The sequence below is a fragment of the Mixophyes fleayi genome, chromosome 4, assembly GCF_038048845.1.
Source record: "Mixophyes fleayi isolate aMixFle1 chromosome 4, aMixFle1.hap1, whole genome shotgun sequence".
NCBI classification, from domain to species: domain Eukaryota; kingdom Metazoa; phylum Chordata; class Amphibia; order Anura; family Limnodynastidae; genus Mixophyes; species Mixophyes fleayi.
The window spans coordinates 79,026,153-79,170,331 of NC_134405.1; the positions used below are offsets into that span (position 1 = coordinate 79,026,153).

Here is a 144,179-nt window from a genome sequence, read left to right on the forward strand (position 1 = left end):
TCAGGTGACACTTCCTAAGCAGAGGCAGCCATTGCGTTGGCTTAACCAACACTAATGAGATTACAGCCCATCAATTAAATATGAAATATCACTGAAGCCTCACCAATTACGTTACTGGTTTGTAGGGCCTTAATAGGCTACATTCTCTTGAAAATGGCTGCCTCCATTTAGTGGTAACACATTCAAAGATGTAAAATAATTGTGTTTATCATATCGGGCAGTGCTGGAACTACCATTGGTGCAGTGCACAGGGGCCCATGGAGGTAATAGGGCCCGCTGCATGGCAGATGTAGAGTGTCAGAGGCCCCGGTTTCCTCCTATCCCTCTACCTGCGCTGGGGCTAACAGCTCACTAGTTCCATCTCTGATATCGGGTTCACTATATGTACACAAAAAGATCAGCAGGCAGTAAGTAAAGTCGTAAGGCAGTGATGGCTAACCTGTGACACTCCAGATGTTTTGAAACTACAAGTCCCAGCATGCTCTGCCAGCTATCGGCTAGTTATCTGCTGGCAAAGCATGCTGGGGCTTGTAGTTTCACAACACCTGGAGTGTCACAGGTTAGCCATCACTGGTCTAAGGGGTATATTTACTATGATTTACTGTGCTTTGAAGTCATTTTCTGCAAACGGCAATTTTATTAAATACAAAACCAAATGGGCTTTGTCTTTAATAAAGTGCCATTTTAAAGAAAAAATGATTTCAAAGCACTGGGAATGAATTGCCGGTTCTACGGAACCACTGCATAGTAAATGTACCTCTTATCGATTCTCAGACAGGGCAGTCAAGAGCAAAAGGCCATACACATGTAAAGGTGTAAAATAATGTACATACCCTTTCAGCATGAAATTGGTAAATAGTATATGTAAATATGAGAAACAGAAGTGACAATTACACAATTCATGTTTAATTAAAATACAAAAGAGTGAATTGAGAACAAGATACCCCACTTTTTAGGTAATGGCACATCCATCTATACAAAACTTTCATCCCACTAAGGGTATGGGAACCTCTTTATCACCAGGCAGGACTGTGCAATAAAGGATGTGGACAGTAATTACTCAATTATTATAGCACCAACAACCAAAGGGGTTCCTACAGCTATAGACATGACTGATTTATGATATTAGTATTGTGTGTTAATTGGTGGTCTTAGTGTACTACCAGTAGTGATAGTCACTCGGTTGTTGTGTGTTTCCATTGCTTTGCTACATCTCTCAGGCACATGCGTTCTTCAGTGACAATCTATATAGCATATATTCTGCATAATGCCCTTAACTATTTAGCACCATACAGCCTAGAAACACCTGGCTTTCAGTGGCTTAAAACACCTGGGGGTAAATGTATGAACATGCGGGTTCTTAAACACCCGCGTGTTCGGCGACTAAATTTCAAGCGGCGCTGCATTGTAAAGGGAAGTTTCCCTTTACAATGCAGCGCCGCTTGAAACTTAATCACTGAACACGCGGGTGTTGAAGAACCCGCATGTTCATACATTTACCCCCTGGTATCTCAGTATTTATACAACCACAAATCCCAGCAGATCGTAATGCAAACTAAGATTTTATAATGCAAATATGAGACCAATCCCAGACGCATTCAGAACAACATTCTGTGAGGATACGGCTAAGGTCGGCCTAGTATTTCAGAGGCAGTCAAGTGGTCCAGTGACACGGACTATGGTGTGCATTGCATGTAACATTTCATTTTCTAAAGACACAAGTCACTTTCAAGATCTTCACCATTGAAAGTCCGTTTTATCCACACTTTTTGTTCTGCTCATTCCAGGTCTTTTCAGCGGTGTGAGGTCTTGTTTTAAGGTGGGAAATTTGGACAGGCTGGAATGTGAATATACCATATATGTCCCTGACCCATAAGTAACCTAGAGCACCAGAAAGCAGATTGTTATAAAGAGCATGAGATTCCTCCACTGGCCAGCCAGTGAATCTTAAAGAGTTTGAGTACAGGTCACTTGCTGACCATTAGCACCAAAGGTCCCAAGACTGTGCATTCTTGGACGGGTTTCCTGGACATTGGGAGTATAAGTGGGCTCATTCCATACAGGAACATGGCTCTCTTTTTCCCCTTTCATTTATCTTTCTATCTGAATAATTCATAATCCCACCTATGAGTGAAAAAAATACACAAGGACGGATCTGTGGAGCTTTTTCAACAGAGATGAAGATAACCGACTATAGCAGACATGTCTTCTTGCACAGTCTCTTCGTCCCTGAGACTAGAGCCATGGCTATGATCCTCACCTCCGGGAGAGCCGCTCGTTACTGACCTCACGAGAGCTTGGAGCATGAGACTGGCAGGTCTGACAACATTGAGCTTGGACTGTAGCCAGGGAACAACGACCTAGGAGTCTCAAAGTTCGGCAGAAGCTGAAGGTGAGGCGGTCACGAGTGCAAGAGACACCTGAAAAGGGAATAGCATGTTTAGCAAAGGAAGAGATAGGAAATGGCTATATGGCTTATCAGGAATGGTCTGAGTAGTAGTTATGGCAGAGAAAGTTGTGCAACTGAAGAAAATCAACGTATATCAATATTTCAAGTATGGAAACGGGGACACTTTAGACTGTATCCATCATCTTCACACAGTGGAGACAGTCATTTATTTAGAACTAATACTACTAGTAAGAATGCAGCTCATTAGTTCACTAGACCCGAATAAGATCAGCCCCCCTCTGCTGTTCAAATAAGCAGTTGTGTAAACAACGGGTGAAAACCAAGTGCCAAATAATGAGGCATGCACAATTATCTGAGGTTTGGAGTGTACCACAAGTTTTAACCGCTGTGCGTCTACCCACCAATAATTGCCTATTGGTATTCAAGCAGTCTGCTCACGTTGTGTTCCACATGAGCAAATTCTGACTCTGTGCAGATTACATGATCATCTGAACAAGCCCTTAGAGATATACTTAAGTATTTAAAACCACAAGGAATACAATGTTGCTATTAATTCATTTTTAGCAGAGCTAATGTTCTCTAGGAAAAGCTATTATTATGCTCAATCAGCATGTCATGGAAGTGAATGGGGAGTGCTGTTTCACTGTCACATCATAGAGATTCTGCTATAAACACTGTATGACTGTATCATTGATGTAGAACACGGCGGTTTCCTGGTCAGAGAATTATTGCATTCTAAAATGCCCATCTGTTAGCGCCAAAACAATAGTTATTCCTATTATAAAAATTTGAGCAAAGGCTTCTGTGGTGGACAAAACAGAAACACTTGGGTAAATGAGGGGCAATATTGGTTCTTGGACCTAAGAATCTGCTTTTCATGAAAACTGCAGGTAATTGATGTAGTTTATTGATTACCTATTTTCTCACTAATCAATAGACAAATATCACGTTCTTGGGTTATGGCTACTCATCAGGGGTCTTTCTTGAACCATGAAAAATGCGGACCCACAGTGCTTCTTTATGGGCACAAGTGTACCAACTAGTCCTTGCTACTTCAACCTTACCAACACTTTGGAACACCCCCTTATTCATTTAAATGTTACAGTTCTTATCCCAAGGTATTACTCTTTTTAACTTTATGTATTTATTAAATTAACCATGAGAGTGACAGAATTCCCACCTTTTATGTATGATGTGTTAATGCCCTTGCTGTAATAGTTGAGTTTTCTTAATGTACACAACATTTTCCATGTATTTGTCTGTATATATGCATATGGATAAATAAAAAAAACAACTGTTATCTAATATGCTAAGAATTCTGATATATATCAGGTAACATGGATTATATATTTTCTTATTTCAAGTATGTAGTTCTTTTGCTGATATACTAGGTCTAAATCTATCCCATAGATTTATATCCCAGATTATTGTAAACTATATATGAGCAGAAGAAAGAGACCAGCCCTTGACCTCCAAATAGGTGTGTGCTCTAAACAAGGCAATGAGCCACTCTTGGCAGCTGTTTAGTTGTAATGAATACACTTCTAGTTATCCACACATCCCCTGATAACCAGCAGATTCCACGGAACTCTTTAATAAGAAAAATATTCAGGAAACTGGAGGTTCCGTGCCCTGAATATATGTAAAGGAGCGGATATATTTCCTGTGTTCAGAAACTGAGGTTTACGTGGAAAGACTCTTCAAAGGATTGTGTTTCTTTGTATTATTTTTGTTCAGTGAGTAAACATTCACAAGACTGGGTATCGAACCAGAGAGTACATTACATTTTTATTTGGGAGTAATCATCGGGGCAAATTTCATTCTAAGCAAACATTGAGGACTAGATAAGGAATACGATTTCCCCCCTTTTTATTTATTTTCAAATTAGTCCATATATACATGTTGCTAATGTGTTTTACATTGGGATTACTTAAAACAGCTAATTGATTAGTTACTAATGTAAATTATTAACACCTCACTTTATTATAAATCCGACGACACTCCTACATCTTTAGGACAATGTCCTAATGGGATATGACAGGTCTAAAAACTGAGACTGCAGTCATTTAGGCTATTGTGACATCACTGGCCCTGAGAATGAATCAATTAATCTACTCAGTGCATTTCTGTAATGCAAGTCTGTCATTTACTCCCTGCCTACTCAGAGAAGCACATACCTCCTAACATAACAACTTTATGCAGAGGGGTGAGAGATAGAGCATGACAGACATATTGGGCCTGATGCATTAAGGAAAGTAAGGTAAAAAAAAAAATGAGTAAGTTTTCTCCTGCACTATAAATCTGCCATCACATTTTAAATGTACATCCCCCTCCAATGCAACATGTTTTTGCCCAGGTGAAAAGTTACTAATTTTTTTGCTTTACTTTCCTTAATGATTCAGGCCCATTAAGTATAAACCCTTCAGTTATTTAAAATATATTATTAAGCTCAGTATTACACAGACTTAGATATATGCTAATGATAGTGGCTTTACTTGCTCACCAACACTGAGTTGGGGAGGAGCTCAGGTGCTCGCTCTGCAAAGCAGCCAAGTGGTTTGAGTCTACATTTTTTAGAGCCCCAAGTGTGATGCAGAATGGGCAGGCTGAGAAGTAGGATAGAGTGACAATCCTAATAACAAGAGTGTCAGCTCTACTGCCAAGTAACTGTGAACTGCGCTGTGAGTAAAGCTGAAAGATATAAATAGAGATCTACCTCTTTTATTTTCATTAAGTGAGATGGCCTGGCACCCATTCATTTCATCATTGTTAGTTGTACACCACTATACCTGCTGTGTCTGTACTTTATACAAGTAGCTGTAATTACACTGGCAGAGCCTGAGGGGAGAGAGGCTGATCTGGCAGGCTGACCTGAGGGTACTATAGAGGTAGATGTATTGGAGAAATACAGGCAAATGGGCACTAAATTATATATAAATGTTTAACAGGTTTTAGCAACTTCTAACAAATATTTGTAAAGGTTTCCAACATTTAATTCATTTTAATGGGAAATAGAGCTTAGCAGAGAGAACTGTTACTAATCCACATTGGCTTATGAAAACCCCCTTTAATCTTTTGAATTGTTGTCAGAGACTCACGTCAGCCCTTTGATTCCTCTGTCTTTTTAGGAACTAGAGGGGAGTGTGACCCCTTTACTGACCATGTCATCGGTAACCTCAGTCATAGTTAATGTGTTAACAATTTAGGTCTAAACATTAACTCTGTACCAAGTACTGGGGGAGGGGGGCAGAGGGTTTTGTGCCAGCACCAGGTACAGACATCTCCATTTTCTCCTGATTTGGTGCCTGATACTCAGATTTGCAAATAATGTCAATCTGTAAGCGCTATAAAGTCTAGACAGCAGAGCAGGCACACAGTGTAGGCTGCACGGCTCCTAGCATTAGTATGCCTAATCCCACACACTCCACAATGTATCCTCAGTTCACCCTCTGCCTACATTGTGGCCCAATCACAACAAGATGTACAATGTGCTGTGCACCATTTATATCAATATATAATATGTAACCCTCTTTGTTATAGTCTTATTTCCTGCTTAAAGGGGAATGATCATGAAGAACAGACATTTTATATAGATCCTTTTATAGACAATACCTACAATAAACTCATTCTCAGCACACTCATATCTGTCCTGGGAATTCTGATGAGGCAGCTGCTGGTGTCAGATATTATAACAGAGATCAGTAACAAAGGGAAAATCTGACATTAGCAGCTGACTTGTCAAGATCCTACAGCCAGGGATGTTGTGCATGTATATTATGTACATATGGTATTTAAAGGTCTGAATTGTGACCAACTAAGAGCTCACACCCACTGTTTTCACATGTGTTTTACATGCATTTTAACGCATGAAAGCTGTACTGACACTGGAAAACAATTCTAGTTATTATTATTACTGCTTATTTATAAGGGAAGTTAGACCATATGACAATGACGCAGAGGACCAACAGGCAAAATACTTGATGTTCAAGAAGCATACTACTGCCATAAGATGTAATAAGCTAAGATGTAATAAGCAGGTTATAGAACAGCTGTCATAAAGAACATGCAAGGACACACAGGTGGATGAGGTGGGAACAGACAGGAGGAGGGAAGCTGCTTATGACAGCTTCAGTCTATGTATACACTCACATTAAGCCTGATTCATGTCCAAATGAAACTGGAACGGAAGTTCCATAATTAAAAGAGCATAAAACTTGTGCGTAGCTCCTCCCCGTATTCAAATCAAAGTGTATCTCAAGATATGTTTTAATTTGAAGCTGGGTGTAAGTACACACAGCCTAGACATTACTTGCTGTATGTAGACACACAGAACAGACTGCCATATACCCTTGTGTAAGTGCAAAAACAGTTCACATCAGAACCCATCATTTTTATTTTATAAAAATGTCAAACAACAACTGTTAACAGTATAATAATTTCTATAAATATTCTTTTAATTCAAAGACTATGCCACGTCAGTCATCACTAGCAGTCGGCGTTTACACGTGACCTGTAGTGGGTGCACAAGAGATGCCTAAAAACAGGCATACTTATGGCAAACACAGGACTTGACTCTGCCACCAGGGCCGTAACTAGGGCTGTGCAACAGGGGCGACCACCCAGGGCGCAACGATGAAGACGGGCGCAATTTAGGAATATTTTAGGTTCATTTGGTTAAAATTGAGGGCTAGGGGGGGCGGCATTTGTCTTTCTCGCCCCAGGTGTTAGAATTCTAAGTTACGGCTCTGGCTGCCGCACATGCATCAGAACGCCTTTACTGTACATTGACTATGTTAGTCCTCCCCTTTCCCCCCCCTGGCGTGATGGCCAGTATGGTAAAAATCAGCAATTTACAGCTAATTGATATGAATTTTAATTAAAATATATGTCACATATAATCCCTTTGCATGATTTCTGTTTATTCTAAGTGTTGCCCTCTTACCCAAAAATTCTTGTGACACATCAAGCTCAGTGTGGCAACATACAAATATGTCCATAGACATTGGCTAGCTGTAGGGGGACGGTTAGAAAAGTGACTTTGATGCTAGTTGGCCAACATAAAATATATTACAATAAGTGGAGCGAACCATCTCTGTTTGAAATAAATGCCTTATAAAGCCTGAAACTTTTAAGGTGGAAAATTTGTAAGAACAACCACTCCTCTCCCCTTTCTCCCCCTTACCTGAACTGTGGGGGCATCTTCTGAGACCCCATACACCACACTTTTAGGATCCCTCAAAAAAATGTAATCCACAAAGAAGGGCTAGATTTGGAGAAACTATATAGTTATGTTAGCCTTGCCATCCTGAGCAATGTTATGACAGTGGCATGTGGGGCTATTGTTTAAAAAGTTCCACCTAAAAATGTGGAAAAATCATGTAAAGTCTCTTTAACATCCTTGCTAATGATGAGTCTACATGCAGTTGTCTGGAACTGCCCCATTCCTGGATGTAGGACTATGAGATTCCAAACTAACCTCCTTAACCACACACAACTATACATTCTATAAATGTGTATGAGGATATTGTCACCTGCAGCATTATACTACCTGATCCTTTAAATATTAATGTTATCTGTTCCCAACTTTGAGCAACATGTAGACTGACTTACTCTTGGTTTGTTTTGTCTCTTGCCAGTTATTCTGTGCCACTCATCCCCCCCCCCCCCTCATTGGTTAAATCATCTCTCCCTAATTTAAGCCTGGACTGCTCTGACCCCTACATCCCATTTTCCCATATACCTCTTAACATCCTCTTCTTATATATAGCACCATGAACAATTAACACTGTGTGAAGGACTCTCCTGATATGGACAAGATTGCTCTTGCTACAAGGAATGTGTTAGGTGAAACGTGAGTGAATGAAATGAGTGTGTGTATTGCTGGGCGTGTTATCTCATTGAGGACAGGCACTTACTGGTGTTGTTTTGCTGGCAGTCCTGTGGGTTACATTTTTGGAGGTTTTCAGGCCATGGCTCGTGGTCACACAGATTATTATCTTCCTCAGCCACGCCGGTTCTTTTGTTCACGCATTTCACCTGTCGACGCTGGATGCCCCCTCCGCAGGAAGCGGTGCACTACATGCAGCCAAAGCGTGAGGAAATTCCAAAGAGGAAAAGACAGAGAGAAAGGAGTAATTTGTGCTGCAAAAAGCCAGTTAGTGTAGCAGCCATTTCTATAGATGGTTAATATGGTAAATTCAGGTAACCAGTGTTCTAACTATTTCCCTAAAGGAAGGCATGAACATGAAAGTGCGTGCAACTTTCCATACTCACCTGACCCCAGGGTCCTACGGCCCATGTGGTGCAAGGATGATCATTACAAGAACGGCTGTTGTTGGGTTTCAGGCTTTCATCACAGCGACCAGTCTGAGGACAGGTGACCAGTCTCTGTTGCATCCCCCCGCCACACTCCTCGGAACACTGCAGGGGCATTAAAGTGTGACATAAGGCTACATCACTGGAAACAAGGGGCTGTTGCCAGATGAATACACTACTGACACAAACAGTTCTCATGTGACGGATGTCTAGTGCACATAGCATAAGAAGCAAGCAGAAGAAAGCTAACCTACACAATTTCACTGGAAGACAGATAGATCTTACAGTAATAATGTATCAGCAGTGTGTGCCACAAGACATTCAAGGGGCCAGGTAGCTGTGGATGACATAATAAAACTATTGCATAGTGATAACACAAGGAAACTGATTTATCTTATAACGCAGTTGTAGGCTGGCCTTTTAGTTCATATTGACAGTGCAATTCTATATTTCTTTTTTGTTTACTTTATTGTTTTATATGTATCTAAATCTCTATTAGTGGTCAGGGTCAAGTTGGGTATAGCATGCCTGTAAGCATAAAAAAAAATTGTAATGAGTTCTAATTACTAGTAAAATGTTTAACACAAATGGAATATGTGGTGGACGTTGAGCTATTGAGTTCTGAGACAGTGCAGGTGGGAGACGTGTACAACTCAATCTAGTAATGTGCCAGCACTCAATTTGCTCTTCTCTCATGCTGGCAGCACAAGCATAGTGAGACTTGCAGCCAGGGGCATAATAATCAAATACCGGGCCCCATAACAAAATTTCAGGGGGGGGGGCGCGGTGATCCGCTTTGGAGGCCACTGCTCTGCTCTTCTGAGCGTGGGTGGGTTGCGGGTGCTTGGTCAATAATGCCCAGTTTGGTTTCAGAAGAATTGAGCTAAAGCCTAAGTAGCAGATGGACCAGCAACACATCTCACCACCGGGCCCAATAGCAGCCACATGGGTAGTGCTCTTGCTCACCTCTCTCCAGGATGAAATGTACCACTCCATACACTTCTGATCAAGACAAACCATCTGAACACGTGGTTTGTAGACTGTACTCTGGCAGTGAAAAGGTCTCAGTAGCCTCTTGTCCCGAACGTCTACACACTGGACATCTCTCAACCGGACTCCTGTCCCACAACTCTGGGAGCACTGGAGAAGGAAACGTTGAATTTTAAATCAAAGCTTCTCATGATTGAATGAGGGAGAAGAAAATCAAAGGAGCCGTCCTAGTTGCTTTTTATTATATATCATAATGATACAATATTAACATCTCACAAAGATACAAGATGACACTGTAATAACATTTAGGCTTAAACAGACTAGTATAACCCTATATTTTTGTTTTTTCCTCTACTTGGCTAATGTAAATATTACATTTTTTACTTAGTTTTAAAGATGGCACTAGTAAGTCTCTAAAGCTCACCATACCATTCCTCTGTTAGTAAACTTCCCAGACTTAAAGGGATTCTGGGAAGTGAAAGCAGAGTCAAGTGATGATGATTAATTACAGGACTCAAGAGTGTCAAACAAGACTGGGGGGGTGAGGTTTGACTGAGCAGCAAAGAGGAAGGGTAGATTGTTGTGACTAACTAAACTACTTCAGTGACTGGGTAGCAATGTACGGGTCTATGTACTAAGGCATATGTGAAGGAGAAAGTGGCGCATTTTCACTCTTTCCACCACATTTGCCTCCTCCCTGTAGCTTTGTGCAGCCATATGCTGGGAAGAGTATCCAGAGGAGCTGTCGGTGTGCAGCTACATTGTAACAAGATTTATCATTACCATGCTGCGCATAAGTCGCTCCCTCCCCTCCTCTGTGTATCAAAATCAGAGACTGCGGAGGTCTGCTTTTCTCTTTTAATTTTTTCCATGCTCTGTATGTAAGAAAACACTTCTTACACTGAATCCTTTGTTTTCTGTCTACAGAGTAATATTTATTTTTAATTTACAAGTTTAGAACAATGTAGAATTTCAGAATCTAGAATGTAAGATCTCATGTGCTCGTTCTACCCTAAATCTCATATCTTTCTAACTACCTCGCTTGCCCTATGATGTGCTACCCAGAATTCTTTGTGTGACCGCTACGTTGATTGTTTTACTTAAACAAGGAATTCATACTTGTGTTTTTGTGCTACCTATAATTGCTCGAGCATTACTCATACTTTGGGTTTTTTACCACACGTCTGCTATTATGCTTAATTGTATTTGCTATTACATTTATGTGTACTCATGTATTTGTTATGTTGTATTCATGTTTCTATATGCTCACTGTCCGGCGCTGCGGAATCTGTGGCGACGACGATGATAATGATAAAAGGACAGTATCACTTGAAGCCTATAGCAATCTGATCAATAACAATTGCGTGCTGTTTTTTATCTGCATAAATATTAACCTGCTTCAGTTTTCACTGATTACCTTACTCCAGTTCCCCACAGTCCAGGATGCACAAGGCCGTAGGTAGCAGCGACGAGCAGGAGCTGGTTTGGTATTAGTGTCACATGTCCCATTCTTGTCTGCTCTGCACGAAACTGAACGCCACATTGCACCAAGACCACAAGACGTGGAGCACTAGAACCCAGAAATATAGCACAAGCTACAACAAATCATGCTCAATACATACTATAAACAACACATTGATGCTCATTTAAGAAATATGAACCCACAAATGTCATTAAGTAATGTGAGACGCCTAAATGTCCTCAAATTTGCCTGTTTGTATATGTAAGCACATGAATCAGCATGGTGGCTTCAACTGCGCAGATGGAAAACTTGGTGTCTTCTAAAGGTAAGAGCCGAGTATATTGGGGCACTTGTTCTTGAGTGCGGTTTAGGCAGGCGGACGTACCTTGTATTGGTACTACATGGAAATACGAGAATTAACAATTTTGCAGGACAAAATAGTTAAATGAGAATTAAGGGGTGCACCGATTGGAGAGTGATCTGTTTAACTGGAGGTCTCAGACACTTGAGGGTATATTTACTAAACTGCGGGTTTGAAAAAGTGGAGATGTTGCCTATAGCAACCAATCAGATTCTAGCTGTCATTTTGAAGAATGTACTAAATAAATGATAACTAGAACCTGATTGGTTGCTACAGGCACTTTTACACGTACTTAGAATTGTGGTCGGGTATCGGTCTATGCTTTCAGTGGGATGTTTTTTGCACCTTGTAGGCACACTTCATATGGAAAACTGCATTTCTAGACACCAATATAGTAAAAACAGCACACGGTATGATGGTGCCACATGTAATGGACAGAGGCAATTTCCCCTCACTCTCAAGATTTATTACATACTTCCCAATTTTGCAGACCTCCCCTCCGTGATATGCAACGTGACGGTCTATAAATTCAAGGTGGGGATGACACAAATCAGATCATCATGCACCACACACCAATGCATTTTGGTGACATACAATGATGTGACGTGGAGTCATCACAGGTCTCCACTATTCCGCGGTGCGTGTTTTGCATCATCACGCAGTGGTGGGCTGGCCATGATGGCTTGAATCACATCACCTGGCACTCACCCCTAACCGCTTCTCTTGCTGTCCAGCAGAATTGTAGACTTTCGCAGGAGTTAGGGAGAACTCCCAGAGATTTGGGAGCCTGTTGAACATTTTGAGTTACTGTGCATAATTTATTGGAGAAACAAGTGAAGTTTAAATGAGCAGTATTTTAGGTGAACATAAGGAAAATATTGAATTAAGGAAGGAGCTGATCCTAAGGTGCTAGTAGAAGGGCTCTGAAATAATATTTTTAAACTGTCCACAATGCACATATCCATATGGGCCTGCAAATCCCAGAAAATTAGGCAAGCAATTTCCTTGGAGCAGTTCCTATGCACCTACGGATGCACTAGGCAGACAAGTGCATTTGCAAAACATCATATTATTCCAATTCCGTAAATGACTCCAATTTCCCAATCTAAAACCCAGAAAAGTTTAGCTACAGGACCACAAACCATAAAATACACAACATAATTTATCAATGTGCTGCTACTAGTGTGTGTTTTGCATTTTTATTTCTTCCTAAAGACCATGAATACAATGAGAAAAAAACATTTCATGTGCATTGCTGAAATAGTCATCATAAACATGCAACCCATTAACAAAATATAATAACTTATCCAGACACAGACTCCACACAAACTTCTTAAGCCCACCCACATAAAAAACATCCAAAAAATTGGAAGCCCAAGTTTGAACTGCCATTGAACTGCCATTCTTTACTTATTACGAGTGCAGGCTACTAACAATGGAGAGTGGCTTCTTCTCAAAATCGGATGGGTTTAAAAATAAGGTTGGCTCATAACTGGCCCCTAATGTGCATTACATTGTGATAAAGCAAAGTAAAGGTAATTTGAATACCACACAATATGTTGAACTCTATGCATACCTGCCCATCAGCCTCATTCTGCTTTGTCGAAGTGCCCCTTGCAGGTGCTTTTCATGATAGGTCTGCACATGTCAGTCTAAGTAATAACATCACTTCTAAGTGCTGCCTACTACAACTTCTGGGCCCGTCCCTTAATTAATTACAACTTTAACATGTTTCTTATACAACTGCTTGTTGATGCTTACCTTAGGTCTCCAAAAAGTCATGAGAACAACGGGTATATCAGGACTGTCCTCATTTCATGTGTCACATTTGTACATATCAATGTGCTTTCCTGTGTAAAATGCAAAGTAAAACTATTGCCTAACCCCTGATCATGGCATCCTCATAGGACATGTAATATTCAAGCCGTGTTCTAGGTAGGCTGAGCAGACCCTAAAAATGAAGCTCATTTGGATATTCTGTCCCTCAAAACTAAATCTCATTGTAGTATCTGAGCACAATAGTGGGCGCACTACTGCAGCTAACACACATTCAAGGTTCATCCTAATCTACCCAGCTCCTCCCTTTGTAAGCCGCTACATTATGCAGCCCCACAGTGGTGGCCATCTTGTCACTTGATGCTTTTCCATAAAAACAGGATTAATTACGCAAAAATAAGGATAGGACTAAAAGAATAAAGAAGGACATTTACATGTATGTTCTAAATGGTACATGTTTATAAATGACCCATACAGCTGCTTTCCTCCAATACCAAAACAGAAATAACTGGCCTCAAGGCTGACCTAGCTAATGGATAGACAGACACCAATCACAGACCTGACAACACTGGTTATGGTAAAACCACATGAGATTAATTCATCTCTATAGCTTGCATACATATTCATAGTAATGCTGCATACAGTGTCAAATAGACATATTCTGGGTTTATAAAAAATTGGCTTGAAAATTAAGCAATGGCCACAGAATACAAACCCCAATACACCTAGGAGCTATGCAAGACATATAGAACAAACTACAACTTACCTATTGGAAATTTATATTTTGAGAATTACATTTTGATATTTACTCAAACTGCTCCTTTATTACTTTACTCTCCCAAGCTGTGACCTGTGCTCACTCCAGCCCTATAACTCTCACCTCGCTCCAGTTTCCGACCTCCCAATGACTTTTCTGCAGATCTTCTTCTGATACAGAATGATTGGTAGGAGATGTAATAGTAGCTCTTGTTGTCCCTTTTTCATTGAGATGAGGGTAAGCACTGTCTCCAATATAATGGTTTGGAGTATGCAACATGACCGATGTTAGGATATCTGTCAGGAATGGGATGGTCATTGTAGGTGAGGATGGGGTAACTCGTGGACCAGTAGAGGTTATGTCATCATGGCTTGCCTGCAAGGTAGATTTCTTAGTATGTATGGGATCTATAGAAGCTGGTGTTGGGGAATTCCATGAAATAATATCAGCAGAGTCTTTAACTAGCTGAGGAGTACTTAATAAGATATCAACTGAGGAGTTATCTAGTAAAATGTTTTTTTCTTGATGTGGTGGTAACTTTGTGTGGTCTAACAAAGCATCATTTGGTGTTTGATCTGTCAATGGATTCCAATGTGGTTCTGGCAATGGATCCTGTCCCATATCTGGTGAGGGATCAGGCATTGGATGTTGTGAAGCTCCATTGACTGGGTCTAGCGAAGCCGTAGATGAAGAATAGTAGGCAGAACCTAGTGCTGATTCTGACATTAAATAAGGGGGAGAGGAATGTGTTGAGGGGAATAAGGTGACAATTTTGGGGATATATGTAGGCTGTTGTGTAACAGGTAAAGTTCTCTGTACAATAATTTCTGGAAGGCTTATGTCCATGGTGTTTGTTGTAGCAGATAACAGTACTGATGTGTCTTCTGGCTTGTCAACAGTTGGTATTAAGTGATCTTTGTGTTCAAAACTATTATCATCATGTCCTTCTTCCTCACTTGAAGCAGGGGTAAGTTGGTCCCCAGAGAAGGACTTTTTTATAGCTGGAGTTGTTCCTTTGGGTGGTCCAGTTACATCTTCCACTGATGTACTAGGATTGATGGATGTCTTCCAGTAGTCACTAGATACTAAAACATTCAATGTATTTGTGGTCAAATACTTATTTGGGCTCTCTGTGGACAGGATATTTTCAATATTTTGGCCTTCATTCCCCTTTTCCACACTAGGTGCTTGTGTAGGAAGGTACTCGTGATCTACCTCCCCTCCTCCCTTAATATCATTTTCTTCTAGTGGGTCATAGGTCAAATCCTCATGAAAATTAATAAAGTTGTAATCGTAATAGAAGTCATCAACAAATGCTCTCCCTGCTTTTCCTTGACCCCCACTTCCAACATTAGAAAAGTCTCCTTCAGAGATGGAATTGTCTTCCTGGGAATTGTGATTTCTGCTAGAAGCCCTCGGATGGCCTGGAAAGATTTCATTGACAATTTCTTTGCTGGACGCTCCACTTCCTGTCCAGTCAAATGGGGTCACGCCTGATGTACAGGACAGCAAGGCACATATTTGCTTTGTGATAGGACGTTCTGAAGGTTTACAGGCACCATCTTCTAGTTCATTATCACAAAAGACATCTCGATACTGGATGCCCTCTCCACATGATACAGAGCACTATGGGGAAAACAAGAAATAAGTGAAGACATATTTCACACAAGAAAAGCATATGTGGGATATAAATTAGTTGAATAGATGGTGTCATAAATTAACAATTAGAGAACATCTGTAGCTACACGTCAGCCCATGCGGTAGGATGTAAAACAATGACTCTTTTGTGTGGACATTTCCGTTCTCTCCCTGACTTAACTCACCTGGCTCCAGTTACCATGGTGCCAGATAGCCGGGCAGGGTTCACGGTGGTTGCAGGCAACACTGGATTCAGGTCTGGGAAGGTGTTGACAGTCTGAGGGTTGCAATGCTCGTTGCTCATCCAATCCCACTCTTTGAATACAGAGGACGGTTCGCTTCTGCACACCACCTGTCCCACATGTGACGGAGCACTGCTGCCACTCTCCCACCCACCATCTGTGAAAAACATGTGGCCAGTAAGCAACTGGGGAGATTCCATTTTAGAATGTAGTTGCAAGGAATAAAAGGAACAGGCAACTGTAAAGAGATGAGTATTTCACAATATGAATTATAGGGAAAGTCAGGAGGTGAAGCAGACAGGAAATTAACCCACTCTGGACTTGAAATGTATCAGAATCAGTACAACGTTCACCTGTAGAAAAAAGAAAGGAATAACTAAAGTGCAGCTCACCTTGGAGGGCAGGGCTCCTCATTGCAGTTCCGCTGTCTGTCGTCAGGTCGGGTCAAGGAGTCACAGTATCGTTCTTCCACAAGACCGGCCATTTTTTCCACACAGTGTACCAGTTGCCTCTGCACCCCTGACAGAGATGATATGAGCGGTACAGAGTATAGATCTGCAGCCTCATAGGATCACCTGTCATACTCTATAATCTCTTATGGACTTTACACTCTATACATCAGCTTTTTATTTTACTATTTTACGTTATTTATTTTCTAAGTTTGTGTGTTTTCAGTTATATAATTGTAACATTTCAGAATTTTCCAATCCTTTCTTACTATTAACCGTGTCATTTAAAAGGCTACTAATACTAGAACACATGCTGATACAAGTGTTTCCTACCCCTTTCCACCATCTTTCGGCCCTTTAAGTTGTGGGCAGTCGGAAGTGTAATTTGCGTGCAGACATGAATTGCATGTAATTGTGTTCACTAGTGAAAGTCCTGTTCTGGCGCATGTTTAGAGCAATTTCACGCAAGATACGGCATGCAAATGGACTTACGTTCAAAGATGTTTCAGGCCATGTATTTATACTTTTGATGTAAATTGGTGTCCGTTAGTAGGATCACAGTCAGCAAATCTGCTGTGCATTGCGAAAAAAATATTTCCTCAATATTACATTAATTAATTTGAACATCTTCAGTTCTGATACATTTCTGAAAGTCTTACATATATATTTGTGAATGTTACTAGAAGTAATTTCATAACCTGATTTTTAGGCTTAATAGTCTTATGAATAATTTTCTTTTATTTTTGCTGGTCCTCTTTCATAGAGATATTTGTCCTAAAACTATTGACTTTCATTTGCTAATGGACTATTTTCTCCTGTCCCCTTTGAATTGTAGACTCATAGTGGAGAATCCATTTGGAAGTAATGTGCTGCGGAGTGTCTCCGGAACGTTTCTCGCAGACACTCCGTGGCAATATATCTCCGCTCTTTCTTCCTTGCACCCCATAGAGGTGTAAGGAAACTGAACGGAGTTAACTTACCATAAGAGGCAGTAATGTGCGCAGAAGGACGTTGCAGTGATGTACAGCAGCAAATCACTTCCAACTGAATTCTCCCCATACAGGAAAATCAATAACTATTGTTTGTATTGTATTTAGCATAATGCATTGTTTAGGATTATATAATTTCATTATAACTAAATGATAATAAAAGAAAAACTGAGTATCTATCCTTGACCAATGGACACAGATGTCTACATACAATCACTGACTCTCTCATTAGCACAGATACGCATATTGGGCCTGATTCAATAAGGAAAGTAAAGCAAAAAATTAGTAACTTTCTGACTTGGCAAAATCATGTTGCATTGGAGGGGGGTGTAAATTTAAAATGTGATGGCAGATTTTTATTTGGGATAGGACATGTCCTGATTTAACTTTAAATTTCATTGTTTAAATAAGTTACAAAGTATTTGTGTGCTACATAAAAAAACAGACAGTATTTAACTTATGTGCAAAATAAAAAACTAATTAGCACCCCTTGCATTGTAACATGGTTTTGTCCAGGAGAAAACCTACTCATTTTTTTGCCTTTCTTTCCCTAATGAATCAGGCCCATTGTATTTATTGCTATACATGACCTTCTGTGATAAGTTCTGGAAACCATGCACTGGTTATAAAGTTTAGGATCAAAACTGTGGCAGCATGAAAGCAGTCTTCTTGAAGCACATTTATGAAAAGAGCTGCGCAGATAATTAAAAAAAGAATAAATGGTGTAACCTGTAGCAACCAATCAGATGTTTGCTTTCATTGTTTTCTAGAAATAAGACAGAATATGATTGGTTGTTATGGATTACAACACATTTCTTGCAGTTGGTTGTGCAACAGTGTTTGTAAACGTCCCCCCAGTGTTGTAGTACATGAGGAAGTAGATAATTGTAGTGTAGTACTGTTCGTCTCTCACCAGTGCCGCATGTGGCAGAGCACTCAGACCATGCTCCATATCGCCATGAGAAATCTGGTGGTTGGATCTCATTGCTGCCATCGAGGTCCCTCCTGATGGTGTACTGGTAACGGACCCCAGGATTCTTCTCCTGGAACAGCAGCTAAAACAACAATGGTAGAACAGTTTTGTTTATCTGTAAATTGGATTGTTGCTTTTGTATTTATTCTCCCTTGGGATTAGTGCATAGCCTTGTTTACGTTTACTGAGTTGCTTTGTAGTTTTGTATGAGCGGTAGTAAGTGTGAATTTACATATATGTGTTCAGCTTGAAGTGTATAAGCATGAAGCTGTGAGTACAGCGTGCAAGCTGATGTGGAGAGGCATCTATATCTGCACTAAAACATATACTAAGGCAAATGGACTTACATTGCACATCTTATACTACTCTTAAAATTATTAGATACGATTCTTAGGAGGGTAATTGGATACTAGTATAGAATAAGGAGTATTAGCATACATGCTGTGTTGTTTATATAACATATTACTTGTATCCACACAGGCTCATAGGTTGGTCCAGGGGCAGTCAGGTTCTCCAGATTCCCAGTGCGTGTGTAGGTGAAAGTTGTGCCCGCAGCTTGGTAATCCCCATTCCACTGAATAGTCCATCTGCCATTTAGGAAGTATTTCTCTGGGTCTTCACTGCGTAAGGCTAAGAAGTTTCCAGCCTCAGCCACCTCCTCAATCCGGATCTCACGGGCACCCGGTGGAATCAGACCAATGTCAACATACCCTGGGAAGGACAAAACATACATGTGAGAGTAAAATACAGTGTTCAGGGCAATACTTCAGATGACGCTTGTAATGTAGCGTTTCTCCCCGTTCACTTTTTACTGCCTCAAAACCTGTCTCTTGCAGTCCTCCGAAAGCCTGTTGGACCTGAGTGGAAAGGACCTTGGAACATCGTACCACTGAGATCTGTATGTCTGAAATACCCACTGGTGGAATCCTCGCCTGCCTGTTGCCTAACTAAGGTGACACTTTACCATGGCAACCAAGGTAATCTAATGTACCAGCCTACAATTGTATAACTCAGGAGGGAGTCTGTATCTGGACAGCTGTTGCATTAACGTAGGGAAAATAAAATCAGCTATGTTGAATTGTATGAAAATGGATTTAATCTTTAAACTATCCTCCCAGGCAGTGAAAAAATGTCACAACTTCTGTCCATATAAACAAGAACTCACCAAGCCCATCACTATCCTCAAATGTTTTGTGCACAGTGTGACATGAAGACGAGTCCCCAAGACAAACGCCACATCGATCCTCCAGTGCATTAGAGTCAATCTCATAGTCACAGCCAATGTTCTGTATTGAAAGATTCAAAACGTGGATTAGGGTCTTTCTCTTAAGTGGACAGACATCTGCAGCATGTAACCCCACCCACCCATGTGATGCTACACTTGTGATTGTGAGGTCCCATTAGGTTTTGGACACTAATGTGACAGAGCCCTTGTGAGTGGGGTGTTGCAGTGTTTATATTTAGACTAATTAATAGAATTTGCTAGTGAAATTGGTGTCTATAACTAGTAAATAGAAATACTGTATATAGCCAAACTACGGTAATAGCACTACCATGTGATATAATACAAAATGTTAATCAGCCATCATACCTTACAAATGCCATTGATGCACATATCCCGGCTGGTGTTTCCCTCATAACATGGAGTCCCATCAATCACTGCATCCCGCAGCTTCTCAGCAAAGTAATCTGTATGTGACTGGCAGTGAAGCTCACACGGGTTAACTAGTAAAAACCAGGAGGTGAGAGTAAATATTAGGACAGGAGAGTGGTCTGAGAGAAGCAGGGCATTCTGGGTGCACTGTGGTTGGGATGCCCTGCAACAGTACTAAGGGCTAGCAGACACCTCAACTCTGTAGATAAGAGGCACCAGGCTCTGCTGCCCTAATACAGTTGTTCCAAGGGTGGCTTGACAGACGTTAGAATAAACTACTGTTGCCAACAGGTGTATGTTTCCCCAGATTATACGTAGAGTAATATTCAAATTAACAATACCTGTTATTAAAGACTAAGGCACATTTACAGAGGTTTTTGGCAGTACATGGTTCTTATCTCTTATTATACAAGTATACAGCACATTTAGAGTCCAGTATATCTGGCTGTCCTCAGACATCTACTACATCTCTGTGTTTCTGACATCATTAAAGAACTACACACAAATGTCACTGATTTCCAGCATGAGAAGTATTATTATCTTTACGTCAAAAGCTTAGATCCAAGGTGTTTTGAGACAAATCGCAACCGCTGTCTATAAATCTGCCTAATGGTATCTAGAGAATATGGTTCTACATACAAACCAAATTATAGCAAGATAAACCAAAATGAATCAATGCATCCAGCTTGTCCCAAGAGACAGATGACCACACTCTTGTTAGAATTTCCATAAGTACCCAGTAACAGCTAAACGAGTGGCAGAGTACAAAGCCATAACGTTCCAGCCATATACGCAGCTTTGCATGTTTCTTAAGACTAATGTTGGGATTTCTGTAGAATCAGCATAAAGGACAAATTTGTCCACTCTGGGTAGATAGCCATAAGTCATACATGGCACACTCATTAACATTACTCACAAACACCTTTATATAAAGGATTCAGGCATATCACAAAGTTAAGAATGTTAGAAAATGATATTTGTGTCTTTTTAAATGTAAGCGCTAGTAACACTTACTAGGTGACTTGTTTAGATACATTTGCTTTTGATTAATCCTCATCCATGTACTTACTGCTCATTAATACTGGACTCCAGCGATGCATTTTCCCTTTGTAAGGAATGGAATCAAACTGAGAGCACTGCATGTGTCGGAATGATGGAACTCCTTTTGGACAGGGCAGAATGTTGCATACACGGTATCTCTTCCTCTCTCCTAAACAGTACCGGCCTCCGTATCTAGGGCTTCAGGAACAAAAAGATAAATTACAAAACAATACAGGGAGACACAAAATGCTATATCCGTTACAAATATGACACTAACTGTACACCGGAGTGGTGGGGGATAAACCCTGCTTCCCTTCTATGTCATATGTATAATGCTGCCTAGTGTGGGAATACTAAGTGTAAGGGGTGGGTCCCTTCCACTAATGGTCATATAGTAAAGAAGCATTATTCTCTGGCGCAATGGATGTGTAATGGGTGCAAAAATGTATTCAAACAAAAGTTTAATAAAACATATATAGCATATATAGCATATATGGTCCGGATCAAAAGGAACTCGGTATACATAAATATGCAATATACATCCTCTGAGAGGATGTGTATGTTGAGTATTGAACTTGTTGAACTAATATTGGAATTTGGTCATTCTGAATATTACTTTATTGCATATTTATGTATACCGAGTTCCTTTTGGTCTGAACCATATACACTATATATGCTATATACGCTATATATGTTTTATTAATCTTTTGTTTGAAAACATTTTTGCACCCATTACACATCCATTGTGCCAGGGAATACGGCTTCTTTACTATATGATAATAACTGTAGCTGATACCTTAACGTTCTAACAGATATTATTACTGGTCCACAAACGTTCCGCTCTATACAGGCCTTTACTCATTGCAAAACTAAGTTATAGGCCTGATGGAGGAACACAGACTGTGGCAGGTAGGGGGCTCCGTGATGAGGGCAAAGAGCATAATTGTCTGGCAGCTGGTTGGTCATTCCAATCAGTACTCCTAAGTAGATATGGCTGATGCTCTAGGGCTAGGGAGCAGTTCCAAGACCAAGAGCCAAAGTGTAGCCATGAGTTTTTTTAACAATGATCCAAAGTCAGAGCAGTGCTGGCATGCTGGAGCTGGAGCAGACCTCAGGATACTTGGAACAGGAGCTTGTGTAGCAGATCCTCTTTCTGCTATCTTAACATTTTGATTTTTAATAAAAAGTAAAATTAGACTAATATTTATGTTCAGTCATCACTGGTTAGACAATGCCATAATTTTATATAAATAGCTCTGAAACTAGAGCTTGAACAGTGGTGTGGTGGAGATGAAACAGCAATGTGGTGGAGATGGAACAGCGGTGTGGTGGAGATGGAACAGCAATGTGGTGGAGATGGAATAACAATGTGGTGGTGATGGAACAGCAATGTGGTGGTGATGGAACAGCAATGTGGTGGAGATGGAACAGCAATGTGGTGGTGATGGAACAGCAATGTGGTGGAGATGGAACAGCAATGTGGTGGAGATGGAACAGCAATGTCGTGGAGATGGAACAGCAATGTCGTGGAGATGGAACAGCAATGTGGTGGTGATGGAACAGCAATGTGGTGGTGATGGAACAGCAATGTGGTGGTGATGGAACAGCAATGTGATGGAGATGGAACAGCAATGTGGTGGTGATGGAACAGCAATGTGGTGATGATGGAACAGCAATGTGGTGGAGATGGAACAGCAATGTAGTGGTGATGGAACAGCAATGTGGTGGTGATGGAACAGCAATGTGGTGGTGATGGAACAGCAATGTGGTGGTGATGGAACAGCAATGTGGTGGTGATGGAACAGCAATGTAGTGGAGATGGAACAGCAATGTAGTGGAGATGGAACAGCAATGTAGTGGAGATGGAACAGCAATGTAGTGGTGATGGAACAGCAATGTGGTGGTGATGGAACAGCAATGTAGTGGAGATGGAACAGCAATGTAGTGGAGATGGAACAGCAATGTAGTGGAGATGGAACAGCAATGTAGTGGAGATGGAACAGCAATGTAGTGGTGATGGAACAGCAATGGTGTGGTGATGGAACAGCAATGTGTTGGAGATAGAACAGCAGTAGTGCAGCTCTAGAGCTGAAACATGGGTTAAACACATAAGAAATACATGTGCAGAAGGACAGGATTAAATTTAGGTCAATTACATTTTTGTAGCTTTTATTTGTATCCATTTTTGTTACATTTAAAATACAATTACAGTACTTTTATCCTATGTACTATTGGGCTAATTAAAACACTACATTAAAGTAATATTGCAGTAACACATACCGTATATCCACATTCAAGCATACATTAAGCAAGGTTTACATTTTCTTATTTCTGAGTTTTTCTATCTGTAATTGGCTTGCTACATGTAACACTAACACTATCTGACACTTGCTCTTTTCTTTAGTGCATAGCTAAACAATGTCCCAGATTTTATAATAGAGATCTACTGAATCACTTGCAATGACTTCTCATTGTTCTGAAGTGCAACAATTGTTTTTTCTTGTGATCCTATCGCCCCATGCCATAGCCACACGTGTCAATTACGTCACAATACACATTCTGGATGCCTTACATTCATTCCTTATCAAGCTTTTCCTGGCTTTATCAAACTGTGACATGGCAAATTTAGCAAGGCAAGTCCTAAGGAGGTCTTCAGAGATCACCATGGGTTCATAAATATACTAATTTCTATGTAACCTCGTAAACAGTATTAAACAGTATGATCTAGTTTTAATGTAATAAATGCAGTGTAACATTTCAAAGTTTTGCTAGTTCAGATGCTGGTTAAACAAACAATTTTTTAAATGGTTTATGTTCCATTTTCTTCTAAAAGCCCATATTTGTGGGATATTTTTATAAGGAATATATTTACACAGTTTGAAGTTTGAAGTGCATGATCACAGTATTTGTTGGTCCATAAATATAGTTACTGATGCCATAGGTGTATAAACCGCATAGTTCACAATACAGGAAAGACCATATATTCTGAAAGGCTGCAAATAAGAATATTGCTGCATTCTCCACAAAGATCAATGATATCTTGGAAAGATCCTGTGATGCTACATTCACTATGTAATGCCCCTGTGTGTGGATGTGTATGAGTGACACCCCTGAGTGATTGAGAGAACCACCCCTGTGACATCACTAATGTGTAGTGGCAGAATGTTAGCATTTAAATGTATAGAATGTTACTATGTTAGTATTTAAATATCCATTATCCAACCTCAAAACAAAAATCCTCTGAGGTTAGTAAACACTCCGGGAGAGACAAATGAGAAACCCCTTCTACCATCATCATCGTTTATTTATAAGGAGCCATGGATTCCGCAGCATCGGACCGTCGGCATACAGATACATAAATACAACATAACAAATACAAGAACACACATAAATATAATAACAAACACAATTTAGCATAATAGCTGATGAGTGGCACAACACCCAAGTACGAGTAATGCAGGAACAATTACAAGTAGCACAATAATAGATACAAATTCCATGTGTATAAATAAACATTCAACGTAACTTTCACACAAATAATTCAGTGTAGGACATCACAGGGGCATATGGTTAGCCATACAAGAGACATATGGTAGAGAAGTCCCTGGCTTTGAGAGCTTACATAATAATAATGTACCAGTTAGAGGGTCCTTCGAAGCTCCTTGACATTGGGACAAGACATAGTGCTGGCAAAGCAACAAAACCGTGTCCCTGCTGTTGCCAGATCAACCCATTAATTGTCAGGCAACACAGAAGTGCAGGACACCTTGAAAAACAAAGTCAGCCTGGCTAGTATCATTGAAGCGTTGAGAGAGTGTTGTCCAAGACTGAGTAGGACCAGATGTTTCACAGAGGTATCCCAGTGAAATGCTATCCTGAGCGGGATTATCCAACACAAAACCCTAAGGGGGGATATAGACCACCAAGCACTCTGGATTCCACCATGGATGCCAATTGTAAACAAGGTGTTGACCATCAATAGAGTGAGTGATCAGAGACATTTTGCTGAGAAGACAGCGCTTTCAATATCACAGTGCCCCACGATGCATAAGTCTGGAAGGTGATAGTGGACTATTAGTTGGAGATTGGGAAGATTCCCCCAAACTGAAGCACTGAAGTGTGAACTATGGCTACATCAAGGAGAAACTGTGGAAGAGGTTCAAAGGCCAGGGTGCACATGGGCAGAATTGCATGTTGCCACTTGTAGTGCCACAAGTATGTACTTTAAATGGTGTCCCCATTTGGAAATAGTATGCCACTATAATATAATAAAAAATGTAAAAAATTCCCTTACATATAATCATGCATACCATGTGGCCCACTAACTTATTCATAAAATAATTTTACACCCGTTATTTAGTTAATAATAAAGAAGAAATCATGAATACCCTCATAACTAAAACTTGTTTTGTTCCTCTTGTTAACATTGGCCAGCAGTGGAAAGCTGATGTGCTTGCTAATCTTGCCTATCCAAAGCAGTGTGTTATATCTGGCGATTTTCACAGCAATCTCTGGCGAGTTTGCAAAATAGCAGCTTCATACACATGGCGACTTGTTTTGTTAAAGTGGCCAAATGTCGGGACGGGGATTTGTAGTAATTTTTAGCATGGCGATTTTGGTAAAAATCACTTAACTGGCAATTTACTATCAACTCGCACTTTCGTTCATTGGCAAGTTTAAACTCACCCAAGAAAATCGCTGAAAATCTCAAATCAGTGCATTTGCGATTCCCTTTCTAAGAGATTCACTTACAAAATGATGGAAATTCACAGTTAAACAAGACAATTACCATCTCACTGCTCTGGATAATGTAACTTGCTGATTTTATTTCTCACTACTTCCTTTAGTTTATTTACATTGGTCCTTTGCCACTCAAATCTCTATCAAATCCAACAATGTTCAACAAGCTGTCTTCCTTACTATCCCTCTACAGCATAACCGTTATAATTACAATATCCTCTTAATCACACCCCTTTATCCATATTGCCCCCTCGCTACTAACCTCCCTACTAATTATGACTCATGGGTCCTGATTCGTTAAGGTATACGCACGTCTGTATTACAAGCGGATCTGAAGAAACGTCTCTTGTGGAATACGGGTCTAGGGACACTTTGCATATATACGTAATTTACTGTATTGAGACAAACACACTGCAGGATACATACAATACATAGGTACAATATAAAGTCCCAGGAGAATGCACAGCAAAAAAAAATAAATACAATTATTGTCACCTGTTACTAATATAGTCATTAGTGTAAAACATTTTTAAGATTGTGATTTTTTTTCTTCAATGAAATACACTCATCAGGATGTTACTAATATCTACTGTATATAAAATGGATTTTTTTCGAGTTGCTCTATTTGCAAACACATGTTCTAGCATGACGCAAGTGATACGACTGAAAAACACATACCTCAGAGGTGCCCAGAGCTTGAATCGGACACAGCTGCATGCGCTCGAGTTTGGCACACCCTTACTTTACATTGACCACATGCATAGACCTCATCCCCACCCCTGAAATCGTAGGCTGTCAGAAGTGTCTTTTGCGCACGAAGATGAACTGCATACACTTGCGTTCACAGGCTTATAGTCAGTTTCTGGGCATGCACAGAGCAGTTTAATGCAATATACGGCACGTTTCGCAATTTACGTTACCTGATTAATCAAGCCCATGAATTTCATTCTGGTCTTCATTCCTTAAACTTCATTCCTTAAACTGCACTCCACCTCCCAGCACAAAATAGAACCTTTAGAACCTTTTACATCTTACAATCTTCTCTATGTCTCAATCCTTATGCTTCTTGCAGTCAGTAATATATCATCATATCCAGGTCCCCACTTATCTCCCACACCCTTCATAGGATTCTGTATACTATAGAAATCCAGCAAAGCCAAACATTTCACCTATCTCCCATCTTTCCCAAGATCCTTTAAATGTGCAATGTCAAATGCATGCTCTGGAGTTGGACACATTTTACGTAAACAAGGCAGATGCAAAAAGCACCCCAATAAAGACGCAATTAAATATGTATGCTGAGTCAGACGCATTTCAAGATGCGTTCAGGTCTGCGATAGTAGCATATGCGCCAGCTGTACACCAGGAAAAACAGTAGCATATGCGCCAGCTATACATGGCCGATGGCCGACACTTCATGTGATATAGCAGCCACACTAATGATTATATACTATCAGTGGGAGGGGTCCAGACCCAATCAGCCATTTGCAACCATCATTAGCTTCCACATCATCAGTGCGTGTTTTGCACCAGGGGTGGAGCATCCGCAAGAGATATGGTTCGTGACAAGTGTATATGTGTCTGCAATCTGTAGCCCTCACTTGGCCTACGATTGCCCATCCTTTCCCTCCCCCATTCTGCCTCTTAAAGCATTGAGAGTCATAAGTGCAAGATGCAATCGAACTTGCATATGGGCACAAATGTAATACTGTTTGTGTGTGTGCATGGTCTAAAAATGCCTATTTTTCATGGGGAATGGCGGAACTACGATTGATGCAGAAGATGCCATGTACCGGGGTCCATGGAGATAATAGGGCCCACTGCATGGCAGATGCAGATGGTCAGGGGCCCAGCTTCCATCCTCCCTGCACCGGGGCCCACAGCTCGTTAGTTCCACCTCTGTGCAGGGGGAAACTGCACATACATCCAACTCTACATGCGTCCTTCTGTATGTAACAATCTAACCTTTGTCCATGACCTTTGCCTCTTAAACAACCTCAGCCTTCTGGCAATTACAGAAACATGACTCACACAATCAAACACTCTTGTAGCCTTTTCACACAATGGTTTCCACCTCCAGGCCTGTTAGCAGACAAGGAGGTGGGGTTTGACTTTTATTTCTCACACTGCACATTCAAAGGTCTCCCACCTGCCCCTTCACTCACATTTCCATATTTTGAAGTACATACTATCCATATTTTGAAGCTGTTCTCTCTGTGTGAGGCTGTGATCAATAGTCCCCTGAATAAACCTGTCAACTTGAATATTCCTCAGCCTGACTACCTCATTTCTTATCCTCTATCATCCCCAAAAATATATTGTTTGATTTTAAAATAATTCCAAAATACTTCCTCTAACCTCTGTTGGCCTCTCTCAGTGTGACAACAGTCCTACTCATTGTGATGGCCACTACCTTGATCTTTGTTTCTCACAACTTTTTTTTAGTTTTTGATTTTGTATAATACTCCCTTTCCTCTCCCAGACCATCACCTGATCACCTGTAATCTCTCCTCCACTATTTTAACCTCTTTGCACTGTAACTCAAGCAATCCTCCTCATACCCGCAGAAATTTCAGTTATATTCATTTTCAACAACATTCCATCTCTCTGCAACAATTTTTTTCCCTCCCTAATTTCTACGTTCTCCTTTCCTGATCTGACCGTCCCACATTTTAAACACACCCTAGCAGTAGACATTGAAACAAGGGGTTCCAGGTGCTCTTTCTTTACAGCGTTGACCACAACTTCAGCCGTGGCACACAAAGGAAACACTCTGGGCCTGATTCAAAAAGGCACGTATACTGAGCACAATGTGTGTTTGGTTAAAACATACGTAAGTTGGCTCTGCGTGCTCCCGAATTCAACAAGGAGCGGATCTGAAGAAACAAGCGTTGATGAATTCGGGTTTAGGTCTACTCTGCTCTATTACAAAAGACACTGCAGGATATGTTCAATATCTATGTGGAATATATATTCACAAAAGAACGTACAGAAAAAAAAATACTGAATTAATGTCACCTGTTAAATATATAAGTATTACAGGCAAAACAGTTAAAAACAAATGAATTTTTTTAAAATATTTTTTATTTTTCCACGAAAAACATTTATTAAGCTGATCTTAATGTCCATTGAACATTTATTACATTTTTACAGTTGCTCCTGATTGCAAACACATGTTATAGCATGCATACGGGACTGATGTCACTAATACTTAGGACTAGAATAGTCCTGTAGCTGGAGCAAGAGATACAGCAGAAAAACAAGTAGCTTTTAGCTTGATTCGGACGTGGCTGCGCGAGTTTGGCACGCCCATAATGTACATTGACTATGGGTGAACACCTCTTTCTCGCCCAGTTCCCTCCCAGAAATCGCAGACTGAATTAACGGTGCTTTGCGTACCTGGATGCATTGAACGTTGCTGCATTTAGTTGCATATGGCCTGGTTCTGGGTATCCACAGAGACATTTTGCGTGCGAGATACACAAAATTTGCAGATACGTGCCTTGATGAATGAGGCCCTCTGCCTTTAAAAACTCTCCCACAAAGTGGAAAGTCATTGGTTAAAGTCTTGTACCACTCCTACCTAAATGTTGTGGACATTGCCAAACAAATATACATTCAATCTCATCTTCACTTAGATATTCTAGTCTCAAATGCCTCTTTAATACATTTAAATCTCTTCTCATCCATCCTACACCTTGCTTTCTACTTCGAGGACACAATTGACAAGACCCAATATGTAATGGTATCGTCTTCCACAAGCAAAAAAAATCTCAATAGCTTTCTGCACCCTCTGGCCACTTGTTTCATCCCCCTCTCTACTCTCTTCTTCTCCTCCCTCTTACTTCCTGTCCACTTGTCCGTATCCCATCACAAATAGGTCATGCACTATCTTCTGTGCTCATTCCAGCCTTGACTAACATCTATAATCTCTCCCTCTCCACTGCTATCTTTCCATCACAAGCATGTGCCAATTACTCAAAAAATGTCTGGCCTAAATCCCCAGATTACTGTCCCATCTTTTAATTCCCACGCCCCTCCCAGTTTCCTAACAAGTTTTCCTACACTCATCTTACATGCTTCCTTGCCCCATTCAGCCTACTGGTCCCTCGTCAGTCAGGCTTTAGTTCCCAACAATCCACAGTGACTAAGGTGATCAATGATTTGATCATTGCTAACCCTAGAGAACACTAGACACTTCCAATTCTCTTTCACCTCTCTGCTGCATGGGACACTTTTGACCACCCACTTGTAATCCCAACACTGCTTTCCTTAAGTCATCAAGAGAGTGTCCTATCCTGGGCCTCATCCTACAAATCTAACCGCTCCTTCAATGTTCGTATCTCTGGATCCACCTCCTCTCCATCTCTCTCCATCTCTTCTCTATCAGTTTGAGTACTACAAGGCTTAGTCCTAAGATCTCTGATCTTCTCCATAAATATAACTTCTCTTGGATGAATAAGCTTTGGTTTTCAGTATCAGCTAAGTACAGATGACAACCAAATGTATCTATCATTTCTGTTTATCACCATCTGTGTTGGCCTGCAGTAATGAATGTCTTTCTGTCATTTCATCTGGGATGTCCTCTCATCACTTCAAACTCAATCTTTCAAAAACGGAGCTATTAATCCTTCCACCAAGTCACCAACAGAAGCTACTTAATGACATCTTTATTCTTGTTGATAATAAACCCTACCCCTGCAGCTTTACTTAGCAACCAACCAGTTTATCAGTACCTGCAATTACATTTTATACTTGCAATTTACGGCATGTTGTTTCTGAACAGTCATCCAGAACATATGTTGCATGTGCTTTTGTTGATTTTGGAAATATACAGAACACATAGCTTTGTTTATAATGGATATGACAGTAATCCTGTCCTATCTGTAACGTATATAAACACACTTCTCTATATATAAATACAAAAACAAAGAAAGTGATCTACCTGAAATATATATTTCTTTTTCGACAACACAGATATAAATCCATACTTGCCAATCTCCCGGAATGTCCGGGAGACTCCCGAAATCTGGGTAGGTCTCTGCACTCCCGGGAGATCATGCAAGTATCCCGCAAACTGCAATTTACTCGCCAAAATGACGCAATTCATGGTGATTCGCATCATTTTGGCCCCGAAACCCAACCCCCCCCCACCCCAGCAACAGAATGACGTTTTGTCGCGGGGGTGGGGCCAAAATGACGCTATTGACCATGCCTTGCCCCCTCATGCCCTCCAATCACACCCCCTGCCCGGAATTCACTGTTCAAAGGTTGGTAAGTATGTATAAATCACTCTCTCAAGATAAATGTGAAATTCTGTAGCGCTCTGCTCTTTGTGTAATATACATATTTCCTGTGTTCACTAGCACCGCAGTGTATGTATTACACAGACATATATTACATAGATACCCAGATATGAGACCTTTGATCATTTTCCAGCCACTCAGTCAATTTTCACTCCTTTACTTGGATAATCAGCTGAAAACACAGACTCTCTCTCTCATTCCCTGACTAATTACTATAATGATACTCGTCTGAAGCCCACATTCAGCAAAACAATAGCAGCTTTCAAGGCCCAGCTTAGAGGAATGATGAGATGTTGTAATTGAATAATAGAGTGCAGTGTAATTTTGACACAAAACAGCCGGACGCAATTATAATACATGATACTAGAGAAGCTATACCAACTACAGGCAAAATTGAAAATATGTCATTCCCAGCGCTGGGTGACACAAAACATATACAGACATTTATCCTGACATGTGGGTTGCATCCAATTAAAAAATATTTACCGGCAAAACAATGTCCCATCTACTTCCAAGCCACTGCAGACAACAATTGGCTGTCAACAAAACGTTTTTAAGATGTACTTGACTAGTGTCTGAGCACTTTTTCTTAATTTTTATCTCCAGGGACCTGATTCATTAAGAATCTTAACTTAAGAAACTTCTCTTTTCAGTCTCCTGGACAAAACCATGTTACAACACAAGGGGTGCAAATTAGTATTCTGTTTTGCACATAAGTTAAAACTGACTGTTTTTTCATGTAGCACACAAATATCAACTTTAAATTTCAGTGTACAAATAAGCTATCAAGTATTTGTGTGAAAACAGTGAAAAAAGTCAGTATTTAACTTATGTGCAAAACAGAATACTAATTTGCACCCCTTGCATTGTAACATGGTTTTGTCCAGGAGACTTAAATAAGATGTTTCTTAAGTTAAGATCCTTAATGAATCAGGCCCCAGATCTTCAAGTGTGCCCAGTTTTGAGGTAGGGAAAGAACAATTTGCAGATCATCGGAATGTTCACAGCAGCAGGAGACGAGTGAGCTTATTTTGAAGGCAGCTGTGACCTATCCACTCTTGTGATTATGCTAGTGAGGGATGGGTAACATGTGACAGGAGCAGTGTCATGATGTTAAGGGGCAATGGAGGCAAGCACAGACTAAAAGTTACATAGTGGAAGGAGCAGCATCCCGACACAGATTAGTGACGTGGGCCTCTTATCAAACTAATGTGGTGTTAAATGCAATTGTAATTTCTATGCAAATGCAAATGTAATTTCTCCCGCAAGATCATAATAATCCAAAGATGCAATATGAACAGAGATTTATTTTTCCAATATATATGTAAGGTAAAAATAAATACTTGAATTGTTTGAACCTATCTTTTCTGCGCTGCAGACTACTGCCTCATATGTAATTAGCCATTTTAATGTAAGAACAGCTAATGAGAAATTTACAGACTGCATGTGCATATATAAATATCATCCCCTGTAATCACTGCCTTATCTCCAATATCTTCGGTTTTAGTAGGTTCCTTTCAGTTTTATTGTAGGTTCTGTTGAGTAATATAGCTTAGAATTCAGGTTTAGGGGCCTATTATTTTAACTTTTGATTGTGGTTTAGTTGTCGTGGCAATAATTTTTTATCCTCTGCAATGATAAAAAAAAATATATCACTGAGGCAGATAAACATTACTCAGCAATAGCAGACCTCAGCAGGAAGAGTAACCATACCGCATAGTTGGGTCAGTCTCAGTCTGTGCCCTTTAATAAATAGACCCATTAGTGAAAAAGACTGTAGTCGGCGGGAAAGACAGGTAGTGGGAAATTGCCTGTCACTAATAAAGAACTATTAATATTATTTATTTATAAGGTGCTACAGATTCCGTAGCGCTGGATACAGTAAGCAAGTCACAAATAGATGAGGTAATACCCATAAGTAGCACAGATGAGTGTGAGTAATGCTATGGGGACTCACACAGAGAGCAGCAAAAGACATGACAGGACGTACGAGAGAGTCAGACAGCGGACAGACATGAGACAATAGGTGGAGAGGACCTTGCCCGTGAGAGCTTACATTCTAAAGGGAGGGGTGGTGAGAGAGAGTAGGACTAGCTGGGAGTAAATTAAATATATTGCCTGATAGGTTTGCAAAATCTTTATTTTTCTTTGAGCTCAGTCTAAACATAAATAGTACATTAACATGCCAGAAATGAGTCATTCTTCTTAGTCCTGAAGGAGGGCTACACCCATTAAACTGTTTATAGCTAATGTCCCTGTTTATAGAACACTTGATAATTTGCTTATTACCCTAACCGAGGTCTGCTGTAAAGAATAATGGCACATCAATGGTCACACATCAAAACAAATCACAGAAGCAGAAAAACATTATGCAATGATCATTTACTATATCAGATTAAAAAGTAACATTTAATGAAACTTCCAATCTAGAAAGCACAGGAAATAAATACAATCTACACAGCAACTAGGGGTTGCAGATAAGCCACATACACATAGATTTGTGTACATTTATTATATAACCCCACAAAATGTGTGAAGCGCCTTTCAGTATATATGACACATTGGTAATAACTTGCAAACCCTTAGAATATATTAAGATTCTTGTCATGAATAGCTACTGTGACACATGTACAGAAGGTTGGAGTTCCAGAGGTAAGGGTCATTTAAAGACAAATGTTCAAGAAGTTGTGGCAGTCAACAGTGCAGCGAGAGAGACAGCTTTGAGTATATGAAAAATAATAGGTAAGATGTAGTTGAATATAATATTTTTCAACTATAAAACAAAGGTCTATTCATGTTTTCCCACTTGTTTTCCAATACAATACACCAAAAATGACTAACCATGACTACAGGTCACAAAAGTAATATAAATGTTCCATAGAGGGCATCTGAAAATATGTTCTGCTAATTTGTATAAGTAACAAACAACAATGTTCACAACATGTATAATCAGTTAGCGATATATAATACATTTTTTCTTTGCAGGCATTTATCATGCTTGAGGATAAGGATTGTCAGGTTAGCTATTTCAAAACAGACACAATCTGCCATGGAACAGGAACAACTACAACAGGAGCAACTGCATAACTCCCTGATACAAATCGGGACTTATTATTGCACAAAAAGAGAGCATAGCCACACCACTTAAACCAGGACAGTAGGGAGGCACACAACATGCATCTTCTACAATAAATCTTTATTACTAGTTTTGCCTTTATGCGTTATGCATCTGAACGCACTACAATGCAGAATATTTTAACAGAGAGCTCACATCAACCATTCTGTGCTGTTGGGAGACCCTGCTATTTCGACTATCAAACTCTGTCTATGGCTTCCAGCTTCCATTCCCCATCCTCACATCATGCCGTTGCTGCTGTCATGTACAGATCTGTGCTAACACAATTAAACTACTAGACACATCCATGCCCTCCCCAAGGTCAACCCAATAATTTATTAAAAATACTTTATGCTGCTGTGAGGACCCTGATGAGATGAATGGCTGCAGCTTGTTCTATCACATCCAATGTCAAAACGATATAACAGATAAGCAGGAAATAAACACTGAATACAAAAATTAGCTCTGACCCTAGTCAAATGCACCTAAAAATATAAAATAAGAAAAAATAACCATATCAAGGCTTGATACCGTACTGGGACCCTGTTAATGTAGATCTGTCATTGAGTAATATCTAGAGATGGGCGGGTCCGGTTCTCCGAGAACCGAACCCACCCGAACTTTGGGTATCCGAGTACCGAGCTGAGCAGCTCGGTACTCTCCCGCCTGTTCCGAATCCAAATCGAGGCCGAACGTCATTGTGACGTCGTCGGATCTCGGGGCTCGGTTCTCGCGATACTTCAACTTTATAAATACACGCCTCCACAGCAATCCATCGCCATTTGACAGAGGGAGAGAGCAGGATGTAGTCATAGGCTGATTAGAGCAGGGACAGAGAATACAATATTGTTCTTGCAATTGCTCTAACCAAAATCGCTAGTGCAGAGAGGAGGATAGAGGTTTATTATTTTTTCTTAATATTTGGCACTCCCCAGCGCTTTTGGGGTGTCCCCCATAATTGTGCATAAATATTTCTGGCTGTCAAAAGTCATATCTGTCAGCAGTATCTACCAAATAATTTTTAGCACTCCTCAGTGCTTTTGGGGTGTCCTCCCTAATTGTGCATTAATATTTCTGGCTGTCAAAAGTCATATCTGTCAGCAGTATATACTAAATAATTTTTAGCACTCCTCAGTGCTTTTGGGGTGTCCTCCCTAATTGTGCATTAATATTTCTGGCTGTCAAAAGTCATATCTGTCAGCAGTATCTACCAAATAATCTTTAGCACTCCCCAGTGCTTTGCGCTCAGAATGGATTCAAAGCAGTCCACATATGATCAGAATGAGCAACCAGGTTCTGTCACCAGTCCTGATGTTAGTGTTCCCAGTACGTCATCTGGCCAAGGCGATGTCAAACAACAGAGTGTTTCCAAATTAGTGCAAAAAACAAAACCCCCAAAAAAATTTACTGTATTGAAGCGAAAAAGAAGTGTTACTGAGCAAAAGTTAAGTAACGATAAAAAAAAATTGCAAGCATGCCATTCTACACACGCAGTGGCAAAGAGAGAATGAGGCCTTCACCTTTGGCTATTAGTGGCAGATCCCAAAAAGTTACCCAGCCTACAATTGGTGCACAACTACTGTTACGCGTGAAAGCCGAGCTGCAAATAACAGTAAGGCATTAGAGGAGAATGTTTGCTCTGATTCACAAATGACAACAATCCCTGTGGAGAGTCCATCCAACAGTGGGATGTGTAATCGTGAGCATTCTGCTGATGTGTGCCATAATAGCCCGAGTGTAGCCGGTGATACCCAAATTGAGGATGCCACTTTGGAATTAGAAGAGGATGAGGGGGAGATTTGTGTAGGCGACGAGGGTGCTAATGAGGATGTTGATGAGGATGAGGTTGTTTGTGTAAGTCCTGCACCAGTGGCAGCAGTTCTGGCACGTGACAAGAAAAAGGCCATTGTCATGCTTGGGCATAAAACAAAAAAATCCACTTCTTATGTGTGGAATTATTTCTACCCAAATCCAGACAACAATTGTATAGCCATTTGTAGTGTATGTCAAGCCACAGTCAGTCGAGGGAGGGACCTTAACCATCTTGGAACCTCGTCTATGTTACGCCATTTAACGAGAGTTCATGGCAAAGTGTTGGGAAAAGCTGAAAGTTCTTCCCAAAAAAATACAAGCACTCCATCATCAGCTAAGACCCTCCGCTCACCGACATCCCGACGGCTACAAAATACACCCACCACACCATCCTCATCAATATCCTCAGTAGCGCTCAGAGTTAGCCCGGCATCCCACTTAAGGCTGGATGACTCCTGCATTATTATTGATTCCTCTGAAGAAAGCGTTAGTCCCACTGCTGCTGCTGTTGCTGCTGCTGGGGGTGAATCGTCATCCCAGAGGCAGGTCAAGAAATTTATCCTTAAGGGTAGGGTGTCATAGACAGAGTGACCCCAAACTGACTTTGTCCATTTCTCATAATATTGTACAGTCTATAACGGCTGAATTTTTTGGTATTTCATACAAGTGGAGGGGGGCCTAGAGAGACAGAAACCAAACTGGCTTTCTCCATGTCAATTAATATTGTACAGTCTATAACGGCTGAATTTTTTGTTTTTTTAAACAAGTGCAGGGGGGCCTATAGAGACAGAAAGCAAACTGCCTTTTTCCATTTCTTTACATATTTAACTATAAGTGTAGGTTGTAATATACATCCAAAGACGATGGCTGCATTGCCAATATGCATAGATGGAGAGGAAGACAATCTGTTTTGTGTGTAGAATAAATGAAGGCCTACCAACGAAGAATTAAACTGTTTTTTTGGATGATTTATTACCTCAACAATTAGATTACTTATCTCTAAAACAGTTGGAGCACTAAATTGGGTTATTTTAGGCCCAAAAACATTGATTTTCCAACAAAATAGCAAAACAAAACCAAACAAAACCAAAACCAAAACCAAAACACTCAATGGCGGTTTTGCAAAACCAAAACCAAAACCAAAACACGACGGTAATCCAGATCCAAAACCGAATCCAAAACCAAAACACGGGTGTCAGTGACCATCTCTAGTAATATCACAGCTTTATTTTCATCCAATACCCTGAGACCCACTAAAATGGGTGGGACACAAATGTATCAAGGCTCTAATTCCTCAGAACTCTGTGCAGATGTTTGGAGTTATTATATTTGTAAGTGATATCACATGCTAAATTACATTTCTGACCATTGGATTTAGTGCTGTTATTTCCCGCTAATCTGAGAAAGAAATGATAACTCACAAATCACTTTCTTTGTAGATCTTGCTCTTCCTTACATAAATTGATATACAGTATGTAGTTTGTTTGATCCCTTAATAGACTCACATAAAGTAATACTAAGAATCCCAAATGAAAATGTTACCAACCTTCTGCCTCCAAACTGCTTATTGCCATAAAGAGGCAGAGTCAGGTGTATTTAGGGCCGGGATCAGGGTGAATTCAGATCCAGGAATGCCCCGAAATCGATAAATAGTATTTTCTCAAAAATAGATATATCACATAGGAAAATAAAGTTGAAATACTTAAATTAAATATATAAATCAGGTGAACAATACTGAATACAATACTGATATTGTATCCCCAATGTAAAAAATAAAATAAATATAAAATAATAATAAATAAATAATAAAACAAAAATAAAAAACAAAAAAAATAAGTGGTTTAGCATGCTTTAGAGAATAATGTGTTAATTTTAAATTTAATATTTCAAGAGAGTTTTGCTCTGCATGTATTTACTACAATTGTAAATGTTTTTAACATTTTTGTACTGATGTGTGTGTACAACCTCTGACCATTAGTGAGTGTAAAGTTCACCCATTAGGTATAAATACTCAACATATGACACACTCATCACAGCCTTAAAAAGGTCCTAAAAGAACAAAACGCGTTGGTACGAGCAACTTAGCCCCTGGGGATTTGAATTTCCCAGCATCTAATTACAAACATAACAGACATCGCCGAGAGTACAGTGTTTTCTGACCCACTGCTGATTCAAATGAGAAAGTGAGGATACAGTCTGCTTACGAGTATGTAAGGAGCTTTTTTCACTCCTGCTGTATTGTTACATCTATTGATGGAACATTTACTTGCATTGCTTCCATACACAGTGGAGATTGTTCCTCTGCAAGCAGATGTCAGTGTGGGGAAACTATAACGCCCTTTGCATACCTGTAGCTGGAGATATTGCCTCTGCAAACACACTTCTGAGCATCAGGAAACATTTATCAGCTCATACTTTATCAAGTGCACATATTTCGTGAATATGGACAGATACATCTATAGATACGTACTCTATTTTGGGTTAAAGCCATCACTTTTAAATGTATATTCACATTTTATCTATAGAAATGTACTCATTTTAATATTTAACCCCATGGCACAATGATAATGAAAGTCGCATTTTGCTGGAGGAGGGGGGGGGGGTCAAAATTATGAGATTGGTGGCCACTTAACCCTTGACTTACCTTCCAGGGTCTCCCGGAGGGGACAGTTGGCAATTATGATGCACACTAATGTTTTCCAATTCTTGTACATCAGGTGAGACTAAAGGTATATGGGAATAATGACAACGTTAAATAGCTAGAGAGGTTGGAAGAAAATCCATCAGGCTCAACCTTTTAAAAATTATAGCGTTGACTTCTGCTGGACAGAGCATCCATGATGGCCGCGTTTAACACTGCTCCATACCAACAACCTCCATCGGTTGGCATCCAGACTTTTCCTGCTGCTTATTTTGCCACCTACTGTTTGTCTCCCCTGTAGAGTGAGCGATGGAACACAAACGGCTACTTGTTATTGATACGGACAGCATCTTACCCCGGAGTTCGGTCCTCCTAGTAGGGCCTAAAGAAACGGTTTACCCACCAAGCCTTTTAGTGTGACCCACGGCAGGAGCCATGGTGGATCTCGCTTGTGTTCCTCTTTGAACCTTCTCCCGACTGCCAAGAGTAAACCCAAAGTGCGGGTGGTTCCCTTACTGCTTACTTTACAGGCACCAACCACAGCTCAGTCTCCCTGGTGGCTTCTGGACATACTCACTCCGTGTTGAAATGGCGTGCTGGACATACTTAGCGGCACAGAGGAGAGTGGAGTGCTGTTGGCCGTTCTGTCGGATTATGGTGAGTGCCGCTGTGTACCTCTGCGAGCAGTGTGAGTGACTGTTGAACCCTGGAACCATTCTGCCCAACGGAGTGATCCCTCTCTCCCCTCACCGCATCCCTGTTCTGCCCTCTATACCAACACCCCCCCTCCCCTGATCCACGATTAATGGATGACTTCTTGAATGAGGTTAAGCTCCCAAAATTGAGTGTGGCTCAGAGGAATTTACTCGATTCAGTTATAACGACTCGAGAAATTACTGCAGCTATTACCACCCACCGTCTGCACAAATCCTCGGGTTTCTCCTCTGAATACTAAAAATGTCTCCAACCAGACATTGTCCCAGCATTGCCTGAATTATTTCACCATATACACAGGACGAGACCCTCATATTCTACTTTTAATGCAGCCTACCATACGCTGATATTGAAATCAGGGAAGGACCCGCAATTGATATTCTCCTATCGCCCTATTACCCTTCTGAATTTTTAATTTAAACTACTGGCTAAAATCATGGCTACGCGGTTACAGTCTAGTCTTCCATTGATTCTGACCAACAATCAACTAGGTATTGCAACCACTCATCATTTGGAGAAGGCCATAGAACGGCGATTGTGGCAGTAGCTTCCTCATCATTGCAGTCCTCCACTGCGAATGTCCTACTTAGCCTAGACGCCAATAAGGCATTTGATGCTGTATCCTGGCCCTACATGTATGAGGTGCTGGGAGGCATTCACTGGTTTGTTAGTATTTTTTTTATTATTCCCCATCCACCTCTTTACCGAATACTGGCCTGATCCTCAAGGCAGTATCTATGACCCACGGTACCTGTCAGGGTTGCCCGATGTCACCCATTCTCTTCATCCTTGTATTTGATTCTATGCTTCGAGTTCTGCAAACATTGTTGGTGTTTCAGGGTATCCGCGTTGGTGACATTGAGATAAAACTATTTGCTTTTGCGGAAGACATATTATTCTATTTATCACTTAATGTCTCTTTTCGACGAATTTGGTAGAGTCTCTGGATTTTCAGGGAACATTGAGAAAATCTTGGCACTCCGGCCTGGCTTTCTTCAACCCTATTGGGCCACAAACATGACACTTAAATGGGCGCCCATGGACATCCCTTACTTAGAATACAGCTCTCTAAAAACCTGAGGCTCTTATACAGTATCGGACTGGGGCATGAAGGGCCCGAAGGGGGATTACAATGTAAGAGGCCCACCATAGGGGGTGTGGTCAGCCACTAGGGAGGCATAACCAAACCACTAGAGGGGGTGTGGTAAGCCCATGAAGGACAGCTAGCACCTTAGAGTAGTATATAAAGAATGCAGTGTGTATATAAAGAGTACACAGTCTTGACCTATCCCTTAGATTGGGCAGAACAGTCACCAAAAATCGGGATTGTCCCACTAGAATCAGAACATTTCACAGACTCTCCTGCTCTCTCCTACCTGTTCTTGTCACTTTCACCACCTGTGGCTGCTGGTTTCTTTATTTGTGGCTTGTCTGGATCCTGGAATGTTGGAGGCCGTATTTGGAAAAATAAAATGGATAGATTTAGAAAATTCCAACCAGCCCCAGCTTTAAATCAATAAAATAATAGTATTCCCATTTAATTATTAGATCTATAGCCCTCCAACCAACCCCAACATTAAAGTAATAGTATTCCCATTTAATAAATAAACCTATTTTCCTCCCTCCAAACAGCCCCAGCATTTATATATAATAAAATATACCTATTTCCAGCAACCGTCACTGCCATTAAATAATTCATATTCACATTTAATAAATAGATCTCATGCGCCTCAAACTTAGCCCCACATTCAATTAATAGCCCCCAAACCACCCCATCTTAAATAGTCCCCACTATAAAATTAAATTGTCCCACCATCACCCCACAAACAAAATAGCATCCATAATTAGCCACCACCTACCTCACATACACTACATTGCCACAAGCCCCCTGTGCCATCACACACACATTACTCTGTCCCTTCATCACAATGCTGTGCCCCCTTATGATGACACTGCGCCCTCCATGCTGCTTTTGCTCCCCCTTTCTCCTGCCCCCCTTCATCACCCTGTGCCACGCTGCTTTTGCTCCCCCCTTCATCATACTGTGCCATTCTGCTCCCCCCCTTCACTCTGTGCCATCCTGCTTCCCCCCTCTTCCATCACTCTGTGCTATCCTGCTCCCCCCCTTCATAACTCTGTGCCATCCTGCTTTCCTCCCCCCTTCATCACTCTGTGCCACCCTGCTTTCCTCCCCCCTCCCTTTATCACTATGCACCACCCTGCTTTCCTCCCCATGCCGCCATTCCTTTTCTTACCTTCCTATTGGCTTCTTTCCTCTCTTCTTTTTTTGTCTTCTGCCTTCTGACTTCTTTCTTGCTTGCTCCTCTCCTCACGCCCGACATTCAGTGTGAACGGAGCAGAGAGGAGGGAGGAGGGGCGCCGGTACCGCGGTCGCAGTATGAGTATTTTTTTATTTTTATTTAAATTAGCCGCACCCCCCGTCAACGAAGAGTGGAGCCATCAAGTATCAGGGCCCACCGGGGAATACCCCGGCTCCCCAGCGGGCCAGTCCGTCCCTGCTCTTATATGGCCTTAACATCTCGAAAGTAATTCGAGATTTGAATAAAGAGGTTGAGGGTTGGGATCACCCCTGTCTCTCCTCTATGGGTAGGACTAATTTGCTCACAATGATATCTTTTCCATAACGCCTCTATACACAGAAATCCTTACCGGTGTTATTGACTCGCAATGATATTTCTGATGTCAATAAAGTTATTTGTGACTTTATTTGGAATAAAAAGAAATATACAATCATGCTATTCAGACACCAACAGCCCAGGACAAATGGTGGTTAATTTACCTAACATAGAATTTTATAATCAAGCTGCCCCACTCTGGTATTTGAAGGACTAGATACAGGGGTCTGATACCCATACTAATAACCTCTTAGCACAGAACTTCCTTCCTGGCCTCAAACTGACCACCTTCTTCAACATGCAGGATCATGAGATGCCTGTGGAAGTCCTTGAAAATCCTCACTTGATCTCCACTAGAAACTTATGACACATATTGTGACATAGACTAAAACTAAATGCTTACTTATCTGTTCACCTCCCATTGCTTGGCAATCTAAACTTTCAAGTTGGTGTGGCTGCCTATCCTTTCATTCTGTGGACTGATGTGCTTCTTGGAACTGCGTTTTTTAAATTCTTCTACTAACACTGACTTTCCAGCAAGCTGGGGACCGCCATGGAGTGATCCTTAAGGCCAGGCCTTTTTCACAAAGGGATTGGGAAAACCTTTGCTTCTTCTGCAACCTCCCTCTCGTAGGGCAATCTCCATTCATTACAAATTTTTGCGGCCCACACTTGACTATAATATTTTGAGGATGGGACTGGGACAATGGAGTGAGTGTTTTCCCAAGGTGACATCTGAATTTTTACTCCGCTCTCTGGCAGCTTCTAATAGACTGCTCCCAGTGACAACTTATGTTGAAATGTCTCTTAACATTTGCCATAGAGCATACTTGTCCCCTTCCCGTCACACGATAACAGGTCTGCTCACACATGTCTGAAATGTGGATCCCCGATAGCAGATATTGCCCACTGTGGGACTGTCTCCCATTTAAACGTTTCTGGGCCCACTGTCATGATATTGTAGCAGGATACACCAAAGACTGGTATTGGCACTACTAAACAGGGAGGTTCAGAGTCTAACACACCCTCGGTATTCACCAGGGACCCCCACAAGGAGGTATGGACTTGGCTGCGTGAAGTGCGCAGGTTGCAGTTCTCCGAGTTAGTAATCAGTGCGGTAGCGTGGTGAACAGGAAATGGTCGAACGGTTCGAGTCAAGCCCAAAAATAGTGAAGTACACCAGAATGATCCAGAGGAAGGTCAGAAGAGGCCAAAGGTAAAACCGAAGTGGGAAAAGCAGTACCAGAGATAAACCAGAGAGGGAAGTCCAAGAGCTAAGCCAGAGGTCAGGAGCCAAAACACAGATGCTGGATACAGGTAACAGGTATGCTGCTGCAGGTGTGAACCAATACTCTGCCACCAGCCTGCAGTTGGGAGGTTCCTTAAACAGGGGGAATTGGTGCCTGATAGGCCGTTACGACTTGGTGGTCAGGTGTTGCTGACAGAACAAGAGAAAGCGTTCCGTTGCTAGGCAATGGGAGGCGGACAACACTGCGCATGCACGCGCTAGTGAAACCCTGAAGAGCATTCCGTTGCTAGGCAATGGGACTCAGGGAGCAAGGAGAGACAGGCATCCGTCCCCAGCACCGAGAAAAAGTGTGGGAACGGCGCCTGACACCCACGTCTCGAGATTGGCCAATGATTACTTAGTTAATTATATTCCCTTAATGGCAGAATGGGCTATCTTTGGGATATTGCTCAGAGATCTCGGGAAATTGCTACTAGCACTAGCTACTCTGCGGCTGCGAGGAAAAGTATTCTCCCCCTTCACTGAGGAAAGAACAATGTACCCAGGCTTTCTTTGATACATGGGAAAGCTTCATTGAAACTCTATCTGACCTGATCAAAGAACGTCAGGGGCTGCTCTAGGGACACTGTCTGGTATGAGACCCGCATGTGTGACCAACTCATCACCCTTATTCTTTTCAGAGGTGGCTCCTTCCTGCTCTGTGTTCCTTGCAATTTGGCTATTTATTAAGGTGATGCTTGCACTTTACCAATGTAATTTTTAATTTTCTGTATCTAAACACTGTTTACACTGTTTTGTGAAGCTCTGCTTTGCTTCCTTCTAGTATTTTATCTTTGTTGACATGTGCACCCACTGTTGAATTGATGATTTTGACTGTTCTGATATACATAGTAACATACGCACATTTCTATTGCAAGTTTGAATGTTATTTTTGACATGCCCTAATAAAAAACAAAAAATATTTTTTTAGCTGTGTTTATATATGGATTATATAACAATGTGATGCAAATATCACAGATGTGCTGTCTACATTTCCAAGACAGGTCAAAGCAACTTTCTGATTCCTTGCTATGGTTTACAACTAATTTTTGCTATTTAACTATTTTCATACTTGCCACCTTTATCTATCTCCCTTCGGGGAGATCCCAGAAGGGAGGTCATATGGCAACTGTGGTGCGGGGCATGGTGTGGCAATTTGCGTATTTTTGCCCCACCCCCAGCAACGCAATGCCGCTATCGCTTCATCGCTCTGGATAAGGCGGGGCCAACATTATGTGATTCGTGGTGGGAGGGTGGCCTGCTGTCCTGGGAGTTTGAGAGAACAACTTGAAATTCAGGAGTGTCCGGGAGAGTAGGCTAGTATGACTATTTTCACCATGTTAGCAAATAAGCCTTTTACATGATTCTTTACAAAAAGCAAAGCTCTTATAATTGTGCATTCTGAGTAAACACAATGCAGTAATAGCCTTCTTTAATCTGCACTACCAACTAGGGAGGGAGCGGAGAATTGTAGCGTTGCCCCTTCCCATAGCCCAGGGGTCTGTGGTCAGACTCCGATTGGTCCTCTTGCTCAAACCCCTGTTACCACTTTAGGTGGTAATGCAGGTTTAAACAGAAGGTATACAAAAACCCCTGTTCAGAAAATAAAATTATCTAATGAAACCAGACATACGGCTGAGTGCCTGCATATATTATATTAAACCATTAGCTCTGGATAATGCTGCATACATGCCACTAAAACAGCAGATGCACAGGACCTTTGGCCTTTGGCCTCCCTTTAGTCCACCTCTTCCAACCATAAAGGATAACATAATGCAAAAATGAAGTTGCCCAATTAGACTGGATATGCTGGATACTACAAATTACTGGAATAACACCTGACATTTGAAATAGGACTTCTGCCTGAAATTGCCAGCTTAAAATGCAGAAATACACTGTTGCTGCCACATGATAGAGTTTTAAAAACTGACATGCCTCTGGATTAAAGGAAACAAACTGTGGGCTGCAGTTTAGTTTCTATGGTTGCAGAGGGTGACACAGGGTGTCAGTCCGTCAAATAAAAGCAATAGTGTGTTTCTGCATTTTAGACTGGTTACCCGCTGGGAAAATGCAGTGGAAACAAGAACTTGCATTTGTGGTCGGGGGTGGACATTTGACTGACAACATCATTTTTGATGGACTAATTGTAATGGTTGTTTAGAAGGAACAAGCACAGTTTCATACAACATTTAACTGATGATAAAACTTTTCAGTAAGTTTACTTTGATTTGCTAGTAACGCTTATGATAATGTTGACCTCCCTGTCCATGGAGGTAAATGTCTCTTGTTGCTTTCTGTTAAATGAAGAAACACTCAAAATACTGTATATTGTGGAAGTAGCATCTGCTGTTAGAATCAGACAGTCAAAGTGATAGATGGTTTTCTGCCAACATCTGTTTTTCCCCTGTTATCTTAGACAGCTTCAGGGCTCCAAGTGAAGACTGCATCTACTGTAATTTTATTATACCATCTCCTACATCTTTGGTGTTTCCAACGAGGTACTGCTGTCTCTGCGAGACCTTCAATAAATTCATTTGATACTGAGGATTCTGATTTAATTCTTTACAGTGCTAATCTCCTGTTTGTGTTCACGCTTTGTTTTTTATTCCCTCTCACCCCCTGATGATCATCAAGTGCTACATCATCCTGATGATGTGTTTGTACAGAATATTAGGAGATTTAGATGTTACACGTCAGAAACTGTCAAGATTCCATTCATCTATAAATAATACTGCAACTGTCATTTTTCTTGTGACACCTCATTGAGGCAATCTGAAAGCTAATCTCCAAAGCCAAGCAAAAGTTTTGCTTCTAAAACGGAATACACTTTTTCTTTCAATGTTCTATCCATGTAGTTGTATATCTAACCTACCTATAAATACTGTAGTATTGTTTCTGTTATTTTTTTTTATAAAGGGTCAAACTTAAATGCTCACCCACTTCTCCTTCCTCTACTGGAATACTTATTACTGTCTGTAAAATTTAGTCCAGCAGAGTTTTTCTTTCCTTCACCTGGGAAATACAGATATTTCCCCTTTGGCTTCTCTGCAAATGTTTTATGTCAGAAATCCACAGAGTTGTAGAACTTTCCAAGTGATATATTGTTACCCTTTATTAAAAAAACACCAGTGTTCTCCTCCTCCTCTAATGTAAAATGGAAATAACAGACATATTCTCAAGATATTGCCATCTACAGTTGGAAGTCAAGATGAATATTGCTCCATCACATATGGTTAAAAAAAGACAACTTAGTCATGTCCATTCGCTATTATACTAAATAATATAATATATAGATTCACTGCAGCAACAGTGCATTAATGGGCACACAGCAAAATTTGGGTAAAGTTCGGGAGATGTAGTTCTCATCTCCTAGGCTTCATGCTCTGCTCTTGATAGATAACGGGGGATGGGGGTTCTGAGCACATGCTCTCCAATCACAAGTGGTCTTCATTCTGTTATTTTGAGAAGTCTTAACAGGATTGGGGGCCTCTGGAAGGGTGACCCAGCACTGGTGTGCCCCCTCACCTCCAGCCCCGTAGCCAAATCCCACGAACCCCCTACTGTTACGCCCCAGTATCCTATAGTGAAGGGGATTGCACAGACATTTAAATATTCGTCAACATTACAAAAATAATCCATACCATGTATATAAGAAGCCTCCACCAAATTAAAAGACACAGCAAATTGTTGCCAACAACTCATGTTACAAAACATTCTGACCTTCAAAACGCGTCAGTCAATGCTGATGTCACAGAATACATAAACACTGGCGCATTCGGTGGCAATAATAAAATAAACTGATAGCTGAGTAGTTTTACAAATCCTCAAAAATAATTCAGACAAGTAAATTAACATTGAAATGTCAATATCGGAATAACATAAAACAGTGCAGATCTTTCTGTAATACAATCGTCATATATGACTGGAAACAGTCAAGACTTTGGATAGACGGACTTGCTGAATCTGAGCTACATAAAATGAGAGATATTTTAAATACACTTAAGTACCACACAGGACAGTAATTCATCACAGGAAATGTAAAACATTATTTCGATTGTTTACCCTCCTGCCGCTGAATTTAGGAACCCAGGACCAACCATGAAAGTGTGCTTAAGGAGGACATGAGGAAGGTTTGTGTATTATATACTATTTCATTCTGCTTTATTTAATCAGATGCTAAAGGACTTACAATCTAAGTGAATGCCAAATTCAATTCTGGAATATATTGCTCTCACAGTTATCATTCCTGAAGTCCATGACTAATACAAGTATTAACAAAAGTAATAGATAAGTTAGACAACAATATATTTACATACGTGGGATTACTGCAATGCCGTTCTGCACTCTGCGCCCCAGCCTCGCAGCTGCGAGTACACGGTGACCACGAACTCCAGGAGCCCCACGCGCCATCCACAGCAGCAGGACGATGCCCAACAGGAATACAGTCACCGCCAAAGCACCACTGCAAAAGAGCAGATGAAGAGTCTAGAACTGTCACTACTCTCTTATATACATGGTTGCTCCCATTACACTCCCAGGAAGTACACTGTGCAAAGTGACAATGAAGAACAAGCTTCCTCTACGCTTCCCATTTTTATTGACAAGTACTCTATCACTGTTATCTCTATTAAACAGGTTGGTGGGGCAGCACAGTGGCGTAGTGGTTAGCACTTCTGCCTCACAGCACTGGGGTCATGAGTTCAATTCCCGACCATGGCCTTATCTGTGAGGAGTTTGTATGTTCTCCCCGTGTTTGCATGGGTTTCCTCCAGGTGCTCCAGTTTCCTCCCACACTCCAAAAACATACTAGTAGGTTAACCGGATGCTATCAAACTGATCATTGTCTGTCTGTGTGTGTGAATATGTTAGGGAATTTAGACTGTAAGCTCCAATGGGGCAGGGACTGATGTGAGTGAGTTCTCTGTACAGCGCTGCGGAATTAGTAGCGCTATATAAATAGCTGATGATGATTCCACAAAATAAATGTGATTTTTTTCAATGTATGCTTGCTCCAAAGAGAAATGTCATACCTTATTTTCTCCACAAGTGGTCCCGTCCACAGCAGCATCCAGTTTGGAGTGACACGTGGATCCCACAGAGCACCAGAGCGAGTTACACACATTCTATAAGGAATGGTATAGATAGTATACAATAAAAAACTCAAATGATCTGCATGACAGTAATAAAAGCACTCCTACTTCATAACGTACATAATAATAATGTATCTTCCTGGCTTTCTTCTTTGCCTTTCAGTCATGTATTTATATAATTAGCTAAGTTAGCTAGACCTGTTTATTTATATTTCTCTGGCACCCAAAGCAGCTCTATTGTACCCACACTCTGCAGAGAGCAGCGTTGTGTTGTATGGGCTAAAAAAACAATGAAAATAAACAACTCCCCGTGAAAAATTGTTATAAAATCCAGGAAATTGTAAAATTAGGGGAATGTCTAAAATCAACCCAAGTGTCAAGTGAAGCCAGTAAAATCACCCAGGGCAATATGGGGCTGACCACACTGTATTATTTTTTTTAAAACCGTGACTCTCTGTGAAAAACCACATCTGTTCAGTCAAATAAAATGTTCACTTGAGAAGCAAAGCCAAAGTGAGCAAGTATATCAAGCCCTATTGGGTGTATGTGCTGTGTTATGTAACTTTTGCATTTACAAAACAGGTATTGCTCTTCTGTACCGAACACTTGCCGTTAGAGATGAGCAAAGTCACAGTATAATTTGGCATTAATAGAGTTTTGTGGTGGAATAGGCCATTTCGCACAACCCCCCCACCCAATGAAATGGCATTGCATAGAGGGGGCAGGGCATGATGGCGCGAATCACGTCATTAAGCCCCGCCTCCACCGGGATCCATGAGGAGGTCTACTCTTCCGGGAATCCAGGAGGACTCCCCGAAATTCAGGGGGCTCTCGGAAATTCCAGGAGAGTAGGCAAGTATATATATGAATAGAGCTGGGGGGTGACAATCAATTCAATCTGTTGTGTTGCGTGGTAGGGGTAGGAATTGGAACAATGAAGGTTAAACTATGTTGGGAAAATTTGTAAAATTTCACGGTCAAATGCATAATGAGGCTAATATTTCAAAGAACAATTCTTTCGCTCATCTCTTACAGTAACAGACACCAGCAAAAATACTGTACAGCAATAATACATGACAGAACACTGTATCTAGGCAATGCTTGTCTTGTAAAGTGTGTTAAAACATAATGTAGAATCAGTGAAATGGGCCCACTGGGAATGAGGGAATAAGCGGACCATGAAAAAAGTGTAAAATCATGGAATGTAAAGTGAGGGATTGGCTGTATATACATTCCTTTTGTTTTTTTAGTGTTTCCTGAATAAATAAATATATAGCCAGAATAATGTTTTTTTTAAAGGTCTACACCTCCCTATCTCCAGCCCTGATCCAAAGCAGTCACGAGTATAGGCTTACATCAATGTCATGGCAGAAGTTAGAAGTAGATCCATACTGTAAGCGACACTGATGTCCAACATCATACAGGACCCCCGGGAGCACAGAAGGGAAATTCAGCAGCTCTTTACTAGGGGGGTCATCCAAGCAAAGCCCCCACCCTCGGCTGTAGAGGAACATTCAAAGGGATGTAGAAGAATGTTATACAAGATTACACATTAGAGCAATCAACATAAGCAAATACATACAGAGCTGTGCATTGAAGAGATACAATACTCTCCAGTTTGTTCTGCAGTGGTTTTGACACACAGTTAAAGTTAAGGAATTTTGTAATCCTTGCAATACTTTTATTTTAACTCCAGTAACATTTATTAGAATGAAGCACAATGAGATCTAACCCGAAAAACAGCATGAAGAAGTGGGGAAAAGGGGGAGTAGTAGGGAAAATGAATGCATTGTTAACAGGCTTTTGAAGTATTTTCTCTTTAGTTATTGACGCTTTGTCCTGTGGGCGGAGAGCTAGGAGGTATATATCGCGTTCACTGCTGCTCTGTATAACAGAGACAGATGCTGCGCGCACCTACCACCGGTGCATGCAGCATTGAAGGTGTGTTCTTAAGGGAGGGGAAGGAATCTGGGGACAGCCCACTACTTTGGAAGCGATGGAGACACCCCTGGCGGGATGTGGCTGCACCACTGTGATGCATGGCTACATACTCTTTTTGTGCATGTTGTCCTGCTCACCCAATTTAAGAAGTTATGTTTATTACTAATATTTGTGCTAAAAAAACTGTATTGCACACCTCCAAAATTTTTTGGGCTTCCATCCATTTGAAACAAAATAATAATATAACCATGTGACCTGAACTTTGGTCAGGCCATAAAAGTCACCTCTTCTGTCCTTTTGGGACACAGCACTTGTCATGCGCCTGTGGTCTGTTCCAACTGAGCTATGCTAACATGGTGAACATCCTGAATTGCATTTGGCTTAGGGATCATTAGTCCCTAATAGGACCATGCTGGTCCGTAGTTACAAAGTACAATCAATAGGCATCGCAAAATGCTTTGGTGGTGAAGCATTGCGCACTTGCAGTTATGGCCAAAAGTTTTGAGAATGACACAAGTATTGGTCTTCACAAAGTTTGCGGCTTCAGTGTTTTTAGACCTTTTTGTCAGATGTTGCTATGGTATACTGAAGTAAAATTACAAGCATTTTATATGTGTCAAAGGCTTTTATTGGCAATTACATTACATTTATGAAAAGAGTCAATATTTGCAGTATTAACCTTTTTGAAGACCTCTGCAATTCTCCCTGGCATGCTGTCAATCAACATATTGACTGATGGCCGCCCATTCTTGCCTAATCAATGCTTGGAGTTTGTCAGAATTTGTGGGTTTTTGTTTGTCCAACCGCCTCTTGAGGATTGACCATGGGTTCTCAATGGGATTAAGGTCTGGGGAGTTTCCTGGCCATGGACCCAAAATTTCGATATTTTGATCCCCAAGCCACTTAGTTATCCCTTTTGCTTTATGGCAAGGTGCTCCATCATGCTGGAAAAGGCATTGTTCATCACCAAACTGTTCTTGGATAGTTGGAAGAAGTTGCTCTTGGAGGATGCTTTTGTACCATTCTTTATTCATGGCTGTGTTCTTAGGCAAAATTGTGAGTGAGCCCACTCCCTGGCTGAGAAGCAACCCCACACATGAATGGTCTCAGGATGTTTTACTGTTGGCATGACACAGGACTGATGGTAGCGCTCACCTTTCCTTCTCAGGACAAGGGTTTTTCCAGATGCCCCAATCCCTGTACCATTTGCAGAATATCAGTCTGTCCCTGATGTTTTTCCTGGAGAGAAGTGGCTTCTTTGCTGGTCTTCTTGACACCAGGCCATCCTCCAAAAGTCTTTGCCTCACTGTGCATGCAGATGCACTCACATCTGCCTGCTGCCATTCCTAAGCAAGCTCTGCACTGGTGGTGCCTCGATCCCGCAGCTGAATCAACTTTAGGAGACGGTCCTGGCGCTTGCTGGACGATCTTGGGCACTCTGAAGCCTTCTTCACAACTATTGAACCTCTCTCCTTGAAGTTCTTGTTGATCCGATAAATGGTTGATGTAGGTGCAATCTTACTAGCATCAAGATCCTTGCCTGTGAAGCCCTTTTTGTGCAAAGCAATGATGATTTCAGGTAACCAAGGTTAACAGAGGAAGGACTTCAAGCACCACCCTCCTTTTAAAGCTTCCAGTTTGTTATTCTAGATCAATCAGCATGACAGAGTGATTTCCAGCCTTGTCCTCATCAACACCCTCACCTGTGTTAACGAGAGAAACACTGACCTGATGTCAGTAGGTCCTTTTGTGGCAGGGCTGCTATGCAGCGTAAATGTGAGACCCAAAGACCACCAGCAACACTCAAGTCCTTGTGCGGAGTGAAAATGGCCATACACCCCTCCACACAGCATGGAATAACCCTAACAATGTGCCACCAACACCGCCTTTATCTCATTTCAATCATTTTATTCCAAGAAGCCTCATTTTTGTACTGCTTTGTAAAGCATGACGCACTAGTGCGCCTAGTCCCTACTATGAAATCTATACTCACTTGTGCAAATGCTGCAATAGGCCATGGACACAAATTATTAGATCTATTAGTGGTCATGGTAGATTGCAGTGCTCACTATGAACGCCATCGTACTGTGCAAAGATCTCCAGTAACAAACTCTGAGAAACCTGGAACCAGGACACAAAGATGCCCTAAAATGGAAACACTTTTCCAGTACTTTAACACAAACACAAATGAAATGACAAAGCATCAGATTGTGCCAAAAATACACACACTCTATTTTATATGTGGTGTGGCTCCATAGTGGTTATCACAAGGAAAATTGAAAAAGCAGATGCCCACATCCCTACATCCATATGATCACCATAAGTAATCGGCAGTGTGTGTGCTAATTTAGCTTGGCTTAAAGAGCACTGCATCATAGATCACCGTAAATAAGTGTGATGTTCAGTGACGATACTACAGCTTGTGTGTCCAATGCAAAATATCCTAAAACTAAGCTAAACACTTTTTGAATGTAGAAGACAGTTACTTTTTGGAACAAATATAGTTTATCCCACAGACCTATATATCAGGCTCAAAGCAGGCAAAAGAAAAAAGAAGGAGGGTCAGTGGGCTTTGGGTAGAAAGAAGGACATTCAGGGATAGGCTGCTGTGTCAATAACACAACGGCACCAAGCAGATGTTGAACCCTGTTAGTATCTAGAGTGCATCCAATGTGGTCACTCAAGGGTATATTTCTTCTTCAAGGCCATTTTTGTTTTAGTTATCTCTGACTGTGATGTGGCAGGAAGTGGCCGATTTTCTTGTTTGTGTTTGGAAACTTTAGAGGAAGCAAGTAGAGGGGGAGGCAGAGCGAGGAGGGTGGAAGGGGCAGCTATTGTCCGGCCGGTTTTCAGGGGTGCGTAGGCTGTTCACAAAAGATTTGTATTTGTGTAAATAAAGTCAGATATAATTAGAGGACATTTGGCCGGCCATCAGCAGAAAATGAGTAGAATCCTGCTCAGTTCACAGCCAGACACTATAAGTTTATACTGAAGCTGACATGTCAAGGAGACCAGAATAATGGCTCTGCAGCTGTGTTATTTCCTCATTAGAATTGTCATCTCATTAATACAAGAAGAAAAATCTACATATGGTATAACTGCATAGAAACACATGTGCACACATGCAGCCTAAAAATGTATTTTGTGGTCAAAATTTATCTGTATTGCATTAAAAACAATGAAAGGGGCTTTCTAGTAGTGCATGACGTGGTGAGGTACCAGGGGATGTAAAATCCTTTTCAAAGATGGGTAGTCACTTTAATTCAATTTGAATATGGGAGCTGCTAATGGACATCTCGTCTTCCCAAAGGCCAATGGAAGAACATTCATACTGCATATATGGACACTGCAATTGGCTATAGAGATAAGTTTGTACAATTTCAATTCGTACACAGGACTTATACACCAGTTAGACTTTACGGTATGGAGAAGTTGGGCCCTGACAGGTATAATTAATGTATAAGATACTTCTAAAGAATATGGTGTGGAGTGCTCCAGCTCTTTAAGGCTTATAAGTCTGAAGTAGTCAAATATCTTTCACATCATATATCTTCCCATATATAGGCTTTCCACATGGAAAGTCCCCTGGGAATGGTGGGAGAAATTCTACCACTACAGCAGCGAGGTCTTTACATTGCTTACTAGATTATTATGCCTGCAAGGCAATAGCCCTTTGTTGGAAATCTAATAACCTTATCTGTTATTTGAATTAATTCTGTTTTGCCGCTGTATAAGAGACATGCAGTTCAGAGTTCTTTTCTTCTGTCTGCTGTTGTGTGCTGTTTCCACCTAAATGTTAACTTTTGTAAATGGATTTTTGTTACATTGAGAAGGTTGAGCACATTGATAAAGCCTATAAAAAAAGAACGTGTGTATCACAGGCATGGGTCATGCTAGAAGGCATGTAGTATTGTATAAATAATGTATAGCACGTTGAGAGACAGCTACGTGGTGGATTCATGTCTACAAAGGATTAGACTGTATATTGGTACCTTCTGTGACAAATTCCACTTATAATGTCGCCCGCAGATTTATTTAGTTAATTATTATGCAGATAAGAGAACACTGTTACCTATAGAATGAGCCGCATGATTAACTAACCTGTAAGAATACTTCAGCATTAATGGGTGAAGCCGGTCAAACAGTAGCTGAACGGATTATTAAGTAACTTTCACTTTGAGGGACGCCGTGAAGCTGTTTCACAGTCTGTAAGGGTTTGTGCACATATTATAAGGAAACAATATCCCATTGTTATATACAACACCACCAATGTATCATGTATTCTCTACAGATGGAATATGTATCTGTGGCAGGAGCGGATTTGTAGAAATGCCACATAGGCCGTGGCATACGGTGGTGGAATTGCATGGGGGGGGGGGGTAGAGTATCCCTTGTTTTTTTGTATCCGCACAGCTTCAGCCCCAGCATACTCGAGTACTTTGTAGTCGGCACCAATCCCCTATTGTCACACCTGTCATCATATAACTTTTATTTATGTATTGCTGTCACCATTAAAAATCATAATTTACATTTCTGGTATCATTCATATATCATCATCATCATCATCATCATCATTTATTTATATAGCGCCACTAATTCCGCAGCGCTGTACAGTGAACTCATTCACATCAGTCCCTGCCCCATTGGAGCTTACAGTCTAAATTTCCTACTATAGACACACACTCACACACAGACAGACAGACAGACAGACAGACAGAGACTAGGGTCAATTTTTGATTGCAGCCAATTAACCTACCAGTATATTTTTTGGGAGTGTGGGAGGAAACCGGAGCACCCGGAGGAAACCCACGCAAACACAGGGAGAACATACAAACTCCACACAGACAAGGCCATGGTCGGGAATCGAACTCATGACCCCAGTGCTGTGAGGCAGACGTGCTAACCACTACGCCACTGTGCTGCCCATATATCTGTTGTATTCACAGCGGTTATGGCATGTGGTGTTGTTGGGCTATGTAGCACTGCAGCAATAAGTGGAGCAGGGGATAGCATAACAAGTGTGGCTCGGGGGGCACAACATTTACATCCAGGCCTGATATAAGGACAAAAGAAAATTACATTTATGGTGTTTAAAAGTTTAACAAAGGAGGATACAGTGCCAGTCCAATGGAAACTGTAATTCCCAGTCAATACTGTTTTTAAAAACACCCACCCCCTTGAGTTTGGATGCTAAAAATAGCATATTTATGGCCATATGCGGGGTCAGAGGTATCTCACAATAAGTCCAGCTTACATGAATAGCATATGCATTCGCTATCAGATTTTATTGAAATAATAAAACTCTCTACAACAAAGCAGCTATAATCTTCCTTCTTGTGTAAGAATGAAAGTAGCAAAATATTAATTCAAAAATACACCCACGCAATCATATAATTTAGGCACGAAAAAAGTAAAAAACATTATCAGCTTCAGAGATCAATCCGCAATCAGACAATCAGAAGCTGCTAGCTACTGCTTTTGACCGTATCATTGTTCCCTCCTTCCATCTCCCTAAGTGTAAGGAGGTGTAAGTGTTAGATGCCAGCAAATCTGAACATGGAAATAGGTGTACGCTTTTTTGCGAGCATACACGGTAGAAATCTGTGTATCTTACGCTATATAAACAGGCGTATGTCCAACTCAGCATGATCCCACACTGTCTAAATTGCACTAGGCAGATAATATTGCTGATTTGCTTTACAGTTCAATAAACAATTTGCATCTAAATGCAATGTTAGGAAATGGGCAATTTTTTCACAGATTGGAATATGAACTATTGCTATTCAACTAATATCCTAAAAATTCTAATATTTTACAGTTGGGAGTGACGTTCTGTCAGCTATGTAACCCTTCCCTGTGCATGTCAATAGAGACAAGAATCGTCAGTGGTGTTCTGCATAAATCTTATAGTCATGGCGTAACACCAACAATAATACATAGAGATGTGTGGAAATTAATCCTACTTAGGTTGGTGACAGAATGGAGCACTTGAAATCTGTGCTTTTCTAGCTATAAAAGTGCAGCATTCCTAAGAGTTCAGTCGCTCCCATGGTGACAGCATGAGGTGAAGGCTCCTCCCCTGTCACACGAGAGCGATTAAACTCTAAAGATAGTGCAGGCTACGTTTTGTGAGCTGACTCGCTCTTGTGTGACAGGGAAGGAGCCCGCCCTTCTCCTTCCCACCTGTACCATGACAAGGATGGAGCTCATATCAATGCTCCAATTGTCCAGCTGTGTTCAAGAGCTCCATCTAAAGCTAGGTACACACTACACGGTTTTCGTCCAATAATCGGCTCAATCAGCCGACATACGTCCGCTCGTTCAAAAGTCGGGTCAGTGTGTGTAGTGACACGATGGTTAAAAGTCTGCCCAAATGGACGATTGTCGCCTCATTTGGTTGGTCGTACCTTTAAATAATTTTGTTCCAATCTCGTTTCCATTGTGTAGTGTGTATAAACTTCTGACCGATCCACAACAGTGAGTACGAAATTACAGTCATTGCTCACGACAACATAGCTGTAAAAAGTCGCTAACGGGACAGCTGCTCTTCCATTTATCGTCTAAAACAAGGCTAGTGTGTATGCAGTCCATGGACCGAGCGATCGGACCATCAATCGCATGTAAAATCGATCGGCATAAAAAGTTGGTGGAAAATTCTGTAGTGTGTACCCAGCTTAACACCACACTTCCAGTTTAGCCTGGGTCATCAATCCATCTGATTCTTTGTGACTAGATAGTTTGACTGCTGACCATAGAATCACTGACAATAGTTTCACCATGTGCATACGTTTTTCACAAATTGCATGGATCAAGTAATCCAATTGCAAAGTCCAAAATAGCTGTTTGGTAATATCTGCGTGCCTGGCTCCAAAAAGAGTACAATGTCCAAAAATGCCCAAAATACTCAATAATCATAATTGGATTAATTTCATGCATGCTTGTAAATGCAATTCATAGCTGATCACTATATGTCACTGTGTGCATGGTCATTTACTAACTGAATTAACAGACCCCCATGTGATCTCCCGAGCAGTGAACAACTGGATCTGTCCAATTTAGTCATCCCGATATATGGAACAATTGAGTTGAGTTGAATCCTATAACTTAGAACTCAGTCCACATGGCTGGATCAGTTAATGTGTGGCCAGTTTTGGAGAGGAAATTTATAGATGGCTTAAAAAACAGGGCAAGGACTGGCACATGGAAATAACTAAGCAAAAAGGTAGAACTAGACATGGAGAGAAAACCTTTTGCTGATGTTTAGAGATGTAATAGAACCAAAGGAAGACTCTGCTAAAGACATGGCATCATGGATGAGGGGTTGTACCAATAGACCTTTGCAAAAAGAGAAAGAGTAGCAAACAATAAAGGATGAGGTCTCCATTACTTACTCCAAAAAACGGGTAATGTAGTCTCTGCTGCAGCGGGACCAGGTAAGAGGAGATGTGTCATACGTAAGCTGTGGTGACATGATGTGGGGTTTCTTTCCTCTGGGTTGACAGTCATTTCCATTGCCGTCATGCTGTACCCCAAAACTAGCTCACAGGAGAACACAAGTCAGTCAGGTAAAGGCTGAGAACTCTCCTATTCTTACAGCTACACAATATAATAAGAACATTCTAAACTCATCAGTGAATTCACACTCTTCCTGCTACAAACTAGTAAAGTGAAGAGTAAAACCTTTTGCAGCTGCTCAATTCTGTAGTCTCTGGTTCTGTATTGAAACACTGGACTAGTGAAGATCATTTGAATGCCTTCTTGATACGTAAAGTGCACCTGTTATGGACACATAGCGGAGGCAGACATTTTTTGGGATAAACTCCTAAGAATACCACACAAAATGTGCTGCAGTGTTGATACTAGTTTCTAGAAAATTGATAAGTTACAATCTCATGAACATTGGTTAAGCCCAGAAGATAGCTACCTCCACTGTGTGAGGGCACACTTTAAGAAGGATAACACCTCACCTATGCCAACAGATAGAAGAGAACCTCTAGCCACCATCCACATGATAAAATAGACGTCATTTTTGTAGATTTCTCTGATGCAGTCAAACACAGGTCACTCTCCCTTCTTAAGTGGAACCTCAGATACCAGCTGTGTGCTTATTACCTGTGTCCCAGTTCATGAGTGATTGTGAATGCCGTCGGCAGACCCGTGTCCTCGTTAATGTTACAGCTGCGGTGTGGTTGGCACATTCCAGACACATGGGCAAGACCAAGAGTCTCACATGGGCGATTCATGGAGGCACAGAGGTCTCTTCTGTAATGAAAAAAAGGACAGACACGTGCTTTGGTTTACCAGCACTGGTATTTGTGCTTATGTGTATGACAGTCACAATACAGGAGTCAAAGCATGAGTTTTTGCAATCGGGATGAGTATATCTTTTTAGATTTGTGCTGGTGTTCTGTTACATATGCAGGTAGGTAATCTGCTAGTTGTGATAGATGGTTGGGTCCTGTTTGAGAACTGTGGACCTCATGTACAAAGAAAACAGTAAATCACTTTGGTTTTGCACCGATCTGCCAAATGCACTTTAAGTTGCCTACTTTATGGTCTTAGGAGATGACACCACAAATTAAAAGTGCACCTAGTTTCACGGGAAGAGGTGCACTGAGCAAAAGTGTAAACGTCACATCTAACTCTAACCGCCTACAACTTTAGAACCACCACTTTTCTAAAATTAATCTTTTCCATTTTTCTACTAAAATAATATTTGGTTTAGCCTACTTCATATTCTAACATTGGGACTGCCTTCGTTACATTGTGCCACTTTTGTGTAAAGCTATTTATGTTTTACATTGGTTAAAGTGTTCGTAGAAATGTACTTTTCAGCCAAAGTACATTTAAAAGTTTCAAAATGCGTACCATTAAAAGTAAGGCTTTTGCACTAGAGCACAAAACTAAGAACACCTTTGCACCTAGTCAACAGCAGCAGCAGCTATTTATATAGCACCACTAATTCCACAGCACTTAGGGCCTGATTCATTAAGGATCTTAACTTGAGTAACTTCTTATTTCAGTCTCCTGGACAAAATCATGTTACAATGCAAGGGGTGCAAATTAGTATTCTGTTTTGCACATAAGTTAAATACTGACTGTTTTTTCATGTAGCACACAAATACTTATAGCTTATTTGTACACTGAAATTTAAAGTTGATATTTGTGTGCTACATGAAAAAAAAACAGTCAGTATTGAACTTATGTGCAAAACAAAACACTAATTTGCACCCCTTGCATTGTAACATGGTTTTGTCCAGGAGACGGAAATAAGAAGTTTCTCAAGTTAAGATCCTTAATGAATCAGGCCCTTAGTTCCTGCTTAGCAAGGAATGCCCTCAATCTAACTCCTCCCACTGGGCATTACAAATGTTGGCTTCTCCACAAACACTGCCACCATGCAGACATTTGCAAAACCTGTTCACTTGGGCAGAAATCTAAATTCATCAGCATAAATGGTGGTGTGTGACACCACCGAAGAGGAGTGTACACTGCATCTAGGCCAGTTTGCTTCTAAGCCAGCGACTTCTTGTATGTTCAGTAAATGAGGGGAAAGCTGTGGAAAGTGCGGTGTAGCAATCTGGGTGGATTTGTTAAATCACCTGGTGAGAAGAACAGCGACATCGTGGTGTAAAGGATGATCTTCACTCTTCATATTCAGACCCTTCTGCCACTTACAGAAGCTGCGCAGGGAATTATCCGCATGATGGGAAATCTTCAGCTCCTCCTTAAAGATCAAGAGACTCCACAAGATTAAGGGCAGGAAGAACAACCTCTCCTCACGATCTTCTAATCTTTCCTTCACTTCTCCCCAGCTTATGTCACTCCTCCCACAATCACTCTAAAGTTATGATTCCTCTATATTCTTTCATAGATTCCACCACACGCGTCCTTACTTCCCTTCTCTCACTCACACTCCTCTCCCTTCTCCTCAATCAGTTTCTCTACTGTTCCACTACTCTGAGCTGTCTCTTGTTTACCTCCCTTTATTCTCTTGTTCCATTGCCCCAAAGTTGGATGCATGTCAATAGGCTGCCTCTCCGTGTTACCTCCTCGCTCTCTAGCAGGATCAGACGTACGATAACAATATTAATCCTGTTCCCAATACTAGCATCATGGAAGAGTCCAGCTACCTGTAAGAGAGGAATCCATTGAGTACTAATCATAGAGAGAAGAGGATGAAATAAGCACTAGTAATAGGGTGGATGTTGAGTTAATAGTTTCTTTATTTAGTCTTGATCTATGATCCTCACCATGTTCATGACAGTCAGTACGTAGTTCTCCACGTTGTTTCTCCCGTGATATTCCACCATCTTGGGGTCAGCCACAACCAGAGTCTCCACCCACTTTTCCTTGCTGATGGAACGTCGGGACATAAGGCGTTCCCTGCGCTGCCTCATCTGTGTCTGCTCCCAGCGCTCCCTCCTCCTCTCCCATTTATCCTGGGAGTCTGGATGCTCTACCAGAAGACAAATTATAAATCTCTATTCAGCTGTCAGACCCTACTTACCATAAACCCGCAATTCAAACCAACGATCCATGAAAAGTGTGAGAACAAATATATCCAGCTCAACTAAACAAAGTCAAGGACGGTGTTTTGTGTGCTGAACCAAGATTCATAGGAATGCAGCCTAGGATATCACTAGGAACCAATGACATCACAGTGATAGTTTGTGCCTCAGTCGAGATATTGACGTTCTAGCGGTGACAAGTGCACTTTAGCAAAGCAAAATCCTTCTAATTACGTTTTTCCTGAAATAAAATGGATTGTCCCATAGATTGTCCCATAGATTGTAAGCTTGCGAACAGGGTTCTCTAGCCTCTCTGTCTGTATGTATTACCCAGCAAGATACGCTACGCAAACTGGTACTGTGCTCATTCTGCATTGATATATAGGTGGGTTTTTGTATTACTGAGATATTAGTATTCAGTAAAACAAGTTGGCTCCTTGGTTATTTGACGCTTTCCTCAAGACATTACTTTTTAAAGCCAGTAATCTTTTTTCTATTTTTCATAATATTTTGGCCACTATGAGGCACTATTGGACTAAAGCCTATGGTTCACATTTCAATTTATTTTACTAGAGCAAGCAAATATGACATTTGCCAAAAATACTAATAAATGCAAACAAACAGATGAATGCTTCTCTAAGCAGAATAAGGTATCCCCTGCATTCTATATACCGTATTTCCCCATGTATAAGACGCACCTTTTTACCCAACATTTTGGGTTTAAAAACTGGGTGCATCTTATACAGGGGTAGTAGCGCTTACACTGTCAGATGATTCCTCTGTCCGGTAAAGTCTTCTTTCTTCTGTCCGTTCTGATCCTGATGCTGGAAAGTCACTTAAGGTCCTCTTTGCGATGACCGGATGTGGTCCGTGAACCGCAGTTGTAACTCACACTTCCGGTTTCTGCATTTGGCGTTTTTCCAATCAGGACCTTGTCAAAGTCCTGATTGGACATCCGGTCATCGCGAAGAGGACGGTAAGCGGCTTTCCAGCATCAGGATCAGAATGGACAGAAGAAAGAAGACTTTACTGGACAGAGGAAGCATCTGACAGGGTAAGGCAGAATTGACAATAGCTTTAGAACTCCGTCTCTCCTCTCTGTACAAGCTGCACAATTACTCTGTGAAAAAATTGCGGATGTTTATTCTCAATTTTTTCAAATGATTTATATAGGTGCGTCTTATACAGTGGAGCGTCATATACTTGAAGAAATACGGTAACAACTATAGCAGTCATCCTACATAAATTAAAATGAAGCTCTACTAATAAACTTCACATATATTATTCAACACAAAATGAGTTTCCTGCATTTTAATATAATATAAATTGGAAACGCCATAATCTTACTATTCCAATGTAAATTGCTATCTATAAGGAGTGTACCATTTATGGAATGGTGCCACCTAGTGGCTATAATATCATAAAAAAACTTTGTTTTACAAGAAATCAAGCATTCTTATCCAAATATTTATTTTCCTACAACCTCATCCCCCCCTCCCCCATAGGTTACTGGTTAAAAAGTATATAAAAGTAAGAAAAGTATGAGAAAAGATTGCAGACTGAGATGATGAGAAGTGAGCTGCCCCAAACGTTACCCCTCACACCGCAGCTCCTGTACCCTGACTGCTGCCCATCAGTCAAATGACGCTTGTAGATCCGATGAGGTATCGCTTCACCTAATATCAGCGCTGTTGATGTCACTGGTTCAATCAGAAAATCCGTTTGTTCCAACTGGAAGACACCTCTCTTGGAGAGGAGCAGGAAAGAGGATACAGTTAAAATAAAAAAACAACAATAAAAAAAGTGGCAGATTAGATGTTTCACTGTGACAATGAAAGGGTTATATGACACCAAATTTCTGGCCTTGAGGGCAAAGATTAAGCACAACCTCTGATCATTGACAGGACATCTCAAACAGATGTTTGAACAAGTCAGGCCCAGAACACCTGGCATCTCCGCCAGCCCTCATGCAGTCTGACCTTGCACACCTGGGATTACACATCCCTCAGACACGTCACACAACTGGAAAACCCCTATCAGACACACCAAAGCCCCGTCACTCCATTATAATAAAGGCTACCTAAAAATATATTAACCCATTTCTCAGAGTCTGCTATAATTTTCTAAATGTTATGGGAAAATGTGACTACTACTGATAACAGCAATGCTATGGATCCACTCACCAGTCCACTGCAGATACTAATAGCAGCATTGCCAACATGCTGGCGTTGAGTCTGCACCTCTCCCTGCATGTGGCATAAGCTGGAAGGTCGGCTGATAATTTTTGCCTCTCGGAGGCCTCCATTGCGCCATTCAGTCACATAGCCAGGAGCAAGCAGTTGGTGGTTCTGGCTAAGGTTGAAGGTCAACTCCACTCCCTGGTATCTGATCTCATAGTATATAGAGGGAGCAGTACTGGAAGAGAGTCCCCTCTTCTGCAGGTTGCGAGGAGTTAGATCAAAGGTCAGGAAAGTGCCATGTTCATCCACCCGGACAGGAAGCACAATGTCTGAATCCAGAGAGAAACTGAGCGGGAGATCTGTAATGAGGAGAGACAGAGGATGACTTGGAAGCTATGCTCACATTCTGCATTTATATATGGCATACACTAGTTTATTATGCTGTATACTAGGCCTATCATCAGCGGAGCAGCTATATGTAACCACACACTGGCACCACCATCTAGAAGCCCCCGTCAACTTTTGCAATTTTTTGATTATAAATTATAATCCTCTTAAAAATGCATTACAGTGTTTTAACTAGACAATATAAATACTGATAACAATTCTTGAGGTTACGTTATATATTGACAACTACCAAGTAAGTGTGCGCGTGCAAGTGTGTAGGTGTGTATGTATAGTATACACACCTGCTCTCTAGCAGGTGCAAAGCATACGACTCCTGACAGACGTATATGTATTTTCAGTGTTCTGCATGAGCTACATCTCCATAAACACACCTTTACTGTACTTGCCCAACATTAGAACGTCCCATCTCTCTTCCCCGTCCTGCTTTCTCCAGGCACTGGCAGGTTTAGGTGCCAGAATTACGCAAGTCTGCATAGGTGCTTACAGATGTGCCCACTACTTGGCATGTGCAGAGCTATTTCACACAAGATAAGCTGCGCAAACTGGTGTATGTCCCATTCTGCATCAATCCCATGGATTCCAAACTGACAGATAACCACTACAGTACCTGTGCAGCACAAAAGCAATAGCCTCTTCTGAACCAGCCAGAGGAGGTAGACTCAGGTATGAGAAACGATGAAGGACAGTTCTGGATGCCAGCAGCTGACTGTTTTACGGTTTCTACAGTGACTGGCTCTTGTTTCATGTCTCTGCCTACTGCTGTCTCTCCTCGTTACAACCGTACTACACCACCGGTAGCTGCACAGAAATGCCAGTCGCCAATGACTGCTTTATCCCATAGATTGTAAGCTTGCGAGCAGGGCCTTCTTACCTCTACGCATGTATGTTATAGTTGCCTACTCTCCCGGAATGTCCGGGAGACTCCTGAATTTTTGGGAGTTCTCCCGGATTCCCGGGAGAGGAGGCAATTCTCCCGAATCCTGGGCAGCGCTGTCAATTAAACAGAGGGGGTGGGGCTTAGTGACATTGTGTATGTATTACACAGTAATGTTTTATTACTGTTTGTTCCCAATTGTAAAGTGCTACGGAATCTGCTGGCACTATATAAATAAATGTTGATGATGATGATGATGATGATGATGATTGGAGGTAGATAATGCTGCTTTCTAACAATAGACACACACAAGAGGGACTTACAAACTGGGACCTCCATATTTTCTCCTAGTTTTTGAAAGGGGAAATGTGGTGAAAATATTTATACTGCCTACATTCCCTTAGCCATTATACCACATACCAGAAACCTTTATCAGACAGCTACAAAACACTCTCACTCACTTTATTGGTGTAAAACAAAAACCTAGAATGCAAAAAATGCTGACGCCTACCATAAATACAGTTGCAGAGCAGGAGTCCCTATTATGAGATTTTACGGTTATACATTTGTACTAATGGGAATAATACATTGATCCCAGCACGCTTTACACTTCTTTCTAAGCACTGTCACAAATCCTTAAAATGACAATACAAAATATAATATTCCACTAACTAATTAGCAGAATGCTTCTGGTTTAGCTTAAAATATATTTAAAATATATTTATTGCACTTAAAAACAAAACAAAACAACAAATCTGCTATACTATACCATAAATCTTAATACAGATAATAATCACCTTATGTTTCTCTTGAGTTCTATACAATATCTAAACCATGTGTGTAAATAAAAATTCTTGTATAAATCAGTACTGTATGTGCTGAGAGTAGGGTATACTTGGAAATAAAGATTAAGCTCATTTTGACATCCCCTTCGCCCTGTAACTGTCATCATGTTATGTATAGAGTTATGTACATGCTTACATTTATGATTTGTCTGTTGTTATATGTTGCCTGGTGAGTGTTTTGCCATCCCTAATATGTCCCCTAAAGGCACTACCATTACTGGAAGTAATTGGTACATTAAGCTGACTGTTGGCACCTCAAGAAGTTGCGCCGACTGCTGGCATAGGTCTTTGTGAGACTTGCTTCCCTAGCGGATGGTCATGTGTTGTCGGAAGTGCCGATCAGTCCCTGGAACAGACTAGCATTGGTTAGCTTGAGATGCCCATCTACTAATGTTATTTAGCTCCATTCTATAGATCATAGCCAAGCACCACATGGTGCCCACTGCTATGTGTGGTACAGGTGACAGCCTCTGCGATAAGCAGGTACAAATCTTGTAAAGAAGGGTTTTTTAAAGCCTGCCCTATTAAAGCCACACCACTGAGGGTACCAGGCCGGGATAAAAGGAGATAACCACCCCACAGACAGGAGTCTCCTACTTGGGAACTTATTGACTAGGGGTTGGCAGCTGTCAAACTTGTCGTGGCTCGTATACTTCCAAGCCTCTGCGGATTTGGTCACTTTGTGCACCAGTCAAAGTGGGAAGACATCAGACTTGGTCCGTACCTTTTTGGTAGAGTAGTTAAGTGTGTGGTTTAGCAGCTGGATTATTGCTCTGAGAGAATGGTAACCATAGCCCCTTTAGGATGCAGTTTAGTAGACTCTTGGGGCTAGATTTACTAAGCTGCGGGTTTGAAAAAGTGTGGATGTTGCCTATAGCAACCAATCAGATTCTAGCTTTCATTTTTTTAGTACATTCTCTAAGATGACAGCTAGAATCTGATTGGTTGCAACATCCCCACTTTTTCAAACCCGCATCTTAGTAAATATAGCCCTTGGTGCGGTGTGTAAGTACTATAATCTGAAGTTTGTGTTACTAAGCTTGTTTTCTGCTTTCACCAGTTGTTTGTGATTCTGAACCTCCTAAGGGTCCCGGGTGTATCATCCTGACTCATAAGGCTGCCTCTAGGCAAACCAGTCAGCTGGCAAATTAAAAGTGTCAAACATTAATCCGCTACCCCTACACTATATATGCTGAATAAACAATTGGTAAACTGCTATTGTAGACACATATACCAATTATATATTGCTATATCCAAGCACAAAAACTCCATAGTGAAGATGTGTCTTACTCCTTAACAATTATGAGAACGCCTGGGTGTGTTCAGTTCATTCTCTCCCTAAGTGAGGCAGAAAGATGGAAATATCCACCTCTGAATATGAAGTCCTTCCTCTCACTGTTGTTATTGAACAGGACCGATCTGGTCATCCTCTGGCCTTTCCTGGGTGGACATTTTAGGACTAGCTATAGGAGCTATAAAATAAACCTACAGCTACTCTCCTCTGACCCCAATCTTGGGAGATCCAGCTTTTCCCCCAGGTCTACAGATGACTCAATTTAAGGCATGGTGTACAAGGGGAAGACTAAACCTAGAACATCATTCAATGATATGTCTTTAGAGTTGTGAGGCTATTTCTGAAAAAAAAGTACTTTTTACAGATACCATCTCATGCAACCACTTCCTCTGAAACATTGTGTGCAAACACAGCAGTACCCCACTATAAGAAAAAATGGAAAAGTGTTAAACAATAAAAGAAGCATTTCATTTTAATGCACAAATCACCAATCAGCAACTAGACGCAGGAGGCAGGTTTGAAAATCCTCACTAGATGGTATCACACTCCAGCTGTCCGACATAAAATATTCCCATATGCTATAGATAGATAGTGATGCTTCAAGAGAGAAACGTGGGTGTCAGTACATAATTTCTGGTATTACCAGATGCTCCAACTCTACGGGAGGAATGTTATAGACATCATGATGCATGAAGCTATGGTCCAAGTTCCCTCTGACTCTGCATTGTTGTTATAACAACTTCAAAGTGGGTGTGACAGGATGGACCGCCTATGCCACCCTGTCTATTGTTGCTGGGAACCGGCTGGGCTTACTTTGCCACCGCTCTCTAACTGCAGTAGGAGGGGCTTACAAATGCTGCACCCACTGGATTCCTTACCGACATCCAGAACCGGGTTTCTACTGGGTAACAGACACTGCTAGTGTACCCTGTTACTGGTATACCTGGGCTGGTACCTCTAACCTCTTCCTATGGATCAGGGTTGCTGTGGATGGATCCCCCCTGTCCTATCACCCTGGCCAGAGCTGCTGAGTAGCGGACAGAGCAGTGGTACCGGAAAGCTGGGTCCAAATTTCAGAACAGCAGGGAATAGATTATAGTTGGGTCTAATCTGTAGGTCACAGGGATAGACAAGTTTCCAAGCACGTCTTTGAAGCAAGTGATGTTTATTTGCTCACTCTGGTTGAATGTACCAGTGAGCAGGTCAGGCGAAACAAGAAGAACAATTTTCAATGCAAAACAGTGCTTTTTTATACAGTTTTGGACACAGCCTCACAGGGTAAGCCAGCCCCCTGAGGTCTGAGCTATTTTTAGAATCAGAATGCAATATGTACACTTATCTGTGATATTCTAAAACTTGCTGTGATTTCCTGCATCTTGTTTTAGACACAGGAAATCTAACAGCAAGTCTAATTAAGACTTCCTGTGCCTTCAGGTGCTGGACCCTCACACATGAAAAGGTCTAATTAACATGAGATTAACATGGGTCCTTTCTTCAGACAATTTCAGAATACACATTCCCAAAGAAAAGTTACATAACCCCAAACAAGTTATTTCTCTATACCAAAATACACAAAAACTTCCTCAACAAATGCTTATTGCATCACGTATATACCTCAGAAATAATTAATTTCCTCTAGCAAAGTTAAAACAAAAAACGAACTTCCTCCCCTGGTCTCGTAAATAAAGATATATCCTCAAAAATAAGCTTGTTTGCAATTATATAAGTAAGCACCCTGCGTTATTTCCTTTAAATAAATTTATACCATAGTTATTTACATGGGTGCTTATATCAGCCTTGTGGAAACAGTCCTTTACCCCAATACAAATTAAACCTTGAGGCAGACTTGATGCTAGCAACAAAAAAAAATGTTGCCTTAGCAGTTGTACCTCCACTTGATTGCTATGGATGAATTTTCAGGTAATGGATTAGCATTGGTACAAATTCCCACAGAGGTGAATAATGGTCCAGGATAGCATATAAAATGACAGCTCGATATTAAGCTGTACAAGGTATACAAAGAGGAAAACAGCTTTTATTATTATTGATCAAGAAGGTGATGATGATTGGCGTATCTAGTATGTAGCCACATCAAGATAACTTGATGTGGCGGCATTTTGAATTGCACTGAACTGAAGATACATGCAGCTCAAAATTACCAGGTAAGAGCGCAATGTTGCAGCCTGCATTTTTGGTATAGGTTCGGATCACAAAAATGCACTCAACTCTAAATGGGGCCTTCAGTGCTCACTGAGGTGGGCAGGGTCAGCGTTATTTATGTCATTACAATACGCTCTCACACACTTGACAGGTCAGTGAGTAAACTTCAGGGAGAATTCCCTGCATCCCCGGGAGGTCTCCCAATTATAGGGGTGTCTCCTGATCATTCCGAGAGTGTAGGCAACTATGCTATAAAACCAATAGACACTTTGTCAGTCCCCCAAAAAGTAATAGTCACGGCCCTTGTCCCTATTTTACATGAACATCAGATATCCATGTTTCACTGACTACCAAACATGCTTCTTCTTATTATTATCATTTATTTATATAGCGCCTCTAAGTCCGCAGTGCTGAACAGAGCACTCACATCAGTCGCTGCCCCATTGGGGATAACAGTCTAAATTCCCTAACACACACACACAGACTAGGGTCAATTTACCTACCAGTATGTTTTTGGAGTGTTGGAGGAAACCAGAGCACCCGGAGGAAACCCACGCATACAAACTCACAAGATAAGGCCATGGTTGGGAATTGAACTCATGACCCCAGTGTTGTAAGGGAGAATCGCTAACCACTTAGCCACAGTGCTGTCTTTGCTCTACAAATCAAGATCTTAATTTATATACTCAGCATTTATAGTGCCGACAACTTTACACATTAAGGTATATTCAATTAGCTGCGACGTTCTGCCGGACATCGCCATCTGCGCACATTTTCAGGTAGTACAATACCTCCACATCGCGGATTTAGGTGCAAGGAAAAAATCTGCAATGTTACTTTGCAGTGGAGTGCCTTCGCAACCGTTCCGGAGGTACTCCTTGGCTAATTGAATACCCCCCAATGAGTTTTTAAGCTGCACTTCACTAAGGTCTGAGTAACTTTTTCATATTAATCTTCATATACTGCTCATTCCCATGTACCCTGTTTCATAGTGTGCCGGAGACAATGAACTGTAGATATACCCACTCCAGGAGAGGTGATTTACAAGAGTGGGGTGCAGCAAATCGGGGCATTTCGTTGCAGGGAGTGGGCCAAAATGACACGATTCACAGCAAATCGAGTCATTGAGAACCCTGTCCCGCAGGATGCAGGAGAATGACCTGTTCTCGACCTATCCAGAATTCGGGGGAGTAGGCAAGTATGATTCAGATGAATGTGCTGATCTTATGGAAGGCAGTGACCTGTCCATTCGTGTGATTATGTTAGTGAGGACAGGGCTCCATGTGACAGGAACAGGGAACCAACAGACTGACGGTTAGATAGTTGCCGGGATACAGTGAGAGTTGCACCAATACTTTCTACCACTATACCGTTTATTAATGCATTAATCTAATTTACAAATCAGTCTCTGCTCAGTAGGCCATGTAGTAACAATTGCAATCTCGTATTCACCATTTGTCTCTAATTTCCAAAGACAGTCCCACGTTTCAAGGGCTTGTTCCTGAAATATTTGTCCCTCGAATTGTCCCGTTTTTCAGAATTGACTAAGCAAATACCTGTACTTCTATTAACAGAACAAAGTTTGTACTGTCTATTCTTTTTTCTCACTGCTTTATAAGTTTATATTTATTGCATAAGAGGATTTAAACTGTATTATTAATTATAACCAAGGTCAATAAAATGATATTGATGCGTTCTGTAGGACACGCGTGCCCGCCTAAACAGTACCAAGCGTGGTGTGCTTAGATGTAGCTGTTCCTGGAGATTATTTTAATTATTTTAAAGTGTTGGCTAGTGTGCCGTCTATATGCAATAACTTTAGCTGTACGTAGGGTAATCTAAACACATCTTGGTATTAAGAAGCTGCTTCTATTGTCTCACTGAGGTTGTCACAATCCTTTTTTATATGACTCATAACAAGAGGAGATTACTGGGGCTTCCTCACTTTATGTAACATCCATCCTGCGGCGGTGGTGATCCAAGCCAGAATTCACAGACAATTTTGTTTCCATATTACGGACTACGAAGTTTTTCCCTAATGAATACAATTATTTTTTCCATTTCCCCCAGCAAAAACACTGTGATGTGAACTGGAAGGCAGCCTACAGCCCTTGTAGTGTATGCATACTCATTGGTGGGAGCCTGCAGGACTGCAATGCTCTGCCCTTCCCCCGCTAATATTAATTAGCCCTGCTATGTCCACAACAATCCTTATCCTATCTGCAGCTGCCTCACATCTGGCCTGAGAAGAGCCAGCTGACAGTACATATCCCGAAACCACGTGTGGATGTCTAATAATAAACAAATCACATAAACTGTACTACACAATGTGCACACATAACATACCCAAGACAGCCCATAGGTATTATAGATAACAAGGATAAACTGGCATAACAGCAACAGATACTACTGCTCATTGTTCATATATAATAATAATAATAATTATAATGATAATAATAATAATAATAATAATAACACTAATAATAGGACAGCCTTTCATTTCCTTTGCCGCATTCTTGCCTACTTTTTGGACCTGTTTTGTCCTGATGATGCCATTTGCATCCCATACCAAGCGTTCCCCCCACCCCACACCCGAAATTCAGGAGGCACCTAGACATTCCAGAAGAGCAGACAAACATACTCTGTGGCACAGTGAATAATTAGCTGAATTTGTAGTAGTTGTATACTGAATATGCCCAGAGGTTGCTGGTGCAAGGCCCATGTTATTAATGTTTTATTCCTTGCAATGTTTTATTCCTTACAAAAAAGTAATTTCTCAAAGTTACCTAAAACTACCTGCAAAAGAGAAACTCTTTCAACATCTGACCAATTAGTGGGCATTTACACTAATGCACTGGTAACTGGGCAGAAAAGGTAGACCATAGCAACCTATAAAAATCTGTAATTTTCTAGGTGACAGCTCTGCCCACATATAATAGGTAATAGTGACAGATGACAGCTCTGCCCACATATAACAGGTAATAGTGACAGGTGACAGCTCTGCCCACATACAGCTGGTAATAGTGACAGGTGACAGCTCTGCCCCGATATAGCTGGTAATAGTGACAGGTGACAGCTCTGCCCAGATCAGGTAACAGTGACAGGTGAGAGTTCTGCCAAAATATAGCAGGTAATAGATACAGGTGACAGCTCTGCCCACAAATGGCAGGTAATAGTGACAGGTGACAGCTCTGCCCACATATAACAGGTAATAGTGACAGGTGACAGCTCTGCCCACATATAACAGGTAATAGTGACAGGTGACAGCTCTGCCCACATATAGCTGGTAATAGTGACAGGTGACAGCTCTGCCCACATATAACAGGTAATAGTGACAGGTGACAGCTCTGCCCACATATATCAGGTAATAGTGACAGGTGACAGCTCTGCCCACATATAACAGGTAATAGTGACAGGTGACAGCTCTGCCCACATATAACAGGTAATAGTGACAGCTCTGCCCACATATAGCAGGTAATAGCAACAGGTGACAGCTCTGCCCACATATAACAGGTAATAGTGACAGGTGACAGCTCTGCCCAGATTAGGTAACAATGACAGATGACAGCTCTGCCCACATATAGCAAGTAATAGTGACATGTGACAACTCTGCCCACATTTAGCAGGTAATAGTGACATGTGACAACTCTGCCCATATATAGCAGGTAAAAGTGACATGTGACAACTCTGCCCATATATAGCAGGTAAAAGTGACATGTGACAACTCTGCCCATATATAACAGGTAAAAGTGACAGATGACAGCTCTGCCCACATATAGCTGGTAATAGTGACAGGTGACAGCGCTGCCCACATATAATAGGTAATAGTGACAGGTGACAGCTCTGCCCACATATAGCTGGTAATAGTGACAGGTGACAGCTCTGCCCAGATCAGGTAACAGTGACAGGTGAGAGTTCTGCCGAAATATAGCAGGTAATAGATACAGGTGACAGCTCTGCTCACAAATGGCAGGTAATAGTGACAGGTGACAGCTCTGCCCACATATAACAGGTAATAGTGACAGCTGACAGCTCTGCTCACATATAACAGGTAATAGTGACAGGTGACAGCTCTGCCCAAATATAACAGGTAATAGTGACAGGTGACAGCTCTGCCCACATATAACAGGTAATAGTGACAGCTGACAGCTCTGCTCACATATAACAGGTAATAGTGACAGGTGACAGCTCTGCCCACATATAACAGGTAATAGTGACAGCTCTGCCCACATATAGCAGGTAATAGTGACAGCTCTGCCCACATATATCAGGTAATAGTGACAGGTGACAGCTCTGCCCACATAAAACAGGTAATAGTGACAGGTGACAGCTCTGCCCACATATATCAGGTAATAGTGACAGCTCTGCCCACATATAGCAGGTAATAGTGACAGCTCTGCCCACATATAGCTGGTAATAGCGACAGGTGACAGCTCTGCCCACATATAACAGGTAATAGTGACAGGTGACAGCTCTGCCCACTTATAGCTGGTAATAGTGACAGATGACAGCTCTGCCCAGACAGGTAACAATGACAGGTGACAGCTCTGCCCACATATAGCAAGTAATAGTGACATGTGACAACTCTGCCCACATATAGCAGGTAATAGTAACATGTGGCAACTCTGCCCACATATAGCAGGTAATAGTGACAGGTGACAACTCTGCCCATATATAGCAGATAAAAGTGACAGATGACAGCTCTGCCCACATATAGCTGGTAATAGTGACATGTGACAACTCTGCCCACATATAGCAGGTAATAATGACATGTGACAACTCTGCCCACATTTAGCAGGTAATAGTAACATGTGGAAACTCTGCCCACATATAGCAGGTAATAATGACATGTGACAACTCTGCCCACATTTAGCAGGTAATAGTGACAGGTGACAGCTCTGCCCAGATATAGTAGGTAATAGTGACAGATGACAGCTCTGCCCAGATATAGCTGGTAATAGTGACAGGTGAGAGGTCTGCCCACATGCAGCAGGTAACAGTGACAGATGAGAGTTCTGCCCACAAATAGCTGGTAATGGTGACAGATAAAAGAAGAAGCCACCATTGCACTGGGTTATAGATTATAGAGCCAAGCTTTAGTGCAGAAATTGAGGATGATCCTCCAATACAAAAATGGAAGTCACATAGCAAAATGGAAGGATGAAGGGAAGCTGTACAGTGTATGTCACAGGGCTTCTTAACTGTGATGTATGTGCATTATGTATTTTTGTTATATTTTATAATTATATTCTTCTAATGTGTGTGTGTGACGTTAATGTTATTTCTTATTTTCCACACTCCCATTTCTATTCTCATTTTGTCATTCCAATCTTTTTGTGTTCCCAAGCCTTCCCACTGCTCTGAACAACCAGCTATTGTACACATTCAGCTATCTTGGAATTCAGTGTTGAACACTCCAAGATCCCTCATAGTTTCCTCCCATCAGTGGTAGTAGTGTATGAGCCTATCTCTATCTATCCGTCCCTGCTTCCACCCTTATTCATCACATGTTCTTCTACTGTGTCCCTGCTCAGTATGTCGCATAGTCAGAAACCTCTGTACCACTTCCCTTTTCTTTAGTAGTAGTCATGTCATGTTCTACCCCAACCCATGTACCTAAATATACCTTTACAATCACTGACTATCACATATGTTCTTCCCTATGTCCACTCTGGGTCACTCAATTTCTGCTATGTCCACCATGCTGCATTTCCCACAATGGATAATACTGAATGGAACACCCAAAGTAACAGGATAAGTGAGGGCAGGTTCCAGTGTCAGTTTTACTACATCATTGATGGGAAAACCAATTTTTTTTTCATCAGATATTTCATTCAACCCAAATTAATTCAATGGGAAACTGAGCGAAAAGCAGAACGATATTGGCAGGTATGGGACCTTCATTCTTAAGTTACAGAAATACAAGCAGTGTTCAGATCCACCCAGCACAAGAAACAAATTACAGGGAGTACAGGCCGTGTGGATGCCACAGAAAACAATGTTCTTTAATCAGATCTGTTAAAGCCAATGTCAACATGTGGAGAATACAGCTAAATACCAATGCATGGGGCCATACTGTGACAGAGGGCTTATTCACACCTATCCCTTTCTTTTTTCATCATCATCATCACCATTTATTTATATAGCGCCACTGATTCCGCAGCGCTGTACAGAGAACTCACTCACATCAGTCCCTGCCCATTGGGTCTTACAGTCTAAATTTCCTAACATACACTCAGACAGACTAGGGTCAATTTGTTAGCAGCCAATTAACCTACCAGTATGTTTTTGGAGTGTGGGACGAAACCCACACAAACAGGGGGAGAACATATAAAATCCACACAGATAAGGCCATGGTCGGCAATTGAACTCATGACCCTAGTGTTGTAAGGCAGGAGTGCTAACCACTAAGCCACCGTGTTACACATTACCACATGATAAGCACATTAAAAATAGGTCAATTAAGAATCAAGAGCCCCATTCCCACCATTATGTTCTAAGGTCTTAAAGCCATGTTTAAAATATTATAACATAGCGCAACCTATTTCTCACGCAGTAACCAGCGCTAAAAATGCTACAATGTTAATAAATGTGCAACTTAGGCAAAACACATCTAATATAGCATTAAGACGTTTCTAAAGTAATGCTAGCTTTCATGCATATTGTCCTGCATTTGACGTGGGTACATATCCTAAACAACATGTCATTGTTTTACAAAAAATAGTACCTGTGTTTTAGTCAGCCATTATGCTATAATAAGATGTAAATAAAAACTGTACACAAAGTTACAGGGGCGCACGCAGGGGGTGTCTGGTTCTCCAGAAACCCCTCCGCTAAGAACGGCCGCTAAACAGTGCCCCTACATAGCGGCACTGTACTGTACAGCAGCCGCATCGGACGCTTCTTTGACAGCGCCGCGGCTGCTGTATAGTACAGTGCTGCCGAAATGGAGCTGCCAAATCGCATGTGCAGCAGCTCTATATTTTTTTTTTGGAGGGGGGGGGGGAATCCCCATTTACAAATTCTGTGTGCGCCCCTGAGTTAAATTGCTCAAAAACAGTGCAACAGAAAAATAATGTGCAAAAATGCTATACACATAACAACTGCAAGGACAGTTCTTATAACTCTCCTGCATTAAAGCTATGGATATAATAAATGCTTTTGTATTTACTTAAACTTTGCAATATATTTAATTTTAAAAGCATTCTTAGATCTGAATATTTTTTTTATAACTTATTATTTATTACACAAGTTAACCAGTGCATGATACTCATGCATTCTAGTCAAATCAAGCTACTTAAGGTCTTAAAAAGGTTCTTGTCATGCATTTGGGCCTAGCCCAGGCCTCCTCAGAGTAAGAGCGTTACTTCCCGACGCAAGCTCCCTCTTTAATGTGTGTTCATGAGGTAAAATTACATCACGAAAATGAGTTTGACCCCTCAATTCGCAAATTTAGCCTTTACTACCCCTCCCACGGGGGGAAGGGGGGATGATGGAAGTTAACTGACTTCACTATTCTAATTTTTTTGTCAAATAATGTCAGTATACCAAATTTCAGGTCAATTGGATGAGCCCTTTCTGAGAAAATAGTTTTTTCCACACACACACACACTAACACACGGCGCTAGGCTTTTATTTTTATATATTAGACAAGTTAACCCGTGCATGATACTCATGCATTCTAGTCAAATCAAGCTACTTAAGGTGTTAAAAAGGTTCTTGTCATGCATTTGGGCCATAGCCCAGGCCTCCTCAGGGGAAGAGCGTTACTTCCCGACGTAAGCGCCCTTTTTTAACGTGGTTTTGTCCACATGTCACCACCTCATCATTTTTCTCCATCACCTCCAACCACTCCCAACTGTCACTTCTCCTTCAAGAAATATATATATTTTTTAAAAAAATCTTTTTAAACACTTTTAACAATTAACAAATTAAATTAACAAATTAAAAAACATCTTAGTATACCAAATTTCAGCCCTTTCTGAATTTTTTTTTCCACACACACTAAGAATTTAGTAGGTCAGTGTATAACTCCGCCCAGCAGGTGGCGCTGCAGCTTGGTTTTATTTTTTCCACACACACACACAGACAGACTAACACACGCCACTAGGCATATATATATAGATATATATATATATATAGATAATGCTAAGAATTTAGTAGGTCAGTGTATAACTCCGCACAGCAGTTGGCGCTGCAGCTTGTTTTGTTTTTTTCACACACAGACTAACACACGCCACTAGGCTTATATATATTAGATAAGCAATTTCTGTGTATTCTGTTTGTTATTTTTTTAAACAACAAGACCTCTAAATAAATTATGGCCAGCAGTCACCTACTGGCCATAATGCAGTACTACACATCATAGGTTTGGAGATTAGTGCATAACTTTCTAGCAATATATCTGCAGAGAATTTTCATTAATGGGAGTCATACTAAAAGTTACTTTGGTTCATATATGTAGCACTTTATTTTTGTAGAGTTACTTGGTGACCCAATTTATGTCCTTGGAAAACTTTTTGTTATGTACATGAAACATTCCATAAATTGCAATACAAATATATTTTTGCAAGTATTGCGTAAGTTGCAACAATACACCACTACACTTCATTATCACCTGCAAGATGCCATAAGATCATGCAAGCCTGTACAGTATGTGCACTATTCACAAAAAAAATGACAAAAAATATTATATTTGTATCATTCATTCATAAAAACAGAATTTGAAAACATGTGACCTGTTCCAATTATTGTGGAACCACATGTCCCAGCATGCACTGACAGCTCTTGTTCTACAACAGCTGAAAAGCCACAGGTTGATTATCTGGGATAAAATAGTATTATAATGTTGGGGAATATACCTGCCTTAAGAATGAAATAAACTTTAAATACGAAGTGCAAAATATATCTCAAATACTGACATCTTCATAGGAACACTGAATGCATGACATGGCTCAATATGGGATTTCTGCGTTGAGGACAACATAACTGACACAGTGATATTGTTACTTGTAACACGTCATAGTCTTATGGAGTAACATGAATTTTAATCTAAACCAAGTAAAAAAAATTCTCTTTACTAGCCAGTGTCTTGCCATACTTCAAGGTAGTCAGTTACAATAGTTATTCTGCGGCCAGCGCAGGGTTATAAGCAGTTTTGCAGCATTGATTTTTTCCCCCTGCACTTGGGAGGTCGTCTAGTCACTGTATAAAGAACATTACTGAACTTTAGCCTGATTGTGCTTATTTAACAAGATCAGACTCTGGTTTTCAGCTGGCAGTGACAACTAAGAGAGTACAGTTACTACTAGCAGCGTGTAGGAAGAGCTATAATATACAGGGGGATCCTTAACCCTTTACTGCACCGTTACTTCCTACTGAGCAGTATTACATGATTTGACTAAACTACATATTTTGTAGCTGCCGAGGGTATAAATTCGACAGACCCTCTTATCCTTGTCGGCAGAGCTGACAGTCCAAGCTGTGACTACAATGCGAACTGCAATCACCGCAGAAAGCACCAAGTAGGGAGGTTACCAACCTGAAAGCAGAGGGGCCACGTCTTGCAAACCAAAGCAGAAAAGAGCCAGCAACAGCCACATCTTGAGAATGCAGATTGGTCGCTTTGTCATTGGAGGGTTAGCATGCTACAATAGTGGTCCAAGAGCTGCAGTGTATCAGTGTGTAGAACAGTGTGTGATGGAATGTGTACCTAAGTGCCTCTGTGTGTGGGATGTTTATTATCCTTTGTGAGTTGCTATTTATACATGTGTGCTTTGTTAGTAGTGTGATGTAAGGTGAGCTTGTAGTGGTTAGTGAACAGTGGGAGGAGGGATCAGCACTTGGTATGTCCCTATCTTTAGTATTACATCCCTCTTTGTCACAACTGGTGTCCTCTTCTATCCTCTGGTAACAGACTGTGTCCAACATCCGTGAGATTCTCCAACTCTTTTGTCTCTTGTCATCTGTTTCTTGTCTAGGACTCTAAAGTTCACAGACCCTCCTCCTGCACCCCCAATCTCTCCTCCTCCTCTTGCACTGCCTTCAATCCCCTTGTCCTTCCCACACTCTCCCTGCTCCTCTTGTCTTTCATCTGTCCCTCTCTACCGCCCCCTTTTCATCATACAGCCCTTATACCTCCCTTTTGTAATGCCACTTACTTCACATTTATTGTCTATTGAATAATCCGATATTCTGTTATCTATTCTGTTATTCTAGGGACAAAGAAGTAGCAATCCCGAGTGTATTTGCTACTGAGGATGTACAGTTTGTAGTTGATATCCTTCTTTGCACACTTTTCACACTTGTAAAGATCGGTCCTGCCTGAGTATATGAGGGATGCTGCAGTCTTGTGATCTGGCGCCATCTGGTGAGAAGTTGTTTGAAATGCATCTGGTTTCATATTGAGTAATGCACAGTGTATCTATGAGAAAGCATCACGGTGCTTATCAGATCTCCTTGTCAGTTACCAGCAATACCTCATCATCATCATCATCATCATCATCATCAACATTTATTTATATAGCGCCACTGATTCCGCAGCGCTGTACAGAGAACTCATTCACATCAGTCCCTGCCCCCATTGGAGCTTACAGTCTAAATTCCCTAACATACACTCACAGACAGAGAGAGAGAGACTAGGGTCAATTTTGATAGCAGCCAATTAACCTACTTGTATGTTTTTGGAGTGTGGGAGGAAACCGGAGTACCCGGAGGAAACCCACGCAAACACAGGGAGAACATACAAACCACTCACAGATAAGGTCATGGTTGGGAATTGAACTCATGACCCCAGCACTGTGAAATACTGTTTTAATGCTGGCATCACAGTCATGTACAGCCCATTGCATTAACGTGTGTACCCAAGTTATGTTTTTTAAGGTGAACATTCGTCCATCCATCATTATCCCCTCATCCTCCATCAATCATTATTGTCCTTTAATCATCATCATTCTCCATTAAACCCCATTCACCATTATACTTCGTTAAATGCCTGATCCCCCTCCCTCATCATTATTATCTATTACCTCCCGCATCCTCATAATATGATCCACCCGACCATCCATCCCCTAACTCACCTGGGCAGCCGTACTGCTTCAGAGGGGAAATGGTCATAAATCAGTTCCTAGATCAACTTTAAATTTCATTGTACAAATAAATCTATCAAGTATTTGTGTGCTACATGAAAATACAGTCAGTATTTAACTTATATGTAAAATAATAAACTAATTTGCACCCCTTGCATTGTAACATGGTTTGTGCAGGATCAAACTTACTCCTTTTATTGCCTCAGGCCCGTAATGTTTAAATCAAGTGAAGTTGTACTGTGCAGTTCAATATTAAAAACAGAGGCATTCCCAGAAACACATATGAGACAATGTCAAGTAGTTCCAAACAAAGCTGAAGAACCATTTATGTTGCCCATAAATACTCTGCCAATCTCATGACAACACATTCGGACTAGCTTACAGAGATACAGGGGGGTATTCAATTGTTGCTTTTAACGCGCTAAACCAAAAAAAAACGAGCGCTCGAAAAATATTACAGTTTATACGGTAATATGCGCGTAAATACCGTTAATACGGTAGTTTACTCGCTGAATTTCATCTCGCAGCTCATTTAGCGAGTAATTACCGTATTAACGCTAATATTTTTAGAGCGCTCATTTGAGAGCGTTAACGGCAACAATTGAATACCCCCCACAGTGTCTCATAATAGCCATGCTATTTGTCCCTGGTACTGAGACTGAAGCACCCAGATCAGAATTAACCTTTGATTCTGCAGACCTGTCAACATGTCCAATTTCCACTGCCTGATAATGTTCTGCTTCTGTTTCTCACACTTATTTTCCAAATGAAATAATTTGGACTTATAAAGTTTACTTATGCAAAAATACCTTTACAACCAAATAATGAATCAATGCCAAGTTGTACCAATTGGTAAATGGCAGGAGCAGGGCATTATCATACTGGGGAAATAGGTCATACTGGGAATTCTGTAGTTTTGTAAATTGCTTTTTCCCTTACCAATGTCATGAGCTGTTTTTTTTGTCTATTTAGGATTAGTATTTCTGGGAGTCAAGTGGCACATGCACTATTACCAAGATTACTGCATGGCTGGTAGGATGACTGAGATTCCTTTTCCTTGCAGATTGTGGTATGTGACACCAACACTACTTAATCATTTTTGCATTTTCTACACTTACTCAGCCCTGAAAATATATGTCCCCAGCCCAGTCAGTGGAACTGTGTATTATAGTTTTTCCAGGATAGAAATAGAACTGTTTGATCATTGACATGTACACGATAAATACAGTATATTTAGTTAATTTAGGAATGTGCTGTAAAATTAGATGTGAAATCATTGATGATTAACTCCCGCATCCTCATAATATGATCCACCCCACCATCCATCCCCTAACTCACCTGGGCGGCCATACTGCTTCAGAGGGGAAATGGTCATAAGTCAGTTCCCCTCTGTGTACTTCCATAACATGCTCCATGCCAGCTGTTGCCTGGTTAGAGAGGAATTGTTCTGTTCCCCTTTGAACAGGTCTCAATTTTACAATCTTGAATGCCAGGCTGTTGCACAGCATTCTGGGACTACATTTAGGGGCATATTCAATTGTTGGCGTTACAGCCAAAATTAACGCACCCCGCGCACTATTACTGTCATTACGGTAACAGTGCGCATAAATACCTGTATTACGGTACTTTTCTCGCTGGATTTCAGCTCGCTGCTCAGGGAGCTGCGAGCTGAAATCCGGCTTACTATTACCGTAATACCGGTAATAGTTTTAACGCTGCGGGCATATTCAACAATTGAATATGCCCCTTAGGGCCCATTACAAACCTCAGTGCTCCCAACTCAGGGCCTGATGTAGAGTCGGTCGGAATTCACACTTAATTTGTAAGTGTAAATTGCATCCCGTAATTTACGCAGCTTACAAACTACCATTTTCCTGTAAAAATAATTCTATTATGTTTTAATAAATGGCATTGGCACATTGGGGGGAATTCAATTGGGCACGTTACTGGTAAAAGTAATGCGGCCTGAACATTATTACCGTTATTACGGTAATAATGCACTTAATTACCGTTATTACCGATGACAGCACCGGCACATACCTTTACTGTGTAAAAAATAAATATTTTATTTTTTTTCTTTACTTTTAAAAGAATGTTGGGACTTCTGTGGTAGTCCATGAATGCCTAGGGGAAAAAAACACATGAAGCCAACATATGTAGAAGGAGATTACGAAATTTGGGGTTAGGTATAACAACAATTTAACTCAACACGTAACATATTTTGCTGTTCGAAAGGTGTGATCAAGGAGAGACTTGAGAGAATGTGAATGAGGGACACCTGGGGAGCACAAGACAAAGTGACTGCCACCGTGGCATGAAAGAAACTTAGATATAGTTATTTTACTCATTAAGTTTGCTGTCTAAAAACTGTTGTGTTCAGTTAAATTGTTGTTATTCTCGATCACAAAATATGGTCATTTTCTTGTTGCAGTACTAAGCCCAAAAATATTGTATTTTTAACAGTAAATATCTTGGTTTAAAAATAACTGAGAATATAAATCTAATAACAAATTTTAACTACAACAAAGAAACAAAACAATGCAAAACAACTGGTAACTTTTGTAACAGAATTCAGGCCCTGGAAAGATTGTTTGATGTAACTGCTGGAGAAGAAAACAAACATATTTCAACAGTCTATACCAGTGATGGCTAACCTGTGACACTCCAGGTGTTTGTGAAACTACAAGTCCCAGCATACCCTTCCAGCAATAAGCTGCTATATATTGGCAAAGCATGCTGGGACTTGTAGTTTCACAACACCTGGAGTGTCACAGGTTAGCTAACACTGGTCTATACAGACATACACCCACAGCTTGATGCTGATCACTTAATTTGGCAATAAAGTAAAATAAAAATGCTCATGAGAGGAATTCCCCAAAGGCATGGTAGTTCACCCATCTAGCAACAGCAGTCATTTCAGTTTTGACAGAAGAAAGATCCAGATCCTAACAAATGCCCAGATACTCCTCAACTTCTAAGTGGGTTTCAACATAAATTTTAGGCAATATAAAGCAACCAACAATTATGTCACAAACGTTAAAAAGTGAGTACAGCAGATCACGTCTGGATCTATCTAGAGATAAGAAAATACTTTTAAGGGCTCCAAAAGTGCCGTCTATGGCAGGTCAGGAAGTGATATGAGCTGCTTGGTGTCTTTGTTCTGCTGCAGTAATGGGATTTGTGAGTGGTGTTAGCTGCCAGGAATAGCTTCCGTATCCTGCATCGCCTACAAAAGAAAAATAAATTCTATTCCTTTGTTTCAAAATAACAGTTAAAACACTAAATATTATGATATTTACATTTTATTTCTAGTGCAAGAAAACAACCTCAACAAGCAGCCAATTGTGTGGAAAATTCTCTTCTTCAAAATTACGTAAAAAATTGCTGCAGGACATAGGGCTCATGAGATGATCCAGGGAAGCTGACCACAACTTGGAGAGTGTCTGTTTAACATCACACACAACCTGCACATTCTTGGCATAAAAGTTTTTACGGTTACATAAGATTATTCCATTCCACGCGGCAATGTGCCACATTAGTGCAATCAATATTACCGACGACATTTGGTATTACTAGTAGGAAATAAAATATCCCTTTAAGCTCCCATCACTCAGTCTCATTCTGTGGAAATGTAATGAATTGGGAGGAATGTTTTTTTAGTGCTCTGATGACCGGAAGCAGACACCATGAAAAATTACTCGATGTAAGAAAATATAACCTACCTGGGGGTTTATTTACTAAACTGCGGGTTTCAAAAAGTGGAGATGTTGCCTATAGCAACCAATCAGATTCTAATTATCATTTATTTAGTGTAATCTCATTGGTTGCTATAGGCAACATCTCCACTTTTTGAAACTCGCAGTTGAGTAAATATACCCCCTGATGTCTTTAAAACAAAATCTGTTATGTTTGAGGTGAACACCAAAATATTTTATTTTTCTCTGAGTATTGCTCAGCTGCCACCTTTTGCTACGATATCCACTATTATGATAAGCCCAATATAAATAAAGGTCCTACCATTGAACAAAATAGGTATTAGTAACTGAATTTGAGCTATAAATCACCTTTTTTAACACTTAAATAAGTAGTCCAATGGGAATCTTCATACAAGACATAATCTAATGGAAATAAAATAAAAAAACATAGTAAACTAAGTGAACTACTCCTTACAGAGCCCTGGTCAAAAATGATATTGTCCTTGATTGACTGAAATGGTCAGCAGACTCCATCTTATAGTGTGACCTATAAAGCCTGGTGCTCATTACTACATTAGAAGAAATAACTGACTGTTCCTCAGTTTCGTGGAAACAGCCCCAAACTGTAGTATATACATACATTATATATATGTATATATATATATATATATATATATAAATTTTTATATATATATATATATAGTGAGAAAGTACAGCATTCACAGGAATCGGACGCAGGTATGGTGAACCATTTAACTGTTTATTAGGAGTAGTCAGGATGGTAAACAGCTCCAGCAATGGTACAGCAGTCATCCAGAAACAGTAACACAAAATCCCCACCACCTACATCTGGCTGGACATAACGTCCCTGTCTGCAAGTCGGCCACTTACTAGCATCAGTGGTCCCACCCACACATGCAGACAGTGCCTTTATCCTCCACCCAAGCACTACAACAAATCACAGCAAAGCAAAACCGATTATACCCACGTGGAATACCTGTGTGTGTAGGGAAAACTTAACCCTGTCTGCAGACTGCTGCTGCAGACTAACTGTGTTCCTATCAGAACCCTTATAGGGGTACTGTGGCAAAGAGGCATATTTTCCACTATATATATATATATATATATATATATATATATATACACACAGCAGTGGGCGTTGTGAGCTGGTGTACGGTGCTATGCCATACTGCCACTTCTCCTGCTGCCTTCATTGTAGAACTATCAAATTCCACTTACATACATATTTCATACTGCCACTTATACATTTCCACTTCGATCACTGTGTATATATAGCCAGTGGTCAAAGTTGAAACGTAGAAGTGACGTATGGAAAATGTAAGTCAATGGAATTTTATAGTTTAACAATCAAAGCAATAGTAGAAGTGATGGTATGGCATACCTCAGTATACCGGTCCACTGTATATAGCATAACCTAAAATGCTCTGTGCCATCTTGACTTTTATTGGCTGTAAAAGTGATCAACTGCACAGTAGCAGTTAATGTTTGATGGAGGCAATTCTTCACTCTTCTATAAAACTCTTATTTTGTATTACTGAGAACTGTCTCCATATTGCCGAACTATCCTTCTTTTGAACCCAAATACAGCTGCCCATCTTTTCCTTACAAATTGAAAAACTCTAAATTTGCTTCCAAAGCATCCAAATGGTATTTTAGCAAGCATACCTCCAAACATTTAAAAATGCAAAAATCAGGACAAGGTAACCTTATCCAGCCAGAATCTGACCCCTTGACGCTGGCAGGTGAGCTTACCCCAATATAGCTTTATTGTGCACAAAATTCTCCTTTATGTACATGCTGACACAGTGATTTATATTTTGTTTGTTTTTGAGCACCAGACAACATTTTTCTTTTGTTTTCTTTTTGTTGTCTCAATTGTCCTTGGCTGCCGTCTCAAACAATTTTATTCAATTGTATACATTTCATAAGCTTAAAAATGTGCGCCTTCTTCTCTTTCACTAATTTCTAGTTTGTTTTTCTGGGAATTGACCACACTCTGCAGGTGCTGCATGCATTAGAAAATGGAAATTCAGGGAAGGTTTTAAATGTGACACCCTGAATATATATTTGTTTCACTGGCTAGGGACTCACCTACAGGAGATGCCTTAATGCTGGCATGTGAGCTTACCCCAATATAGCTATACTGTGCACAAAATTCTCCTTTATATATACAGTATATTGACACACAGTGATATATAGATATATATATATATATATATATATATATATATATATATATATATATATATATAGTTTGTTTTTGAGCACTGCATAACATTTTTCTTTTGTTTTCCCTCCTGATTGACCCAACTACGCCCAAATTTGATTGAGGCCATGTCTGACCAAATCCAAATGGTCCACCCTATTCTGTAGTCCATGAATTGGGACAGTTCAACAAATATTGGGTCTTATTAGCAGGTATGAGGAAGTGTTTTGTATAGATCTTTAAGCTTGTTTACTCTTGAGGATTGAGGGAGTTTTAGATAAAACTTTTGAATTTCAGAGAATCATTTTAGGATTGTAGACAAGAACCCCAGGGGAGGCCTTAATAGCCAGAAGATTATGGGCTGAGATTCTGGCGCAAAGCTTAGTGGCCAATAGCATGTCAGCCTTGTCGCCCTTTTCATAATAACGATGATTTATCCATTTCAACTTATTGGCCTCTTGATGAGATAGGAGTAGATTAAGTTCTCCTCTGACAGAATGTACTTTTTGGAGAGTGTCAGAGTTTGGCCTCATTTATGTTAGAGTTCTAGCTGCGAGAGAGAGTTATTTAAGCGAATAGTTTTGTCGAGTTGTTCTTTTTTGGAGTTGGAAAATTGGGCTAGAAGGTGTCCTCTGAGGACTTATAGGCAGGGCCGATGCTAGGGTCCATGGCGCCCTAGGCATTTTGAAAAAATCGGCGCCCCCCCCCGCAAAAATCGGCGCCCTCCTCCCCCCTCACCCCGTCTTTCCTTACCTTGTCACACCACCGCCGCCTCTCTGCTCCGTCTCCTCCCTTCCACTCACTGACACTAGTGAGTGGAGGGGAGGAGACGGAGCAGAGAGGCGGCGGTGGTGAGCAATAGCCTCTCCCCCTCACCCGTGCATCTGAATGCTGTGCGGCGGCCGTGACAGGTATGGTCAGCGGTCGCCGCACAGTTGTAAAGTAATTTACATTCTTGTGGCGCCCTCCAGAGCCCGGCACCCTAGGCAAGTGCCTAACCTTGCCTAATGGGAGCGCCGGGCCTGCTTATAGGCATCCCAGAGGGTCATAGTAGAGACATTGGGAGTATCATTAGTCTTACAATATTCAGAGAGGATGGGTTTGAGATGGGTGACACTGTTATGGTCATGTAGAAGAGATTTATTAAATCCCCAGGTAAATTTAGAGGATTGGAGAACAAAAGAGGAAAAGTTTGAGAAAACTGGAGCATGCTGAATTTGAAAGAGTAATCTCTTGCAAGAGGATCAGTGGTCCACCAAGAGTCATACAGGTTGTGGAGTTTCAAAAAATCCTGCAAGGCCTTAGAGTTCACAATATCTCTCTTGTTGGGTGAGGTACCTGGGGGAATGGATTTATCTAGTCTAGCTGAAAGAATGGCATTGAAGTCACACCCTATCATCAGCTCTCCCTGTCTAACATGGGACAACAAGGTGCATACTTTTTTGAAGAGCTTGGGCTGACCCTGGTTTGGAGCGGAGATGTTCACAAGGGAGCAGAGTAAGTTATTGAACATACCAAACAGGATAAAATATCTACCCTCATATTCTTATGGGAATCAAGGAGTTCAAAGGTAAGGTGGTGAGTAAAAAGAATTGCCACTTGTGTCTCTTCTGGTTGCAATCACACGCATGATAGGTGAGTGGGAATTGTGAAGACTTAAGTTCTGGAGGGAGATATTTAAGGGAGTGGGTTTCCTGAAGGACAATCACTTTCAGGGCACAAAGAGATGTGTGGAGTTTATTACACTTTTGAGACGCATTAAGCCCTTTCACATTATAGGACAGGTCGTAGAGTCATGAGCAAGTTAATGGAGAATGGTTCAAGAATTGAAACACGGAGTTAAATAACCTGATAGGAAGGAGTGGTGTGACGACCTGGGGTGAGAGGGCAAAGGGGTAACATTGGAGGAGACCAGGTAATATAGATGGAGGTCCAGTGGGGTGCATATCACCCCATCTACAAAGCTGGAGGGGAGAAAGGAATTATACCATGGGTATCTGGGGGCCAGCTGTGAGTTAAAGCTCTGTGGGGGGCATGGGAGCCAGTAACTAGTGGGTGAAAGTTTCTATGAATGTAGGGGCAAGGGGGGGGGGATTAATGTCTCCATGGTGGGCACATGGAAAGTGGGTTCAACTGAAATACCTTTTATTCTCAGTTTATTTCTGATTTTATTCTCAGATTATTCTGTCTGGTCCTATTGTTCATGTCCTCCTGATGATCGTGTATAGAGGTCAGTTAATTTCTTTTTTTTTTAAACAAAAATTTTTATTGTTTATTTGAACAAGTTTACATGTATGTAACATCAGCAAGTCGATGTATACATGAAGTAGGACAAAAATCCATGAGGCTATAATGATAAGAACATTTATAAACGCATAATAAATGTAATGTAGCAATATCCAAATGTAGTATTGGTGTATACAGTTCAAAGAGAAAAAACTTGTAGGTGAGAGGGTTGAGGGGGAAGAGAAGGGAGGTATCTGAGGGGGAAAAGAAAAAAGTAAATGAATTTGTCTCTGGTCACCGGTACAAGAGGCTGGTATATTTAGTTAGTAATCTCCAATCAAAAAGAAGTATGTAGACAATAAGTTAATATAAGAGAATGATTAACGCTAGATAGGGGCGGTTCTGCTTCATAAAAGGATGTCCAAGGGTTCCACACAGCATGGAATTGAATTGTAGTATCGTTGAGGGTGGCGGTTATACTTTCCAAGCAGTATGTTGACCAGATAGAATTTATGGTTGCAGTAAGTGAGGGTGGGATCGAGCTCTTCCAGTGCGAAGCAACCAGGCAGTTAGCTGCATTCAGTATATGTCTAATTAGTTTTTGGGTTGGGCGGGGTATGTTAGGGAGAGGTCTAGGGAGTAATGAGAAGAGAGGTGTATCAGGAATTTGAATATGTGTAATGGAGGATATCAGCTTATGGATCTGTTGCCAGTATGAAATTATCTTGGGACAGGACCACCAAACGTGCAGCAGGGAGCCCCTACAACCACATTCCCTCCAACATCTGTCCGAGGAGGTTGGGAATATAGTATGAAGACGCGATAGGACCAAGTACCATCTACTATAAATTTTTAATGAATTTTCTTTGATTCGAACGGAAATAGAGGTTTTAGCCAGATTGGTTCTAATCTTGGTCCATTCTTTAGGATCTATAGTTTCTCCTGTGTCTTTCTCCCATGCGAGTTCATGTGGTTCTTTAGATGGAAGGCCAAAATTATATATTAATTGGTATAATGTGGATATGAGGCCTCTCGTTGAGATTGGGTGTTTACAGAGTGATTCTAGGGGAGAGCACTGATCTGTGAGGGCTGGTTTAGGTAGGGAGTTGTAGAAGTGTCTAATTTGTAGGTATTGATAAAATATTGAATTGGGGAAATTGTATATTTTTTTAAGTTCCGCAAATGTAGGGAAGATGTTCATGGGAGCAATGTCCCATGGAAATAGAAGATGGTGGCGAGTCCAGTAATGGAAGGCTTTATGAGCAGCGGATAATGGGAACGAAGTTCATAAGTTTGTGTCACTCGATCCCAAATGGCTAATGAGAATTTAGCTGTGGGGATATGGTTTAAGTGCTTAGTTCTGTGTTGGGGCTTGGTCCAAAGTAACGAGGAGAGTGACTATAGATTAAGCAAATCAGCTTCTATAAGTGTCCAGACACGCCAATTTGGGGGAGAGTGGCAAAGGACGCATTGCACTAAATGAGTGGCTTGATAGTATTTTGTTAAATTTGGTAAACCCAGGCCTCCTATATTTTGGTGCTTAAATGAAAGCCGAAATCAAATTCTTGGTTTACGACCGGCCCATATGAATTTTGACAGGGATTGCTGTAAGTTTTTAAGTACATGCGTGTGGACATGTATGGGGAGGGTCTGCCATAAATAGAGGAGGCGGGGTAATATATTCATTTTTATAGTGGCTATACGACCAAACCAGGAGACCGTAAGTTTAGACCACTGTGTGAGGTCAGCTTTTATTGTGTTGATGAGCTTTGGGAAATTAGCAGCATAAAGTTAGGAGTAAGATTTAGTTAGGTATACACTTAGATATTTGAGTTGTTTAGATTGCCACCTAAATTTGAAGTTAGTTTTGAGTGTCTGAGTTTCCGCAGGCGCAATATTTAAACTCAAAATCTCAGATTTGTCAGTATTAATCTTATAGTTGGATAGGGAGCTGTATGTGTCAATTTCTTTTATAAGATTCGGGAGCGTAATATGAGGATTAGTCAGTGACAAGATGACATCATCGGCGTACAGAGCTATTTTATGGTCCTTAGAGGATGTTGGCATACCGGTAATATCGGGGTTGTTACGTATGCGTGCAGCAAGGGGTTCCATAATGAGGGCAAATAGAAGGGGGGAAAGAGGGCATCCCTGTCTGGTGCCATTGTGTATAGCAAAATGAATAGAGGTGAAGCCATTGGCTAATACTGAGGCTGTTGGGTTATGGTATAACGCTGAGATACCACGACAGAAGTCTCCCTGAATTCCCATAGAAACTAATGTTTGTTGCATGAAAGGCCAAGCGACCCTGTCAAAGGCCTTTTCGGAGTGTAAGGCGACCACCAGAGCCGGGAGAGTGTCCATATTAGCTATGTGAATCAGATCAATCAGCCTTCTAGTGTTGTCCGAAGGTTGTCTGCCTGGGATGAGAGGTCAGTTAATTTCTGATATGCAGAATATCATCTTCCATTCTAGACTGAGAGGTGACAACGACTTCTAGTCTCTGCTCTACCTGATCGGTACGGTCAACAATAGTGGCTGCCTCAGTGCGCAATGAATAAGGAGATGTTTGGACTTCAGTGTGGATTTTGAGCTTCTTCATTTCCTTTATGAGAGTCAGATAGTCCCGCTTGGTAATCGGAGCTGTGTCATTATGCTCCTGGTCAGAGTCAGCGGAGGTGTACAGAGAGTCTTCTCTCTCAGACCTGGAGGCTAGTGTAGACAGTATGAGACCTTTAGGCATGGTGACAAAAGGAAGAGCATCGGGTCTGGGGGGGTATGCATAGAGGTAGGTATATTAGACCCACTTGCAAAGGAGATATCACAGAAGGCCCGTGGAGAATATTGGTTCAGTTTAATCCTCCCCCTGCTAACATTTAATTGATGATTAAAACATGAAGAGTTGTGTTCTAGTGAATAAAGCGTCTCTCAGGGAGTGCAGAGTGGAGGATGTACTCCTAGTACAGTAGGTTAGGGCAAATCACAGTGTCTAGGCGAAACAGTGATTAAAAAATGCTACTCCGGTAAAATGGATATAGAGTAGGAGACAGGGCGAGGGGGAGGTTGGGTGATAACATAGAAAGTCTGGAGGTGGTGGGGGAAGGCAAGATTTTAAAAATCTCCTGCGCTGCAGTGTGGTCCATATAACTCTCAGAAGCAGTCCAGTAGAAGATATGGTGGGAGGCCATGACAGGCAGCAGAGCCAGGAGATTGTGCGCAGAAAGCAGTGTACCACTTGGATATTATACATTATAGTATGCATTATAGCCATTAACCATTTCTGTACTGCCCTGGGCATGTCACTAGTTTGCCTATTTAGTAAATACAGTTCTCATAGACATCATAACGTCTGGCGTTATTAATTCTGCATTAATATAATTGTGCCAATTTCAGCTATAAACCTCATGATTAACCATAGTTTTTATTATTAAGCTCTGCCCAGCTCAATGCACTCATAGTGGGCAGGCGTGTGACCGTCATCATCATTTATATAGCGCCTCTAATACCGTAGCGCTGTATAGAGAACTCAATCACATCAGTCCCTGCTTCAATAAAGCTTACAGTCTAAATTCCATAACACACACACAGACAGACTAGGGTCAATTTGATAGCAGCCAATTAACCTACTAGTATGTTTTTGGATTGCGTGAGGAAACCAGAGCGCCGGGAGGAAACCCACGCAAACACGGGGAGAACATACAAATGCCACACAGATGCATTTAACGCCATCATCGAAAGGCAGGTATGAAAAGTAGGCAAGTATGTGATTAACCCTTTCCTCTGCTGCTGTTCTTCTCCTCTTCCACCTAAACAACTGACCTTTCCACCCGCTGGGCTACTTACCACAGCTTTATAAGTAAAGTCTCCCTGCTATTAACTTCTGACTTCAGCAACTGCCAACGCTGATACTAAGTCACTTATTGCTATCTCAGGAGAAAATCAACAGCAATGGGACAGGAGAAGGGTGACAGGCTGGAGACAGTAGAGTGGAAAGGGCACAGCTGGTGAAATTGTTCTGGACATTAACCTTAGCTAAGTAGTGCTGAAGCTTGTAACTCTTTGTGAGAAGAGGGAGATCAGAGATAAGGGAAAGTTAATTGTGAAACTCACATCCATAAATTGTATGAAAAATAATGGGCAATTTACAATGGTAGACTTCATAATTTACTAAAACATTTATTTAATTTTCTCATGTAAACGAATATGCCGTATCATACAACCAGTGCCCGGCTAGCTCAGTCGGTAGAGCATGAGACTCTTAATCTCAGGGTCGTGGGTTCGAGCCCCACGTTGGGCGCAAAATCTTTTTTTTCCCCTTAAATGCTTTATAGGCTGTACTGCATCTCCATTAAACATTACATAGTGATCAGACAATAAAATTATGATCTATTTGTCTTAGCAACAGATTTGGATACTAAACACTTCCTCAACCAGCCGGAATAATAGTGTATACATGACCATAGGTCAGATACCAATATCCGTGGCATGAACATCTTGATACGTTTATTATAATATGAACGTTTAAATGAAAAAAAAAATAAAAAATACACAACCCCCTAGATCTCCCAGTGCACGGCGGAGACTGAGATGGCGGGAATTATTTGAGAACTACAAATCCCTTTATACCTAGCGCGGGGTTTGTAGTGACTGGGCATGCGCAAGCAGACGAGCTGAAGTAGGGGCCGTGTTCCGCGCATGCGCAAACAGGCGAGCTGAAGAAGGGGCCGCGCTCCGCGCATGCGCGTATGGCGCCGTGACGTGCGGGCCGCGCGGTGTGTAGATGCGGCGGATCCGTTCACGGGAGCCGCGGACGTTATAAATGGCGCCGAAGCAGGACCCAAGGCCTAAGTTCCAAGAGGGTAAGCGAACGCCTGGGGGGTGAGGGCTCAAAAAAAATAAAATAAAAAAAAAAATGTCACCTATCCTGGGGAGATGTGGGGGCGCTAGAGCTCACTCGTGAAGGGGGGACGCATCCCTGCGCAGCCAGTCGCCCATAAAGGGGCAGAGTTCCCGGGCTCTCCGGTCATAGGTGGGGCGGTGTCCAGGGAGTGCCGTGCCCATATGGTGAGGAGGATTAACGTCATTTTATTCATTGTTAGTGGGTCAGATTACTGTGGGGGAAACGTTCCTATATGGGGTGTGGACTGGGCCGATGTGTAACCGCATAGGATGCTGGTTCTTACCGATCCTGGGGCGAGTACTCTATACAGGACTAACAACATGACTGACACCATGTAGCAGTGACTCCATTGCATTTCTGTTTGTCAGTGTAGTGAAATAATAAGACAATAGCAAATCAGGGTAGAACAAAATCAATCCACTCCTTGTATTCAGGCTTCATGTAATGACCTTATCCTGTGTAATGATGGTACGGATTCATTCAGTGCATGGGCTGTCCACCTCAGTCCCTCAGGGCAAATGACTTGCCAGTGTTTTAAGATTTGTCATTTTAAAATGCTTTTGAACCCATTAATGCTGCTGTGTATAATTTAGCAATATGTTTAGGTATGTTTTGACCTGAAATCCTGGCATGTCAGTAGCCACGAGGACTGTTGGACAGCCACATCTACAGGATAGAACCGCCTGGGACAACTTGTGGATTCTATTATGTGCAGCTTGGAAGAGAGAAGGGAGAATAGGTATGATGGAAACTGCACCTACGTGAAGGTATTGCCACAAACACTTAAAATATGAAAGAACTGTATTTCTGAAGAAGTGTATCTTAACCTGAGAAAAATGTTTGTACTGGAGAGTACAGAACAGCTCAGTTTACTTGGATTTTCAGAAGTGGCTTGCTGCAAACCTGCGATAGTCACTGACTAGATAATTAAACTATATGCTACATGTGTTCTTTTTTTTCTACTTATATTAATTACATTGGACTGCAAATCTTAATATAAATACAGCACTACTCATTTGAGCAATGTTTGCAAAGACTGATGCAAATCAGGTTAAAATATCATTATCAGTTTGAAATGCTTCACTATATGCATTTGTTTCTGAATGATTCAGGGGTTGTTCACTTTGGAGCACCATTTCCTAAACAAATATAACCCTCTGGGTATAGCAAAGAGACAAGGGATGCCCACTGTATGTACTGTGTGGTTGTCAGTGGCTTCATAAGGTAGACTAAAGTTAAGCCTTTTAACAAAGGCGCATTAATGCAAATATGCCAAATACTATATCTGAAGGTCACTACAGAAATGCTCAAATATACATGCAATGTTTTCAAGAACCAACAATTGCAGATGGATGCGCTTTCTAAGAAAAGCGTAATGGCCCTCTTGTCTGTGATGCCACTGGGAAAGACTACTGTTGAATGCTGCTCTGTAGAAAACAAATACTTGACTGGCTGATACAATTTTTAAATCTTAATTTCTGTATATTTTGCTTAATATGGTGGTGAACATTATAATCCTGTAATATGTACATTTCTGCGGTGTAGCATAGCACCTACTCCTCTGCTTTGGGTGGAGGTGGTATTTGTTTGTGTCTGGTTGTTTTCTTCCTCATTTATTTTGGTGCTATGGTATACCTGATCCACAGCGAAAAAATGTCTTGCTTATTTGGCTTGGGAATGAAGGGCTGCTTCAATACCATTGGGCATATAGCTTTATCTTGCTCACATCAGTTATTATGTACAGCCATTCCTATTAAATTTGAATGGCCTCTGTTTTCCTTTAAATTATTCTACAAGTAAGCCGTAACACTGGATTACTTGTACATCAAACTATTGCAGAAATGAATACATTGCTTGATTGTCCTGTAGTTTAGTCATATGGATGAGGGAGGTATTGTTAATTCCGTCCTCGCAATCCCATACTTCCAGACTAACTTCTTGGGCTGCACTTCAAAGACCTTTTGCAATGAATAGATTGTTTGATTTGACTCGTACTTCTCAACTCTTGTAGCTACCCTGTGAGACTGAATGTTCCTGATTTCTTTTGTTTCCTCGCAGGTTAGGCCCTTCCCCTGCTTTTGATGGACATTTACGCCATTGCAAGGTTTTATTTTTAGTAAGGAGACTCCAGAGTTTTCACTGCTTGAGTTGAGAAGTATGTTGATTTATTCATTAAAGATAATTTCTATGGGATGTAAGACTGAGGGTAGAGGGTATGGCATTGGTGGGTGCATAAGTCATAACTGTAGGTCAAATGTGGTGAAAGAACTGTAACTAAGAGCAGACATAATGTAACTTACAGTAAACCATTAAAAATATGTGTTATGTCTACTTCTCCTAGTGCTACATTGTAGCCCCACCTGTCCCACTGCAGTTAATGTTAACTTCTCTGGCTGGTGGGTGCTTTTCATTTCCCCCATTTGTGCAATCTGCAGTATACTAGAAGCCTAGACTATGAAGTGCTTCTGCATAGTATACAAAATTATATTAAGTAATTAATATTAATTAATTATGCTACAAAATTCTAGGTTATGCTATTGTGTGTAAATATTTTGATGGCTTTATTTTATTGTATAATTGTGAAAATGTGTTCATGCACTGATCATTTGAAAGTTGGGTAATATCCAAGTTATAATGGTGTATGTTAAAGTCCTAAAGCTTTGACTACAGGCCCTGTCCTGTGTATGTATGACATGCTATTATACATGTATGCATTTTTATTCTTTATTTTGATCATTCATCTTTACAGGTGAACGTGTCTTGTGTTTCCATGGGCCTCTCCTGTATGAAGCAAAGGTATGTTGCTTGTGCTGCCTGTTTTCTTCTCTAGTTGGCTCCTGGATACTGTTCTGTAATGTCAACAAAAAGTGATTCATCTTTGTATCCCTTATCTCTTTATATCTATACCCTTCTTACCCCCAGGTGCATTAAACGTAATGGAGTTTGTAGTGCAAGTAAGCTATTTCCATTTCAGATCTTTTGGGATATACCACTTTCGTACAAGGCCTTTTCAATTGGCAGCCTGCCAAGCGAGGGTTACGTAATAGTACGAAGGTGACAAGTTAGCAAGTAGACACATTGTAGTGCTAGATAAATTAACCTTTATGAGATTGATTTAGTGAGGGATTGTGTCTGTTGTTTTTAAGCTTTGAATTTTCTGGCTTTTTTTTTTAGTTAAAATCACGTACAAAATGTACTCAAATGCAGACAGGCCAAAATTCATAACCAGCTGCATTTGTCTTCTCTTTTTCTTGTGGTGTGGGGGGTTGTGGGTTGTCTCATGCTTTTAATGGGCATATTTCTGTACTGCATTTTTAGATCCCATCATTGCCAATAAAGACGACAAGCATCTACATTTTTAATGTGATTTACTTTTTTTATGCACTCTTTAAAACCAGCATAAACTAGGGATTGACAATATAGGGGTTCCATAGAAATTCTGTCATGATAGAAAGTAGTGCTAAGGAGGTTTTCTTAATTACTGTTAATATATTATAATATTCTAGGTATCGCTGGGACTGGCTTAGCGCTGTCAGCCCTCCTACAGTATCTCTTGCCTTGCTTTGGTTTCAGTTGGAGGGGTGTGTCAGAGGGATGCCCTTCACAGCGTACCTCCATGTGGGCTGAATAAGTCTTTACAGAGTGTTTGCCATCTGTGGGAGCCAGTGTCATGGACAATCTCTCCCTTCACATTAATAATCCTCAGCATTTATTTATATAGCGCCAGCAATTTCCGTAGCGCTTTACAGTTGGGAACGAACACCGTATTTAAACAATATTGGGTAATATAGACAAACGGGTTAAAAGGCCCTGCTCGCAAGCTTAAAATCTATGGCTTTTCACATTAATGGAGAATTGCTGCATGAGTAGCTATCTAGAAGAGATGTGGGGGATTAAAATGTGGTAAAGGCAGAGGTGTGTGTGCGTAACCTATGACATCCCATAATTTTATTATTTTTTAAACCAGCTTCCGTGAAATAACATAATTGTCATTGTTTAAATCCTATTTAATATAATACAGTACCTGAGCTATGGTAACAAAATAAGCCTGCGTTTTACATTTATACAGATAACTATCCTAACCGATAGAGTATCTTAATATATTTATTAATGTCTTTCTCCAGTGGGAATTTTTGTTTTTGCCTAACTGCAGCGAAAGTTTAAATGCAAATTGTGAAAGCAGCTATACCTCTTTTATTTATTTTTTAAATCAACCATTTAAACTTATGATGCATATTTACAAGCATTTCAGCACATCTTAACTGATGTTTAAAATGCAACTGGACCACATATAAAATAAGATTGTGTAAAGAAATCTGGAAAGTGCTTTACAATTTACCTTGCTCTTCATAATGCCTGTTTTTTGTATTTTTCTGTGTTAGTGGTACAAAGACAGCGCCATTTAATAGTGTAGTATGTTACATTGCAGTCTTAAGCTCTAATGCATACTGGCACTCCAGATGTATGTTAATTGACAGGATATATACATACATACCATGCTGAGCAGGGATGTTTTCACCACTGGGCCCTATAAAGTCACTTTGATGGCAAAGCACTAGCAACATTTCTTCACTCAGTCTGATCACAATGGTAATCGTTGATTTAACAATTGCATGATCCAATCAAGAATTGGCCTACTTGAGTTGATATGCTGAGGATACAGTGCAGGTAGTGATGCACTGTGGTGAAGTTGCAATAATGTTCACCCTGTCTTGCTTTCTGTCATGCAGTAATGTTCCCCCACTACTTGCCGTTCGCTCCCTGTGGTAATCGCCTGTGTTTTGTTAAATAGGCTGGCTTAGATAAGGGTTTTCAGTGCTGTCTTGGTGGTAGAATTGGCTAAAGCCCATGCAAGTAGGAAATCAACCATAACCTTCTGCATACTTAGTTAACCAACCACAAGCAATTTCAAATATCAATTGTTATGGTTTCACTTATTTTGTTTAACTTAAAATTGCATTTGTTAAATCTTCTGTGATATTGTGCTTTAGTCTTCATTTATGCCAGTCTGTTAATCAGTCTTTCCCTCTTTTGCGTTGAAAATGGGGCCTTGAGGAGAGAATGTAGTTCAGTATGCATAGGAGAGCTTGCTCCCCAGCCAGGAAAACATGCCTTGAGGCTAAAAAAAACAAGTGGGGGGGTGTACATGTCTGCTGTGCATGTGATGATATGGTGAGTGCAGTACCAATATTAATGATTGCACATATGTGACTTGGTCTGCCCAATGAGCCCTTTGGCTCACAGCAGGACTTGCAAGTATTCCCAGTGTCCTTGGAGCACACCAAGTGCACCTCATGACTCCAGTTTGCTCTTTCCTTCTATCTCTACTCTGCAACCTGCCATGGTGGCCTGTTGCAGATGCAAATTGATAAATAGCCTCAGTAGTCCAGCCTGATCTAACTGGATAACCTCCAACCCAGGATTCTTTGGTCTTTGTCCCACTTTCCTGGAGGTACGCAATTGTCTGTCTTAATTAAATGCCAGACAAAGCCTTCTACAAGACAGCAGGGAGCCTCTTCTCTACCTGTGTTGCAGAACCCCATGGAAGATGCAAAACAAGCAATTCTTTACCTCTAATGGATTTGATCTCTTGCTCATTCTGTAAATTTGGTTTCCTGTTTACCCCCTCAGTGAATTGGGAGACCCATGTGCGTTTTCCACTTCATCCTAGAATTGACCTTAATTCACTTAGTCATGGGACTTTCAAGGAAGGTAGAAGGGTTCTTGGCGGTGCAAAAACCCTCCTTGTGCTAGTTAGGCTCCAAGGAAGATTTTTTTTTTCTTGGATGATGGGATAGCGCAAGTTATTTTCTGTTCCTGAGGCTGTTTACTTATGCTGGTGGTACTGACCCTGAACATCCAGGATCCCAAGAACTAGAATCTGCCTCTATCTTCCTTTCTCCAGTTTCCCACAGGATCAATTCTTTAAATAGGTTTTTGTCAAGGGAATGGGTATATGTAGAATAGCATTTTACTATGGGAAGTGTTCCCTGCATTGGACCCTGACTTTCAACGAGTAATAGAATTTCTCTCCTGTTTAATGTTCTTCATGGACACCTCAAACAAGAAGATAGAGGGGTTTCTGGAAAGTCGTCCCCCCCCCCCCCCCCCCCCCCTTTCTACATTACGATCCATTGTAAACCACCTTTGCAACTTGCAAGTGGGTTGAACAGACCAGTTCTACATACAGACTGGCACACATGTGGAAACTGATATAATTTCCTGCATCTTAGACTAGTCTTCCTATATGACGAGTTTCCTATTACAGAAGGATAGTGGCAAGGACTAATATGGTGGTAGTGTTGAATTAGGACCTGGACAGTAGACTACATCCAAAATGTCTGTCTTCCCTAATCAGGAAATGTCTTGTTTGTGCCAGGACTGTAAAGGACCCTGTGGGAGGGAAGGATGCCTTCCTTCAGCATAATAGAGCAAAATGAGACCCCCTCCCCCCCAAAACTCATTTAAGTTCTTTAATCCCATGGCTAGTAAACTGTTGAGACCTGTTTTCGAAGTCTTAAATCGGGCCTCGTGGTATGAAAGTCCTCCTGGGCTTCGAAGAGGATAAATAAGTCCGTGGACGCCAGCAGGTCCTTACTCTGGCCAAACGCTTCTCTTCAGTAATGCTAAGTCTGCCTCATTGCCTGACATCTTGTGCTCAAGATAAGTTAGAGGTTATAGGATATTTTCAGGGAGCTCAAAGAAATTCTTCACCTAACATATCATCCTCTACAACTGTGGATAACCGGCACTTCCTCAGCCTTTTCAGTGCAATACAACAGTGGGTGTTACTTTCCAAGAACAAGGTTTACTTGCTCAAACTGCTTCTCTTACCTTCTGACAAACTCATTGTCCAATATCCGGTGCTAAATGAACTCCGTGAGGATGGTCTTCACCTTGAAAGCAGTTCCACATGTTTTCAGGTTCTGGAACTGGTATTTTGCCCTCCTTGCAAGTTCCAAACTGCTATCTCACAAGGTGGCTGCCTACCAGTTGTGGTGGATAGACCAGTTCCATGTGTCTGTAGGGAGACCTTACCCCTTAACTCAGTCCTAGTTTAGGAAGTCCTGTTGGATACCTGCATTGTGGTCTGAGGCGAAGGGTTTTTTTTTTCTTCCACTCTTTTGACGAACATCTTTAGAGCTCAGGACCACTTATATGGATATCGTTTATTCATATCTTAAACACAGACCATACCAAAGCAGTGTCTTTCCTGTGTGGCTTGTTTGTCATGCGAGGGAGAACTAGAAATAGGGTTTACTAAGTAGAGGTGTCTTCTGTTTCTGCCCATCCTTACATTTCTGAACGTAGTCTGGTTTTCATATTGACAGCAATTGGTGGTCCCATATTTCTCCATCCTCACCATATAGTCATAAACCCAAAGAGATGGCACTTTAAAGACCAGAACATTTATATACCATTTAGACCAGGGTTGTCCAACCCGCGGGCCGCATGCGGCCCAGCACGCCTGTAAATGTGGCCCAGAAGGAGTTTTGGTTGTGGCAAGGGGGCAGCGCTGTTGATGTAAAAAAAAATCCTGCAAAAAAAAAAGAGAGAAAAGAAACTACTTACCTTGAGGTCATGCGGTCACGTCAGCTGGTACTCCGGCTCCCTCCCTTGTCTCCTCCTCCATGCGGTGCTCGAAGTGAATGTCGGGCGTGATGTCATCACGCCCAACATCCACTGCGAAGCGCAGCACAGAGGAGTCACCCGCGCGAGAAGAACAATCAGCAGCACAGAATTGGAGAAAAGAAAAGAAGAGAAGAGGACAGGAGAACAAGCCGATTTAAAAGGTAAGTTAAGGGGGATTTTTTTTATTTCAAGGGACGCTGACCAGTGAATAAGTCACCTTGTCCTGGAGCATCATGGACCTTATCTCCCTGCTACATACTTCCACTTGTATTACTAATGGGGCATTATATATTATTCTCTTTGGCCCATTATAAGTTGTTATCCCTTAACTAACATAGTGGTGTATTATCAAAACAGGTCACAATTTGGGGTCACAGTGGTGTATGTCAGGTACCACAGGCCTGGTCAGGGCACCCTGATATACAATGCCTGGCTTAAATGCACTTTATTGATATTGCATCGAAACAATACAAAAAGTGATTATTGTATAATAACTAGAGGATTTTTTGAACAGGGCGATTGAAAGGTAAGTATAGGGGGATTTGAAAAAAAGTGATATATATAGATATATAGATAGATAGATATAGATATAGATAGATAGATAGATAGATATAGATATATCTATAGAGATATATTGCTTTTTTTTCCTCATATATATATATATATATATGTTAACTATGTTTTCTATGGTTTTTTTGGATGATCAGCTATCGTTATTGTTAGGGTATCTTATGTGCGGCCCAAACCAACTCGTCGTCTTCCAATGTGGCCCAGGGAAGCTAAAAGGTTGGACACCCCTGATTTAGACCATACAGCATGTCCTATGTGGCACATCATGGGACATCTGCATAGTACCCTCCAGGGATGACCAATCCCTGCATGCATACCTCTTTCTTATTCTTAAGAAGTGGGTGTTGCAGTCTTAGCCAGAAGAACCTCCAGGAGGCTGTTCTTATGGTGATTTTTGTACATACCACAGTCTGTACCCCTACTGCAGAAGGAAATGATGGTTCTTTTACTTAAATCTTTCACTCAACCTGGTAGGAGTATGTAGACAAGCTCACCCAGCTCACACAAGCTCACCCATGCTTTGTTCTCCTCCACTTTTATTGTTTAATCTCCTTGCTGGGTTAGTGGAATACTGACGCGGGGTGATTGGTTTTCATTCCCTGCCTGATATAGGTGGGAAATAACCCACATGCTGTGTCTCCTTACAGCCTTGGAAATGGACTTAACAGGAAATACCAAAAAATCCCCCTCTCCTGTCAAGAGATTCTCAGTGATGCTCTGCACAGAGGGAGGTAGACAAAGATCTACCTTCTAAATTTCCACTTTTTCACATTTCATTCACTTGTACACAGTGTAAATTTAGAAGGACAATGTGTGTGGGTATCTATCTATATCTCCCTTTGTGAAGGGCATCACTGAACATCTCTAGTGGGAGGAAAAAAGGGGATTTATTTTTTTGTGTATGCATAAAAAGAGGCAAGTGCCTCTTAGTTATTGCGGTACTGCAGATGTTTCTACAAAGTGACAACTTTTCTTAGTCTATCTATGTTAATCTTGAAATGGCAAGTATTTATTTGTACCGTACCAATTTAATGCATTGCACACATCTGTTTAAATGAAGTCATAAGTTTAAAAAACACACATCCAGCTGCTTTAGTTAGTTTAGTTATTTTGTTTTTCTTCCTTCAGTCAGCTCATTTTTTTATTTTTTTTTCTCCCTTTGAGCATTTGAACTGTATATCTGAGGTAAGTGTTCCTTGTCTTACAGTTTAAGGATCACTTGTCTTAAGCTTTTGGTTTGTGAATTCCAATTGTAGAGCATAGTGTTAGTATGGAACAACCTAACATAACTGTCCACTGACGGTGTGGTCACTGACATTGATGTACAAATGGCCTCGTGAGGACAAATGTGCGTGCTGCTATAGACTTTGCCTCATTTTACTTGTTACATAACAGACTTTGTAAAAACTAGACCATTTCTACAGTGTTTTGTCTTCATAGATTTTTTTTTTTTTTTTACACTTGGTATACACAGCTCTGTACCAGCAACTTTCAGAGATCATGAAGGCAGTCCCAAGTCAGCAAAAGTTGAGATAGCAGAACTGATTTAATTCAGTATTTACTACCCATGTATCACTCTTACAGGTATGAATAGTTGTCTTACATGGTTTAAGTGTAAATTTTGTTCTTGGTTCCCCTTGGAATGGATTGTATATCTTACATCCGTATATAGGGGTTGGTTATGAAATGTTGACATTCAAAATGCCTACACCATAATGTTGGTCACCATAATAGTTTAGACATTATGTGTATCAACAAAATGCCTGCATGTTCATATTATCTCGACATTTAAAATGTGTACACATGGTCATAATGTCGACATGCAAATAAATGTAGAATAAGATTTTTAAAAAATAAAACACGCCACCTCTTCCCAACAGCTTAACAATCCCTAGTGCTGACAACCTATGCTGGTGCTAGCAAAATCATGGAGAGAATAGCATGGGGTTCCCTCGAATTTGCTATTACCAACACTAGGCTTTGCCAGCTTGGGCCTTGCCATAATGCCAAACTAGCCCTAGGCAGGTCAGAGTGAGGCTGGATTCACTAGGGAGGTCGGGTCCGCAAAATGAAAAATGTAGACATTGTTTGTCGACATTATGGTGTAGACATTTCAGTGTCTACATTATGAATGTAGAAACTTCAACTACATTCCCTATATAGCAACTGAATTATTTCCAGCATAATGCGTTTGTTTTAACCCCTTCAGGGCCACATGAAGATTAGTCTCACATGGGTAGAAACATATTTTTCCTTTCACTAGGAGTAACTGAGTTTTTATGTAATCTACCCAAAATAATCCTGCATTTGTTTTTTTTCAGGACAGATTGTAATATATCAACTTATTCTTATTTCTATCTTAACTTTATAATATCAGTATCTGTTTACATGCAAAAACACTTGCTTAGATTTCAGGGATGTTCTAAGCTAATGTGTGTGCATTTTCTAATAGCGGTTGAGTGGAGCAAGTGTCTCTGAGTCTTGCTAGACCCAAGTGTTGTGGAAACAAGAGCAATCATGTAATAAGTTTCTTGAGTAGTTAGGAGGAACATTGCTTTCCATGTACATTGTTGTATATTGAACACTGCAGTAGCAGTTTAACAGCCAGGAACAGTCTGGTTCCTGTTTTCAGCTGGGAAGCATAAGCGGCTGTCGGTGATTACTGGATTTATGTACCGTGGTATTTGCAGTATTATAGCACCTGAAAATCAGCAGGACATAACTGTATTGTCTGGTGTGGTAAGGTACCAGTCAGCAGGGATGTACATTTATGCCCTGTTGCACTAAGGTAATGTCTAATTTTCCAACTACATTTACAGAAAGTGCTGAAAAATAAAATCTCGGTGCAAATTCACATGTCTATAGATGAGTAAGCTGGTTTGCTTGAAATTAGATTTTGGGTTATTGCATTTTACTCTGTTTTATGGGTCTTGGATTAAATGGTACATTTCTTTCTGCAGTGTGTGAAAGTCTCCATTAAGGACAAGCAGGTGAAGTACTTCATTCACTACAGCGGATGGAATAAGAAGTAAGTTGAAATAAAAAGGAGTGCATGGTAATACTCCCAACACTTCTTAAACCGCTGAAGTCTGCCTTGACAGAATTCTTACTGCTGATTTCTAGAGCCACTGAGATCGCACTAGGTGTCACAATCTTTGTTCTGTCTGCAAGATTAGAAATCTTTTGCAATATACAGCAATGCACAAGTACTTTAAATTTACATGGTAGTTGGGGGCCCCCTCTCCACATACCCCAATCTGCCAAATGCAGTTTTCGACCCTTTGCTTCCTACGCCGTTACCTCCCAGCCTTATTTAAATTCTTTCAATGCATGGATGCAGTTTTTAATGTTGATGGGTTGTGTGCTTCCATTATAAATATTTACACTTTATGCAGTGCTAACTGGCTGTGATTGTTTCACAGTGACATAAGCACAAAATGCTGTACTAATGATTGGGCTCATTGAGCTTTTCTGTTAGACGGAGGCTTTGCACCCAGTGAGTAAAATGAGTGTTCTACCTCATGTACAGTCAGCTGAATGTGACCGCTACTTCCTGAGAACTGCATACCATTGTACTAATATAGGTATGTCCTGCTCCTTAGGGAGTAATGTAGATGCAGCTAGAATGAAAGCACAATTCAAAGATAAAACTGTTTTACTTGGTGTGCAAAGCCGCATTCTGCACAGTGACCGGTATAGCAACAGCTTATATTGCGGCTTACATCTGAACACAGTTTAACGGTTTGTCCATTTGCTCCTACAGCTAAATAGTTTTTGTATTCTGTGTTTTGTTTTACTTCTGGGGCCTCTACCAGGCAGATATTTGTTGGTCTTGGATACATTGCAAATGTGCTCCATGGGTAGAATTGCATAATGCACAAGTGAAGTGGTCATGTCTAAGGGAGAACACATATAAACAGATCTGCCTTATAGTAAAGGTGAAAATACAGAAGGAAATTGGAAAACCTAAATTGTTTTATTCCCTCCTGTAATTTACTGAATACAAGAATATAATTTTGTCAGAAGATGGGAAAACCCTTTTATCAATGTACTGTTCTGCTAAAGACTCTATGGTGATGGTGTGTTTGTTTGGTTTTTTTTTTTTTTTTTGTTTGTTTTTATTTTTTTCTCTGCAGCTGGGATGAGTGGGTACCAGAGAGTAGAGTACTCAAATACGTGGACACTAACCTGCAGAAACAAAAAGAACTTCAGAAAGCCAATCAGTAAGTATGGTTTTGCCATAAATGTGTACACTTTATACTGTTGGACAAGATTTCAAGAGCCTAAACTGTCCTCTATGAACCACCATCAGCACTCCACTGTTTTACTCACATCCCATGACACTGCCTAGCAGATGACATGTTTGGGCTAATATATGAATTGTAATGCAGGGATCAGTATGCTGAGGGGAAGATGAGAGCAGCCGCTCCAGGAAAGAAGACGGCTGCACTTCAACAGAAGAATGTAGAAGTGTAAGTAAATGTAAAAGTTCACTTATTTACTATTTAGACTTGTTTAAAAGTATTGAAGCACTGCATATTCGTGGTTTACTAGTAATTATTGTGCTATTTACCACATCTTAAAAATGTGCAATGTCCTTATTTTTTTTTTTTTCGTTTTAGGAAAACAAAAAAGAATAAGCAGAAAGGTAGGTTTTAAAAATAATTTTTTTTTTTTTTTTCATCTTTACTATATATTCTCTTTACTAAGTGTAGTTTCTTTACAGCCCCTGGAAGTGGCGAAGGCAGCAGTACCAGCGATGCTCCTCAGCCGCCACGCAAGAAACGGGCTCGTGTGGATCCCACTGTAGAGAGTGTAAGTGTCTCTTGTGACTAGCCTTAATAATGAGCAGAACCTAAGTGAAGGAGATTTGTTGTAGGATGTTATGGTGCTGACTTACAAGTGCAGGTGTACACTGCTGCTTTGCTCTTTTTGTTTTATCTAACTTCTAAAGATTGCTTCTATGTAGTTAAGAAAACAGACTGAAGACAATTGAATGAGGATGGGACTAATTTGTAGTGCTTTTTGTTGGATTATGTAAACTACAGGTGTATTCATGCTGACTCATTATAGAACATTTACACTATGAGCAACAGTAGTGGTAAAATTGATAATATAAAATTGAGCACCCTTTTGATGTTTGTGCACCTAGGAGGAGACTTTTATGAACAGAGTTGAAGTGAAAGTAAAGATTCCAGAGGAATTGAAACCCTGGCTTGTGGATGACTGGGATCTCATCACAAGACAGAAACAGGTACTGTACTTTTGTAACTTACACTTGAATATAACATGAAGCCACACAGATTTCATCTTAGAAATACGGAATTCAGAACCCTTTCGCCAATTGACTTGCAGTTGGTGGTCTGAGCTTGCTTGTGGCAGAGTGCAACCATTTCCTAATGGTGGTATTACCCAATTGACCATCCAGCTAAAACCTGTACTTTTAAAAAAATATTTTATTATTGGCTCCAACATATAATGTAGCACTACATTAAGGGGATCACAAGATAAATAACTTGCAATGATCTAAAACTGAAGGTAAAGATGGCCCTTGCCAAACGAGCTGGCAATTTAAGTGGTGTGGGATTGATTTACACATACATAAGCTAGTGGAATAGCTGTAGTTGGTGGTAAGTGTGTGTGGCTACTGTAAGGTAGAAGTTACAAATATTAAAGCCACCATTGGGGACTGGCATTTGAGTGGCTACTAGTGGTTGGAGTAAGGTTGCAATGATGACTCGGTGGAAGGTGGACAGATAAACTAGTCACTGCAGAGATTTCAACAGTCCACTTCTGCCCAACCATAAGTGTCCTTCATCACTTGTGGTAAATGAAGCGCCTTATGATTCTGGAAAAGACTTGTGCTGCCTGGTCATTCTTGTAGAGAATTACACTTTGAGTATTTCTGTACCCAGGTTCTTTTATTTATTTAGTTTGTTTGTTTTGTTTCAATTTAATCGTGCTAGACATAGAGCCAGGAAAATTGTTCCCCATGTTTGGGAAATTTGTGGCATTGGCTGCTGCCACCAAGAGGGCCAGAGATGAGTGGCAAAGATAGTTGAATTTGTTTTGTCCAGCAGCTGAATTTGAGATGGAATTTCAGTAGGTTTCCAAAGCCAACCTATCCTTGGTCTGATGACTCCGTGGTACCACTGTAATTTTTCACTCTTTGCAAAAAAAATTTTTTAAAAATTAAAATTTGTGGGGTGTATGGCACTGCCATCTCTAACTGCAGTCTTTTATGCCACAATACCTAGGGTCTTACGGTGTAATGGTGCTTAATTGAACTCTTGTTTTGGGGTTGGGAGGGTGGTTATACTTCACTCTGCGTTGTTTTGCGAAAAACTAGTGCACTGTCCCACGTACTATTTGTCGGCCAAGTAGTGGCATTGCACCAGCTTGTCAAATATAAACTGAAATGTTCTTAGATTGTATTCCTAATAAAGAGACTGCGCCACGCAAAACTAAAAATGTAGTTTAGGGTGGGAGAACAAAGAATTAAAACCAGAATGCTTGAGTCCACACTGGATTGAAATGTCTAAGCAGGACTCCTCACCGTGCTTGGGCTTTCTGAAGCAAGGCAAGTGCTGGTTAATACATCAAGTGGGAAGAGGAATGGACTGCAGTGTGGGTTAGATAGACTTGACATGGACACCCTGTGGTTCCGGCCAATGCAACATAACATCTGAGTAGTCATATATTTTATTTTAACTGAACTTTTAATTTAGGGTTGGGTTTGTCTTTAAAACCCTTGTGTTCCATATACTGTGGGAATGTTTTAAATAAAGTTTATATTTTAATACATTTTGAAGACTCTTGCCTTGGTTTTTAAGTGCATGACATTCATTGGACACTTATATTAATATTCTTCTAGCTTTTTAATCTTCCTGCCAAAAAAAATGTGGAAACTATCTTGGAAGAATACGCTACATACAAAAAATCCAGGGGAAACACAGACAACAAGTAAGTACTACTCCCACATTGTACGGTTGGCTTTTGTTTTGTTTTTTTTCCCCCTGTTTTGGTTTAAAAGTAGGTTAAAGTATCCCAAATTTAAATTGCAAGCAACCACCTCCCGATACTGACATAACTGTGGGCAGGGGAGGGCTGGCAAACTTGAGGCCCAGGGGACAAGACTCAACTCGGCAGCCTATTAGGAACATTTCAAAAGCAAAAAAAGCAGGTGACCCAGCCCAAGATGGCCCACAATGTGACCGGCCTGGGTGCAGATGCCCCCCCAGCCTGCTCCTGACTGCAGGGATCACTATAATACTCGGATCTCTACTGGGTGATTGATTCAAATGTCAAGTCCTAACAGAGACCGACATCATATTGGAAGGCTGCCATACTGTCCAATCGGCATTAGCAAAACATCTGCATTTCTTCAGTGTTAAACAGCTGCTGAGACAGAGAACAAAGGAACCATGTGGCTGTGCTAGTTTATCAAATGGTTTAATTGCAAAACTGTTTGCGTTGATGTAGAATATTTTAGTCACTGTATACTTTGGTTTGTGGCTGTCTTGCAGGGAATATGCAGTAAATGAAGTTGTCGCTGGTGTTAAGGAGTACTTTAATGTTATGCTGGGCACACAGCTGCTGTACAAATTTGAGCGCCCTCAATATGCAGATATCCTGGCAGACCATCCGGACGCCCCCATGTCTCAGGTGTATGGTGCACCCCACTTGCTGCGTCTCTTTGGTAGGTTTATGTATAACCTTCCTTCTGCATTTGTGGTTTTTTTTTTCACCTCGGTATCCTTCAATGTTGGCTCATATATTTTTCTGATCCACTTAGTTCGCATTGGAGCCATGCTGTCGTACACTCCCTTAGATGAGAAAAGTCTGGCCCTGCTTTTGAACTATTTGCATGACTTTCTAAAGTAAGTAACATTTTGCTGCCTCTGAAATAAATTTGACATCCTCTATTGCCCTACTCTGTATAGGAACTGTAACGGATGACTATGTCCATCACTTGTGGTTTTGCCTTTCAACAAACTTTTATTTGCAGAGTAAAGTGAATTTGCAAAGGTATAATTGGTGACAAAGATTTGAAATTTCAATGCTATTTTGCTTGGTATTAATAGGGTCCTGTATGGCAATATTTTAAATAAGTGTTTCTAGAACAAGGGGGCACTTATATATATTTAAGTTTCAGACTTTAAATTTCAATCTATCGAGAGATGCTATTATGTAAAATATGTTTTCACATGCCAATAAGAGCACGTCAGGGAAAAATTACTGTTGGTGATGGCCATATTTGGCTTCCAACTTGTATGTTGCACTCCACTACTGTAATCTTTTCATAAGACTGTTTGCCATTCATGCATTTTCAGTGTTTGTACATAGTTTAACAATGTGGATTCTTTTTTTGTTGCTAGATATTTGGCCAAAAATTCCTCCACACTGTTTAGTGCCAGCGACTATGAAGTTGCACCCCCTGAATACCACAGAAAGGCCGTATAGTCTCAACACTGACGTTGTGTCCAAGGCTTCCCTACCAGATCATTCTAGAGTGTAACATTGTGCAAGTGACTGGATGAGAATGTGTGCTTCATCCTTTTGGGTGATCTTGTGGATTTAGAGCAGACAGAAGACCATTGTCTGGCCATCAGACTTCAGACCTGGAATAACTGCGTTTGACAATGACTGTTGGATACAGCTGAACTTTGACCAGTGGTGTCTTGCCTTCTATACTCAGACTGTGTGTGGCTGAAGATTATTGCTACACGGAAATGAGCCTGGTTTCCACTGCTGCAGGGTGATTGTATGGTTTTCAGCCTTGTTCATCTTGTGTATATTGTATGTACTTTCCTGCCCGGTCACCGGGCCCCGTCCAGTCCAGAATACAGCCAAATTCTCTACTGCTGATGGAGTTAAAGGCTTGTTGGGAGCCCTCCATTACGTCATGGATTTCTACCTTTTTTTTTTATTTTTTTTTTTATTTTTTTTTAAATCCAATATATTCCTTTCTATAATGCACTGTAACTATTGTGCGACTACATATTTCTCAACATCTAAGGTCCACTTCCCTACTTTAGGTTCCAGTAATCGCCCAATGCATTTTTTTTTCTAGCTCAAATGGCATAATCTGTATCTACAGTATATCAAAAATATCTCTTGCCTATGGATGCAATGTTCTTCACACCCACATTTTAAGGTAGAGCATTTCTAGGATTGGAAGACAAAATTATAAGCATATAAAGTGTTTGCTAAAACCAAATTGTGTTTTATATATAGACTTTTTGAACTGAGGGGTTAGAAATGGCTGCTGAGCGACTGTTTGACAAGGTAAGAAGTTACAGGCAGAGTACATTGAACAGTGACTTGTGGAAATGGCTAGCAGTGTAACTATGCCCCATTCAGCTTCCAGAAGTGTAATATTTGAGTCAGTGTCTGTATCGCATAACAATTGTTTGTCCTGAAGCAGGTGTCAAAATCTTATAACATTTGTTTCTTCAAGAGTTCATCTGTGCAGATGTTTCCCTGATCTACCAGGTTGGACTGAATTCTTCGCCTGTGTGCAGTTTCATGCTGTTTCCTTGTTTATTGGACAGCATAAATTTGACCAGTGTTCATTTTATGCTGTTTTAAAAAAAAAATTGAGAAGTGGAACTGACCACAAGCACTTTTTGTGTCTGTGCTAATTATATGTTTGAGATGGGGAGAATTTGTCACTTAGATGAGTAAATAAACTGCTTGGCTGGCTGCTCCTCCCTCCTCAGGCCACAGTCATGCTGAGTTTGTATTGTTTCCTGGTGGCTCACCATTCCATGATTTATTCTCCCCATCATTGTCACAAATGCCAGCAAGTATTTTGCTGCACTTGGTGTTTACACCATGGTTAATTATGATCAAATGTTCTTTTAATGCATGGTGGTTTTATGTATTGCTTTAAAAATACAAGTGTACAAAAGAGGTTCTATAAAATAAAGGTTCTGTTATACCATGTCACGTTTTATCTGAAGCTATTGCAGAAAGTATATAGTCTGTATGTTATCTAACCAAAATGTTTGGTAGGCAGTGGGAAAAAACAGCTCAGCTTAGTGCAGCAAGGCGTAGATCTGATTTTTGTAATCCCAATAAAATTTCACATACATTGTTATATATGTCTTCACCAAAACTTACAACTAGCCACATTTTAAGCAATATCCAACTCAATTTGGCTGAGAGTTAATGATCTGTGAAAGAAAAGGGCACCCATCACCTCCCCCCATATGCTACTATTGTCTTTTACATGTGGGTACTGACCACCTCTCCATGCCATATTTTTCCTAGCAGCAGTGTATGCTACAATAGACAGATCCAAAACATTTAATGATCAGATTTGTTAAATTTAGTTATATACAATCCAGAATGTAGTGAGGTTTTTGGCATGTTTACTTACAATTGCCATAAGCTGCTTAACTTTTGTTGGTATAATATATTTCTAACTGTATAGATGACTGCTATGTACTTCTGTGAAGTGTAGGAGACTAGGCTTTTTGTGGTAATTGCATGAGTGTCACTGACAAAAGCTGACCACACTGCAATATCAGTCTATTTGGGGGGAAAAAAAACAATGGGACCCCAGTGAAGCCTAAAGGGGATCCATCTACTTGGCCGACAAGCTGAACAGCTACATTTCAACCAGTTTGGACATATGGTGTTTGCTGTCATAAGATCAGTCATGGATAGCTGCTACTTCCTACCCCTGAGAGTTTGGAGATGTGTTGCGCTGCTACATGGAATGGTTCTATTGGTAAGTGGTTCCCAGTGCTTTTTACTTAGTGATGTACTACACGAGCTTGAACTCTAGTGGACTTCAACACGTCTCTGCTATATGTAGGATCGCAGGATAGTGATGTGGGAAGCATTATGAAATGTGTGGTGGGTTTATTTATTTTTTATTGCCCACAACTACTATTTAAGGCCATCTTGTAGTTAGTGCTTAGTTATTTTGATGCTTTTTCCATCTTGCCTACATAGCCTCCATTTCATATGTCACAAAGGCCATTAATGAGGTTCAAACAACCTAGACAGAAAGGTATTTAAGCAAAAAGTACAAATCTGGGTTCTCATTTAATGGCATATATCTTGGCTGTATTTTTGAAACAAACTCGGCCAGTATTGCATGGTCAGTCATTATGAACAAGTGTCATTCAGTGAAGACATGACATTAAGTTTGTATAATGTTGCAATGCAGCTTCAACCTTGAGCATTTGGCTCTGACAGGATCTGAGTGTGGGATTAAAATGCCTATATATAATCTGATCTGACCACCTGCTCCTAGCGCTTCCTGTGCATGTGATCTTGGCTTCTGGAGGCTATAACATGAGCTGACACAAGATCCTGTTCTCTTGTATTAACCTCACATATGGCTTGATCATATAACATGCTTTGTAATTTCCTGAGCAAGCTTTCATATTTTTAGACTTACTGTGCATAGTATCTAACCTTTATATCTTGTTGGGTAATAGCTCACATTTACTTGTATTTCATTTTGTAAATCTGATAACTAGCAAAAGCAACCTGGTCATTGTCTGGAGGTTGATGCTGGTTACATGCATGCAAGCAAGAGGATGGGCGTCAGGTAGCTTAACTAAAGTGCCATAAAGGATAAATTGCAAAGTACAGCTTGTGAAAATGGGGCTTAAAATGAAGCTTGGTTTTCAAATTGCAGAGGTGCGGTTTAGTTTTTGAGGTGATACAGATATAAGTTTGTGGGTTTGAAAACTATTTGCGGGGAGACGTCTTAGGTGGATCCATTATAACTGTAGTGGTATAAGTTCAGAGAAAGTGTAGCAAATAGTGTGTGGAGAATTAGGGGGGTGGGGGTCTCTATATAATATGTGGGACTTTACCACAGCCTTCAAATCTCTAAATGCACTGTGAAAACCAATTTCTAAGCTCCCACTTATACTAGTCACAATAAAGTACCGTCATGACTGTCAAAATGTACTCTGAGCCACACTTGCATCTCTTTGGCCGTGCCCTTTTAAATTTGAACGTAAGCGCTCTACCCTTTGGGGAAAACACTGGAGCACTGTGGCAACTGAAAGATCAATTATAATAAGTTAGTGCAAAATATGACATTCCTACAAATCCTATCCAAAACCAATCGCCAATAGGATGCATTGGGTCTGCTCCCCATTAGTGGATGGACTTGGCAGATAAGGTGCTTACTTTGAGTATTGGAAGGGATAGTAGGAGAAGGGGGTGGGAGGGTACAGTGGGTAACATTGTAATGCTGTGTTCAGTAGGCTTACCTTTTCATGCAGATCTGGCTTCCCTGGGACGCTTCCTGCTACAATTGGGTAGCGGTAGTGTGACTTGTTCAGGTGCTTCTAGGTTCCCTCTGCAGTGGTGAGTATCACCTCTGTTACTGTGTAATAATCTTCCGGATCCTGAACAGTGGTATATGCGCTCAGACAGGCGTAAGTGCACATCCTACACTGGTGCGCAACAATGACGTTACTCCTATGCAGTGTATAAAGCGCAGAAGAGGAGTAGGCTCACATAGCAAACACGTATTTCACTTGGTTTTGAACCATAAGACTCCAGCCTGAACCTTAAATCTGGTAATGATTCCTGCACAGATGGACCAGGAGCCCACCACAAAAAAACTTACTAACACCCCTAGAAAAAAAAAAGACAAGCATCCACAACCTCCGAAGCAACTTAAACAGCTTTTCTCTTGGATGCTATTGATGCAGGAATCTTTGATTCAAAAGCAAGGGTCGAAGAGGGATAGAACCCAAATTGATGAGGATTTGGAACACTGGATGCCCGGTCCATCTACTGATTCAGTTTGCTCTGTTATAGACTCAGACTCTGTGCCTGATAGTGATGAAGAGATTGAAGAAATCTTGATGTTTAATGTAGACCGTTAACTGGTATCCTTAATCATATAAGTAAATCTATAGGTGTGGACGATAGACCTACCACCGCAGAATGTTGTTTTTGTTTTTTTTGTTAGATAATCGGGTGAAAATCAGAGTGGCTAATACTCAAAGTTTTTAAGGATCTAGTTTATAAACAGTGGAAAGCTTTGGATAAATACCAACCTAATATGAAGAGAATAAGCCATTTGGATACATCATCCTGAAAGGGATACAGATGGAGCCTGGTACATAATGATTCGACTACTGTAAGTCTGTCATCGAGAACCACGATTCCCTTAGATGATTAGCGTCCCTTGATTGACCCTATGTACAGAAAAATGGAGAGCGATTTTAAAAGGTTACATATTTCTTCAGTCTAGTATAGCAGTAGCCTCAGTCTTTAGTCTTAATTTATGGGCTAGTACTTTCAATACAGATATTGAAGAAAAGATTAGTAGACTACCTTCTGAAATGTATAGAAGTTATGCAAAAAAGTGTGTATTTCATTTGTGAAGCCTTTGGACTTTTTTTTTTTTTTTTTTTTCTAGAAACAGGACTTAAGCGGTAATAGCAAGAAGAGTTCTTTTGCTACACCTGTGAGGCAGACCTGCAGACCAAAAAAAATGTACCTGGCCGCATTTCGTTTGCGGGTGTTTCTTTTTTTTGTTTGGTGAAAAACTTGATACTATGCTGCAGAAATCTGCTTTGAGCGGATCAGTCTACTTCAAGAGAAGAGGAAGGCATTTTTCATATGTTTCTTCTAGACGGCAGTTTAAGGAAGCTCGTTCGTACAGGCTTTGGAAAGAGTGTTTCAGGCAGTTTGAGAGCACTTTTAGGCAGTCTTTTTGGCCATTTAGAGCCAAGAGACAGGCAAGGACAACAAATTCCAATGACTTTCTACAAGTCCAACCTCTTCCTGTTTGCAGAGTTTTGGAAACTTACCACTCTACAGAGTTTCTCATTCTGCCTCGTATCATTTTTTTGTCATGTCCCAAAATACATCTTCCCTCCTGGAGCAAACAAGCTTTAGAAGATATCCTTCGTTATTGCCCCTGTCAATCAGAAAGGCACATGCTTTTATTCGAAACTATACTTAGTTCAAAAGTAATCAGGTTTCAGAATCATTTTTGGACTTTCGAAATCTGAATAGTTTTGTTTAAGGAGAACATTTCCAAAGTGAGTAAACTGTTTTCAATGCAAAAGGGAAAGGAGAATTATTATTTTTTTCCTCAATAGATCTGCAGAAAGTAGATTTTTACATCCCTATGTCAATTCAACACCATCGATTTTGTGGATTATTTATCCAGGGTTGTCACTCCCAGTTTACCTGCCTTCCATTTGGTCTTTCCACAGCTCCAAGCAACTACACCAAATTTTTGGTACTTCTTATGGCAGCTGTAGAAAGCTTAGCATAACTCTATGACTGTATCTGGATGACCTCTTGGACACAGCGAAATCAGAGTTTGCAATACGATTATGCTGCTGCCTTAAACGGGACAGGGTTGTCTTTTTTTTTTTTTTATATATATATATATATATAGACATAGACAATATGCACAATATTTGAGTAGATATAATTGGCACTGCTTATGACACCCCTATATGTAGTGAGGTTATTCCAATTTTGTGTTAAGTACGCTTCTAAGTGTTCTATCAATCTTTGATACACCGTTCTTCTGTATGAAACTGTTAGGCTTAGATATTTTTAATAAAGATGTCTTACAGTTCTGTAGTGTTCAGAGTCCATGGATGGTGCTTTTTACTATGGCTCTTGTTCCTTCTCTTCTCAAGTCCTCTGTTTAGACGCATATCCAATTTTTTCAGTCTTGTGCAATAAAGAGTACAAAATATAGTGAAGTACGTTCCTTTTGTGTTACACACACACACACACACACACACACACACAGTTGTACTTATGTGTTCTAGAGATGCATGAGCGGGTAGATTCTGGCCGATTGGAGCTCTCCTTATCCATTCTCAGGATACCTCCATTTTTTTTTTTTGTTTTGTCTTTTTCTCCGTTTCAGCGGTGCTGGTGCAATAGAAGATAGATACAGTACATGTAAATACGTTCATTATACAGACTTTACTCCGCCACAAATGAACTTGCATAAAGGTTAAATTATGATAGCAGTAGGATTCCAGTGTCCCCCTGGGTAGCTGAATCCACGCTAAACTTCTGCCATGTTGCTGTATCCTTCTCTGAAGCTGGCAGTAGCATGTTCCCGGTTTTCAAGCCACTGATTGGAAGCCTGTAAGGGTTAATTTGCTGTTAGCTTTAATTTCCAATGTGTTTCGTCACTTCCTCAGGGAATGTCCAACACTGATCTTAAATACCTTCAGTGGGCGTGGTTACTATATCGGATTTCATTGGCCAGTGACATAACTACCTATGAATGCTGCAACTCTTATCTAAAGGGTTGCACTTATCACTTGGTCGTCTGCAGTTTTACCCTTTTATATGTAGGTGGTATATATAAAACAAGTGCATGCATTTTTTAACTGTGTATTGTTTTGTTCACTTTTTTTTGAATCATGGTACTTGATCTTATCTCTTTCATGGCAAATGTTTCACAGATGGTTTTAGTATACTAATTGCAATGATGGTATGCAAATGAGTGAACAACATATGATTATTTGTATGCATAAATTCACATTATTTGATACCTTTCTAAAGTGTCTGCCTAGACATTTCCTCCTCACTCCCTCTATTCCCTTTCACTTCTAAGGGAAATATGGTAGTACTGAATGAATGCCATTTGGTGCGTGTTAACTAAATTATAAGCAGGATGTGAACAATGTTATTACAGTCTGCAGGACATTCCTATACATATAACCACTGTCTGCCTATGTACTCTTGTCCCTCATAGAGAGTGTTGTATCCATTTAGTATTCTAATAAGAGGAATGAGGCTTGGTCTATGTTCAATCCTTTTAAATGTCAATGTTTCCAGATCATATATCCATTTTGTCTCTAGTTGATTTAGCGTTCTCCCTTAGTTTCCCCCTCTCTAATGGGGTTTCATGTACTGTATTCCCTGGAATCTCAGAGTAGTGGGGTCACAGTTGTGTGTTCTATAGTGATTCCATAGACCAGTGGATCCCAAACTTTTTCAGTTCAAGGCACCCTTAGGGTTTACATAATTGTTTCAAGGCACCCCTAAGCCAAAATAATTACCAAGTAGTCCAACATTTTGCTTACCAATGGCCCTAGGCACACAGTTTGGGAACCACTGCCATAGACTATGGGTTTCTTAGCCTTGTTTTATATTCCTGATGTGCTCAGCCACTCTGGCTTTTAATTTCTTTTCTGTTCTGCCCACATATTAAGTCGCATGGGCAGATGATCAAATTTACGGTTTTTTTGTCTCTTAAGTGATGAGGTCCTCTATATTGTATTGTGTGTTTGGTGCATGAGGAATGGAGCCCTAACCAAGGTTTTGTGCTGATGCTTTCGATGGTTCTACATCCCATGCAATTTTGTACATGGGTAAAAAACCTTTTTGATATTGCCTATAAGCTAGGTGTCTTTTTTTGGAATTCTTGACTGAAGGCACTGGATGTTAATTTTTGTTTCAGATTAGATACCTTTTTTGAAAATGGTTTTTGGTCTATAGCAGGCCTGGCCAACAGGTTGCTCTCCAGATGTTGTGAAACTACAGATCCCAGCATTCCCCACCAGTGATCAGCTGGCTAACTAATGGCAAAGCATGATGGGGCTTGTAGTTTCACAGCACCTGAAGAGCCACAGGTTGGCCAGGCCTGGTCTATAGGGTAAAATATTCCTTAACACTTTGTCTTTAAACAGTTATATGCCAGTGTTTTTGTATAATTTTCTTAACTTTTGAAGAGGCTTCTGAGTATTGTGTAATGAAGAGTAGTGTAATTTTCTTCCCTTTCTCTTCCTGTCCTTTGATTTTGTATTCTAGTAGAGCGGTTCTATCTTTTTGTGTTTCACTGTCTCAAATGCATGTTATACTATCTCCTTGGTGTATTACTTTTCTACTAACTGGTTTTTGAGAATACTACCTTGTTTTTCATGTGAGTCTTAAGTTGGAAAAATTTCTTATTTTTGTGAACTGCCCCATTGGAATATTATTTAACCATTATGGATGGTGATGACTTGTAGCCAGTATAAAACTGTTACAGTCCACTGGTTTGAAATGAGTGGTGATGTGTATTTTGTTGTTCTTGACGGATATTTCTAGGTCAAGGAATGTGGCATGATCCTTGCTGCTGATGGAGGTAAACGCTAGGTTTCTATTATTGTTAATGTATTTCAGGAACTCGTACAGTGTGTCTTTGGTCCCTCTCCATTCAAATAGGGTGTCGTCTATAAACCTCCTCCAGAGGACTAAATTTGTGCCAAGCTCCACCCTACCCCATATGTAATGGTCCTCCCACCAGCTCATGAACAAGTTTGCATAGCTTGGCGCAAGTTTGGTCTCCATAGCAGTCCCCTGGTGCTGTAAATAGTGCACATTTATTACTACCATAGTTCCCTTAGAAGGGCAAGGGAATAGAGGGAGTGAGGAGGAAATGTCTAGGCAGGCCCTTTAGGAAGGTATCTGATAATGTGAATTTATGCATACAAATGATCATATGTTCACTCATTTGCATACCATCATTGCAGTTAGTATACTAAAACCATCTGTGAAACCTTTGCCGTGAAAGAGATAAGATCAAGTACCACATGATTCAAAAATAGTGAACAAAACCATGCAATTGTTTTATATATACCACCAACATATAAAGGGTAAAATTGGAATCCTAGAGCCTCATAATTTAACCGTTTCATGCAAGTTCATTTATGGCGGAATAAAGTCTGTATAACGTATTTACATGTACTGTATCTATCTTGTATTGCACCATCACCGCTAAATCTGAGAACAAAACAGAGGTATCCTGAGAACGGATAAGGAGAGCTCCAATGGGCCAGAATCTACATGCTCATGCATCTCTAGATCACGTAAGTACAACTGTACCTGTGTGTGTACTCTTCTTTATTACACAAGACTAAAAAAATTGGATGTGTCTAAACAGAGGACTTGAGAAGAGAAGGAACAAGAGCCATCGTAAAAAGCACCATCCATGGACTCTAAACCCTACAGAACTGTTAGCCTTAGATATTTTTAATAAAGATGTGTCTAACACCGTTTAATACAGAAGACCTAAGTGTTCTATCAACCTTTGATACACAGAAGTGTACTTAACACAAAATTGGAATAACCCGACTATATATAGGGGTGTCCTAAGCAGCGCCAATTAAATCCCACTCCAATATTGTGCACGAAATCAGAACATGTTACACAAAATCTGACTTCTCACGTGATCCTTTTTTCTACAGCGACGTGGTTGGGTGATCAACATAGCAAAAAGTCATCTCATGCCCTTGCAACAGCAACTTTCTGGGATGCCTCATAGCTACTGCAGAAAATCATCTCACAGGGAAGATTTGTGAAGATTCAATACCTGTTTCAGTGTGTACAGTCTCAGAATGCTTCAAGAACAACTTTAGCCTCTATCATCCAGGCCAGGTCATGAACACTAGTTGCCAGTTCTTTACCTGAACCAGACTCCCTTTCTGTGATGGCATGGAGACTGAGTGGTCACTTTTAAAACATAGAGGTCTCTGAGAAGACTATTAACATTAATTCAAGCAAGAAAAAATTATTCTATTTCTCCTTCATCCGGTCTGGGGGACACTGCTTACCATGGGTTGTGATGGGGAGCTTGGGAGTTGGCACCTAACTAGTTAAACTTTAGTACTGCTGGCAAACCCCTCCCCTCTACAAACCCCCTGCCTCTTCCTGTCCAGTTTTTTTTAGGTGCCCTGGAGTTTGGGCAGCCTTATTTTTTACTGCTTAGTTTAATGTTTAAAAATTTCTTTTTTTCCTTTTACTTTTTACTTTTTTAGGTGGCAGCGCTGGAGTGTGTTCTAATATAGAGAACACACTCACAGCTTGGCAGCGCAGGCATTCCCCTGTCAGCTGAGAGCCAGCGGTTCTCACTGACAGGGGCTGAAGACAAGGTGCCTGATTAAAGGGAGTGACAAGCGGTCTCATGGACCGCTGCACTCCCATAGCCTCCCCCGATAACCGGCGCTGCCATTACAGGCATAGAGCGCTGGTTATCGGGCAATGAAGATGGCGGCGGCCATCTTGGATTTCGGCAGAAGCGCCGAGGAGAAGGGGCTAAACCAAGATTCCCCCCTCAGTCATAGGAGGGGGGCGTCGGATACCTTCCGCTGCGGAGACCTCTGTCCTAGAGGTCTCCACCACTCTGCCACTATTATGATAGTTCTTTTGAAGAAAGAAGACGACGACATGGGAAAAAGAACTACAGGAAGGGGGAGCTAATACATAGAGTTCCCCCCTTCCTTCAGAGAGAGAGATGGTCCTTCCCAGGTCTTTTGGCGCCAGCACAAGCCCGGGAAAAGGAACAGAGTGATGTGGTTGTACTGGGCTAGCAGGTTTACTATTATAGCCTCCTACTAGCCATTGATATTTATGGTGTTTACTATTTCAAGTACAACTTTTAGAATATATCAGTTGTTTACTTGGTATTGCTCTGTTTTTCATTGCTTATTTTACTCTCTATATTAACTATCTATCTGTATATTCAGCTAGATTTTTTATTACTCTGTGTGCTTGGTGTGCCTTCCTTTATAAATATGACAGATAAGGGAAAGGGCCCTATGCCAAAATATTTCACATGTTCAAAATGTAATGTTAAATTACCTAGTGCTCAGAGGGACCCGTTGGCGCTCTGCACGACATGCGAAGCAGAGGCTTCCACTGCACAGATACCGCAGGTTTCAGTCCCACCGTCGGTGGAACTGGCCTGGGTTACCTCCCTTACGCAGTCGGTTAGCTCTTTAGCTGAAATGGTCCTTCAGTCTAACCAGTTGCTGACTACTGTGGCAACTTCTGTGGCTAGTAATGCAAGTTTACAGTCAGACCCCCCCGGCTTCCTCAGGTTCTAGTGCTTTGAGTTTGCCGGGACCATCCTCATTACAGACTGACCCAGTCCTGGTTGCTACAGAACCGGCATGGTCTACAGCTTTTATCAGAGGGCTGAATAAGCTTAACCAGCTACTTGACCCCTCTAGTACCCCGCCTGCTAAAAGAAAGAGGCCTAGATATGTTAATCCCCTATTGACCCTCTCAGATTCTGAGGAGGAGTCTGAAGAAGAAGGGGAAATTTATTCGGACACTGACCAAGGTCATTCCTCTGAGCAGGGAGAAGTGTCTAAGGGCCAATTTGTAAACGATTTGGTTTTAGCGGTAAGACAGGCGTTGGATCTCCCGAAACCGGAAGATGTAACCCCCAGAAACAGAAGTCTCTTTAAAAAGGCCAAGAGGAAGGCCAGCTGTTTTCCTCCCTCCGCGGAACTTGGAGATATCGCTGAAGGGGCATGGAAACATCCCGATAAAAGATTTTCTATCCCCAAGAGGTTCTCTTCCCTGTATCCCTTACAGGAAGAAGTGGCTCGCTGGGAAAGTATTCCCAAGGTGGACATTCCCATTGCTCGCTTAGCAAAACATACTTTACTCCCAGACCCGGGTTCAGCGTCCCTGCCGGACGCCAATGACTGCAAGGTTAAATCACAGCTCAAATCCATATTTGCGGCTGCGGGTTCTGCCTTTAGACCCACATTTGCCTCGGCCTGGGTGGCTAGAGCCATGGAGGCGTGGGCAGACCAGCTAGCTGAGGCCTTACAGGACTCCGAATTTCTTCCCCTAGCCTTACACCTAAAGGAGGCTTCGGGGTATATTTATGAAGCAGCCCAGAACTCAGCGGCAGTCTCCTCTTCCATTCAGGCGGCCTCCATTTCAGCCAGAAGGACGCTTTGGTTGAAATCCTGGGAAGGTGATGCGGAATCGAAAAGGTCCGTTGAAATTATCCCCTTCTTGGCTGCAGGTTTGTTCGGCCCGGAATTAGATACCCTTATTTCCCAGGCCACGGGGGGGCAAGAGCACGTCCTTGCCAGTCTATGCTAGCAGGAGCCGCGCCCCGAGGGGTAGCTCCTTTCGTCAGCCCTTTCGTGGGGCCTCTCCCCATAGGGGACAGCCCTTTAGAGGCAGGCCATCCAATTCCAGAGGCTCCTCTACCAGAGGGAGATCCTCGTTTGCATCCAAACGCCAGGCCCCTAAATCTCAGGAGAAGCCTGCGTCCTGACGACCACCCTGTATTGCAGGGGGTGCCTGTGGGGGGACGTCTGTCTCTGTTTTACGAACAGTGGGCAACGTCTTCCCAAGATCCTTGGATTCGGGGAATTATTTCAGAGGGGTACAAATTAGAACTTTCAGGCCCGGCTCCACGCCGTTACTTCCAGGCCCCTCTTTCCCGAAATCCAGTAAAAAGACAGGCTATACAGGATTGTGTAGCTTCTCTTCTAGCTCAGAGGGTCATCGCCAAGGTTCCAGATTGCCAGATAGGAACAGGGTTTTATTCCAACCTATTCCTAGTCCCGAAGCCGGACGGCTCCTTTCGCCCTATCTTAAATCTAAAGGGCCTCAATGTTCACTTAAGGGTGGACAAGTTTCGGATGGAATCTCTAAGGTCAGTGATAAACGGCCTAGAGAAAGATCAGTTCATAGCGTCCATAGATATAAAGGACGCGTATCTCCATATTCCCATTTGGATCCACCATCAGTCCCTTCTCAGATTTTTGGTGGGATCAGTTCACTATCAGTTTCGGGCCCTCCCCTTTGGCCTATCAACAGCGCCAAGGGTCTTCACAAAGATTATGTCAGTGATGGCAGCATGTCTTCACCTGCAGGGTGTTCAGGTCGTTCCTTATTTGGACGACCTGCTAATCAAGGCTTCCTCAGAGAGTTGCCTAAGCTATCGCCTATCCCTCACCCAAGCGGTTCTCGAGGGCCACGGATGGCTGATAAATTTAAGGAAATCCCAGTTGGTTCCGTGTCAGCGCATGGTGTTCCTGGGACTCATCATGGACACCAGCAAACAAAGGATATTTCTCCCAGTAGAGAAGATCACCTCTATTCAGAAGGTAACCTCCCAGGTTCTGTCTTCTCCCAGACCCTCAATGCTCTTGTGCATGAGGCTACTGGGAAAGATGGTGGCCTCCTTCGAGACCATTCCCTTCGGTCGAGCTCATTCTCGATGTTTCCAGTGGGACCTATTGTCGAAGTGGTCAGGTTCACACCTACGCCTAGATCTTCAAAAGATTTCTCTATCCAAGAGGGCGAGAACATCTCTTCAGTGGTGGATGTGCCAGGATCACTTGAATGTGGGCAGATCCTTCGCACCTTGGTCGTGGATCATAGCCACGACGGACGCCAGCCTCAGAGGTTGGGGGGCGGTGGTCCTGCACCTCCGGCTCCAGGGATGTTGGTCGGTTCAGGAGTCGGCTCTCCCAATAAATGTATTGGAATTGAAGGCCATTCTTCTAGCCCTTCAGGGAACACAATCCCTTCTTCAGGGCCACCCAGTCCGTATCCAGTCCGACAATGCCACGGCCGTGGCATATGTCAACAGACAAGTAGGAACCAGGAGCGCAGCGGCGATGGATATCGCAGCCCAAATATTGTTTTGGGCAGAGCTATATGTTCCGGCAATATCAGCAGTTTTCATTCCAGGAATAGAAAACTGGGAGGCGGACTATCTAAGTCGAAACCAGATGATGCCGGGGGAGTGATCACTTCACCTGGAAGTCTTCCAATCTCTGGTTCACAGGTGCGGTCTTCCAGACATAGACCTCATGACTTCCAGACACAACAAAAAGGTCCACAGGTTCTGCGCAAGGGTAAGAGATCCCCTAGCGGCGGCAGTGGACGTCCTGACGATGTCATGGGAATTCAGGATGGGATATCTGTTTCCTCCGATCCCCATGCTTCCTCGCGTCCTCAGACGAGTTCGACAGGATTCCCTACCAGTAATTCTGGTAGCCCCCTTCTGGCCATGGCGTGTGTGGTTCGCAGAAATAATATCTATGGCGGAAGGTCCGGGATTCCACCTTCCGTTATGTCACGACCTTCTTCTTCAAGGTCCATTCCATCACCAGAATTTACATCGGCTCAATTTAACGGCATGGCTGTTGAAGCCAGCCTTTGGAGGGCTAGAGGGTTTTCTTCCAGTGTAATTCAAACGTTGATGCGAGCTAGGAAACCAGTGTCATCTTGCATCTATCACAGGATTTGGAAGGCATATATTAGATGGTGTGAAAGTAGGACATACCACTCGTCCTCCTTTCGCCTCCCGCGCTTGTTAGCTTTCCTTCAGCATGGCTTAGAAGCAGGCCTTAGATTAGGATCCTTAAAGGTTCAGGTTTCAGCCCTTTCGATATTTTTCCATACGAAGTTGGCTGACTTACCAGACATTAGAACTTTTTTCCAAGGAGTTCTCCATATACAGCCTCCTTATGTCCCTACTACAGATCCATGGGATCTCAATCTGGTTCTGGACATGCTCAAGGGACCCCCCTTCGAGCCTTTAAACAAGGCGGATTTGAAGTGTTTAACCTGGAAGGTCCTTTTTCTTCTGGCTATTGCCTCTGCTCGCAGAGTTTCTGAATTAGGAGCCCTGTCCTGTCGGGAACCTTATTTGGTGTTCCACGAGGACAGAGCGGTGTTAAGAACCCTTCCTTCCTTTGTGCCAAAGGTAGTTTCGGCTTTTCATCTAAACCAGGAAATAATTGTTCCGGTTTTCTCATCCACTTCTCATACGGATCAGCAATCGATGAAAAAATTGGATGTGGTTAGAGCTCTCCGCATTTATGTTAAAAGAACTTCCCAGATTAGACGGACTGACTCACTGTTTGTTCTTTATGACGCTAATAAGAGAGGCTGGCCAGCCTCAAAACAATCCATCGCCAGATGGATTACGGCTACCATCAGGCAAGCTTATATTAATGCTAACCGTGCTGTGCCGGAGAGACTTACGGCCCATTTCAACCAGATCGGTGGGGGCCTCGTGGGCAGCAAGGAATGGAGCTTCTGCGGACCAGCTTTGCAGGGCAGCCACCTGGTCCTCTGTCCACACCTTTACCAAATTTTACCAGTTTAATATATTTGCCTCTGCGGATGCAAATTTTGCTCGTAGTGCTTTACGAGCAGGGCTTTCAGAGTAGTCCCACCCTTAGGGGGCTGCTTTAGAACGTCCCCATGGTAAGCAGTGTCCCCCAGACCGGATGAAAGAGAAAAGAGGATTTATGTACTTACGTTAAATCCGTTTCTCTGATTCCGTCTGGGGGACACTGCGATCCCTCCCTTCTGTTTTTCTTCTGTGTGTTCTTGTGTGACTGCCCTTTTTTATCTTGGGCTTGTTAAAACTAACTGGACAGGAAGAGGCAGGGGGTTTGTAGAGGGGAGGGGTTTGCCAGCAGTACTAAATTAACTAGTTAGGTGCCGACTCCCAAGCTCCCCTCCACAACCCATGGTAAGCAGTGTCCCCCAGACGAAATCAGAGAAACGGATTTAACGTAAGTACATAAATCCTTTTATTACAGATTCTAGAGAAGGTTTATTTTGTGGTCGAAAGACCAGATAAAAGATCATATGTTTGCCAGTATCCCAATTATTTTGGAATTTCTTAAAGATGGGTTTTATTAAAGGTCTTGGTTCTCTACACTGAACGTACAAATATCTGCATTCTTCATGCCACGTTGGCATCTCAGTCTTGTCAGTTTTTTCAAGCTGTTAAAAGATTGCGACCAAGAATTAAACCTTTTGTGGCACCTTGGGATCTCAATATTGTTTTGGATGCCTTCGTTTCAGGTCTATTTGAACCACTGCAAGATGTTCCTGCCAATGGCTCAACTTTTAAAGTATTGTTTTTAGTAGCAATTACATCTGCTTGTCAGGTAGGAGGTCTACATACCTTGTAGTGTAAGGAGCCTTTCTTAAACATCTATGCTGGTAAGGTAGTCTTAAGTTGTTTCTTCCTTTCACATTAATCTAGATATAGTACTGTTGCCATCCAACTAATGAGAGAGAACAACTTCTTCATACTCTAGACTTGGTCAGAGTGATGTCTATTTATCTCTCCAGAACAAGGACTTTCAGAAAAACTGAGCAACTATTTGTTCTTCCTGTTGCTCTGCACAAAAGATGTTCTCCATCAAGGCCAACCTTGACGAGATCGATCAAGGACCTTATTGCACAGGCCTGCAAGGGGAATGGTGTAAAGTACCTGAACTATTGAAGGCACACTTGACAAGGGATGTGTCTACCTCCTGGGCACGCAAGGCTCAGACATTGGCAAATGACATCTGAAAATCAGTCTTCAACTCACATGTTTACCAAACATTATTTGTTAGATGTCTTATCTGCTGTTGACATGCAGTTTGGGAGAGATTCTCCAGCAAGTTCTTCCATAAAATTAGTTTATGCACCAGTGGCGGTGGTGTTTAGCCCATACTGCTTAGGTATGACCCAGGGTCCGAGCTACTATGCAGTAGGGAAGGGAAACTGGAGAACTATACGCACTGTTAATTTCCTTTCCTTGAAATACTCCATGACCGCTCCATGTTCCCTATTATGTTTTATGTTTTGTAGGATAGCTTTGTTCCACACTCACAAAAGGTTAATGCCTTAGTCAGTTAAGTGCTAGCATGGAATATTCCAAGGAAAGGAAATTTAATGGTTAGTATGATTTTCCAATTTCTTGCCATTGTAAGAAATGTGTATAGAAGGTGGAATTGGAGTCTGGGCACCACATAACAAATCTCCTAGGAGAGGAGGTTGCTAGCAGTTGGCACATACATGTCAGGATGCTGGTGGTAATTCGTATCCCGATGCTTGGTACACCGACTATACCTAGAAAAAAAACACGAACAGTGAAATCACAGCATAATTAAAATATACATGACGGAGGACATCACCAAAAGACCTGCTGTAAAGGCTGAAGATACTGAATGCCGGCACTTCATTGTGACTACAGCGACATGTACATTTAAAGAGGTCTGTTAACGTTAGGGTTAAGCTGTGTCAAACGTTGGTGATGTTACATTAAAGCGCCAGTATCTTTGGATTTTACAGCAGTTGCAAAACAGGTTTTGTTAAGGTAATGTTCTCTGTTGATGTCAAGGTAACAGTACATTTTAATTATGCCGTGTTTTCACTGTTTTTAGGTATAGTCTGTGTCTGTATCCCACACATCGGGATACCGTACCCAACCCGAGATTGTCTCCTGAACCGGTGTGTAGCCAAAACTAAGGTGAGGGCAGGCAGGACAAATCCGCTGCAGTAGCTCTCCTTCATAGGAGAGAACAGTTTAGGCAGCCAGAGCCGTGAGGATTAAGGGGGTGCACTTAGTGTGGGGGGCATGTTTCTCTCCTGTCTGGTGGGCTTAGTGGAGAACACACTTTGTTTGTGCTAGTGTTTTTTCTCTCTCCTGCTGTACTCTTATCTTGTATTGTTTGTTCATAAGATAGGCTGTAATGCTATATTTATTTGCTGATTCACACTGTCCTACTTTGGTTAGCTTGAGTTGTTTGACGCTATACCAATAGTAACTGTATTGGATTGCCATTCAGGGTTAATTAAAAAATTTGTTTTCTTTCCCTAGTTTAATTGGTGGGGTCCTATATTACGATTTCTTGTCTGGAATGTATTTCATCACTGGCTGACAAAGGGCCTTCCAAGACTGAAACCTTTGCTGAAAAGTCTATATTGTGCCGAATGTAATCCTAAATTATCTTTTGGACAGTCTGACCTGGAAGCCCTGTATGCAGGATGTGAGATGGAGTGCTGTCATCTGCACTCTTCTGCAACCGCATCTGAAGCCATGGAGGAGCTGGCTTGGGCGAAGCCACTGGAGACAGCCATAGCCCTATGGACTCTGGTAATATCTCAGACCAGAATTATAGGTGAACTTGTTCCTTCTCAAAACATTCCTTCACAGCTAGAGCTGAGCACCAGTGCGGCTTCCCTAGTGGGACTGGTATTAACCTTAGCTAAGGGTCTGGCTAGGGCTGCTTCCTCCTTGGAATGTCTCCTTACCACTCATCATAGGGAAAACAGGCAAGTGCCATATTCCTGAAACAATAAATGCCATTGTTTCTGACCTCTCTTCCGAGGACGATGGTGAGTTATTTCACAAAAGTTACCATTCAGCGCTCACCTGAGCCTGCCCCCACTTCCTACAGGGCATCTGGCCCTTTTAAGCATAATGGGGTGGCTATTTTGATCAAACCAGGGTGTCCCTTTTAAATTGGAGAAGCGGATATAGGATAAAAATGGCCGCTACCTGATTCTAGTGGGATCCCTGGGTAAGTAGGTTATTACCTTGGCTTCCTTTATGCCCCTAACTCCCGCCAGATCCCTTTCTTGAGATGCACAATTCAAGTTGTCCAGTAGATTAAGAAAGGCATGGTCTTTTACATGGGAGATTTTAATATAGCTCCGGATCCCCCTTCCTACTGTGTCTCTGGCCCAGAATTGTGCTCAGCTGCTTACTGAGTTTGATCTATACGACTTTTGGAGAGCAACACATCCAGGGGAATGAGATTATACATTTTTTTCCCCCCCCGTGCACAACTTCTTTTCTCGTATAGATCTCTGATAAATGGCCTCTTCAGCGGGCTTCCAACATCTTGATTATGCTAGATTAGATGGTCCGATCATGCTCCGTTAACTTGGGTTCATTGGGGGTTCCTGCCAGAGATCCCGCCCCCACCCCCTGGCACATGGCTGAATATGGTCTGTTGGAGGATATTGGAGAACAGGTGCTGAGTGAAGCACTGGATTCTTACGTGTAGATTAACACACCAGAGGACACATCAGAATACATGCACTGGTGCGGTTTGAAGGCGCTCATGAGGGGAGCGACTATATAGTCTGAGGCTAAACTTAGATGCACCTATTTGGAGGTGCTTGAATCTTAAGAAACCCAGGTTGTTGCTCTAGAGCAACAACACAAGCACAAACCTTCTGACCCAGCCATTAAAGCATCTTTGGTTGACTTTTGGGAAAAACTCGTTAATGCTGCTACAGGTTATTAATGCCATAGCCATGGTAAATCAGAAGTTTTTATACTTTGGAGAATAGGGTGTGCAAACTTCTGGCTTGTAAACTTAAGGGTAAGAACACCATTAATCGTATTAAAGCTCTTGCAGGCCCTTGTATCTATAACCCATCTGACATTGCTAACCAGTTCGCCACTTACTATGCGCAGCTTTATAATCTTCGCCAACCCACATCTCAGCCTCACCCCTCCCCTACTAGTATAGCTGCTTTCTTAGATTTCCTTCAGTTCCCCGCCCTAGACACGGATGTGGTAGCTGGGCTGTACTCGCGCTGGATGGAGGAGGAGATGCACACGTCGATAAAAATCCTTTAAAAGAGACAAAGTGCCAGGACCTGATGGCCTCATAAATGGCTTCCGTGCGGAGCTTGGCCAGGTGCTCACGTCTATTTAATAAGGCCAAAGAGGAATATTACCCAAAGAGATGTTGGAGGCTAGGATAGTTCCCATCTCCAAGCCTGGCAAGGACCCTGCCCGTTGTCAGAACTATACACCAAATGCGCTCTTAAACCGAGATCTTAAATTATTTGCCAAACTGATTGTCAATAGGCCCAACCCTATCCTACCGAGCCTCATTAATCAAGGCCAGGTTGGTTTTGTGTTGGGCAGACACATACCGGGTTCTTAATATATTGTCCACCCACATAACTCAGGCTCAACCTCTACTGTTAATCTCGTTAGACGCCCAGAAGGCGTTTGACAGGATTCATTGGGAATACTTGAAGGGCATCCTTGCCAGGTTTGGGTTTAGTGGTTTCTTTCTTCATGTGTTTCACACCCTGTATAGTTGTGCCTCAACTAGAGTTCTCAATAACGGATTCCTGGGGGCCCCTTTTGATATTATTAATGGAGCTAAACAGGACTGCCTGCTCTCTTCGCTTATCTACGCACTGACAATGGAGCCTTTAGCAGAACAGATCCGGACAGTGTCAGCTATCGCAGGCACCCAGATTTGGGATATAAATCATAAGGTTTGTCTATTTGCAGATGATGTCCTTTTGTTCCTGACCAAGCCCGAGACCTCTTTACCTGCCTTGCAGGAAGTCCTTAGACTTTTCTCTTACTAATTATGCTATCACCAATGTTTTGTCTGAAGAATTCATACACTTACTCAGGAAGCCTTCGGTTCTCTCTTTATCTAAACTAATATCTCATAACCAACTTTAATCAGGATTATCGTAAACCAAATGCTATGTAGCTATGTTACAGCTATGTAGCATTCTAATAGCAACCTAAGTCTGCCATGTGAATTCATAGAGAACACAGAGACCTGAACTTAGTAATTATGCTTTAATATGGAAAAAAATAATCCACAATGGTTAAGATGCAAAACAATTGTCAAAGTTAATTCAGACTAGTCTTATATAAAAAAAATCATTGGTCTGTATGGCCGGTTATGCATTCTGACATCCCTGCTCCTATTGGGATGAAACAAACGAGATGTGGTCCAGTTGGATCCTGGCTGGGGTTAGGGTACTGGTCGGACCTCCCATTGGTGTACGCTGGGCAGAAATTTGAGCTGGGGGAGCCTGTTGTGAGCCGTCCATGGGATGGAGTTGGATGACATTTAATATAGAAACAAAAATGACACTGGGCAGCCACCTCATGGGTGTGTTATAAGAGCTGCTAATTATTTTTAAAAAGTTGACCATTACATCCAACTTATTGATAAATAATTTGAAGATTTAAACCCGGGGATTTCCGCCTGCTAGGATTCAATGGAACACTTCTCAATAAGAAATGGACTCCTACAAGTGAAAAAAGTTAAAAAAAAAAAAAAAAAAGATTCAGGCGTCCACAGACCCCCTTCACCATCAGCATTTATTTATATAGTGCTAACATATTTCGTAGCACTTTACAATTGGGGACAAACAGTAATAAACAAACTGGGTAAAACAGATAAATAGGTGAGAGGGCCCTGCTTGCAAGCTTACAATCTATGGGACAATGGGAGTTGGATACATGAGGTTAAGTCTACATATTGCATTTCGGTCCAGCAAGGTTGCAAAGGTAAAAAAACAACAAAAAACTGATGTCAGAACTAGAATGAATATGTCAATGCAAATTAGTTTTTTTGTGACATTCAAACACCATTCAAGTCAGGGTAATTTTACACTGGTCTAACTGCTCACCAGAATGTTCTATAAAGATCTGACCTATTGTGTGAAGGTAATAAGTTTCCCTTCCTTTACAGACCAGATATGACTCCTGTTTGATTTTTGATAAAATTACATATTCTTGTGTCCTTATTTCCCTTTGTTCAAATTTATCCTAGCTACTTAACCTCCTGTCACCTAGTTGAGATGTCCTGAGATATCACAGAACCAAGAAGAATGTGAAGGGTCTGTTTTTGGATTTTATAGAGAATTTTGCTATAACCCTAAAGTGAGGTTACAAGAGATTTTAGCTTTTACGGCCTGTGTAATAAATTGATCTTGGACTCTAATCTGTAGCTACACCTCTGGATATCGCTCTCCATAAATACCTAATGGATAGAGCAGAATAATTTAGAGGCAAGATAATGTATTTAGTCTCTCCCTCTCAGGTTTTGACCCATGATTGGGACTAGGTGTCAATCTGACACCCTTGCCCAGAGCTGGATTAAGGCTCTGAGGGGCCTGGACACTTTAGATGGGCCCCAATGATGTAACATGGTTATCATTTTAGACATTGTATACAATACACAGGCAATACTATGTGCTCTGATGTTGGGTGCATAAAGTTCTGCCTTCATGAGCAGTACAGTGTGAAGTGGGACATACCTCCCAACTGTCTAAATCCTGACTAAGCGAGACTGTCACTCAAATTCGGGACTGTCCCTCCAGATTTAGTACAGTTGTCAGACTCCTGCTCTCTCCTAGCTGTTCTTGTCACTTTCACCACTTGTGGCTGCTGGTGTCTTTAGATCAGTTGCTGCTTGTCTGGATCCTGAAATGCTGGGGGCCCTATTTGGGAAAAAAATGGGTACATGATATTTAGAAAACTCCAACTAGCCCAAGTGTTAAATCAGTAGCACACAAGTTTTAGAATTAGGCCTCCCTCCACCCCCAACATTAAAATACTAATATTCACATTTGCTAAATAGATCTATTTCCCTCCAACCAGCCCCAACATTAAATTAATAGTATTCCCACTTAATAACTAATCCTTTTTTTCCTCCCTCGGGATAGCCCCAGCAATAAATTAAATAGCATTTACATTTAATATAACCATTTCCCACAACTATCACCGGCATTAAATAATTCATATTTATAATCACAATTAATAAATAGCCCCCCTCCCCAAAATCAGTCCCATATTCTATTAATAGCCCCAAACCACCTCACCTTAAATTAATAGGACCCAGCATTAAATTAAATAGCTCCACCAATAAATTAAATTGCCCCACCATCACCCCACAAATAAAATAGCACTCATTAAATAATTAGCCCTCACCTGCACTCCACCATTAAATAGCCTACCTCCCACACTATATTAAGTCCCCACCCTTCCCTTACACATATATATATATATATATATATGAATATGAGATACAAAAAGACTGGGGGCGCCAACCATAGTGTATTAAAAGTGATATATGACACTCTCCATAGATATGTAGTGCTCATACCGAATAATCAGTAAATCTGGGCCAAGATTAGCAGTCACTCTGATGGTACCGGATAAAATAGGAATCCTCTCAACGAGCCCTTTATTCAGATGGCACATCCAGTCATATTGACTACCGCTAATCTGCAGACTCAAAAATGGCCACAATAGTGTGATAACATAAGACCAAATCAGAATTCAGAGCAATCATGTATTTAATGGCAGCAAATTAGCTCTGCAACACAGTAAAACAAATGCCCGTACATAAAAAGGATAAAAACACGCTTATCTGTCCTCTAGCACATGCGCAGATGAAAAGAGTACCAGCCGGCAATGTCCCATACACATCCCACAACGGTCACAGGATAAAGACAAGAAAGCTCTCCCACGCGTTTCGTCTTATATAAAGACTTTTTCAAGGAGTAATGAATACAAGCCACTATGGACTCTTATATGCTTAGTTGTCTTCACATCCAACCAATCAAAATGCGACTCCGGAAGTGTGGGCGGAAGCCATCTCAATCCCGATACCTCACATCCGGTTTGGTCATTTCCGGTATAACGATCCCCACAGAAAACATTCCCAATCAAATAATATTATTACATATAGAGCTATTTAAGGATGTGTATACTAGAAGTCCTATATACACAATATGTATCTAAATCCTCTTATTATATAACATTAAAAGTATGGGCAAACATATCTCAAGCCCAATATGTCATATCCTATGTCATGTCACTTCTGGTATGGCGAATAAAATATACTACCATACCAATAGTCCAAAAACAGGACCTGTACACATAGAGACATACATTAACATAATTAATATTATAATCAGAGCCATCATTAAAAGTGCTATCTAGTACATGAAGTTCTGGCTATTACATATACAGATATTCCATACAATGGTACCATAATACATACAATATCAAGTACATATAATCAACCCAAAAAATATGGGTTCCATATGACAGATCTAACTAATACAAAGCCAATCTAGCTATATAAATCACTGTTCAGTATTAGTAAAAGGTATTCGTAAAAAAGACATCACACCAATATAGTACCAGATGACGATAATCCTAAAAAAAAGTAAAGGGTTACCAACTAATACATATATATATACACTGCCCGCACCCATCATCATTATCATTATTTATTTATATAGCGCCAGCAAATTCCGTAGAGCTTTACAATTAGGAACAAACATCAATAACATTCTTAAAACAATACTGGGTAATACATACAGACAGAGAGGTAAGAGGGCCCTGCTCGCAAGCTTACAATCTATGGGACGATGGGAGTTAGAAACACAAGGGCATGTGCTACATCATATTGCACAATGGACCAGCTAGAATGCAAAGGTAAAAGTACTGAGTGGGCTGTGTGTGCAGGGCTGCCAAGAGGAATTCAGGGCCCGGGTACAACAAATTCATGGGGCCCCCCCTCATAGACGAGTAAGCCCTAAAAAAATCGCAAAAAAGAGTCGCGGTTGTGGTCATACATCCAGGGGCGTGTCAATGCGCCATTGGGGTGTGGCTAGCACATCAAATTAACTAGGTCCTGAATTCACCAGAGCGTGACATATGTCCCAGCACTCCAGACTTTTAAGACATCTAGCGCCACAGTGTAGTATACAAAGAATGCAGTGTGTACACAAAGAGTTCAGTCTTGGCCTGCGCCCACTTGGCTCACCAAACACTCACCAAACATTGGCATTGTCCCTACTAGAATCACAACATTTCACACACTATGCTGCTCTGTCCTACCTGTTCTCACTTTCTCCACCCGAGGCTGCTGGTTTCTTTAGTTGTGGCTTGCCTGGATCTTGGAATGTAGAAGGACCTATTTGGGGGGAAAAATGGCTACATTTAGAAAATTACAGTCAGACGCAGCGTTAAATCAATAGCACCCACGATTAATAATTAGGCCTTCCTCCAGCCCCAACATTAAAATAATAGTATTCACATTTAATAAATAAACCTATTTCCCGTCATGCATACAGCCTAGCAATACCTTTTTCCCACAACCATCACTGCCATTAAAAAATTCATAGTCACATTTAATAAATAGACCTCATTCTCCCCAAACTCACCTCCACATTCAATAGCCCCCAAATCACCCCATCTTAAATTAATAATCCCCACTATTAAATTGCCTCACCATCACCCTACAAACAAAATAGCGCCCATTAATTAGCCACCACCTACCGCACACACACTACATTGCAACAAGCCCCATCACAACTACACTGCGCCCTACATGCTGCTTTCCCCCTTTTTATTCACTCTGTGCCTCTCTGCCCGTTTTCCTCCTCTGTGCCTCTCTGCCCCTGTTTTCCTCCTCTGTGCCTCTCTGCCCCTGTTTTCCTCCTCTGTGCCTCTCTGCCCCTGTTTTCCTCCTCTGTGCCTCTCTGCCCCTGTTTTCCTCCTCTGTGCCTCTCTGCCCCTGTTTTCCTCCTTTGTGCCTCTCTGCCCCTTCTTTATAGTACTGTCCCTCTGTTTCCTCTCCTTGCCTCTCAGTTTCTCTCTTTTCTTCTCTTCTCTTCTGTCTCTTCTTCTCTCTTCTTTCTTCTGCCTTGGTCTTGTTTGTCTGGCTGTGGCGCTCCTCACTGACTGACTGCCGGGCGTGACTTGATGACGTCACGCCCGGCAGTCAGTGTGAATGGAGAAGACAGGAGAGGAGGGACGCGGCGCCGCGGGTCACGTGAGTATGGGATTTTTTTTTCTCATCCAGCTCCCCCCACCAATGAAGCCCGCAACCCCCAACACCCACGCCCCCCCCCCCTGCAGAAAAAAAATAAAATAAAAGAAAAGAATGAAAAATAAAAAATGGAAAAAGATAAAAATAAAAATTAAGTTAGCAGCGAGGGCCCGGCCCGGGCCCCCTGGCATTGCCGAGCCCGGGTAAAATGTACCCACTCCCCCCCCTCTCGGCGGCCCTGTGTGTGTGTGTGTGTGTACTAATGTTGGTCAGAGGGTTGTTGTCTTTTGTTAGCTGTATAGAGGGTGGTAATAGGGGAGATTAAGATGGTGGTTGAGGAATATCATAAGCTTGTCTGAAGAGGTGGGTTTTCAGAGAACACTTGAAGGTTTGAAGACTTGAGGAAAGTCTTACTGTGCGAGGGAGGGAATTCCACAAAGTGGGTGCAGCCCGAAAAAAGTCCTGTAACCGAGAATGGGAGGATGTGAGTGGAGAGTGGAAGAGAGACGCAGATCTTGTGCAGAACGGAGGTGTCGAGTAGGGAGATATTTTGAGACAAGTGAGGAAATGTATGTTGGTGCAATTTTGTTGACGGTCTTGTATGTTAGTAGAAGAATTTTATATTGGATTCATTGAAATACAGGCAACCAATGTAGAGAATGACAGAGTGGCTCAGCAGAGGAAGAACAGTTTGCAAGGAAGATCAATCTAGCCGCTGCGTGCATAATATGGGTTCAAGTCTGACTTTGGGAAGACCAGTAAGGAGGGAATTGCAATAGTCAATGCGGGCAGGCCCGGCGCTCCCATTAGGCAAGGTTAGGCACTTGCCTAGGGCGCCGGGCTCTGTGCGGCGACCGCTGACCATACCTGTCACGGCCGCCGCACAGCATTCAGATAGGTAGGATGAGGACCAGGATAGGACAGTGCCTCCAAGACCTCGGGATTGTAGCGTTTGTATGAGGAGAGAGTGGTCAACAGTGTCAAATGCAGCAGAGAGATCCAGGAGAATTAGAAGAAAGTAATGGTTTTTACTTTCTGCTGTGATCAAATCATTGACAACCTTGGTCAGCGCAGTCTCTGTGGAATGTTGAGAGCGAAAGCCTTACTGACAAGTATCCAGTAGGTTGTTTGCTGTAAGAAAGTGTGTGAGGCGAATGTAGGCAATTCTCTCGAGAAGCTTGGAGGGGCACGGGAGCTGAGAGATGGGGCGGTAATTTGCGATAGAGTTTGGGTCAGAATTTTGTTTTATTAAAATGGGAGTAATCACTGCATGCTTGAATAGTGATGGAAAAATACCAGTAGAAAGAGAGAGATTACAGATTTTAGTTAGAGGGGGAATGAGCACAGGAGAAAGGGACCTACTAAATTGTGAGGGAATGGGATCAAGAGGACAGGAGGTAGAGTAGGAAGATGAGAACAGAGTAGAAACATCCTCTTCATTTGTGGGATCAAATGAAGAGAGAGTGTTAGAGGGTGCTACAAAGGAACTGAGCTGATTGCGCACACACTATATATGTACGGCCCATACACACTATGAATTTACCCACAAATACCTACTTGTAGTTTTATATGCTGAGTGAGTAGCTGTCGTATGACAACGAAGCTCAGAGGGGATACACTTATAGTGTAGAGGATGCCACCAGAATGCAGAGTGTGGGTGACTTAGTCCTGCGTGTGCAATAAAGTTTAGGATTTGCGGAACTTGAGGTTACATATTCTTCTGCCTTTTTCCTGGCCTTTTTATCAGCTTTTTGCCATGCCTCTGAAACTTCTAAGAGTTGAGATTGCGTAAAACTGTTCATCTGCTTCTTCTGTCTTTTATGATTAAGAAGGGGTAACCATCATTCTCTGCAAATTACTGTTGTGCATGGAAATATTCAGTGGTGTGAAGGTTACATTTTCACACTTTGCGGTTTAGTATTTCATGCATATTATTTTTCTTACAGAAAGGTTTTGACAAGGGCTCCCTTCTTTGATGATGTAAGATTTAGCGCAATCAGTTTTCTTTCAGTGCCAGTTAGTATTGATGACAGACTTTTTTTTTTTTTTTTAACATGTTCATCCTCCCATTGTACATCCTATAGAACCGTGGGATCTGAATTTGGTGCTCACGGCGCCTACACGAGCCCTTAAAATTGGTTGATCTCCCCTATGTCACCTGAATGGTTGGTTGTGTTTTCACTCTCCTTTTCTTCAGCTCGTTGTGTGTCTGAGTTGGGGGCCCTCTTTTTTGTTCCGTAGCCAGTCTCTCTGTTTCACTGGAACAGGAGATTGTTGTTCTCCGAATTCTGATATATCTTGGCAACTTCTCGACGTGGTTCGGGCTTTCAGATATTATGTGGACCATACGGCTTTAGTTCATAAGACCAATAACCTTTTCATTCTGTGTGATAGCTAAGCAATCTATTGTTCGTCGGATAACATTCACTATTCAATTGGCTTACATTGAGGTGGCTAGACCTGTGCCAGTTGAGTAAAGGCACGACCAGGGCGGTTGGTGCTTCGTGTGCAGCATGTCATGATGCTTTAGCAGAACAGTTTTGCCAGGCTGCTACGTGGTAGTCTTTCCACATATTTTCCAAATGTTACAAGTTGTAGGGTTTTGCATCCCCAGGATGCAAGCTTAGGGGAAAGGGTCTTATGTGCAGCTGTTTAAGAGCAGTCCCATCCTTAGAGGTATCTTTAGAATGTCTCTATCGTCACAGTGTCCCCCAATGGCAGGGAAGAGAAAAGAGGATTTTTTTTGTTTTACTCACCATAAAATCCAATTATCTGAGCCCGTTGGGGGACGCTATGCTCCTCCCTTTGCTCTGGCTGTTTGGTTGGTTGCTTATGTTCTAGGTATTCTGTTGTAAATCAAGGAGTTGGAGCTGGGCCACCCTGACTCATAGGCACACACGCGCATTGCACATTCTCCACCCATGGTGGATATGCCAATTTGCTGCCTGATTTAAGCCCATATTTCAAGTAGGAAAGAAGGGAAGGGAGCAAGCGGCTTTGGGATCAGCATTCTATAGAATCTGGTGTTCTAAGTCCTCGTGTGATGACCACACACCCACCCACACACATGGACACACTAACGTCATCAGACCTGACCGCCGGGTCCATAGACAATGTACCTGTGCATACGCCATCCCAGTGTACGGTCACATAAGATTTTATTGATCTTAAAATAAGCTTGAAGGTGTGCAGATTGGTTTGGTTGTGAATTGTCTTCTAACTGCTTAATAAAACAAGCTGTAATTCAATTTGTTCTTCAAATGTACTACTTTTTATGAGTCTGGTTTTATATATTGCATCATTTTAGATCTAATGTGTGATGTTGCATGGTGTATCAAAACACAGAAAAGGTTGGGAACAATTAGGTATAAATTGTCACTCAGGACTAACAGCAAAAAATCAGTATATGCATAGGACAAGTAACCATTTAATATTATTTTTGCTTCTGCATATGAGAAAATAAGCAACTTTAGCTGAACTAAACATCAAGTGAACAATCTATGAATAAGATGGTAGACAGGTAGGTAGGCAGTATGTACAGTATTTGAAGCAAAATAAGTGTGAATATAAGCTGAAGTCGCCAAAACCAATGCTATTTACTTAAACTTATCAAACCAGACACTGTAATCCTCCAAGTATCCTAGAGAGAAACACATTATCAATCTCTTTTCTTTTGAAATGCGTCACAATGTTTACAAGAAATAGTGTCGTGATTATGGCATAAACAATTGTTAAGAAAATGAAACATAATTTAATACAGTAAAAGAGATGAAGTAGTAAACATTCCAGCAGTACTATACCATGGTAACACGATGTGACCCTTTTTATTGCTATATATCTGGTACAAAGCCTTCCATCTTTTATAGTGATTTGTAATTAGGTGTTTTAATGGCACTATGAAGCGTCCCCTTTTCTTTTATTCATAGATTTATTTTCCTGAAGAAAGTGTACGAAGCTATTTCTATATACTAGTGAATTGCACCTTCTTTATATTTTCTATAAATGCACACTCCCCAAGATAGGAGATATGAGTTGTTTTATGCCTTGTGAGATTATTTATTTATTTATAAGCTGCCACAGATTCTGTAGCGCCGGATACTTAAAAATACTAGCCTGATATTAGAACTTTGTAATTTCTTGAAGGTAATTCTGCTGTTTAAGATCTGTCCATGTTTCAGCTGCCTCCAGGCAATTACACAAAGGCACTTTGGTTTTGGTTTGTGTTTTTACTCCCGTTTATTTTATGCAACTGTTGTGCGATATTACTCTATGTTCTTTTGTAATTATATATATATATATATATATATATATATATATATATATATATATGAGAGGAGGCGCACAATAGTGTAGTATGGCAAGTAAAAAAATCCCAAAAAGGAACCAAACCACCAGAAATGAGTGAGCCAGAGCTTCCCACCATGTGGGTATCAACAGTATCTAAAATAGATATGTATAGCTCATAGGATAGAACGTCACACACAGCCAGATGACGTTCAAAAAGGTATAAACAGGTCACACCAATGAAGATGTATGCGTACCAGAAGCCAATTGTTCAATGGCTTATCTGTAGGATATCCCGTAGACTGTGAGGATGTATTCAATCTTCAGCCACATTAGGTTATCCCATAGGTTACCTTTGATTTCTGCTAAATTGAAATGCTGCTGGAAGGCCTGTGTCTGCCATTGAACAATTGGCTTCTGGTACGCATACATCTTCATTGGTGGGACCTGTTTATACCTTTTTGAACGTCATCTGGCTGTGTGTGACTTTCTATCCTATGAGCTATACATATCTATTTTAGATACTGTTGATACCCACATGGTGGGAAGCTCTGGCTCACTCATTTCTGGTGGTTTGGTTCCTTTTTGGGATTTTTTACTTGCCATACTACACTATTGTGCGCCTCCTCTCATTTACTTTTAGATTTATTCCTGCTACACCGCTTGCTACAGAGGATTGGCAGCCGGCCGCACAGGGGAAGTGTCATATAAGAAGGAATCATCTTAAGACATTGGACTTTAATACTACTATACTGGTGCAGTGTCCTAGCGCCTTTTTGTATCTATTCTGTGTCATATATATATATATATATATATATATATATATATATATATATATATATATATATATAAAATTATATTTACATATTTACTTTAAGCATTATGATTGCCATTGTCATTATTAAATTACGATTTAATGTTCTGTCTTTTTATGTTCTTAAAAAATGAATGTGACAGGTTAGCTTATAAATAATACATTTACGGCAGATAACTCTTTGGGTTTACTTTAGTAACACTGATAAAGTTAAGGTGTAACGGCAGAACTGGGTAGATAATAGTGTGAGAGATAATTTAGGGGAAATTTAATAATTTTTATACTGACCAGGTGGTTTTGTTTTGATTAACCCTTTCACACTCACATGTCATGCATACTCAAGTTCGTTTTGTACCAATGATACGACATAATGCACAAATTCACCTTTGTGTAAGGATAAATTATATAGCCTATAAGTTAGTCCAATAAAATATTAGATAAATAAATTTAATCAGAGTTGAAAACTAAACAATAGTTAACATGAGCTTTTTAATTCAAACGGGTAAATGTCAGACGAAAAACAGAATAGAAAACAAACTTTCCGGACGTCTATCTCTCCCTTTATAATTAATCATTTCCACTGTAGTTTGTCCATATGTTGTCCATTGAAACCAACTATAAAATGTCTATTTCTCAAAACAGAATGCAGTAAAAGTCCTCTTTTCATGTTCAGCTATCCTGGCCAATGCCACAAGCGAATCATGTTCTGACATATAGCTTTATCTGCACACAACCAAGCCCCCCAGTTTCTCAATACTCAATACTCATTACCATGACAATGAAACATTCCATTCATTCCACAGTGTAGCTGCTGTGGCTTCAGCAAACTCCATTTCTTTGTTCAGTTACAGCTGTTATTAAACAATACTACACCTTCTACAGCAATCATGCATAATCTTCTTTATCTCTTTACCAGAAGCCTTTCATAAAAAAAACCCCAAAAACTACATAGTGAAGGTTTTGTTTGCAATATGTTCCAGTATGTTCAGACCTGCTCTGTTTACACATCTTGACTCAATCCTTTCAGTCTGGGAATGTTTTCTATTATATTATACGGTTGTTGTTTTTTGTTTAAAAACAAATGGAGGTGTTGCTTGGATGCCGTGCTGGATGGTTCTCCCAGGGACTCCGTACTCAGATTTCAATATTTCCCTCATTTTTGGAGATACCCTCTCCCCAACACAATTTGTCTGCCCTTATTCACCGTGGGATGCTGCAGTGCCAAGAACAATACTGGTGTGACCTTTGGCCCTATCACTTTTGTGCGTGGAAAGCTCCGGCCTGTGTGGTGTCACATCATTATGTTACCCCTCGTCTAGACTACTTTACTACATCACTTGGGCACCCGCACAGTGGTCACCAGACGGTGTGTGGCCCCCTGCTATCACCGACTGCTTTTATTATCTATGCCGTGGCCTTGGCTGTGAGATCCGGAGCTCACCAACAACTCCGGTAAACCTGCTTCGTGACCTATCTTGTTGCTCCAAACGTCCAGTCCTGGGCACGCTCCTATCGTTGACACTGCCCTCCAGTGCTTGGCCCCAATCGTGGAGTTCTGTTCGGAGGCCTACTGTCGGCCCTGTCGCCTCGGCTCCCAATATCTGCTATGCCACCGACGCCTAACTGTCGATGAGTGTGACTACATGATTGCATCGAGAGGCACTCATTCGGCCGACTCGGCGCCCACACATGAAGAGCCTGGGGACAATACCAGCTACCCACACAGGACTGCCTCAGCTTACCACAGGGATGTGGAACGAATCAGCAGCAGTCAGCGATGCATGCAGAGCAGGTAACGGCATAGATAATAACAGGAAGAGGCAGCTGAACCAGGCCAGGTGTAGACTTGAAGAACCAGCAATAAATAGATGAAAGGAGGAGCCTTATAAAAGAGGACTGACCAATGGCAGAGCTGACTAAAAACACAGGTGAAGTAATCACAGGTGCAAACCGTGGCTGACAGCCTGTACCAAGAAGAGCTTTAAAGTGAGAATCAGTGTATTGATGCTCCGGTGAAGGTACCCGGGGAGTGGAGCGTGACAGTACCCCCCCACCCCCCGCCTACCCCTTTACAGGTGGTCACCGAACAGCTAGAACCAGGTTTCCTGGGGAATTTGGTATGAAACTTCTTCAATAGAAGAGGTGCATTGACATCAGATGCTCGTACCCAAGATCTCTGCTTGGGACCAAAACCTTTCCAGTCAACAAAGAACTTCAATACCCCTCTAGAATATTTGGAATCAATAACTGTTTGATCTCAAAATCTTCGGTCTGCTGGATCTCAGAATGAATGAGAGAGGTAATGGGAGAAGAAAATGACTAAAGGCTAAAAAAAAGAGATGTGGAAGGTGTTGTTAATCCGAAGAGCTGAAGGAAGCTGAGAAATAACTCGAGAGATCCTATAGGGACCAATATAATGAGGAGCAAACTTCATACAGGGTACCATGAGACGAATATTCTTGGTCGACAGCCAGACTTTGTTACCAACCTTCAAAGGAGGCACAGCTCTACGTTTCCTATCTGCAAATAATTTATACCGAGAGGAGGATTTCTTCAAAGCCCTTCGAACTTGTGCCCAAGTAGAAAGAAAGTCCTGTCTCAAGGAATTAAATGCTGGAACCTGTGTAGATAGTAAAGCCGAAAACTCTGGAATTTGAGGATGTATGCCGTAGACAATAGAAAATGGAGTCACTGAAGTAGATTCACGAAAGGCATTGTTATGCACAAATTCAGCCCATGGTAACATATCGACCCAATCTTCCTGGTTGGTAGATGAGAAATTCCTAAGGAATTTTTCCAAGTCTTGATTAACCCTCTCCGTTTGCCCATTGGTTTGAGGGTGATATGAAGAGGAAAATTTTAGCCGGATGCCCAGAAGGTGACACAGAGATCTCCAAAACTTGGATACAAATTGGTCCCCTCTATCCGAGACAATTCTGAAGGGCAACTATGAAGACGAAAAATATCTTTCACAAAATGTTGGGCCAAGACAGCAGAAGAAGGCAGACCAACGAAAGGGACGAAGTGTGCCATTTTGGAAAAACGGTCAACGATAACCCAGATGGTATTATAATTCTTGCTAGCAGGTACATCAGTGATGAAGTCCATTGAAATATGTGTCCATGGTTTGGAAGGCACATGAAGAGGCTGAAGAAGACCCAACGGAGGTTGGCGAAAGGACTTGTGTATGGCACAAACTGCATAAGTAGCTACAAATTCCTTAACTTCAGATTGATATTTGGGCCACCAGTATTGTCGGGAAATTAATTCAAAGGTCTTTCGAGCTCCCAGATGTCCATTCCTCGATGCATGCAGAGCAGGTAACGGCATAGATAATAATGGGAAGAGGCAGCTGAACCAGGCCAGGTGTAGACTTGAAGAACCAGCAATGAATAGGTGAAAGGAGGGGCATTATAAAGGAGGACTGACCAATGGCAGAACTGATTAAAAACACAGGTGAAGTAATCACAGGTGCAAACCGTGGCTGACAGCCTGTACCAAGAAGAGGTTTAAAGTGAGTCAGTGTATTGATGCTCGGGTGGAGATACCCGAGGAGCGGAGTGTGACAACCTTAGTATGTCTTCACGTTAATGGAGTATGCCTGGCTTGTAATACTGGACTTGCCACCCATGTAACATCTCCTGTCATCTCTTTATCAACGTTCATCTTGCCTGAATGGAGCTCTGCTCCCTTTGCTTTGTAACGGGGCTCTGTAGGTCACCATGCCTCCTAAGAAGCAAAAACCTAACGCTCTTGCTCCACCGATCAGTTTCCCACCAAACATCACCTCAAAAGTGGGATCTCCCCCTTCTAACAAGGATTGGTCTAAACCTGCAGTGGTTTAAGAGGCTGCAGTCATTCCCACTCCATTCACTGCCAGTACTCCTCTGCATCATATGTTGACTGCTCTGAGATCAGATATGGGTATCGGTGGGTGGTCTGAAAATTGACATTGTGGAGCTGGGAGACCGCACCAATCACCTAGAG

General features: G+C 41.3%; 2 protein-coding genes and 1 non-coding gene across 11 annotated transcripts; 2 read left to right on the forward strand and 1 right to left on the reverse strand.

Moving 5' to 3' along the window:
• Window positions 1-884: 884 nt before the first annotated feature.
• ADAMTS7 (ADAM metallopeptidase with thrombospondin type 1 motif 7) lies at window positions 885-78,576 on the reverse strand. Of its 2 annotated transcripts, XM_075207520.1 has the most exons (24): window positions 78,154-78,576; window positions 63,035-63,390; window positions 62,447-62,597; window positions 60,594-60,799; window positions 60,390-60,473; window positions 59,943-60,067; window positions 58,453-58,602; window positions 57,732-57,875; window positions 49,755-49,899; window positions 48,340-48,432; window positions 47,626-47,771; window positions 21,086-21,255; window positions 19,954-20,087; window positions 19,528-19,648; window positions 18,829-19,073; window positions 18,303-18,444; window positions 16,344-16,470; window positions 15,895-16,108; window positions 14,195-15,697; window positions 11,133-11,285; window positions 9,692-9,865; window positions 8,684-8,830; window positions 8,326-8,485; window positions 885-2,420 (listed from the first exon to the last, which is right to left on the reverse strand). In XM_075207520.1, the coding sequence occupies exons 1-24, from the start codon at window positions 78,242-78,244 to the stop codon at window positions 2,257-2,259; spliced, it is 5,145 nt and encodes a 1,714-aa protein (XP_075063621.1). In that variant the 5' UTR covers window positions 78,245-78,576; the 3' UTR covers window positions 885-2,256. The 2 variants fall into 2 exon arrangements, with proteins under 2 accessions (XP_075063621.1, XP_075063622.1); XM_075207521.1 differs by lacking the exon at window positions 8,326-8,485.
• Window positions 78,577-92,071: 13,495 nt separating this feature from the next.
• TRNAK-CUU (transfer RNA lysine (anticodon CUU)) lies at window positions 92,072-92,144 on the forward strand. The gene has a single exon. It is a non-coding gene; the product is annotated as a tRNA-Lys (tRNA).
• Window positions 92,145-92,571: 427 nt separating this feature from the next.
• On the forward strand, window positions 92,572-110,897 carry MORF4L1 (mortality factor 4 like 1). 8 transcript variants are annotated; one of them, XM_075207529.1, is made up of 14 exons: window positions 92,611-92,706; window positions 94,806-94,902; window positions 95,497-95,543; window positions 102,424-102,533; window positions 103,910-103,977; window positions 105,086-105,172; window positions 105,341-105,421; window positions 105,572-105,597; window positions 105,676-105,764; window positions 106,102-106,203; window positions 107,824-107,912; window positions 108,476-108,648; window positions 108,745-108,829; window positions 109,328-110,897. In XM_075207529.1, exons 7-14 carry the CDS (start codon window positions 105,363-105,365, stop codon window positions 109,410-109,412), a joined length of 708 nt encoding a protein of 235 aa, XP_075063630.1. In that variant the 5' UTR covers window positions 92,611-92,706; window positions 94,806-94,902; window positions 95,497-95,543; window positions 102,424-102,533; window positions 103,910-103,977; window positions 105,086-105,172; window positions 105,341-105,362; the 3' UTR covers window positions 109,413-110,897. The 8 variants fall into 8 exon arrangements, with proteins under 8 accessions (XP_075063626.1, XP_075063625.1, XP_075063624.1 ...); XM_075207530.1 differs by lacking the exon at window positions 92,611-92,706 and adding an exon at window positions 93,442-93,514; XM_075207531.1 differs by lacking the exon at window positions 92,611-92,706 and adding an exon at window positions 93,472-93,486.
• Window positions 110,898-144,179: the final 33,282 nt, after the last annotated feature.

Coding starts and splice junctions, on each gene's coding strand:
- MORF4L1 (XM_075207523.1), top strand. CDS start 93,378: ATGTCAGTAGCCACGAGGACTGTTGGACAGCCACATCTACAGGATAGA. Junction 103,978..105,085: donor TACAGCGGATGGAATAAGAA/GTAAGTTGAAAT, acceptor TTTTCTCTGCAG/CTGGGATGAGTGGGTACCAG. Junction 108,649..108,744: donor CCACTTGCTGCGTCTCTTTG/GTAGGTTTATGT, acceptor TGATCCACTTAG/TTCGCATTGGAGCCATGCTG.
- ADAMTS7 (XM_075207520.1), bottom strand. CDS start 78,244: ATGACAAAGCGACCAATCTGCATTCTCAAGATGTGGCTGTTGCTGGCT. Junction 49,900..57,731: donor TACATTACCCGTTTTTTGGA/GTAAGTAATGGA, acceptor GTTCCTCTACAG/CCGAGGGTGGGGGCTTTGCT. Junction 21,256..47,625: donor CGGCATTGCAGTAATCCCAC/GTATGTAAATAT, acceptor TTGTTCCTGAAG/CCCTAGATACGGAGGCCGGT.